This window comes from Zosterops lateralis (assembly GCF_965231275.1).
Source record: "Zosterops lateralis genome assembly, chromosome: 5".
Lineage (NCBI taxonomy): Eukaryota > Metazoa > Chordata > Aves > Passeriformes > Zosteropidae > Zosterops > Zosterops lateralis.
In genome coordinates, this window is record NC_139766.1 from 13,503,737 (window position 1) to 13,647,915 (window position 144,179).

A 144,179-nucleotide genomic window follows, 5' to 3' on the forward strand; every position below is an offset into this window, starting at 1 on the left:
TTTTCTGTGCTCTGAGGCCATCTTCACTACTGTTTAATTGAATTCATAACATCTTTAAAAATATTCAGTGCCTATTTAATTCAACAGAAGACCTCAGGGATGAATGCGTGCTTAGGTCACAGAGCAATGAAATTATTTCTCCTTGCTTTTTATGAATATTGCCACTGGTATTCTCTGGTAGTGGATGAAGCCATGTTAAAGTTGGCACACTGAACAAAACATTTCACCTGCTGCAATGCAGAAATATTTTCTTTTATTCAGGTGTATTTGTTTGTTTTCAAACTTTGGATGACTTTTCAAAATTCTCAGAAGTTTCATGAAGTCCACATAGAGAATCTCCACTTTGATCATAGATCAGCAACAACTCTTGCATTTTGAGTGCCTTGTTAACCATATAGTGCATTGTGTATTTATTGACAAAATTTTACCCTCCAAGTTTAAATTGATTTTAAAGATAAGGGTGTACTTATGGTTTAAAAACAATGATGTGCATAAAACAAACTATAAATGAGGATATTATTGTTAATGGGGTATCAAACATTCTTCAGCCTTTTGTTTATTGTTGTAGTTGATGGTAGTGCACAGTAATAGCATTAGGTGTGTCAAGAGTGGAAATAAAAATAATATCATCTGAAGCAGATGATGGATTATTTTTTTTCAGAGAACCTGCTGTCTCTCCCAGGATAGTTTAGTTTAATGGAAAATTTACAAGATGATTTTATATTGTTATATGTTGAAATCCATTCTTAGTTGTAAATGGAGATAACAGTCAATAATACTTATAGTAGGCAGTTATTTAAGGAGGATAAATACTTTTATGGACTTAATCTTTATATCATAGCCATCACAGTCACATTTATGAGATTTCTAAAATACTATGCAGTAATCATAAAAAATTAAAAATTTTAGTCTGTGAAAAAAAAAATAAAATCTTCGTGTGAATTTTTCCCTGCAGTTAGCAGCAAATACTTGTTTGTATTGAGAATGGTGCCCTCATTGCTACCAGAAGAAACTGGAAAGCTGAACCTTCTACTATTAATCTACTGATTCACCATAGGAGGGAGGTCTGAAAACAAGGAAAGAAATGGCAAAAACACGTGCAGATGGGTTCAGTGTGCATGAAATCAGTCTGGTGTCACAGTCAGCCAGTGCAGGAGACTGCAGGGCAGGGAGCCCTTCCTGACACGAGAACCTCACCCTCCACCACAAATGCCTGCTCCTTGGTAGAGCCCTTGCTTTCAAGATTGGTGCTCAAAATCTGCATGTGATGCATAGGAAATCTGAACTTTTTAAACAACAGATGTTTTTAGGTTGCTAAATAAAAGAGAAACCACCTTTTCTTTTCTGAGGTCGTGCTCTGAATGAAGTGGTTTCAGATGAGATGGACTTGACATGGCCTCTCTGGCATAGCTGGTGCCTGGCTGTGGCTTGAGAGGATGTGGCTATGAAGACTGCTCGGGGCTTTGGTGTCTGAGCTGCACGTAGGTCATGGTTTAGGGGCCCAATATTGAGCTGAAGAAATCCAATCCTAAATTCAAAGAGTTTTTCCAGAGACCCTGGTAGTCACATGGCCTGAGCTTGGTTGTTTCTGAGGAATTGGAGAAGTCTGGTCTGCAGCTCACCTGATGCAGTTTGGAAAATGTCCCATGAATCAAATATAAACCCTCTGACCTCATTTTTCCAATCTGAAAGGTTTTCGGTATCACTCAAAACCTAAGTTTCTAGCCTCTGGCCTTTACCTTTTGCTTTCTCTGTTGGCTTGATATAATTAGTCTCCTTTGGAGAGCAGAAGCTCCTGGCATGGAGCTTGCTGCTCAGGTACCTTATTGTCACCAGATCTGGCACTACCCCAAGCTACACTTAAATTACATTATTTCTCTGCCCAAAGGGGATCTTATAGGTCTTCTTGTTGTTGTTAGTTGTGTTTTTTCCCAAGCAACATTTCCTTTCTCAACACAAGGTTATTCATCAAAACCATAATTTAGAGGACAAGAGTAAATGTACTTTTTTGAAAGCTCTTGGGGATTTTGCTTGAGAATACAAAGTGAGAATGGATCAGTATTAGACATAGAGGTAATGGAGTCTTTTCTATAAAAAGTTTAATTTTTTGGCCTTTCTAGAAATAGAGGCTGAGTATTTTCATTGTGAAGAGCATATGCATCTTATTTTTATATACTTGCCTGTATAAGTTTTTTTATATATATTAAAAAATCTATTCAATCATATTTATGGGGTAATTAAATATATATTTCTCTCTATAAATGCAAAATGTACAAATTAATCCAGAAAAATAAGTCAGATATTAAAATTTTATTATTTTTCTTTTCAATAATAAAATACTAGTACATAGTCTTCCCAGATAAGACATCCCACTGCAAATTTCTTTCAACTATTTTATATTCAAAGCAGTTTTACAAGGATTTGCTAATCAATCTTTATCTGTAAGCATTCTGAGACAGCAAGAAATGAAGATGATTTAGAAGTACCTCTGGAGGTCTCTCAGCAATGGATATTAAACAAGACTTTTGAACTTCTGGATCAGTAAAAAAAAAGAGGAAACTTCACCGCAGTGTGCAAAGAATTTCTGCTTCACCAGAAGATAAAATGTTTTGCATAAGCTCCAAACATTCAGTTGAGGTAAGTCAGTTTCTGAATGTTAAATGGCTTCTTAGGTAGAAGAATTTTCTGTATTAAACAATTACTTTGATAATTCAAATAATGCCATTCTCTTAAAAAATAGTATTTGCAGATAGGGTTCCATAGGTCAAATTAGATAAAAAAGTGCAAATTCCAGGACCAGCTCAGCAACACTGGAAAAAGTGGCAGGATTGAAATTCCTGGCAATTGCAGAGCTCTGTCTGAGCATGGGAAAGAAAATAATTGAGTAGAAGGGAGGGAGAGAATTTAAGGAGGATTTAGAGAAACCAGCTGGGAGTCCATCAATCCATAAATTTGGTGGTGGCTGAAGAGGGCAAGGGGCCAGGAGGAATGATATGATGCTCAGTGGCTGAGGCAGGGGTGATAATAGAGGTCAGTAGATTTTGCAGCAAGGAGGTGAAAGGGGACTGAGAGGGGTCAGAATGGGGCCAGGGCAGAGACTGTCCCTAAGGGCTTGTGGGACTCAGGGATACCATGCAGAGATGGGTGAGCCTTACATGAGGAAGCCAACAGAGGAGGGTCCTGTCCACCTCCCAGGATCCACAGACTCTGCTGCTCTGTGCAATCCCCTCCTGCCACTTCTCAATAACTTCAGTAATGCCACTGCATTTTGTCATTAAACACACCCAACTCGAGTGCCTGTTTACTGTGTGCAGCAGATGAAGAGCTGTCACACTTACTCCATTGTGCTATAGCTTGGAAAGTAACTTCCACAGCAATACCCAACATTATCCTGCAGGGAATATGTCTCAAGGAGGGGAGGGCAGAGAGGGCTTTGCTGGGCTGTATGGTGCTGTTTTCACTGTACAGTGGTAGGGCACTTTAGAAGTTTCTGCTGCTGGATTGCTGGAAGCAAGTCTGTCTTCCAGAAATACTTTAATCTGTGCAAATAGGGTGGATGAGGAACATAGTCAAAATCTGGTACTATGTATAAATGTATATATTTATTGTGAAAAGCTGACCTGTGGTGACTTGTAACATGATGATATGGAGGTGACTATTGGTGACTCAAGCCTAAATCTGCCAACATGTAAGTACAAGAAATGTGGGGGCTCTGCTTTCTGCTAAATGAAAGTATTAGCAATATTTTTTTTTAAATTAGAGGTACCAAATTCTACTATTTTTGCCTGTTGAATAAAGATAGTTTTGTACAGTGATGGAACAGCTGGAAATGGGCCTAAGAGAGAGAAAGCTCAACTTAAAACATAAATATTTATATATCATATATTATCTAATGGGAAAATTTTAGTATATAATGTAGCAATGCTCATGCTGTTTTACATCTTTGCAGAATGTGTCTTTTTTTTTTTTTTTTTAATATTTTTGTAACTTCTTTCAGGATATCCAGGTAAGAGCCTGCAAGAGATCTGCAGAGCAAACTCCAGCATTTAAATGTTTTGCCTATGTACTGTTTGAAAGAGAGGTGATGATACCTCTGCTTGAATATGTTCCCATGTTAGCACAAAGCCCTGCATCAGGTAAAGCTCAATACCTCAACTCTGCACTCCTCCTGGATGTGTGCACTCTCCAGTAGTGCCCCAGGTTTAAGAAGAGGAAACAGTGGCCCTGCTCACCCTGCTGCTCAGCAGCTCTCCTTGGAGGTTACAGAAGCTTAATCTGTTTTCAGTAGGATCTCTTAACCACTAGAGTGTGTTACACATTGCAAATAACACTCCTTACTGGATGTTTCTGAGTCAAGTTAAATGTCAGGTTCTGAGTGTGCTCAGTAAATCCAGTCGGAGCAGTACAGGAACACCTGGTGTGCAGGTGCCAGAGCTGATGGGAAGATGTCTCAGCAGAAATGAAGACCAGTGGGGTGTATGTGATGGCACAGCTTTAGGCATATGGAAACAATATTGCCTTAAACATCATCTGGGTAAAAGCGAAAATTTTTTTAAGACTCTTATCCTACCCTTAGGTACCTAAATTCCATGTAAATGAAAATGTAAGAACTTTAATACCTCCTAGGTTACAGATGTATTTACCCAAGTACACCTGTAGGTGTTGCAGATGAATCTGGATCCCATCTGGCCAAGATTTTTGATGCAGCATAAGTGTGTGTGTACAAGGTGGATGACTTTGTGAATTCCAGTTGGCTACAATCATCCCTTCTCACGTGTGAGCATCACCTGGCTCAGCATCTGCTTTAAATTCTCTCACAGTAAGCTGAAGCAAACCACTGCCTCCCACATACTGCTGCACTGATTCATGTGTGGGGCTTATTAAAACACCCTGGAGCAGGATTTTGCAGCACTGGGACCAATGGATGTAAACCAAGGACCATTCTATGTGATGTTCTCCCCAACCTGAGCTGGCCAAAGAACAGCTTGTGTTACATCAGTGCCTCTTTGCACAGCATTCAGGCAGCCTTGGGGAACTTAAGACATGTCCTTAACTTCACATTTCTGGGCTGAGAGGTCTATTTTATGACTCAAAGAGGCACAGCTGACTTTCAGTTGCTTTTTTAAAAGATAGTATGCTTCAGTGCCTTGTGTATAAAAGCAAATGGAATGAACACAGCGATGGCAGCAATACAAACTTTATAACTTTAATCTACTAGGACAGATCATTCAGTGGTAAAGCTGATTTAAAAGGGGTGACTGCCATTCTAAATTTGTCTTTGCTCTTCCTCTCTATTCCCTTCTCTCTCTCCTCCTCCCTCTCCCTCTCCTCTCGTTCCAAGCATATTAGCTGAAGCACTAGAAACAGTTTGATAGAGGAAGAAATTTTTCTTTCTACTTCATCAGATATGATAAACAGTCCTGAAAGTGTCAGATAATCTCTTTAGGGGTTGCTAATCAGTAGATGGAAGAAACATACTTTCCAAATCTTTCCTCTAGCCAAGATGTCATCTTTCTTCCCTCTGTGCTCCCTTCTTTGTAAGTCGACATCTTTTTGGGAGCTCTACTTTTCTTCACCACCTCTGCTTTCCAGAACCCCAAGCACCACAGAAGCACATTACATGATCAGCCAATTGGTGACTGGCTTACACTTCTTTATTTCTGGAGGATTCAGGATGTGGCACTTTAGTTCAGTCTAGGTTTTATCAGAATTTATCTGTCTGTACTGGTTGCGGTAGCAGGCTTCTGCTTTAGAGTCAAAAGTTTGGATTCAGATACTGGTTCTCCTTACCAGTTTCTGCAGCCTATTGATGTTCAATTTGAATTTTCTTCTTTCACCTTCAACAGCTACAAAGGAATTCTCTGCCAGGAATTATCCTTCACAATTTTTTTTTTTTCTTCTGAAAGATCTCCAAATTCAGAGAAGACTTAATTCTGAATGCCTCATTCTGTGTTCAAGTCAGTAGCTTCCAGGTCATATGAAAACTCCTCTCTGGGCTTGCTTTCTAGTTGGCAAGCAGTGATGATCTCAGGCCAGTCTGGAATTAGGTTTCTGGCTTATCTGCAACTGACCTCTGACTGAAGTGAGGATGGAACATTCAAGGTCCATCAGGGTTGTTCTGTCCAGTACTGGAGCCAGACTATATCCCTTTAAGAATCTGTTCTTCTTTGAGAAAAGAGGAGCACACTTTCCTGAGCCCTTGGAGGCCCCATGTGTTGCTTGTGTCAGGTTATGAAGTTCCTGCTGCTCTCATCTATTCAGTGAAGTGGCTCTGACTCTGTTGGAGGTGGTGGGACCTGCACCACCTGCCTACACTGTGGACCCAAATTGTATCCATCAAGGCTCTGAACAGTGGAAATGTCTTCTCATGTGCCTCCTTTTTGCCTTCTCTACACGATGAGCAACATAGTATGGCCAGTCTTTGTAAGTTAGAATGTACATACATGAAAAGGTAATACAGGAAAGAAGGATGAAATATGAGGCAAAGTGAATAGTTACACAAAGACTTAACAATTTGTGGTCCCAGTAGCCTATGCAAGACTGGCTTTTCATGAGCTGGCTACATCTGTGTATCTCCTTCCTTCAAGGACAGGCTTGGGGGCAGCTCATACCCAGACTGATTTTGGCAGCAATTCCCTGTCCAGCTCTCCTCTCCAGTGGGCAGAGCTCAGAGGGTCTCAGTATGAATAATGTCCTTTGCAAGCTTAGCCCAGCTATGGTATCCAGCTCTTCAAAGACCCAGTCCAGATTGAAAGTCCTCAATATAAATAGTTATCTGGTATTCCAATCCCATTGGAATACCCAATCCCATATTCCAATTTCAATTCCACTCATTTTTGGTTTTCCAAAACTGAGAGTTAAATGGAAATTGTAATGCCTTTTTTACTGTCTTGACTGCTGTGCTGTGCAGCCCATGTTTTGCACACAAGTGGCTTAATTTCCTCCCTACTGGTAAACTTCTGAATTTGATTAGAAGGAAAGATAAGATGTCCAGGCTGACAAGCCTACGCTTAAAAAGTTAAAGGGAAAAAAAAGAAGCCCAACAAAAAATATTGTAGGCTTAGCAAGCAGTAATTGGATTGCTTTCAGGCTTCATTTCAGCCTCAGCTGCTTCCTCCCACTCCCACCTCTTAGCCAATATTTCATACAGCAACACAAAATACCTAAGGAGGTGGATTATACAAAATATCTCTGTATTTGGCCTCTGGTTGAAATCCAGACATGGTTAGTGATTACGGGATCAATGAAGTCCATTGAGTGACCTATATAAGATAAGTCATTGTACTCCCACAGCGTGAAGTTCTTCCTATAGGGAGAAGTGGAGATAAAGCAGCAAAAGTGACTTAAATGTCACTTGTCAGACTTTTAATAAGCCCTAACGTGGGTGTGGTGAAGTGTTAGTTTTAACTTTTTCCAGAGTTAAGTGAGTTTATGTCCTGTCTGCCAGTCTGGTATCGAAGGCATTTGAAAAAGAGCCAATAATTCTTTCCTGGACTGGGAAGGGAGGATGCTGATGTCTTCAGGAAGATCTTGCACTGAAATCCAAGACAAAAGGGACTGTTACCCTTGGTAAGTTGTGTGCATGGTTTGTCTAACCCTTTTAAATACTGTAACTCAAAATGAAGACATTTACTTTTCTATAGCTGCTTCTTGTTAAATTCTGCTTAAAATACTGGTGTCTGAGGCATGACATTTTATACTCCATCCCTGATTTTTGTTGCCATTGTGTATTATAAATCCCCAAAAAAGCTGTGATATGTTCCATCTAACCAGTACAATAACAGTCAAATTTCTGGGAACAAAAACCCTACTTCAAGTCTGAAGTATTTTGCCTCTTATCTAATGAAGCACTGTGTGTGTGCTTGAAAGTCTCTGTTTGTCACAGAGAATAAAAAATATCACCACCTGCTACAGATACTGCTGTGCTTGTAGTCCTGATGAGCAGTGATTCCTCTACAGTTGTAACTTCTGCTGAAGATTTTGTAAATACACAACTTGGTCCTAAAAGTTCACTACAGTTTCCCTTTCAAAACTGAGGATGTCAAACTGAAGAAGTCGTTCCTATCATCAGCTTTTGATTTACTGCCTTTCTGTTTCATCTTATGCTTCCCTATTTCTAATGTCACATAGCAAAGAGACCAAACCCACCCAGTCTAGTGTATTTCTGAGCTTCTACGCTTTTCAAATAAATGGCTCCAAACTTTTCAGTTACACTTTACCATGGAGTTGTTTACGACTCTCATAGTTCTTATGCAGAATCTGTGTCCTACTACAGTTCTGCTTCTCTAATTTATGTAAAGTATCTTGTGCACACTGCAGGCCTGATTTGGAGGTGAATTATAGCACCACTTTTACACCATCTTCATGTATAATGTAATTACATTAATTACATATATTATATGTAATATACATATAATGTAATCTCAGTAAAAGCACAGATGTAAATTTATAATAGATTATTACAAATCAGGAAGAGAAGCAGAACAATAACAAAAAAAAAGAGAAGCGGGGAATGTGGTTCAGACAGAGTTTGTCTCACTGAGGCAACTCAGACATTGAACAGAGAACTGTTTTCTTTTCCCATGTATTTTTAATCTTACAAAAGTTTTGAGGGTAACTACCTTGGCCTGTGCAGATCTGGGAAAAGGTTAGAGTTTTTTTTTAAATTACACATTGAGGGGCTGAAAGGCTGGATAAAGAAAATGGCAACTTTTATTTAACATCCCCATGCATCATTAACTATTCGAGTCAGTGCTTACAGATAACATGCCATTAAAAAGTCTTCTTCAGCCAGTGTTCTTTCCTTGCCTGGAAGATTAGAGCTGCAGGGTTTAGAGAGGAAAAAAAAAAATAGTATGAGGCTGAGGAAGGAAATCAATGGTTTTCAATGGGAGAACGTGCTGTAGATGATGCTGCAGATGGGAGCCCTGCCCTGCACTGGTGGGTGTGTGAGCTGCAGCAGCCACGTGTGCAGCTCCCTGCAAAGGCCAACTCTTGTTTGCCTTCTCACAGCTGAAATGCAGAACACTATTTATTTCAGGGTTAAAATTTGGAGGTAACTCCAACAACAAAAGAGTAACTGCAGCACCCTGCTCTAGTAGGAGTGACTGACTAGTTTTGTAACTGAGTGGGTTTTTAATTTCCATATCCTTCTTAGGACGAATCTGGCTCTAAAGCTGGTGACGTATGACAGAAGTGAACTTGTCACGTATCCACACATTTGGAGGTGCAGCTGACAGCTGAGATCTGATGAGTCTAGGAGCCCTCTTTGCCCTTCCCAACCCAACTTGGACTCCCAACAAGACACTGAAATCAGAGGATTCGAGTAAAAATATTTCACTCAGGTGCATCTAAAGTAATTTGTATTTTTCCAATTGATTGCCAAATTGTTAGGAAATTCCATCAGCAGCATTATGGTTCCCCTAACTCTTTTCCTCCCCTAAAAAACCCCCCACAAGTTAAAGACAAGACTGCTAGGGGCAATTGCAGCTGGATGGGGTGGTCCCAAGCCCAGGGAGCTGTATGAAATCAGTGGGGCTTGCAGAACCCCCCATGCCCCCCGTCCTCAGACACAGGCAGCTGTGACTGGGGTTGGCAGGACACAGTGTCTCTTACCATGATCTTCTGGCACCTGTTCTGTGATGGTTCTTGGTGGGCAATAATGGCTCCTGTCATTTTCCTTGTGCCACAGTGTATCTAATCTTAGCCCAGCAGCCTGCCAGAACTGGAAACTTGCCTTAAAAAGAGGAAAAAGAAGCTGAGAAAGCGCAGAGATGATGAATGGTGTCTTTTGTAGGTGGGAAGAGCAAGATGAAGGAAGGCTGATTTGAAAAATTTGCTGTTTCCATGGATGATCTGGTGAAATTCAAGTTTTTGAATAACCCCCAAATTTATGGGTCATTATTATGTCTTCAGTGATGCAGATTTGTCTGAGTATTACCTTCAATCATGCTTTGAGAGATACTTAATGGCAATGGAATTATCATTATGTTACAAAAAGAAATCTCTATTTCTTTCGCCAATTTGACTCACCACTCTATTAAGCTACATTTGTTCTTATTTAGAAGCTTTTTTTCAGATAACCATTTCAAATCCAAGTAAAAAATCATTTTCAAGATTTTCTCTCCAATTCAGATAAAAAGCAAGCTGACAAAAGTAGACACATTTCCAGGTAATGTTTGTCTTTCTACTAGCTAATGCCCTGATGATACCATTATTTTCCCCTTATCTGTTGGTCATTCTGTAGCCATCATCGTGGGTGAGTTTACTGAACAGTAGAGGAGGTAAATCACTTGTTTTAGTGCAGTACCAGGGGCAGAGGAGACTGAGTGAGAGCAGGGTCAGACACCTTGTGCAATCATGCAGCTTCACAGTGAAGTGCAAACAAAGACTGGACTACTCACCTCATATCTATCTATCTACCTATCTATCTGGTAAATGTCACACTGATTCTAAAAAATAAAAATAATAATAAAAAAAGAAAGAGCACCCAGGATAGAAAAAACTCATCAATTTTTCATTCACGCTTATTTTTTAAGGTTTCTACACACACAAAAAAGGTCACATTCCATGGCAGAAACTTCTGAAAAATGATAGCAGTTGGAGGATGCCACCTTAAAGTTGAGGCTTGTGAATGATCCCAAACTTTGGTCATTTTACATGAGTAACATCAGGTTGACCTTGGTCCTGTGGCTGCAGGTACTGTTTGGGACAAAAAAGGACTGGCTGTGGCTTGGGGGACCAGTGTGATTCTTTTTCCCTTCAGTGTAAATTAGGGATATGCCCATGGGCAGTGAGGGGTTGAAGGAGGCTGGAGGAGGCTGGAAGAAGAAGGAAGGGAGGAATGGGAGAGAACAGACTGTGGCTCTCAGCTGAAGGACTTGCTGTTGGATTGGCATTGCCAGGGGCTCGCTTGCAGGCAAGGAAGAGTATGGAGGAAGACGGGGGATATTGGAGAGGATGTTCATGCACTGGAGGTAAGAAGCTAAGAAGGAAACTAATCAAGTGAGTAATTGAAAATTACTGTAATTTTCTTTTGAAGAGAATAAAAGTAAACTCACCTTCTGTGCAATTAGTGAGGAAACACGTTAACAGTTATCACAGCTATGTGGGAAAGGGAGGTGAAATAGAAAGATAGAGAGACTGGTGATGAAATTTGATAATTTTTTTCACCATCCTAGCTTCCCTGAGACTAGGAGGTGATTTTTCTTTCTCATGATTGTCAGGTTTGAGTCATGATTTGAAAGGAAGAGCTGGCAACATAGCAATTCCTAGTTAGGGCTAGAAAGACACATTCTTTCCTTTAGCTTGAAGAGATAAAGATCAAGAAGACAGCTGGGGCATGTCCACAGAAGCCTGAGCAATGTTGTAGAAATGTTTAGCAGCCTTGTCTAAATGTCTCCTGCAAAGCTGGAAATTCAACATCCTGTCTTGCACAAAAGTAAAGCAATAAATCCAGGTCTTCTTGCTGTTCTTTAACTGGGTTTCTGTGTGCCAGGTGAGAGGCAGAGAAGGGAATGATCTCAGAGAAGCTCTTTGATGTGTTCCCAGTAGCTCCCAGTCTTAGGACCCCAAAGCTGGAAAGCTCATCACCCATCTCACAGTTCAGAATTGAGGTCCAAGCTTCAATCCAGGAACACGTATTTGGCACCAGCTCTGGACAGCTCTCCTGCATGTGCTGTGGGCTTTTGGTGTGTCCCCTTTTGGGGAGTCCTCCCACAGTATGGAAGCCAGAAACCTGTTCCTCTGTACTTCAGCCTGGAGGCCAGGCTGTTTTCCCTCACCTGGAGGCTCAAAGTCTTTCAGTGAGCTTTGACCATAGCGGCTCAGGTGTGGTTTTCCTGCCTGGATATTTTATACTCAGGTGCTGGCCATTAGGAAATCTTTATATGATTCAAATTTTTGTAGCTGTGTTTGTTTTTTTTGATGTTCAGAATGAAGCAAGCCATGGCTAAGAGGTATGGAATTGTTGCTGAATTTATTCTTAGTATCAAGTCTAAACCTATTCTCTTTTAGTCTAAAGCCATTGAAATGCCCACTGCAGTACATGCTGCTCTGCCAAGGACAGAGAAAACATAAGTTCATGATTTACCTTACTAGATAGGCCTACTCCATAACAGGCAATTGATAGATCACATATAACTCATAAGTAGGTTTTCTTTATCTACTCTGTTTATTTTACAAAATGCCACTTGGCTGTGTACAACTGCATGAATTTTCAGCTTGGGTTTATGGAGAGGTTAAAAAAGAGCTCACTAGATTCCTGTTTGTGCACATTTTGCTGGCCTTCCCTATATCACAGAATTTTAATGATATTTTGGAAAAAAATACATTTATGTATCTAGTTGTCATCATGTCTTTCACACACTTGCTCTGGAGCTGTTCTCATCCATGTAAAACTTTCTTTAGTGAAGCTGTCTGCAAATTCTTTGTCCTTGGTTTCTTGCTCACTGCTATGTCTGCAACAGGAGTGGCTGTCCCTCAGCTTGGGCAGCCATCCTTAACCTGCAGTGAGCCTTCACGGGATGATTCTTCTAATTTAAGAGAAAATAAAGATGTGCTAGCTCACAATGCTCCCACCTCATCAGCATGAAACATCAACTACTGCAGCAGCAGTGCACTACTAATGAACTTTGGGGAAGGTGTTCTGTTTTAAGTTACTCGCTTTGAAAGACACAGTGGTTCTTTGGAAGCTGCTGACATTTTGAAATGTTAGCAATGGTTGCAATGGAAGATAGATTAGTAAGTGAAGACAAAAATTCCCAGAGAGTCAGTAAACTATATTTATTGCATAGTCTTAGTCACAAACTTTTACCTCTTAGCTTGTTTTAGGATATTACAGATAACTTCCTATATTCTTCCACATCTTGCTCTTTTGGTCTTCTTGTGCAATGGAAATTCATGCCCACTCTATGCAGCCAAACTGATTGATGCTGTGTTGCATTTCTGTTTTAAAGCTGTGTTTGTTTCTGCCCAAAATGGGGGTGTTTTATTTTGCTTCATCTGAGCACTAATGTAACCTCCCCCAGGAGTGCAAACTTACCTTTCTAGAAAAGTTGATTTTTCTTTACCAGGGTGTTGAAATCAAACCAGGAAATGTTCTTGGAAAGGTTATCATTCCACATCATGGCTTTCAGAAAGATATGAATGTAATAATTTGATTAAAGGCTTGAGAAAATACCACATCTTGCAAGATGTAGAAAACTTCACTATCACCAGAAAGTACCTTCAACTAGTGGTTGTTTGCTTCTAAATCTCTTTCCTCAGAATACCTTCTCCAGGAATGTAACTGGTTACTCTGCATTGCTCTCAGCAAAACAGATGCCCATCTGAGAGATGAATCATCTCATTTTGCTTTCAGGATTTTGATTTATGCACCATTGGAGATACTCTGGAGAATGGCAACAGCTTTACTCCCAGGGAGCAGACTGAATTGTGTACCACCCCTCTCTTATTCCTGTTAAAAACAAAATGCTCATCTGGTTTTTCAGATTTATGTCAGAATGATTCCTCTCTTTTTCTTCTGTGAATGCAAATGCCTTGTCAGTTCTCTGTTTTTGCTCTCCATTGTGTATTTCACTGGCCTGACCTGTGCTTTGCTGCTCCTGAGCTAAGCAGAGATGCAGTTCAAAGTCTAGTGAAGAGCTCTTTCCACTCATGCTTGTCAAATTGGAAGTCATTTTTGGAATGCTGAACTTGGGAACTTTGGCATTTTCTTCTTTGGTTTTTTTTTTTGCTGGTTCAAAATGAGTCATCTCCTGCCATGTAACGATCACAAAGAATTAAGGCAGCTGTCTTTTAGGGAGCTTGAGTACGGTATGAAAACCGCAGAGAACAGAAGCGCAGCTCTCCTCACCCTCCAACTGCAGTACTGTGCTTGGACAATTGGCTTTGCCCCATGTCTGGTCATTGGGGCATCAGCTGTTATTTCAGAAGGTACATAGAAGTGTCCAAGAAAAGCAATTTTCTTGTCAGCGAGCTTTGTGCCCTATAAATCTGTAGGAATCTGTAGCTACTGGAAAGTATTTAGAGATCAGCAAATATGAAAACATTGATGAGTGTGAACCTGGAATTTGCTTTCTGTTTTTCTGCTCCACATTGAAAACGATCACAACAAAAAAAACAAACCCCCCCCCAAAAAAAACCAAACCAAACCAAACCAAACCAACAAACAAACAAACAAACAAAAAAAACAAAACAGAAAAAAAAAAAAAAAAAAAAAACAAAACACAAAAAAACCCCAAAACACCAAAAAACCACAACCCCCCCCCCCCACAAAACCCAGAAGACTTTGCATAACATTTTTCTGAGAAATATGATGATGTTACACGCAAACATGTTCTCCAAAAAGTGGGGAAATTTGACCTATTTTCTAGATACATTAACTCATCACATTGATCTTCTGTAATGAATGACAGAAAAATGAGAAACTGTTTATCAGGAATGGTCCCTGGCTTGTCCCAACTCTCAGACTCTGCCTGGGAAGTTTTTGGGAGGCTGCTGGTCAGCATGGGCCAACACTGAGCCATGCACGTCTGTGGTGATTCAGTGCTAGACAGCTGTAAATTTAGTGTGTCTGGGCATGTTCCCTTTTGGTTTACAGGCCTAGGCTCAACTGTGAGAAAACATAAGGAATTTTTTTTTTTTTTTTGCATCATCTCACTGGGGTGAGTGCCTTTCCTCTCTACACCTCTGTTGCCACTTGACCCAGGTGGGATTTGCAGGAATGTGTGTGCGTGCAGGCTGTGCAGCCAGGAGGAGCCCCTTCTGTGGACCAGGAGCAGAGGCAGCAGCTTTTCTGTAAGACTGTTTGCAGGAGCAGTCGGTGTGCAGGGAGGGATGGCAGGAGGTTTCCACTAGAGATGAGGCAGCTATTGTGAACATCACCTATTAGAATTTCGATTGGAACACAGATCCTGGCTCTGCAAGAAAGGTGCAAGTTAGAGAGTTGTATGGGTCTTGTGTGCAGACCTTCATGAATGTCAGGCTTTGAACAAGAGCCTAATAAATACTGACTTGTTTAGGAACAAATTTAGTGGCTCATATCTTTACCAACAAGAAGGGCAAGGTGATGATGTCCTCTTAGAGTTTAAATATAACCTGCTACTCTGCTGGAGTGAAAAGAGAGATATACATTAAGGGAGACATTTATCTCCTTTTCTGGCACAACAGATTCATGTCCTCTCTGAAGTGATCTGAAAACTGGTTTCTAATACACAATAAATTTTGTCATTGTTTTTCATTTTAGTAATGGGCTTGGGCCAACTACAGCATTTGCCATCTTTTACACAGTTTTTGTTTTGAAGCATGTGGGGAATTTACTAACACTGAATTTAATCCTAAAGGACAGGAGAATGATTCCAGAAATTATTTGTGTTATATTTTATAGCAACAGTGTGTGCTTTGGGAGTTAAATTCAAACCTTTGTAGGTAATAAATTGTTGACCATAGTGCACATTGATTACATTCTATAAGATACTTCATGAAATTACAGGAAAATAATTGTTTTTTTTTTTCCTGGCAGCCATAACGTAGATACCTGGTTGTTATGTCTGAAGTAGCTTGGAAATGCCAGTTTATACCAGGTGGTTCAAAGCCTGTTTGTACATTAAACCAATGTATACCTTAATTTTTGGAAAGTTTCTAGCTCTGAAATATTTCATTGATGGCTTTCCAGGAACAGCATACAGGACCAAAGACCCAGAGTTTGGTGTAGTGCTGTTGTGGATGTCAGGACTTAGATCCACTTACTCCCAGGAGCACCTAAAAATAGATTACAGATACAGTGATATGATAGGATGAGGGGGAATGATTTTAAGCTGAAGGACACCATGTTTGCATTGGATATTAGGAAGAAATTTACATGAGGGTGGTGAGGCACTGGCACAGGTTGCCCAGAGAAGCTGTGGATGCCCCATCTCTGGAAGTGTTCAAGGCCAGGTTGGATGGGGCTTTGAGAAACCTGGACAAGTGAAAGTTGTCCCTGCATGGCAGGGGTTCAGAATCAGATTATTTTGAAGATACTTTCCAACCCAACCATTCTATGTTTCTATGATTTTTTCAACTTTGGGGAGATTATGAGAAAAAACTTACAAGACATTCTGTGGTGTTAGAAGAGGGAAGGAAAAGGGACCCAAACAAACACAGGTTCATGAGGCCTGATCCCAAAAATTTCAACTCTGTAAATGAAGATGTGTCTGCAAATTCAAACCTACATCACTCAAATATTTACTTATTTCATTCTTGCTTACTTATTGGTGTTCAATGTGATAGTAGAAAAGGGAGTTTGATAGTTGTGAAAACAATACTAATTATTCCACTTCCAAATTGTTTTAAAACCACATTTAGATAAATGCCATAAGTAGATGGGAATGGTTTTTGCTGAAAACCACTAATCTCGTGCACTGTATAGTTTCATCATCTGTGCTTGCAATGGCAATAATTACCATTACACTTTAGTGTCTGCTTTTGACAGAATAGCAGAGCTTAATTAAGATTAAGAATCAAAAAGATCCAGGAAGAAAAAAATGACATCTGGATAAATTTATACTTATTTGAAGAAAACAGTACATAAAAAAACCCCCAACAAAACCCAAACATAGAATCATAGAATGGCTTTGATTGGATGGAACCTTAAAAATCATCTAATTCCAACCCCACTCCCATGGGCAGGGGTACTTTCCACTAGACCTGGTTGCTCAGAAGCATGGGAGGAGGGGATGTAGTTGGGGCTCTCTCTCCCAGCTCATCTCACAGGGCTGGGCTGAACTGTCAGGCCATGGATAAAGCTCCTGCCTGAATTGGGATGGGATGGGGTTCCTGCAGATCTCTTCAGGTGTGGGGATGGCTGCAACTCTTGCAAGACCAGGTGCTCATTAATCAGCTGGTCTGTGTAGGTTTGATCTTTTGGCACCAGTTTCAGTACAGATCACTGAAGAAGGGTTTGCACCTCTTTGGCTTTGTGGTGGCCTACACTTACCACAAAATGCATATCCCTCTGTGAGGCAGTTTTAGAAAAAAAGGCTCACTTTCACCTGGTGGGGCTCCTTTGCTTGACTCCTCTATAGCCAAAGGAGGGAAGGACTCCCCAGGACTCAATTTAAGTAGCAGGCAGGAGGCAGGCAGCCCCAGGACTAAGGGCAGCCTTTGTATATGTGTCTCAGTGCCTTGGAAAGCCTGTAAGTCTTTTCCTCCTATGAAAATTCTTTGTTATCAGGAAAATTTCAATCTTTCACATCTCACCATAGCATAAAAATTTCAGTTCTTCCTGGGGGCATAAAGGACCAGGACTTTGTCACCATTATAGTGATATATACCCAGGGCAAACATATGCAAACTTACATAGGCACAATTGCAGTTACAGCCTCACGAGAATATAGAGGATCAATTTTACTTCAGGAAAATAGTATTTTTGAATTTTTTCTTTTTGTTTTTTAAATTATTGACCTAAAATTAATTATGTGACTGTGAAAACAAAGCCCTGCACCCAGCTCTGGTTGCAGCTGCAACAATACTTTTGGTGGGAAGCAATGTAAGGCTGTCACTCACTTATCACCATGGCATCCAGGTAGTACTTATTTTTCTTAACCTTTCTGCAAACTGCACACATTTATCAGTTCTTCAGCCCAACATTCCTGGCACAAAGTGATTAAAGGTGTGACTCCAGCAACCCTGCTATGTCTGAAAATCTAGGCAATGTCAAGTTAGGGAAAGAATAATTTAGATAATTCTCAGGTTCATTTCTCTCCCGTCTGTCATATCTTTCTACTTAAAAGTAATTTGTGTAACCTATAAGACTGGAAGGTGGTTGTTAGATTACTGAGCAGTTGGGCCGAAATTTGAATGAGGCAGATTTGATAACTGCAGAAACTTTGCTACAAAAAGCTGGTGCTTGAATTATTTCCTTAAAGACGAACTCAAACCATAACATATAAAAACTATTTTGAATAATTTAGAAGTGACAGATTTCAAACCCACTCTGCTTGCAGACCTTTTCCCATTTCTCGGGTGCTGACAGAGTAGCCCTTTTTAAAGATGCTCATGGCCCAACATGCCATCCTCATTTCATGTCAAAATCCAGCCACTTCTGCTATTACTCATATGCTTTTCAAGGTCTCTTTAAAAGCCTGTCCTTTATCACTAGTATTTTATATATAAAAAAAATCCAACTAATTACATATTGCCAATCACTAGTGCCATTCTGTGAGCAGTGGAGGAACTGAACACAAGAAGTGTGAGTCCAACAGTGGGATTTGGCCTCTGGTTGGGAGGGAACAATTTTAAAACTATCCCTTATTTTTCTTACCTTGTTGGAAGAATGCTTTTAGACTTTATAAGAAGTAAAAGTCAGGCCACTGCCCTGATTTTAGGTGCCCTCTGCTTTCTTTGTACAGTCAAAGTTGTTTTGGTTGTTTTTTTTGTTTGTTTGTTTGTTTGTTTTTTTGGTGTTTTTTTTTTTTTTTTTTTTTTTCTGTAGTTCTTCAGTCATTCACATGCTTTGAATAAGTCGTAACTGCCCAGGATGAGTCATGCATGGGCCATAAAATGTGGGTTTGCTACTGTTGCACTGCAAGATGCTTTTTATAGCGGTAATAGTGGAAAAACATGACAGAGGGAACGCCCCCTTCACTCCAAGGGTCACTGGCACTAAAGGGTGTCATTCTGGCTTTGAATGTCATTTCCAACTGAGCATGTAATAATATACCTGCATCAGGGGCTTCTAGAACCTGAGAGAGGCTTATCGTGAAATTTACATGCCAGAAAGTAAGGTGGGGATGTTAGAGGTCTCCTCCCACTGCTGGTGTGTCCTGGTGGGGTGCTGTGATCCCAGTTAGGAGTGGGGCCAGGGCCACACAGAGTCCTTTCTGCCTCACACCACTGCTGTCACTGCAGTCTGTGCTGCCTTTAGTTCTGCTGCTCACAAGCACTGTGATAGGCATGGTCAGCTTCCCTGCCTCCTTTAGCCTCATCTGACAATCTTTATAAGGGGAAGACTCATCAGATCTCCCCATGCCTCCAGATGCCCTCTCTGATAGGACGAAGTGACCTTGAGCAGAGGACGAAGGCGATGCAGCAGCTCCTCGGGATCCTGCGGCTCTTCTCTCAGAGGAGGACCAGCATCATCTGCAGATGGCTTCCTGCATTTCCCCAGCCTCCCTGCAGGCACATTTCACCCTTTACTGCTGCAGTAGCTCTTGCAGCAGTACAACTTCATTGCTTGTTGTGGTGTTAGCCCCTGCCACAGTGACAGAGGTCATGGGGCACAGCTCACCCCAAGGCAGGCATTGTAACCACAGCCACGTTGGTGTTTGCTGATGCTGATGTTGAAAGGTGGTCTTTAAAATGTACTTCATAGGGTGTCTCTCTTCCAAGAGAGCTATTTAAGGTAAAGCATTATGTAACTACGGGAAGTAGATAGATAGTCAGCTATTCAAAGCTGATTACCTCTGCGGATGAAACGACTAATATTCAGCAACTGCACAGGGTATGTTTATTGTGGAGCAGATGAGAATTGGAGTATACGTTGAAGAGACTCCATTTTCTGTTTATTTACAACATGGTATTGTGTGAGTGTATATTCTTGTGACTCATTTGGGAAGATTAACTTGTGCCTCCCAAGTTCCAATCCCCAGCAAGGCACCTGGAAAGTTCTCAGTGTGTTTTAGTAGAGCTTGTTCCCTCATTTAACCACATTGCCTTAATGAGGAGCACGCTTACACCACCCACTGGTTGCATCCAGATGACACAAACTGGAATCTCCTGCTCTAGAATATCAGCACAAATCACTGCTTCCACTAAAGTTGAGCCAAGAGAATAAAAGTACTTAGCAGAAACTTTAATTTTTTGCCCTGTGGCTTTAAAACACAGTGTAACTAAGTGTTGTGGCATTTCTATATTGTGATGCTCAGATGTAATCACTGGAGATTTTCCAGACTGGTATGTGTAGCATTTTGAATTTTAGTTGCTAATTAAAACTTTTCCTGATTCTTATTGATTTCCTTTTTTGGACTTTTCCCATCATCCAGGGGGAGCACAGTTAAACCCTGGCTCTGTGGATAATGTATGGATGAGAGAAAGCAGCCCCATTTTGCAGAGCTATTTTCTAGAAGTGATACACTCACTATGGCTATGGCTTTTTCTCTGCTGCACTGTAAAAAAAAATTTAGGGTAAAATAAGTTCTGAGCAAATAAAAACTCTCTCATCTGTACAGCATGCTTCTGCTGGAGACAGAAATATATGGATGAACATTTCTGGGTGAATTCACTCAAAGATTCAACAATTATCTCTTGTATTCTGTCAGTTAAAAAAATTCCACTGAAAGGCTTTGATTATAGTGTGGAAAAAGATAAAAGGATGAAGGGATCTGAAGCATAGATTATTTTACGTGGAGTTAGAAACACACCTGTGTCTGCATATTTCTCACTCCCAGCCAGGGTTGGGGGATTCAGGGCACTTACAGAATAAGAGAAATCATCATTACATTACTGCTCACTATGTGATTTCTGGCTGTTCATTGTCCTGTTGTGATAAAGGTTTTCTCCTGCCTTTTATCAGGTTACCAGTGTTTCAGTCCATAAGTCTGAACCTGTGAGCACCAGAAAACTGTTGCAAAAGGCCGTGGGAGAGCCATGAAAGTAGCCTAGTGCCTTGTTAGAGAGGGATTAATTGCAGCTAAATGACCTTTCTACAATTTATTCCTTAGCACAAGCAGACAGAAACCTTCCTCAGCTCCCACAGACATCTACTCTACTGTCATGCTGACCTTGCTGGTATAAAAAAAAAAAATGAAATTGCAGTCGAACCCCACTAGTTCTTGTTGAATCCAGCCAGAGCACAGTTTGTCTTCCATTTCTGCAGCAACCTCTTATATACGTGGCTTTTCTCTGTGCGATGGATTTCTTTATGCTGAGCCCTGGTTCTTTCACTCTTTCTTCAGATTCTGATGTCTGTCTGTACCACAAAACCTTCTTCCTCAAAATCTCGGAGAGGAGACTCAGCCACTTCCCTTGGCAGCCTTTTCCAAAGGGCTGTTAGGGAAGTAGTAAAGTCATCACCCCTGGAGGTATTTAAAAAACATGTAGATGTGCCAGGTTTAGTGTTAAAACTGACAGTGCTGGGGTAAGAGTGGGAATTGGTGGTCTTAGAGGTGTTTTCCAACATAAATGATTCCATAACTGTTGGAATCTATGGACTGGTTTCATTTCTCATCAGTGTAACTTTGGTTTGTGACCTGTTTGCAAGTGATGTATAAACTGATAGCAGAAAACAATGTAATTATTGATGGAGAGTATGAGGAGTGGGCTGGAACTATGTGGGGAGTGAAGGTGTCATGAGAATTGTGCTATAAAGAAGCAGCTGAGACTAAGAAAAATGATGTTCTCAATACCTTGGTGTCATTTTGGAGTCACCATTATTCAGTAGACTGAATAATGTAATTTTACCCCTCCATATCCTTAGCTGTGCCCTGAAAACCCTCATCAGAAGCCAGGACTTTGATCTGGCCAGGCAGACTGAGAGCACTCACTGAGCAACTTTAAAGTTGTTTAGCAAATTCAAACAAGGAGAACAGTTCTGGTTTGTGCAAAAGCAGTGGATTTTGCTTGGGAGATGAAATTAAAAGATGTTTTACTGTCCCTGAGCCATCTTATCATGTATAAACCCAGGCTTTAGCTGTCAAGTCCCAAAAACTCTGAATCTGTGTTATCACACATGTTTTTTTCCACGCACATTTTGCTAGAGAACATAAAAAGATGGCAGGAATCAATAGATTAATATAACTCCCCATTCTACTGCCAATATAAACTAAGCAATATAGAAAAGGCTCCACTATTTCAGTATTAACAAGATCATAAAAATTCATGAGGCATTCAAAGCTGCTAGTTAAGCTGTGTGAGAATTTCTGAATATGCTCTGTGTAGGACTTGACTGAAAATAACTCACAAGAACTTAGTTTCAGTGGCTTTTTAAGCTGCTCTAAGTTCTGCAAGAACTATGATTTGCCTATTGTTTTTTGTCATTGGTATTTGGCCCTGGATTTGCACAGACAGCTCTCACAGGAGTACACAGATATTACAAACCTGGAATCAACAACTGGAAGTGAATGTAGAAAAAGATAAAGCAGAAGGGACCTGGAATCACTCTTCACTAATTGTACACAGTTGCATTTCTATTTGAAGAACTAGAATTATTGCAGTGATGATTTCTAGAACTTCTCCTTTCAAACTAAAGAAAGCAAACCACTAAACTCTTGACAGATACATAAATAATTTATGAATCTGTGAACTGGTCTGGAGAAGTCTTCAGCTTTTGCAATTTAATAAAGACATACGTGATCTACATGTGCAAGGAGATACAGTTTACTGAATTACTGCTATTAGGAAAATAAGCTTAATGTTGTACAGCAGATAAAGTATTTTATATGTATTTGTATGTGTATATATATAATAATCTAAATATAAAGAACACTGCATGAAAATACATAATTATTCCCCTATGCTGCATATGATTTCCATTATTCTGGGAATGGATTTAGTAACTGAATACAATTATTAAAATGAAAGGATATTTTTGTATACATTCCCTGTTTTGAATAAAAAGATCTCTGCACATGTAATTTTGGGAATGAATCACATAGCTGCACTATTGACCCATAAACAAGACTCCCCTTGGATCTGAGGTGCTTGTTTCTCTGTGCATAACTATTATTTGAATTTATTGCAGAAGAAATATTTGGAAAGAGCAATTATCTGAAAATCATTTTTTTAAAACATCAAATACCATTGTAACAGCAGAAGATACTTAAAGTCTGTGAGCATTCTTCATACTCTGCTGAATGCATATAAGGAATAACTGACTAATATCTAGCTGTCTACTGTATATTTTTCCTTCTGTTTTGCACCGGGATACATCTGATGCAGAGTCATTAGTCACCACAGTGACAGAACTCTATTTGCTCCACCAAATAACAATGATGTCTAACCAAACTGGCTTATGATTGCAGTGTCATTGTCACTGGGCTATCATACCTGGAGAAAACCCAGCTTTTGAGCGTTACACATAAATTTTTCCAGGTAGTGATTTTTCCTTGGGCTAGGAATGTTTGTAGGCACTTACTCTGTGTGTTAAATCTAATATGATAAGGATGCACCTTAGGTTGAAAGGTCAGCTGGCAGAGCCTGGCTGGGCAGAGCCTGGCATTTAGCTGCTATTTCTGCTTCTCACAACCCCTTCACAGTTTGCTTTTTTTGTCTGAGAACCTGTTAGAAACAAGCAGGATGCAGTGAGGGGAAGTGGTGCTGCTCCTGCTCGTGGTGTGGCAGGAGCCTCACAGCCCCCAGAGCTGTCCTGCAGGTGAACTGGCTCCATCCAGGACAGCGGCAGCTGGAGGAGGAGAAACTCTTCCAGCTTCAACACCTTTGTGAACTTCTATGACATTTGCCCTTGTGCTGCTTCTTCCTTTCTCTCTGACAGCCCCCTAGCTGTTGTCCAGCTGACAAAAGCATAGACTTTGAAGGGGGTTGTGAAAATGTTATTTGATGATTTATTAACTAAATACTATGCAAGATTTTTTTGTTGTTGTTGTTTTCTAATGCAAGAGAATCTGATCTCCTAGGTTTCTAAATCTTGGGAAAGAGGCAAGGGTGGGATTTTTTGCTATGAATAAAAACCAAATATACAAATGAAGAAACACCAAAAATTACAGAATAAAGCAACGATTGAATTTGATAATTATGAAGCACAAAACGTCATAGAACAGATTAGGTATTTATCATGTATCATCTCAATAAACTGTAAGATTTTTGTCCTTTAAGTAGCTGTGAAAGGACTAAACCAACCACTTCTGCCAGGCTGAGGGAGAGGGACTGGATCTGTGACCTGCTGCCAGCAATGACACTGCGTAAGAGCTTGGTCAAACCCAGTCAGCTCTAAGGAGGACAGATCACAGGCTGCTCTAGCTCTGCATGTAGGTCAGATAAAATATTACAGATAAATGCCCAGGGCAAATCTGGTTATTGTACTAATTCCTGCTGAGCATATTCTCAAAGCAGAAAGCAACTTGTAGAGATGGTTTTAATTTCCCTCTTCTTAGGTGGCAGCAGGAATATCCTGCTTAGCTCCACAATAAATCTATAGGACCACAGTCTGAGGAGATTGGTAATATCTGCTGTTTACTGAACAAGAACCCAGTCCTGCTAATTTTTGACCTTATGACTAGCTCTTATTTGTGTTGCTTATCAATCATTTTCTCACCACCAAAAGTGTTTATGTGAATATTCAGTGCTGTGTAAATGTTTTTGAGTGAAATCCTGGCCTGTGATGACAGGGAAGGGTAAAATGCCAAACATTCCCCACCTCAGATCCCACCTGCAATATTTAATGGTAAAATCTCTCCAAGAACTGGTTGAAGTGTGAAGCTCCAGAATGAATGGCTTTAATATTGACTATTTTGGCATTTTTCTTTTGATTCTGAAATATGAGTAGTCTAAAAGACCTCCTCATTGTCAGGTGGAGCTGGAAAGACCTTTTTACTGTTCACCCAGTGAAGCTGTTCATGGTATGACTGATCAAAATTGGCAATCAAATAAATGTCCATGATCTAATATTGTGTACAGAAGAAAGCATTGTCAATGTCTTTCATTTGAAAGATAAAAAAAAAAGCCTTTGCCTTCAAAATCTGATTTTTAAGTAGTATTGAGTAACTTAATGACAGTGAAAGCATGTATGATGTGTTACAATTTTCTGTCACTTCTAAATTTAAACCAAAAATTGTCTTAGAGCTGAGAACAATTTTGAATTCCAGAGTGATCATCTCTTCAGCACCACCCACATCCTGAGTGTCACCCTACTCCGTTTGGACTCCAGCTCCTCAAGTCAGTACTTTGGAATACAAAGCTGACCCCATTTAGCAAATTACTTGAGAATATTTAGAAAACCAACTTACTTACTAAGTTTTTACAATTTGAAATAATCAGAGCCAGCTGTCCTGGTTCATAGTGAACACACAAGCTTGCCAGACATGCTGATTCTCCTCCTACTATTGCTGAATTGTTAGAACTTTTTTTCTGTCTTACTAACATTCATTTCTCATGCTTTTTAGCCAAAGTTGTGAACAATGAGAAGAGGTTGAAACTTCTACCAAGTAACAGCTGTGAAAAATCTGAGTTAATAAAGTGTAGCAAAGCTTTTAAAAGAGCTAAAAATGTTCAGAACACAATCTCCCAATGGTTATCACTAAGCATAATGTTTCATATTTAATATGAAAGCTCCCTTTTGCAGAAACAACTTGGGGCTTGGGTTTTGGGGTTTTTTTAAGCATTGTGAGACTTATATGCTAATTTGCTTAAATTTATTTTGAGGCATCAAAGGAAAACATCAAAACTCTTTTCATCCAACTACAGAACAATTTGTACTGAAGACCCTCAAGAAGCAGCATGTATTAGAATAGTGCTGAGGCTGGACTAGGTTAATTATACTCTTCCAGGATCTAGTGATGCATTTTGTACACCAGAATCTCTCAGCCTTTCAGTGGGGAGGTCTCATTGCCACCCCTCCCTTCTTTTCTCTTTTCTATCTTCACCTTCTTCAAGTCTTATTTATTTATCGAGTAGTTCTGGGGTTTCCCCAGTTCTGTTGTATTCTGGGTCAGGAAATAGTGCTCACCGCAACCTGTAAGGATTGTGAGAGCATGTCTGAGGAATGATCCAGAAAAGCATCAACTTGTGTCCATAATTTATCTGTACATCTCAAAAGAAGGTGAAAGTGTGATCTAATGGCCACTTACAGGCAATTCAGCACCTTAGAGAAATTGCTTACCTCTTGTTAGCAATAGCTTTTCTCTATTTCTGGTACCTAACCTAAATATTAAATCTATCATAAATTTAAATATCTACTATAAAAATTCATTAATTCTAATTTGTGCTAATGCATTCTACAGCTTTGGTTATGTATTTCTGAACTTTTATATTACCTTTAAATTAATATTTAATTGCTCATGGAATAGGTGTCATGTACTGAAAAATAAGCCATCTGTCTTTCTTGGCCATGTTTATTCTTAACTGATATTCCATTAGAAAACACTAATTTGTAATATTAGATTTTTCTTGTGATGTCCACTGTTGTCCCTTTGGCCTTTTGTTTTCTTTGGTTACTATTGCAATGTGAGCAGTGCTTTTACTGGTATCTCAGAGTGATACCTCAGATGCCCACCTACACGTTTTATACTAATTAAATCAGCAGCAGCAATGTCTAAGCCACTTGGATGATTTCTTAGACACAGATTTCATCTGTCAGCAGCTGTCCAGTCACAAGCTCCCGAGTTTCTTCCACCTTCCTTGTGGTTGCATTGCTCATGGCCTCTGAAGTCCATAAAAGTTTAAAGGTGCAGCTGTACCTGTCTGCAGGAGAGCCAGGGTTGCACAGTGCCACCCTTTCATTCCACTGAGTGGTGACCCCCTCCTTTCTGCCTCTTCAGGCTCTTTCACTTCTCAGTCAATGAAAACGCTGTTTCTAAAGATGTGCTGGCACACCCAGAGGCAAAGCACAGCCCATGTCAGGGGAAGGTGGAGATAGAGGAGGGAAAAGAAGAGAAGAGTGGTAATGAGACCTCCCCACTGAAAGGCTGAGAGATTCTGGTGTACAAAATGCATCACTAAATCCTGGAAAAGTATAATTAAATTAGCCCAGCCTCAGCATTATTCTAATACATGCTGCTTCTTGAGGTTCTTCAGTACAAATTGTTCTGTAGTTGGATGAAAAGAGTTTTGAAGTTTTCCTTTGATGCCTCAAAATAAATTTAAGCAAATTAGCATCGTAATCTCTCCCTAACAGTTTAGAAAAAAGGAAAATGAAAAATCTAAGGCTGGCCAAAAGGAGACAATCTTGTTTGACAACTTTTCAAACCCAAGATCATGCAAACTTTAGCTAAGTATGTTAATGCAAGTGTCTGAGTCCCAGTGTGTCTGACCTGTCCGGTTCACAACTTGACATAGTATCCAAAGGGCCAAATTTATTTTGCATTTAAAAATTAAAGCTGCCGAACTTCTTCCACAGATAACATGGAAGTCTCTCCATGTATACACATGTGCATAGACATAGACAGTAGAGTTATTTCAAAGAGATGAAATTATATATGAAATTTGGATTTAAGAGATTAACTCTTGAATTCACTTTGAAAATGTCAGCCTGTAGAGAAATTTTATTTATTACTTTTGTAATCTTCGGCATAGTTGCATTTCCTAAGTAACTATTGCTTTCTGATTTTCAAGTTGGAACTGTAAAAAATTTTATATAATTGGGTGGAACAAGTGAGAAACAAAAGATGGAACAAATGTGGAGATGAGCATTGCATTTAGCTTGACTGACTTTTTAAACTGAGAGGACCAAGAGAAAATGAAACAAAAATCAATGTCTCTGCATGGCACCTTACACAGCAGCAGACAAATTGCCTCCTACGTTTCCAAGATCATGCTCTTAATGGATTGTGTTTCAAGGGTCTGACAGAGTTATATTTGGCTTTATACCTTTTGTGAATAATCTTAGGACAACCAACAACTCCGGCAGTCTCATTCTTGGTACTCTGCTTTGGTGTATGAACCAGACTAAACATGTTCTTTTAAAACAAAACCTCCAACAAATCTTCAACCAACTGACCGACCAACCAACCAACCAACCAACCAACCAACCAAGCCCCTGCTCCCAAATTCAGAAGAAATTCCTCAGATCAGTGCTTTTTCAGGCTCTGAATTTTACCATTATTTTCCTAAACTGGGAAAACAAGCCACTGTTTTACTCTCTAAAGAAGATAAAAATGTGCTGAGTTTCCCAAGCTTAGAATTCCTGTATGTATACCATACCTTTCCTGGGTACACTTGTGTAGTTGAAACCACTGGAGGAGATTCCTGTTGACTTTACTACTCACTGTGTAAATGTCTCCTGAAAGTTTTTTTTTTTTTTTTTAATTTTTTTTTTTTTTTTTAAACTCAAAATCCAAGTTTAAAAGAGTTTAACTGCAGTGAAGCTTTAGCAGGAATATCTCAAAAACCAGCTCAATTATCCACTGCCCATGTTTCTCTTAGGTCATGGCAAAAGCAAGGTTAATGCAGCTTAGCCTGCAAGGAAGAGGGTTCTAGTGACTCAGGTTATGCATGATTGCTTACTGAGCTGTGATAACTTGATTAGGAGTGCAAGTACCAAGCACTTGCCATGAAATTCACCTTTCCACTCACTTTCAAATAAAATCACTTGCAAAGAGAATTAAGTGTGGACTCAAACCCAAATGTTTTAACTGCACAAATGTCTACCTTAACAAACCTGCTTCAGTTTGGGCCTATGTATTTCAGGTTTTTAGATTTTATCTGAAATCTGTTTACCAGAGTTAGACTGAAAGGAAAAGTCCACAGGCATTTCCTAAGAATGCTTTACTTGGATTCGTTCTGCCTCTTGTGTGAGGTGATATATGCTCCAATAGTTTATATGGTGATGTCTGTAAGGAAAAGTACATAAAAATAGTCAAATGAAAGAAAGCAAATTTCAAAGAGTTGGTTTTGGAGTGTGTGCTTTTTTTTCTTAACCTTTTTTTTTTTTAATTTTACTCTGAAGATGAAAATTATCCCATATGGATTATTACTCACATCTTCCCCCACTAGAAAGCTGATCCTTGTCGAGTGAAAATTGGCTTCAAAACCTGAAGTATGAAATTCAATTTTTATAGATATTTCAGATTTCAGTTTTTGCATATCCTTGTAGCAGAAATAGTCACTTGACTGAATTTCTCATCAGAAAGTAGAGGTGTAGCAACTTAAACTCATCCATTGCAAATGACAACTTTCTGCAAAAAGTCTCACCAGTTTCAGCAATTCTTATAAACAGTTATTACTACCACTAGCCAGTTTTAATAATTTTCCTTAAGCTGTTGTCTGCATTTTTATTTCTAAAGTCCAGTATAAATATATGAAAAGAACCAAACTATAAATAATGCCTCAAAGAGTATACAGTTTCAGGGACCATTTTCTTCCCATAACTCCAACCACCCAGCTGCAGAGTTCACAATTTCACTGAGTTCTCTTATTATTCTTATTATTCTCTATCTTGGGTCATCCAGACATAGGCCTGAACAGCCTTGTACTGGGGACATGCAAAACCCCAGGGAATTGAAACACATGCATGTGTAGAGGTTCAGATTTGCCCAGAACAAAATCCACACCATTTAAATTTTATTCCAAAGGTTTATTTTGCAATCAATGTGCATGGACATAGTTGATCACACAGACTTGTGGTACCCATACAAACACCACCTCACAGTACCTCACCCCAACGTCACACAGGAAAAGGGAATGTGGCACCACAAAACACTTGCTGACAAACACACGGGCTACAGACAATTTGATACATTCAACAAGAACAATAAACAATAAATTGCTGATATTTTCATGTTGTCCTCTCATTGCTGGAGAAATTATAGCAGCATAGCAATGGAAAAACCTTATGGAGCAACTGCAAGAACAACACAAAACTCTCATTGGTGTCAGAGATGAGAAAGTTCATGAAGTACTGGCACATCTGAAACTTCCACAGCCCAAGGCAGAGGACACTTCCCTGGGCAGTGAACAAAGCACTAGCTTGGCCTGGAATTGCTTTGAACATCGATGGCAACAAATATCTGGTGCGATGTGGAACCCCCATCCCACACCGTAACCAGTCTGTAGCAGCTCTTGCAGCCACACAGAAAGTGTGTGCTCATCTCAGGTAGGACAAGAGGAGGGCAAATAGGGCTGCAGAAATCAAAACATGAACCTCTTCTGTTAATGCTGTACAAGGCCCCCGGGCTGTCATAGGAAATTCTATCAAGTCATCTCTACTTATGCATTCAGAGCTGGGCTCCAAATGCAACTGTAAGCAAATATAGGATGATTTTATTTTGTTGCAGAAGTCCTGATTTCTGATACAACAGCTGTATCAGATCAGCATGATATTTAATTGAAGTTATCCAATGGCAACAGTGTCTATAATGTACATTAATGTTCATTAATGAACAGGATTTGGGTGTTAAATTCTTCTCATTCAATAATAATATTGGCTTCCAATCTTGCCACATTAACTCAAAGCAGATGTCATCATACCATGTTAGTAGCCCTAACTACAAAGTAAGGTAATTCCCAGTCTGAAGGAGAGGGTCTGAATTTGCCACTTTTGCCCTGCAGGCAAAAAAGGAAGAAATTTTTCATAAAATTTTCTGGAGGGCTGGCATTCACACTCAGTGTTTATATAGCCATTCACTTAGCAAGCCTCATATAACCCTTGGAAGAGGGAACTAAAGGCACTGAAAGGTAATATTTTCATTTACTTTATATATAATTTTACAAGTGGTTATTAAAATAATATTTTTCTTCAGTTTTCTCTATGCTATTTGATTATCTTCCATTTATGACTGTCAGTTGGTATAATCCTGCTTCACTCTCTTTCTTAATAGTAGCACCAAACCCATACATTTTTAATTTTTCACTCTTAATTCTCTTTCTCATACATATTTCATTTTCTTCCTGCTGTACCTCTATCCCAGTAAAAAAAACCCATAAAGTCTGGCATAAAAGCACCCATCAATTTTTTGTCAATTACCTAGTAATGAAATTGCCCTATTAGGTCAGCTAACGATGTCTGTGGTAAATATGCCACATACAAATAAATCACAGTATAAAACTATACACATAAATTAGTAGTAACAGCTGAATATTAGGGTCTCAGATCTGAATTTACAGTGTAATTTACGGTGTAGAACAAAACAAAAAAACAGCTTATCACTTGGAGAAATACAACTCCAACCCCCCCCCCCCCCCCCCCCCCCGCCCCCCCACTCCCCAGATACTGGAAAATATTATCCATTGTGTGTGTGTATATATATGACTATAAATACAGAATCAGAGAATAGCCTAGGTTGGAAGGCACCATAAAGATCATCTTGTTCCAATCCCCTACCATGGGCAAGGACACCTTCCACTAGACCAGATTGCTCAAAGCCCCATCCAATCTGGACTTGAACAATTCCGGGGATGGGGCAGCCACAGCATCCCTGGGCAACCTCTTCCAGTGTCTCATCACCCTCACAGTAAAGAATTTCTTCCTAATATCCAGTCTCTATTTACTCTCTTTCACCTTAAAGCCACTATTATTAAGCCATTGAACATTAATATATATATACTTGGAAAATATATATATATATATTCATATATGCATATATATGAATATATATATATATGTGCTAATTTTCTCACAGAAATGCTCCGAATGCATTAATTTCTAGATTAGTAAATAGAACTTGTGGAAGCAGATGACTCTACCTACATGCTGCACTATCTTCTTGTGTCTTACTGCTAATTGAGAGCAGATCAAAGACTTACTGAGTTTTCATATAATTTAATTTTAAAATTCTTATTATCCGTCAACATCCAGGTGCCTAGAGGGATCAAAAGAAACTGTTATCAAAATTAAGAACTGTAAAGATGATCATTAAGAAAAAAATCCCATGAATTGTTCTCCAAATCACTGAGAGCCTTTTCAGTCTTTCTCTCATGAAATCCAGCAGTTTTACAAAGCTTAGACAACTTAGAGACTTATTAATGTGAACTAGTCCTGGTGCTTCAGAATCTAATGCCCAAATAAAAATCAGTGTTTAAGCAAGAAAGAGGTGTCCAAGTTCCTATGCAGAGATCTGAGTGTTAAGAACTAAGTTATCAGGTCTTAGGGAAATTTGGGCTCCTAAGACTTGTTTTAAAAGGAATTTGAAAAGAGAAGCAATAAACAAACAAACCAAATAAAAAGCCCCAACCCTTGGGACACTATATGTTTGAATTTTTGTTTCAATACTATGCCCTACAGATACTGTCAGAGTTCTCTCACTTTACCATGGGGTTTAGTTTTCTTCTCATATTAAAGCTTCTAAGTTTATTCCTAAAAAATAAAGTTATGTAAATATATATCTTCAGAGAAATGCAGTGCCAGCAAACCCAGAAACTAGAGACAACTCTATTACTTGTGAATCGGGATTTGCAAGTGAGACAAGGAAACTCATCAGGGCCCATTTGTGGGAAGGTGGGAGATGTTCAGACAATGCAACTGAAAGTCAAAATAGCTAGAAAAGGAATGGGAGGTCAGGGAAGTGTCAAGTCAGTTTTCATGGGCAGCTTGAATGACATCTTGGGAAATGTGGAGAAATACATTCTGGTGCCATTTCAGATTTGTTTCTCAGCAGACCCTCACTGGGATCTCTTTCCTGCCCCTGCTACCTCCTCCTCTTGGAGAGAGCATGCATGGGGTGCTTAGCCAGCTGCTGCACAAAACCCTGGCTCCCCACTGCCACTTCAGGTCTTCAATTCTATATTCCCCATCCCACTCACCACAGCAGTTGCTTCACAGGTGCCAAGGAAACTCCATCTCATTTATTTTATCAGTTGCCACTCCTCCCCCCTCCCCATTGTCTCAACCCAGCTGCTAATGAGTTCACCCACACTCAGAACATTTTCAAGGGGGAAGCAGTTCATGATGTCATAAAATATACAAGTTGTGCACTGCTATGAATGAAAAGAGCATGCTTTCCCCCATCCCCTGAAAGAGCATCCTGGGTTTACACAATCCCTTTTTTGGTTTCCCCATTGTCCACTGAAGATGTGAAGTTTGATTCTTGTCCTTCACTTGATTTCCTCTGCCCTGGGTAATGGTTCATCTCTTGCATTTCTAAAGTTACTTTATTCCTTTTGGCAAATGCTTGGCTGATCTCATGAAGTGTCTTATTTTTTGTTTCAGGCAGGACAAAAAACATGTAGGTCGCTCCTGCAAAGCAGATGCCAGCAAACACTAGGAAGCAGTAGGTCTGTAAACCAGCCTGTGAATAGAAAACAGAGAAGATGGTCATTACAAGAGGGAAACAATTCAGAAGAAAGGCAGAAATGGTTTGAAAGAAAAAAGTGGGGTGTATGGAGCAATTTTTAGCCAAGTAGAGTGCATGCTGGCACTCATTGCTAGTTGGAGTGCTGAGAAGTTCATAAAAATGCATGAAATTTTGGTTCTCTCAACACTGCCTGTGGCCTGTCGACAGTGAGGCAGGTTCCTGGCACAGGCACGCAGAGCCGCAATCTGGGTGGTGCTGGGAGACACCAGACTGAGCTGAGGCAGCACGGGGAGGGCAGGGGAGAGCAGGTGGCAGCAGGAATCCTGCACTGTGCTCAGCTGAGCCTGGCACTGCCCCGGGGTTTCTGGAAGTGAGGCAGATGTTTCACTGGGTTGTTCTGCTCGCTGTTTCCCAGCTCCGAGATACAGAAATGGAGGCACGCTTTAGCAGAGCTGTGCACCTCTACAAAACCCATGGAGAAACTGCCATAGCCAGGGGCATCTTCATCACAGCAGCTACAGGCTTTGAGATTTGCAAAATAAATGAGGATACCCCCCAAATAGCACACATTTGTTATGACTCTTATGGTTACTAGAGTTCACAGCAAGAAAAAAAAAAATCCACAAAATGCATTTCTCTTCATGCTAGAAAGTGTAAGAATTAGTTAAGGGAATGCAAGGTACAGACCATATTTGAATGTTTTGGATTTTACTTCACTGCAAAAGCAGAGAGACTAGATGTAACAAAGTTAATTTATAAATTGATTATAAGGACTCCAACCAGCCAGTAGGAGAGCTGTACTTCACTGAAACGTAAGTATTTTTTGCCTGGTGATTATAAGACCATTTAGTAGATACTAGTTACCTTTCAACAGTACAGTTGTTAAAAACCATTTGATAAATACCATATTTGATAAATACCATATTCCCATCTGAGCTTTGTTGAACTTGGAAGAGGTTTAATATTATGGCTCCAGGAAAACCACTTGCTTGGGAAACCTCCCTTCCTCCTCTATTGATTTACACTCTCAAACATACAATGTAGCCATATTTTTCTATTTGCTTTTATTAACAAGGCTGAATCAAAACAGAAAGTGATATCCGACTCTAAAAATCTCCACCTTTCTGTGGTGCTTCGTGTGAGGTCATGAACAGCAGACCCAAGGAAAACCAGACTCCTCACGCGTGACCTCAGGTGCTGCAAGGCTGAGGTTACCTCAGGGAAAACTACTCAGGACAGAGGTAGAACACCTGTCTTTCTAAACATACATATTTATAGATGCCATTAAAGGCATGTAACTGAAACAAGTAAGACAGAGCCAGGCAACCTTCATTTTGCACATCTTTGTAATAGACTGTCATCATTGTTAGTCACACCAGTCCTACACTGCAGGCTGGTTTCACTCCCTGCTTTGGGTGCTAAAGGTGTATGCAATTCTCAGCACTATTTTTATTTTTCACTTGCTCATTATACATCATGTGTGGTGTGCAAGAAGAACATTTATTCCTGCATGGAACAAAGGAAAAAAGGAAAAAAAAATCTTTTCTGCAGCTGCGTTTTAATACCATGGCTGATTTCCAGCCTGCCTAGTCACAATGTTCTCTATTTTTGTGGATAATTCATTACCTAGTTCCGTGCTTCAAATCCTGCCTGTAATAGGGAAAACTAGTAAGTGCATCCTCTGATATTGCCTATGGACTCTAGAGATCATCAGTGTTTTTTCATTAAATCCTAGAAGCATGAAGTCCTGAGCAAGCTGACAATCACCAGCCAAACAGCACGAGTAACGCAGGGGAAATATACCAGCATGTGACAAATAAAACTTTCAAGCCTATACAGAGGCAGAAGCAAAAGGATATAGAAGACAGGAGAAAAGATTTTGCAGTGCCTCATAAATCATCCTGTCATGTTAGGAATTTAAATTTTACATCTGAATCTTCTGCATTTGTAATTGTTGTTAAAATCGTTCTTACAATCGTTGTTACAACTCTGAATGGCAGAGTTTCAACCCAGAATCATATTTTTTCACTTTTTAAAATTTCACTGAATTAAATATTCTCCATGATGAAAATGAACCATTAATACCTCATATGAATAAACATGGCAACAAAATCTAATGTTACCTGTGTTTCTTGGTGGTTCAGCCACAGCTTTGTCCCATCTTTCTAATTCCTCTTTATTTCTTTGCTGTTCATGAGCTAAATAAAGTAGTGTTTATTGTCTTTGATTCATACCTCTGTAAACCTCTTCTAATTGAATGAAACACTAATGAGTGCATGCTTTATTTGCAATTATTTTACCTAATGTATTTATATTTATTTGTAATAACCCTACTCTTCTTAATTTCTGCAATCCCTTAAGAAGTAGCCCTCATAGCCCTCAAGGACCTCCAACTGAAGTTTCACAGAGAAGAAGCTAAAAATTAAATTTTGTTATAAATCTTATGAGTGGGTTTTGTAGGGTTTATACAAGGTTGCACTTGCTTCCTGCAGGATTTATCCGACAGGCTTATAATTCTCAGACAGGAGTACTGACTGCAGGGTGATCACAAAAAGCCCTTTTGTCACAAGGCATTCTTCAGTTATAATATTTCCTTAAAGCTGGTTATTATTTTACACTCACAGTGAAGAAAACCACTCCTGCATAAATTTTTATAACTCATCCAGAGTTCAATTCTGAATGGAAGTTCTAAGCAAATAGAGAAAAAATTCAAGGAAAGTGTGTGGTTTCTGTAGTTCTGCATTTCCTCACATAAGCACAGGTTACTGCCCCACACTCTGCTCCAAGCAGAAGCAGCATCAGTCCTGGTCATGCAGGAAGCACCAAGGCAGACTCATCCACATCCCACTAACACATCCACTCATGCTGGTCTCTTCACAGTGCCTGCACATACTGCTCAGGTTCAGAACATGCTGCCACCTTCACAAAGATGCTTCTCCTCCCCCAGCACCAGGCAGCCTTGCCAGAGCTAGGAATATGTTTCCTGGGCAATACCTGAAGCCAGGATTTATGTGCACTGTTAGAAACCCAAAGGTCAGAAGCAAGTCAGAACAAAGCTCTGCAACAGCCCATGCTTTGCAGCTGTTTTCCCTTAGCATTTCTCCAAGCATAACCTCCTGCAGGAACACCCAAGGTTCAAAGGTGAACAGAGTTTGAGGTGGTTTCCTAAGCAGCAGCAGTGCTGTCTCCTGATAGATATCCATTCAGAGCCAAGGGCAGGTACACAGGTGAGGATCCTTGAAGCTCCAGGCTTCTGAGAGTCACCTGCCCTAATAGGTGTATGGGAGAGGACAAAAAATCAGCAGACAGACTTTTTGATGCAATCGCCTGAGGGAAGCACCTACTAAGTCAGCAGACTAATAAAACCTCTTCAAAGCAGGATTTACATTGGATTTTTCGAGGCTGGTGAGGGCTATTGCTATACAGGATATTTAGTAGTTAAGCATAAACTTTTAAATGTGTCACCTTCTATTTTAATATCAGCTTTCTGAGGAGGCCATTTGAAAAACAGCATTTCTGCAAATTCCAGCCAGCTGAATCCTGAATTACTCATTTTTGCCTTCTCTTTTCTGCAGATGATCAAGGCTTTGTATTTGTGGAAAGAAAAAAAGAAAACCAAGAAGTGATTTACCTAAGACATGCATGCAATTATCAAAAGAAAGAATCAAAGTTGAAGTACCCAGGCAATTCCCCCAGATCACATCCCAGGCCTGACTTTGAGGATGAGATAGAGCTGCATAAGGGAGGTGTATGAGTAAGTAGGTGCAGCTTTTCCACATTTTCTTAAGCAAAGAGGTGAACAAACATACCAGCTTGTGAGGGGCTGCTATACACATTGGAGAGAATTTACAGGCATTTCCCCTACTTCCCTTTGAATACAATAGTAAAGAATACTTAATTTTTAGCATTATGAAGTGACTCTATGTGCCCAAAATGAATGAGCAAAAGAGCTCATTTTTTTAAAGCTAAAAAGTAAGCTGAAACAAATAAAACCCCCTAACATTGAAATGATCAGAATTCTGGTTTTAATTAAAAAACCTGAGCAATTTGCTACTTTTAAAGCAATCTAGCTGACAACAGTCTTTCTGTTAATAGTTTGCATGCTGTGAACACCATACTCTGGAGGAATCTAAAAGTAGTTGAGAGGATCATTACGTGCTATCTAACAATGGTTGCTTACTGACTTAACACACTCATTAGCAAAGGTTTAATTCTAAGCAGGACTATGATACTGGAAATAGGAAAATATATATTCTAGGGCAGATACAGAAAAATAAATGGGCAAATGAACAAATTCTCAATCAATTTAACAAGGGTAACACAATAATATTTTTAAAACAAAACTTTTGGCTCTTTCCAGCAAATGCCAAACGTGACCCTAAATTCTCAGCCCGTGACAATGGCAATGGGTCTTTGCATTTGGAAGTTGCCATGAAGATCAGTGTGATGAGATGTGGGTCAAACTGGCTTTTGAAGTGGTGAGGTCAAGTGATAATGGTTTGATGACTTAAAAATTTGATCAGCAGAAAGACTGTTATTCACATAGACATTTGACTTAACTTTGCTTCAAATTGACATAATGCAGTGAAACAAATGGATAAGGGCTTGTGTCCTTTACCCTTTGTCCTTCTTCTGTTCCAGACAAAATTTAAGGTTCTGCTGAAAGTGCAGGACAATGAGAGAAGGACAGAGCAGTAAAGCACAATGTATGAAACATAATTCCTAAGTAAAAAATAGACATTTTTAGACATGAAAAGCAATTTCAACCATGACCCTCACAGGCTCACTATCTCCTCATAAAAATGTAACAGATCTTTATATTGTATCCCTGAAGTGTGTTGATTCTAATTAAGATAAGCACATCTAACCCTCTGATAGGTCAGACGTGCTTATCTTAATTAGCACATCTGACCTATTAGAGGGTTAGATGTGCTTATCTTAATAAGAACCCACATTTCATTTTCTCATTTTTGAGGAGAACTTTAAACATTTCCCTTAATACAGGGACACTGTCATTACATGGAACATCCAATGTATTTGAAGAAGCTTAAAATAGCTTGACCGAGGGAAACTATGCGTAGCTTTCTGTGCACACCTGTTATTGAAATCCTTGTGCTGAGTAATAGAGAAAGGAATACTATTACACAGTGAGGAAATAATAAGGACAACAAAAAGACAATCTTGCTGAGTAAATGAATCTTGAGGCATGAGAATGAAAATCTCTAGTGTAAAATTAAGGAAGGAATAAAGTAGAAGAGAACCTCCAGAAATCAGTATGACTCAGAAATACAACTTCACAGGCACAAATAAATTAGTTTCTAAAAGGAGGAAAATAAGCACACAAACAAGTCTTGGTATTGTACTGGTAAGCAATCTGCACTAAGGCTTCAAGGCTTGTTGCACCTTTATCCCATGTGATACTGAGTTCCTCCTGGATCACAGATCCAAGAAGATTATTTTGGTCAAACCCCAGTTAGGAATACAATCAGTTTTCCATATAGCAGTTCTCTAATCATAATGGGATATTCCTCTGCACTCCCCAGTTATTGGAAACTTTTGTACTAGGAGAAAAGTAGAGCTGTTCTTGAAAATTAAAAACATAAAATACATAGCAATTTAAATATTTCTTGAGTATGTACTGAACATACAATGTGACTTTAACATCAAAAAAAGACTCTGCACAGTCTTCTAGAAAGAGAAATTATTATGACAGGAAACTTCTGGAGAAATCTGCTATGTTTTCCTACAGTATATTACTAATTTACCATGTAGCTTTTAAGTGCCTCGTAACAATCTAGTAGCACAACTTGAAATATGAAATAAAAATGCATCAACATGTAATGAAAATTGCACGTTGGGAAATTATTTGGTAATTATTGATGTTTAGTAATTAGTTTTTATGCAACACATTACAAAAGTAAACAGAAACTTTTTCTAGATAACATGTAATTTAGGGTCCTCCTACACTACTGGATTATTGAAGTCTGTCCCTGCAAACTTACTGCTAATGAAGAGTATTAATTTAATGCAGGCAGCCTATTCTACAGCACCAGAAGTTTTCCAGCCTTTTAGATTTTGCTTTTCTGCTGGTTTGTTGTTCCCTGTGGCTGCTTCAGCTCATTGCACCCATTTCCATATATATATACATTATAATTTCTGATTTGCTGGGTCCCTGTTCACATTTCAGCACCTCAAACAGGTAGTGGTGAGGCCTGGAAGAGAAATCACATTCATTTTTTTTTTTTTTTTTAATTTGTCAAAAATTGATCTGTATACTAGCTCTTCAATCTAATCCATATGTTTTAATGTATGACTCAAGCCACTTTTTGATTATATTTATCTACAGATGGTTGAAGGGCAAAAATCTAGTCATTCAAATTAGTTAATTGATGACATTTGGAAAACTAACTACTGGTTGATTTTTTTAGTAACTCTAAAGTTACCAGATTTGTTTCCCAAATGTTTGGGATAATTTTGTAGAAGCACACCAAGGATCAAAAAAAAAAGGCTACTGTTTCTCAAGCAATGAGGTTAGCATTTAAATACACAAACAGGATTCTGCATTCATCCTGTGAAGGTATCTTAAAGATTTTTTTTCCTGGTTTAGATTTATAAAATGAGCTAAGAAGAAGATATTGCCTTTATGTGAAGAAAAAGGTGACTCATAAACTGAATTTTGAGAATAAGGTTGACTGAAATAGAAAAAAAGTTAAAGCTTGGGAAAGAGGAGATGTTCTAGTTTGATCTTGTGAAAAAGCTTTAAAAATCAAAGTCTGATTAACACTGCTTTCATCTTCAGGTGCAAACTCTAAGCTTTTTCTCTTTTCTATTTCTCTTTTCTTTAAAAGAAGAAAAACATCCCAAAAACCCCGTGAAGCTGGAAATACATTTTATCTTCATTAAAACTAAACTGGATAATTTTGTAATCACGCTACGGGATATTTTTATGACACATAATGATAAATTTCCCAGGGCTACAGCAAACTTCCTATGGATGCATACTAAATCACTCAAAAAGCTTTAATATGCATGTGGAAAATTAGAGAATGCAGTTTGCCTTTTAATTTGAATTTACTGAGGGTCTTTTTAAACAGGTGATCTGTCAGGTAGCAATAGCAGAACTAGTAGAGAGTATCCCGAGCTGCATAAATTCAAATCTGACAGCTAAGCAGAGCTCAGGGTAATCCCCAGTTTTGTGCAGGAAACAGAAACTGCAATTTTTGAGAAATGTGATTATTCTCTAAATGTTTTTGGATAAATAAAAAACACCAAAAAAAACCCCAAAAAATACCTGCCTCCCCCCCCCCCAAAAAAAACCAAACCAAACCAAAACAAAACAAAACAAAACAACCACAAAAAAAACCCCAACCCAAATAAAAGTACTCTGATTAAATGCCTATAGATTTGAGACTGAGTTCTTTGTCCCTGCCCAGCTGCCATGGAGGCAGGTGGTGGAACCAGAAGTGCCTGGCCAGCTGGGCTGGAGATGAGGGTCCAATGCTACTTAAACTCCTCATCTTCTGCAAGAAAAAGCTATTAAACCACACAGAAGCATCCATTTTCTGGATGAGTTGAGGCTGCCCCATGGACTAGGTCAGGTTTTCAAAGCCTCAAGGGAATTGTCTAATTTTTTCTATCATTTGGTAGATGTTCTAACGACCTCAGTGGAAAAGGAATTATGTCTCTACCTCCATTTGGAAATCTCACCTGAAAGTGAGCTGGAACAGCCTTCACCAGGAAGAACTGGTGAAGAACCAGGTAGAAAACACCCATCAACTTCAATAAGCATAAAAAGAAGCTTTTAAGATATAGCAGCGTAATTGCAGTTAATGTTAGTAAATGTATAGAGTTTGGAAAGATCACAGACTTTACAATCGTGTTGAATTTGAAGGTGATCCAAGTAATCCAAATTACATGAGACTTGTCCCTCTTAAAAGAAATTTTAAATTAGGTGTCAAACTTAAATCATGGGTCAGACTTTATAAGGCTTTCAAGTTCTCCTATAAAGCACCTCATACAGATAATTTAAAACAGTACTAGATAGTAAAAGCAGTTCTACTTGTCAAATGAAAAAGAAATATATGAAGTATTAAAGTATTAAAGTATGATCATTTTACTGTGTCTGCATGTGGTATCGCAGAATCAAATAATTTTCAGTTGGAAGAAAACACACATAGCAGCAGCTCTCATTACTCAACTCTCTTCCTTGGTGCTGATTTGAAGACCATTCCAGAATCTCTCTCCTGGGTGTGAGGTGCAAGTATCCTAGAGGGTTTGCTTTCCCTGCAACTTTCCTCTGCCTCCATTATTTTCCTCTGTGTTTAAAAAAACCAAAACCTAGAACTTCTTTATTTTGACCTGTAGTGGTGAACTTCACTCTTAAACTGTTATCATGGAGCAGGATGCCTCTTTAAAGAGTTTGGATATGGCCAGTCAGGCCATGCTCAGCTGTATTTCAACTCCTGAGATAAAGCACCAGCTTCAGTGTGAGCTCCAGAGAGTGTAGACAATCCCTGGGAGAGGTTCATGAACAAGAAAAGAACCTCAGCTTGTTTTCTAATTAGAAGCTGCTTGAAGCCTTTTTGCCATATAATGGTGCATCAATAGTGTTGAAGTGTTCTTAGGAATCAGAGCAGGAAAATGTTGTTCGATGTTGAACTTCTAATTTTCTTTTGTAATTTTTCTTTTTGAAAATAAACTTATCTTGTTAAAGTACAACCCTAGTTCTCAAACAGCTTTTGATGAAAGTGTCCTCCATGTGACTAGTGCAGCCAAGCAATCAACTGAAAACAAAGCTTATGGGAGCTTGGGGATGGTGGGATAGGAACAGATTAATCCATGCAGCAATTAAGCTGCAGAAAGAAGGAACCAGCTAAAAAAGATAAATGCCTGACATAGGTTGAAAAAAAGAGCCATGAAGCCAAGCTTGTGGGGGGAGGTGACAGGGCATCTATTTTCCCATGAGTTTAATATGGCTTCTCAAAGTATAGGGTAAGCCAGATGACGGGTAGCCTAAAGGCTGAACAAAAAGGCAGAGACAATCACCATCAGTGACAGTGAACCCTGACAAAATCATCAGATTGCATAGCTTAAACACTCCTGTGGGGAACTTGCCATAGAGGGTTGTCCATGGTTACAATATTTTTTCTACTGCAGGACAACTTTTTTCCAACACATTCCAGCATGGGGGTGTGGATATCACAACTGATCTGTATCACAGACGTGGTGGGAATGTCATCCACCTCAATAGCAGGACATTTACTACTACCTGAAATTTCTTCTCAAAGGTCATATGTCCCTCTACACCAGCAATATCACAGCATGTCAATTATCAAGGATGTTGAGTACCTGGATGAAAGGGAAGAGCAGTCCCACTGCGAAGTTGGAGAGCCAGTTGACTGTCCCTGCTATCATGAATGCTGCTGGCCTCTGTGACTGCTGGAAAAACTCTCCAGTGAGGACAAAGGGAATCCCACCTGAAACAGGGTCCAACAAGACAGTGGTTTTAGTAAAGTCCACCACCCAGAGGGGAACAGAGTGAACAAGTCTTGTGACGGACACCTCCATGACCAGCAGTGCTCTGCAGCTCTCTGCAGGGCCTTCTGAAGCAGACTTATCAAAATCATATTTTAGAGAAGTGACAATTCTTTCTTTCATGCCATCACAGCTCCTATTTTACATTATTTTCAGGGGTGACAAGCAGCTAACAGAGCAATGAATCCACACAACAGCTTCCAGAGCATCATGTGACGAGTCGTTTATTAAAAATAAGAATTATTGTTTCCACTAAAATGCTTGAAGTCCTCAAAATTCAGAGATACTCCCAAATACTTTTAGATCTTAACAGTTGGAAAGATGGCTCCAAAGAGACTAACTCCTATTTTTTTATAATTATTACCCACTTTATTTCAGCAATAAAGAAGACAAAGATTTTGCTTCCCTATGAGTATACTTGTCATTGATGCTTTTTTAATACATTCCCCTACCAGATACTGCTGGCACTTCTGGCAAGCTCTATTTCTCCCATCAGCCAAGGACTCTGACCTCCATAATAACAATTGCAGTTGAATACCGCATTTGTGACTCATGTTTCCTTCCACTTGGGCAGTGGGCTATTTAATGCAGCACTGGCATATTGCTGGCCTGACAGTAACCCTCAGGGAGTAGCTGTCTAGGAGCTGAAAGTCTCAATTTATGATCTTTGGCTTCCTTCCTTCCCATCAAAATTTTCAGTCGAAATATTTGTATTTTTAGAGAATAAGACCTGTATTTTATTTGCTGATCAGCTACATAATTCAGTTAAAATTACACATTAGACATACCTCTACTTGCAGAATTATTTTCATTACAGTTTGAAGAACTGTACAACTAGTAACATCAGTATTCTCCTACCAGTTTCTGCCTCTAAGTCCTCAAGTGTGCTGGTATTACCTGTCTCACTATTCAGCTTTGTAGGCAAAACACATATACACTGTGTAAGACTATGTAAGGCCTTCCACTGTTTTAAGCATTTTAACAAGATAGTGTAAACAACCAAAACCATATTTATAGATACATTTACTTTCAAAAACCTCTATAACAATACTGACCTCCAAAAGATTTTTAAATTAATAAGAAAACACCACTACAGACTTATCTATCCACTGGATCTTCTCCTTGCACATCTTTCCTTGGCCTATGTGCTAATCTTTTGCACTATCTTTACCTTTGGACATTTATGAATACATCCCTAAGTGCATTATAGGGATGCATCCTTATGTAGCCCCTTGTGCTCAGTGGCCCTGAGCTTAAACACATGCACCAGAGGCTGCTGTGAGCAGTGTGAGATAGGGACTTGCAAACACGTAACATGATGTGCAGATGACACGTGTTGTCAGACATTCTTCCAGAGGCAGAAGCCATGAATATGTGCATAAAAGAAAGGCAATGGGATGCAGCAAACAGCTACTCTCCATCATGAGCTAGTGTGACTTTTTGTGAGAACATATCTAAAGTGATAGCAAAGCCTTCAACTGAGTTTCCTGTGCCAAAGGGTGGCAGCATAAATTATACCAAAAAAGTAGGGAATAAATAAATTTATTTACTCCTACTTTATACATAGGAAACTGAGATATGGAGAGTTTAGGCTGTCCAAACTGCAGCTTTGTATCTTTCTATAAGACACACGTAATATCAGAATTCTGTGACTAAAAAAAGTAACCTCTCCCAGCAGCAGTTTGAACATGTAGAATAAATATCTGAACCCTTATAACTTTAAAAATTCAAGCTATCAAGGCATGATGGCTTCCAGTGGCCATTCTATCATACCCTTGACATTTGGGTTCAAATGGCAGGAGTCACATCTCTTCTGTCAGCATTTGGTTTGGGTCTTAAATACCATATGGGGCAGCAATTTGCCAGGACACTTACCCCTTGGAGAGAGGAACTGATGGACTGAAAACAGAGAAATTGTGTAAGATGACTTATTTATAATCATTTATTCTGTCATGCCTTTGCTGTAGGACAATCTACAGAGGTGTTGCTGTTCTTGTCAGTATAATAAAATATGCTGTTAGAAACAGCATTTGGAAAAGCAGCATTTGGAAAAATACACATTGCACAAGAGAGAAAAAAAGCCAGAGGCAAAAAAATAAAACGGCACAAAAGGACAGAAACCTATCAGAATGCATAAGTATAATAAAAATGTGTGGGTATTATCTTGGAACAGGTTCCTTGAAAATCTAATTTAATTTCTAAGAAAATATCAATTGTCACTAACTTTCAAAAATTCTGTGGAGGAATCGGAAGGGTGAAACAGGCAGACCTCTCAGCTTTCTCATGGTCTAAAGAAGTATATCCACAGCATCACAAAACAGCAAAAGTCAGCTTCTGTAGAGGGATGACTTAAAAGAGTCATAAGGAGGGACCAAGGAGCCTGAAAAGTGGTACATGAGTTATGTGAAAGTCAGGTCAGGTCTGGGAACACAAGAAATGGAATGAAGCCAGGTCACTGCTGTCTATTGCTGTATGCCTGGAAGAGCATGGACTTGATCTTATGAGGATGAAGAGGAGGGCATGTGAATGCCTTCCAAGGGCCACACCACTGTGAAAAACACACTCTGGAACTGAGTGAAGTGAAAAAGAAATTTGGGAGAGCTGAAGGAAAACCGTAAAGCCTTAAAGTCACAGCCAGAGAAGGCACCTGAGATCAGCTGAACCTGTAGCCCCAGGATTCCACTCTCAGTCATTTCAAGGTGTCAGAAATGTGCTCAAAGATTCCCCTTCTCCTGGAACTCACTGTTCTTTGACATACATATCTGAGTGCCTGGGGCTGAAGGAAGAAGTCTTATGCTTTGACTACATAAGTTGGATCTGAGCAGAGATCACAATACTGTGGCATCTTGCCAACCACTTCTCAGAGCAGTCTCTGCAAGGTACCCTACAGAATCACTAGGCCAGATGGGTCTGTACTAGCCTGTGTTCCAACATGGAAGCTTGGAAACCACAGTCAAAAGCAATTTAAGCATCCACTGTATTTTTGGAATAGTCTTTAAATGCTTTGTCATGAATTTTGCAACTTTAACACATATTTGAATGCAGGTGAAATAATTCACCAAAAATCTACCGGATGATCTTTCTCGTGAAAGATGAACCTGGCATTGTCCTTTCCCCTGGAAGGCTTTCCATACAATTTTCCATGAGACAGCTTTATTTTAGCTCTGATCATAAACCAAAAAAAATTTATATTAGGATTTCCCATAGGAGTTTTTCAACAAGGTAGCTTCCAAACATGAATTTAAATAGGTAATAAATTGATCACATAATTACAGTGATTGATTTTTAATACTTTGGTTTTTTTCGGCATTGCAGTGGACATAATAGAAAAACTCTTAACATACTGCAGTGCTAGTAAAGAATGATTGTTATACCTCTTAAGATTCTACATCTATCAAGAACTACAAATGTCTTATTGCAGTGCAGTACTTGTGTATCAATAAGCTGTTTAATAAAACTAAATTAAACCCACATGACACAATTAGGTATGTATAAATACTTCTGTTTCTATGTTCTTTATTAATTTATCTCTGTAATTAGTCCAGTTACACATAGAATCAATGTCAGGTGCTGGTAAAAATCCAGACTATCAATTCAGTATTCTTTTATGCATGAAATTGGAATGTTAGAACAGAAGAAATATTCTTGGTATCCATGCTATAGATTTTCAAATATATATTTAAATTTACACAAGTATCATCATGTTTTCTTAGGAAAAATTTGGTGTTCACATTTACTGTTTTGTTCAGTGAGCAGTTATGAATAAATATTGCTTAGCAGAAGTTACATGAGTCAGTGCAAAAACCTGAATACAGAAAACATGAGAAAGGAAGGAAAATGCTGAACTCCTCATTCTGTTCTTATCCAGTATCTACCGGGGAATTTATGTTATGGCTATGTATATGATCTATGAAATGAGACTGTTACAAGAATAAATGCCTAATACAAATCAGGGAGATTTATTACAGTGGTAAATCACCTCTAAAGGTGACAGAAATTTTGTGCCCTAAGAACCACTAAAGAGAAAGGAAGTCTCCTGAGTTAGCAGCTCATCTTTCAACACCCACCCGAGCCAAACCCTTGTGTGTTCAGGCAGTGACCCCACGGCAGCCAGAGGGTTTCCAGTCCCTCAGAAGGACCCCCATGGCCACCCAGCTCAGTGACCTCCTGCAGGTCTCAGCTCTCCAAATTCTGCCCATACAGGGGGGAGTCTGGGAATCCCAAAAGGCTGATTAGGGCAAGAGCTCCCAGATTTTCCAATTCCATGGTTTGAGACAAGGAGTCTTCAAAGTGAGATGTTTTGAGAAAACAGACAACTACCTTGCAACAGTGTTCTGGTTTTGGGGGAAAAAGCCTGTGCAGCTCTACACATGATCAAGCAAAATGGCTTTTGTCTGCGAGGCAAGTCACGTAGGGAAGACTGATATGTCCTAATAGGGTTGTGGGCCAAAGGGCTGTCTTAACAAAAGGTTTTGCTATTTGCAATTCAAGGGCCCTCTAGAGAGCAACTGTGAGAGAGAAAAAGTGGAAGGGAGACAAAACTCCTGGAAGATAACTACTGGAAGAACAACCCAATGTTCTTCAGTGAGAGAGCTGTTAGTTTTTACCCAGACTTTAGTTATTAAAAAAACCCAAAGAAACAAACAAACAAATAAACAAAAACCTCCCAGTGTAACCAATGAACAAAACCTCCAAAAATGTGCAACAAAACCATGGGAAAATATATTTAATGAATACTACTGGGGGAGATGCAATGCAGCTACTGAGTTTCTTCCATTTCTGTAGGTCTACAGATAGAATAAGAATTTTGCAAAATAGATAGCTCAATCTTTATAGAGGTGTTCTGTCATGTGTTAGATTATTTTAACTTGCACTTTGTATTTGATTGAATAATACCCTCCAAATATGACATTGCAGTCAGATATGACAGCTGTATTCCCAGATAATCCTGCTGAGAGAACTGGGAACAGAAGGTGTGACAGGGGTGTACTGAGTCACAGCTTCATGCTACAGGCTTTTCTAGCTGTCTGCAGCACTTCTCCACAGGATAATTAAGTAAAACAGGCACTTTGTTTGTAGAAAATGGTATAGCTCATTAACCACAATAATTTGTACCATTTGAATATTTTCTGCCTTAGATTAAAGGCCACTTGAGTAAAAAACATTTAAAGCAGCCAGTGTATGACAACCAAAAAGTGCAAACTGTAAGACCAAACTAAAACACAAATAATACAAAACCTTGCAAACTCCAGTATTATAAATTGTATTTATAATTATCAAAGGACTAGTTTTTAATGTAGTATTGTGAGAGAGACTTTTACATTGATTAATTTGCCCTCAGTTTAGCACCTATATAAAACCTGTTATTCCAATAGCATTTAGAAAGCCAGTTCCAGAGATATTCTGAGCTTTGTTGGTGCAATGCAACCCATATCACTCAGGGTAAATAAAAAAAACAAATTAAGCAATGATGCAGAACAAAAATATTGATTCACTCTATTCTAACTTCAGTAGTAAAAATGTTATTTCTTGGTTCTCAAGTAATTTACACTAAAATGGTTGACATACAATACAAGGCTATTACATAAAATATAATAAATCACACAAAATTCTTTCTAGGTCCATTTAGGTAACTAGTTCTATAGTGGATATTCCATGCAAAAAAGACACAATGCCCTTATCTGAACCATCTGGTAACTTCCTGCTCAATGAAATTCTCCCCCTCTTGAATATTAATTAGCATACTTTCCTATAATTTTTACATCTATAAGTCAGTGCACTCAAGCAGAATTTTATGAGCAATCCTTTACTGACTGAATAATTTTTCACTGAAAATTTGTTCAACAAAATACTTATCATATAACTGATGAATCGAAATAAGTTCAGTATTTTTAAGATATTTTTCCTTAGATGAGTTATATACAACTCCTTTGAAATACAACAGTTGGCTGTAAACACGAGGAATATATTTAAATTTTAACTTATTTTAATTTATTAATTTATTTTATTATTTATTTTTTTGCCTCTTTTATTTTAAGACAAACTAGCAGTATGTAAGTAATTCTGAAAAATTCTGAACAAAATGAGTACATTGCTTTTTTGTTTTTTGGTAACAATTTCAGTCTATTGGGATATTTAGTGAGTTTTAAAGTTTCTTGTTATTTTTGTTGTTTGATTTTTTTTTAATCTTGGTTTTTGTTGGTAAAAACTGAACATCAATATTAAATTTTTCCTCTTGTCAGCATTTCTTTTAGCTTGACAATTATAATTCTGCATAGCTACCAAAGAAGAAAATGCAACAAAATAAAATACGCTCAACTTATAACTACATAAAGTTAATAGTCTTTTAAACATTTCTGTCTTTATAACATCACAATCCTAATTATAGCCCAACTTTCTGTTCTATTTGAATGTGAAGGATTTTTTTTTTACTGAGCTATGACTCTATGTAATAGAATTAAATTTATAATTATTCTCAGTAACAATGATGATTAGGCACTTCTGTTCATATTAAATTGTTAAAACCAATTACCTCAATGATGAGAACAATGATGGGAGAGTTTTCACTTTAATAAAAGCACAGGAGTGTCCCTTGTATATTCTTCCACTATACAGATGGAAATAGTGTGGAAATAGCCAAATTAAAGACTCACAAGTGTGTTCAGTCCTAGGTAAGAGAAATATTCACAAACTCACAGCACTGTATGAGGACTGAACAGAATAAAAAACCCAACCCCTATCTATTCTAGGCTTATTACTTTTATGATAATCTTCTGAAAGAAATATAGTCATCACTGACATTCCCGACACAATTTCCTGTCAGGAATTCAAGTTGATGGACCATTAACACAAAATGCTGCTGGTTGTGAGCCTGCAAGCTAAAGCAATCTTGAAAAGTCAGTATATTTTAAAAAACAAATTACTCATGCTAGCAGTGCACAATTATGTGTTTGTATATCTGCATTCACCCTGAAGGATGCCAACAGTAAAAGTAGTGGGCCAAATTTTCAAAGAAGCTGAGACTTAAGAGTTCTCCTTGTCTTTCTCCTGTTTAAGATGGGTAACAGACCATGTCTTAACTGTTTATGATTTCTGGAAACTGTTGAAGTTTTTAGGACACATGACTTGAAATGCCAGTAATTAAAGAAGTTGGTTGCTGCTACAGGATGGTGGTCAAGGTATGAGGACCAGTAGTTGTAGAACTAATGAACGTAACTAATGAGAATAGCAAAAAAATATTTCCCTTACTGTTGCCAATAACCAAAACAAATATAAGAAATTTCAGTATCTAACAGGATCTTTCTGTTTGTGCTAACAAACAGAAAGAAAAGGAAGAGAGACTCAGAGGATGCACTTTGACTAGAAGCACCAGATGAAGATAGTAAAAGTCTTGATGTAATGAACAATATAAGGCTTCTTTCTGATGAAACTCAGAAATAGGAATCAAAGCCATTACTCGGTGTTTCCAAAAAAGTGAAGTTTCTGGAGTAGGACAGATAACATCTGGAGATTTAAAGGAAACAACTGCTTTGACTGTTTGCTTGGACAAACTGACACTGACTACCCTTGTTCATGCAGTTCTCCTGACCAATTTTTTCCATCTGGAAGTCTCTTACTGGTGTTTATTCATCTTTCTGTGCAGTACCTTGGCTACCAAGAAACACCATCTGGACTCTAGAACAATGTTCATTGCCACATCAAACTAGTAAACTTTTGCATTTAGATCTTAGCCATGGAGATTAGTCAGAAATAGATGAAATGAAGAGAAAACTTTTCTTTGCTGTGCATTGTGCCTGGGCATAAGGGAAATAAAATATTTTTATTGTCTTATATTCGTTAATTCTATATCTACTGTTCTATATATTTATTAGTTTGCACTTTTGCAAGTATATCTATTTTATACAAATTCACAGAAAAAATTAGGTTTTTTTACTAGGCTTTCCATATCCAATCCCTATTAATCTGAATTATGTACCTAGGTAACTTAGACAGCTTTTGAATAAATGAGTTTTTGTCATGGGTGCATGAACCTCTAAAACACATGGGTGCATTTTTGCAACAGTAAATTTCTTCAGGGTTGGAGTTGTGAGCCATCAGCAAGTAATTAATGATCATTCAGGAAAAGCTGCTAGTTCAGGTAGGAGGAGTGCTGTCAAGTGTCAAAGCATTCACATTTTGAAAGCTTCAATTAAGATAATTTGTAAAAATCTATTGTTAGCAGGATAAAGTTCATAAGTTTTCCTGCTGCAGAGAACTCCAGGTGTCACCTCCAGCAACTCCTTTATCCAACAGATACAATTACCTTTCAAATACTAGGGGTTCATTTTTCTTTAGAACTGCCACTAATTATAAAGAATTGAAATCACTTTTGCTACAGAACTGTTAAAAGCTACACATTTGCTCTATGCTGCTGTTTAAGAGAGAAGAATTAAAACTTAAAATGGGTATTAATCCCAAAATATATGTTGAATGACATTGTATTTAATATATTCGAGGGGCACGTTATCCTCCCCCCCAAAAAACATCAATGAATATTGAAAGGAATTCTAGTCTTATTTCTTTACAGCCTAAAAAAACAGTTTGTTCAATCGAAGGTAATCAAAGGATAAATTCTCAACTAGTTGACTTGATAGAAGTAGTTGAAAATACTCCTGTCCCCAAGGGTAGGCAGGAGCTTTTTCCACTGCTGGAGAAACCAGAAAGGAAAAGGTACCTGAGCCCTCCCCAGGCTGTGCTGCACAGCCCACAGCAGCTGCAGCAGTGGCATTGACACGGCAGGCTGTGGTGGCTGCAGCTGGGAGGGCAAAACACCAGTCCCAAGGTTTCTTCTTTTGAATCCCAAGGATTCTTCCTTTGGGATGGGTGGCAGCCCACAGCAAGGGAGTGTCACAACAGGGGATGGGGCCAGAGGTCTCAGAAAATCTCCAGCTGAGACTGTCTTCAGGTAATTACAAGTTTCTGAACTGAACCATAACTCACATTTGGAGTATTTAACTGATATTTAGGCAGCATATTTTAATTCTGCTGTTGTGCTCACAAAAGCCTTACAACTGTCAACAAACCAAGCCCTTTCCTAAATACCTGGGAAAACCAAAGGTTATTTCTGCACAAATACTCTTCATATACAGTGAAGGAACTACTTGGCATTATCAGAGAATGCCTATCTGCTCTAAAGACTTCTAGTTTATATAATTAAAAAAAAAAAGAAAATTAAACTAGCCTTTCAAATCTACTACTTTTAAGGTAAATATAGAACGACATGGGTTTATTTGTTTCTTTTTAACCTCATACACTTTTCTGCTACAGACAGTGGGGGTTTTTTTGCACTCAAGCAAGCTCAAACTCTTGGCATAATGCCTCTGTGGGAGGCCAAGAGTGTTAGAAGTTTTTACATCCCACACTAAGTGGAGAAGCTGAAGCATCACACAAAGCTTCTGTAAATGCCTATGTCAGGCAGTAATACTGCTGCTGCCTTTCATTGCAGTACTTTTATGTCTACATATGTGCTATCACACCTTTGCTTGTTTCACATCCAAGAGCTAATTTTTATTTTCTTCACTCATGACATTTCAGGCTGAACAAACCTCGTGACTTTCAAAGTGACCCTTTAATGACAACAGTGCACAATGACATTCAGAGTAAGAGCATGGAGTGATTTAAACTTTAAATACCAAAGTATCTCTGATACACCTCAGGGCACAGCAATGATTTCCTCTGAGTTTTGTTTTGTTTTCTTTATAATGTCAATTTAAAATTGCATTCAATTGTATTCACTGTATTCAGCCGTGCTAGGGAAGACTTCACTCATATTCCATAAGCCATGACAAATATTATAAAACTCTCAAAAAAGAGACAAGCATAAGTGAAACATTTTTCTGGAATCACCTGGTTTGTTGATATTTCTCAGCTGCGTCTGAAAATGCAATTGCTATAAAAAGTAACAATTGAAAAATTAAGGTCTTGCTACCATAAAATTAGTATTTTTTCAAATTCATCTGAGTTTGAGTTTAACTGATTTCTCTTTCCTGTAATCAGACTGTGACTGGAAACATACCACTGATCTGATTTTTTCATACATACCTAAATAGAAAGTTATTTTAAAAGTAGGAATTTAAGTTAAATCAAGCAGACTTGTGTTTGCTCTCACTAAATTCAGCCTTATCCGTGCTACACTGAACTCAGCAGGACTTCTGTGGGGAAATGCTACTCACCCACAGAAATACTTACAGGATTAAAGACCAGAATAACTACTTCTAAGACATTATGTGGTGTAAGACTGTAAATCCAAAATGCCTGAAGCCACTGTATATGACTTAGCCAGAGACTTTTGCTTTGTTCTCTCTAGTGCCACTAATTTAAAAATTGCAGGTATTGACAGAAATGAAGTCAGGGGCTGCGTTTTATTGCAATGACCAGATAGAAAATCCCTCTGGCCACATGTGCATCTTTGCAGACCCTGTGAGCTTTTAGACAGGTAGAAACAAGGTAAGATCTTACACAGAGGATCAAACATCTCTGTAATAAAGCATCCCCCATTCCCAAGTGGGTATGTCTGTATAAGGAAAGAGTTTCAGTTTACCTTTAGACATTTTAGGAAGTTTAGCTAGAAAGTTCTGTGCCCTTCTCATTGTAACTGGCTCAGTGTCAGCACAGAGGCATTGACTGGGCTCAGAAAATGTAACTCAAAGCCTGTTGCTGATTTCGTTGGGTCAGGAGCCAAATAGCCCACCTGAACTACTGAATACTGAAGAGAGAGAACAAAGAAGCTCAGCACATTTTTGAGGTGTTGTAGCAGGTGTATGGGGACCTGTCCCTACACTGGTTCAGCTTACTCTTTGTGTTTGCATTATATTCTTCCCTTATTAAAATCTTTTTGCCTTTTCAAGACACACTCAATCATGCCATCTCACTAATTGATTTTAGCCACTTCTCTGTGGAAGGGCTGGACCTTCAGAGGTATTGGGAACCCCAATACTTTTCACTTAGAGATAAATAAAGAACACAAGACTAGAAGACAAAGGAATCCAGGATCATATTAGAATCATCTGGTTCAAATATAATCCTCATTTTTTTCAGGTAGTATTTAATTCTCAGCCTATTCTGTGAGACACTATGAAATTATTCTTTCCATATATAAATCTATTTTCTTCACCTTCACAGTAGCCCTTCTTTGCAGCCCTTCTGTGTTAATTGCTGCCTGAGCAGTTTTGTGCTCCAACATTCAGATCTAAGTCATCTCAAAAATGATGACACGACACCTGACAACACAATGAGCATTTTTCACATTATAATTCAGTGAGACAATGCATGACAATATGATGTATTAGGTCTTTAAGAAAACATGTAAAAGAATGTGGATAGAGAGTGTTCATAGAAAACAATCCTTCAAATTATTCAGATAAAATATAATCAGCTATGTGGAAGTTTTTCATGTGATATTGGGAGACAGTATTCTTATATTTTTCCTTAGCTAACTGGAATTTTTCAGACATTCTTAAATCTTTACCCTGTTCTGAGCTGCTTTTTCTCTCCAGGTCATGCAGGCATATATGCCCCATTCTTGGAAATTGGAAAAATGCAAAAGATTTCAACAGAATCACTAATCTCAAACTTGAAGTGCCACCAAAATAACACAAATTTCCAGCACAAAGATGGCTTGAGTTATCACGATCAGGCAATGGATATAAAATCAACTCCTCAGATTTTTGGAACTTTCATGAGTATTACTATTTGTTGTAATAAATGGTAATTTTTCTTTTCTTTCCAAAGGACTCCAAGGAACTCTTTGGAAGAAGAAACATTACCACATGCCTTCTGGTGCACACATGTGGCTGATCTCCCTCCCAGATGCAGTGGTCAAAGGGTGGGCAACACACTTGTGCTACACAAACACTTTTTACAGATCTTACTGCCACAATTAAGGTCTGGGGTTATTTATCCTTATTTCCAGTGGTAAAATAAGTGCAGTGCTTCAGTGCACCATGTTTCCAGAGCCAGCAAATTTGCAGAGATTTGAAAGCAACAGTACTTATTCAGTTTCTGAAAGAAGGTGGGAAAAGAAGATTGTCTCAAAGCTAGGTATTTTATCAAAACAGTCCACCTCCTCCCACCTCCTCCCATCCTTCCGTTTTGTGAAAGACAGGCATCATTCCTCACCCTGGCCACCATGGTATCCTGTCTCTTCTCTGCAGTAGTGCCTTCCCTACTTATCAAAACTGGATAAAAAGGTGTTACACTTAAACAGAATACGCTTTTGAGGAAAAAATACCAATAAATCACTTCAAACAAAGATAATGGATGGAAATGCTTCATGCCAGGTTTCCAAGCTCTCATGGTCTTCACTGTCTTTTTGTTACACTTATTTTCACTAGGAAGATTATCCGGAAGTCCATGCCAATATTTCTGTAATCCCCAATTAATCAGTTGATCAATTTTTTCTCCTTATGTTCCACTGTCTGACACATCTTGACAGGTGTCAGAAAAACCATTCTCAGAACAATTATATGTTCAGGAGATTAACATATATTTGTTTTATTTGAGTTGGAAAAACTTCAAAACCAAAGCCTGCAAGACCCTCATCTGAAAATTCATGACAGACTCACTGACAAGTGGGGTCAACATCTCTGCAGAAAAAAAAATCAGAAAACTGAATGGAACACATTCTGTGTCAGTTTTTGAGTGTTCAGTTGTTTTTTAAAATATTTGGCTGGTGGGTAAAAGGGGACAATCTGCAGTAGGTTTTCTAAAACTACAATGCACATTTTTCAATTCTCCCAGAAAAATCAAAAATCACTTGCTGGCAGCAGCAACAGTTGTAAAAGTACAATAGTGAATGGGGAATTCAAGAAAATAGCCGAAAAAAAGCAGAAGCTTCTCTTTTTTCTGTTTAAATCAGATTTTAGACCATCTTTCCTTAAGGAGATTGATTCTGCAGGCACAGCTGAACATGAGTGTTCAGTCCATGAAGAGGGAACCACACAGGTTTAACTGAGAAAGTGGGAATAAATTTTAGTTTTCCTTTTTTCTTAAATATTAACTAAGGCAAAGTTAAAGAAGGAAGACATTTCACATGTACCTAAACCTGTCTATCACTGTCGAAGTTTCCAAGAAGCTGCACATTATTTATCCAATCTGTAAAGGAATTACAAATCAATGCATTTGCTCATGATGCATAACCTGAACAGCACAAATGCTCTCTGCCAATCCTGAAAATATTCTTATACTTTTTTTTTGTTTGATTTGTTTTCTCACCTGATTTTCAGCTTTTTGCTTTTTGTCTCCTTAGGAGTCAGAACCAATCCCCTCAGTTTTTTTCTATTTCCTGTTTGCTGGATGACTATTCTTCATATGAAATGTATTCTATATTTATTTCAGAACCAGCAAATATCTTAACTTGCATAACTTTAACCAAATAGGCACAATGAAACAACTGTCTGGAACAGCATATCTCCTTAGTCTATAGAACAATAAATGATTTTCTTTCAGATCACAGATTGACTGTATCGAGCACAAGGGCTCCTTTAATTTTTAGAAAGTGAAGATTTTCTGCTGCTTGTCTTTTGACAAAAATCATGAAGTACCAAACCACACACATGCCTGAACATACTTGTTGCTAGCATTATTCTTTCAGTCCTCAAAAATATCTGCAAGCTGAAAAGCCGAATTCAGAAAAATTGAAACAAATAAACACCCTCCACAGTTTATAGTAACAGCTGAACCTCACTGTAAAGAAGCAGATGGCACTCATGCATATGCTCTCAGAAAATGGTTTACACAACATCTAAGCTATCAAGAAGGTATTAGATGTTCTAACAAGAGAGAAAATATTGTACTTTTAAAGGAAATTTTATGCTCTAGAAAATTAAAGCAGTATTTTTATAAACTCAGTTCCTCATGTTATTCGTTATGTTTAGACAGGACAATTTTTCCAAGTATCGATAGCTCAATGAACATAAACTAAATTTGTCCTAGCTTAAGATTTGTACCTATGGAATCACTACAAATTGTTTTTGTAATGTAACTACAGAAGGAATTAAGTTACTGAGGATTAGTTGATATAGTCCCTGTTTAACCAGTACAAATGAATGACAAAACTTCTACAAAAGGCTAAAAGTATGAAAATATGCAGCTTTATAATAAATAATATATTTTCATTTTCTTGAGGGGAACCCCTTTTAGTGCCAGAAAGGTGGGAAAGTTATTCTTGAACTTCACCTCTGTCTCATTAAACCATTAGAGTGCTACAAAAGAACACCAAAGTGTGAAATTCTCCTGTTAAAGGGCTGTCATAAAATATCACTGAAAAGGCAGCAATAAGAAATATCTGTTAATTCCAGAAAAATCTGTGTTGATAAGGTAAAAGTTTACAAGATCACAAGGAAGTTGAAAAGGAGGAAGAGGATCAGTTGCCCTGTTTCTGCAAGACTTAGAGGATATCACACAAAGGCTAACAAAGGATGTGTGCATGAAAGGTGGTAGGCATGTAGTTTCCTTTTCCAAAAAATACTATAATTCTGCTGTTTCAGACAGAGATTTAACAAATCCATGGGAGACCATGAAAATGTTAGAAACTATATCTGAGAAAGACCCTGTGCTGGAAAAAGGAAAAAAAAAAGGTGCTTTGGTTCTCTAAAAATGTCACACCTACTTGGCCTGTTTGTATTTTGCTCTGCCCACTTCCCTACAATCACTGCAATGGAGAACAATAGAAGTCCAAACTATTCAGTTTTGATCTTTGTGTAGTAATTTAGGACTCAGTATCCTTGAGTCTCTCTTCATCTTTCTTGTTTTAACACCTGCATTCTGCCTCTCAAGCACGTCCCCATGAAGCAACAGGAGACTGGCTGTGCCACTGCCACACCCTTTTCATAAGTAGCGGGGCTGCTCTTAGGTCCCCAAAGCTGTCTCTTCTCAGGCTGGACAAGTCCAGTTCACCCAGTCCCTTCTCATAGGTCTCCTGACTGACATGGTGACTCTCCAATGGACGTGTCACAGGCTATTGATGTCTTTCCTGTACAAGCAAAGGAGGACAAAACTTGACACACTAACTGCACTCAATATTGAGTTCTGCCTTGTGATACAAAAAGCAACGGGTGCAATGTGGACTTCTTGTAATAATTTCTTTGTTCAGGATAAAATATATATGCTCTCTTCTTATTCAATCATCTTAAAACATTGCTAAGAATGGAAGTTGCCCAGCTAAAAGGTAGTAAAGTAGTTCAGATCTGCTAAGCTCCTCTAAAGAGAACAGAGAAGTTTCACTGAAGGTAAATTGGCCCCCACCAAAGTCACCTAAAATATTGCTATTGATTTGCAGAGATAGCAGAATATGATTCCTCACAACTTCTCAACAGCTGAAGAGTCAGTTACTGAGATTTTCATTAAAAGCAATTCAATGTTAAGTGTGACCCAGATATTCCCAGTATTGTCAGATATGACAAATGTTTGAACACACAGAGGAAAGGCAGAGAGGCCAGCTAGGTAGCTGCTGGCACACTATTAATGTTCTTTGGCTTTAACAGCACTGATCACAGTGAAAAACACAACAGAAGCTTTAATTTTAATGAACTTCTGTAGAAAGTAAGCAAGTAATTTTTTACAATAGCTGTTTGTCCTGGATGTATCTGCAGATACTTTATTTCAAAGAGATGGTGAAGTACAACACAAATCCTGAATAAAGAGAGAATAAAGAGAAAGAACCTAAATGAAGAACACTAGAATCCATTTTGAAGAATGGTGAGGTGAAGAAGAAAAGCAGAGGGTTAATCTTCATGTGCTGGAAATAAAACATGTAAGATCATATTGATCTGCAAGTTCTAAAAATTGGTGGAACCTATCTGTAACAGGGAAAAACCTTCGGTGTCTTTCAACAGATTTTAAAAACCCCAATGGCAGATGTTGCAAATAGCTGCACTTAGACCCTCTGAGCTACATAAAACACCAGAAGGGAAGTTTTAAAGAAGTCTCAAGTCTACATTTGACATTCCTAACATATTTAAAATTCAAGAAAAGTTATATTCCACAGAAGTCTTTAACACCCTTCCCCCCATCTCAGTCTAAGAAATATGTCAGCAATACAGTGGACTTAGCTGAACCTGAGATTTGTCCTTACAGAAAGACAAAGTGATTGTTGTTTTTTTTCAGTATTTTCACAGTATTTTTCACAGAAATTAGTGACAAACTCTTTTCCCAGAAACAAGGATAAAAGAAATATCTTGGTATTTTCCCCATTTTTTTCTAAAGCAGCATATTTTTTTGTAAGCTTTTCAAAAGAGGATCCACAGAATTACAACAGTATTTCATTAGAGTCACATCAAACATCAGGAACTCTTCCCCAAGTAAACCACAATCAATCAATTAGACCACTTCAGTGGTGAAGATGTATAAACAGCTGATTAATGTTTAATGTCAAACTCCTTACAAAGAAAAAGAGGCAGTAAACAGTGCACAAAAAACCCCTCTAAAAGCTCAAGGGAACAAAAGTCTTACTTTCTGGTTTACTGCCAAAGTGAAGTTCTGTACAAGTGATTTGCTAACATAATGCCAGTGCAAAAATACCTGTCCTTAGATATACAAAGAAACATGGAGAAATAATACAGACATACCTGGTCCAATGCAGAACGATGCAATGATTGCAAGGATGCAAAATATACTGAGGTAAGGAAGCCAGTACACAGTGTTCTGGGTAGATAAAAAACATTCATTTTAAAAATATTGTACATATCACAAATATTTTTTAAAATTCACAGATAATAGATACTCTCCTGATCTATTTCAGAATTTACTCTGGGGTTACTTTAGAAAATCACACATTTCTGTAGCACCTTATTAGATGATTTATATTTAAAGGCCTTGGTGTCTGTGAAATCCCTGTAGAGAAACACTGGGCAAGTTATGTACCATAGAGTCAGAACTCTAAAAAATCACAACTTTTTGTGCTAAAGTTCAAGCCAACCTGGAACACTGAACACACCTCTATCTGCCTCAGGTGCTTCAGTCATGTTTAAAAAGAGCATCTGGGATGGCCCATGAGCTTCAAAGTGCACCAGCCAAAGGCTTGGCTGAAGGCCACACATGGCAGGCTGACATTTGGTAGGAGAACCAGGTATCTGAACCTTGGCAAAACACGGCAAAGCCACAGTCCAGGGCTTTTCAGCCATAATCTGATTTTGCAGACAAGGAAGGCCTTGCTATCTGCTCTCTCCTCTACTCCTAAGCAGATTTTTCTCTACTGACACATCTAAATGTCAGGAATTTGAAATAAAAAGAGCAATTCTTGTGGAGTTTGCAGGAACTGCAAACAGAACTTTTTCTTAGTCATGTACATGAATGCTTGATTTTAATTCTAATAGATGAGAATAAAACATGGATGCCCATTTCTTCCTCTTTCCAACAGGTGGAGTTTTACTGCAACAAAGTGTGAATGATATTTTTATTAGAATTTTGCTATTTTTGAAAAGTCTGTTAAGATACATATAAGTGTACTATCACCACCTTGAGTGGCACTGTAAAAATATTCTTCTAAAGAAAGTAATTATTTTTTTCAGTTTTAAGGAAAGGCCCCCATTTTATGATGCTTTTTTCTCTTCTAGTCTGGGTTATTTCTTTAGTTATGTGGAAACCATGGTCTCTTGGACATTAACCTTAACCAAAAGGCTTGTAGATCTATCAAAATTACACAATATAGGGCTCTTGTTTGGAAGCAAATCCAAGATTTCTGAGTAAGAGAAGATGAAAATATGGAGTAGATATAAATTCCTCTGAGATTAAGCCTATTTGTACCGTGATCCTTTATTCAAAGCAAATCTCTAATATTTTAAACATTGAGACCCTTTTGAAAGGAGGTAAAACTGAAAGGCATTCAGACTTCAGGGATTTAAAATAGCTGAAAGTCCTCACACACCCAACTTGGCTTTAAAAGATCTGGAAGAGAATTTTTCACTTGGCTTACAAATTATGGAATAACATCTCTCTTCAGGAGGAGAGCTGTCTTACAGCTGTCCTGGCAGGTAAGTGAAGTAAAGCTTTATTGTCATGTACGTGCAGGTAAATCAAATAAAACTGCAATGGTGTGGCACAGACCTGCCAGTCAACCTGTCTTAGTGACTCCCTTCAAACAAGAAACAAGATTTGGAAGTCAGATTAATGGCACCACACAGGAATCCAAACCAGCGGAAAAACACCTTGATGAAACAACACCCAAACCCAGTAAATATCAGTTCTACTTCTCTAAAGTCCCTAGGAACATAAACAAAGCATGTTATTACATAGATTGAAGTCAAAAACCAAAAATTACTCAGGGCCAGAGTTTAAACTGGTTTCATAAATCCTCCTCTGAAATTTTGAAACACCTGGGGAATTGAGTACTAATAAAATCTGATAACTTAGAACCATGTAATCATAGAAACATATTGATTGAAAGAGACCTTTAAAGCTCATCTAGCTCCAATCCTCCTGCAATGAGCAGAGGCATCTTCAACTAAATAAGTTTGTTCAGAGCCCTGTCCAACCTAGTCTTGAATGTCTCCAGAGAAGGGACATCAACCATTTCTCTGGACAACCTGTTCCAACACTTCATCAGCCTCATCACAAAACACTTCTTCCTTATATCTAATCTTAATTGACCCAGGTTTTGTTTAAAATTATTACCCCTGGTCCTATCACAACAGGTCCTGCTAAAAAAGTCTATTATCATCTTTATTCTAAGCCCAAATGTTCTCCAAAGGATGTCTTTATATTGCCTATACAAATACCAGAAAAGTAAACATCAAACATGGAATTTTTTCACTAAGAAAAATTCCAAACCTAAAATAGGAATGACATATGAAGCATGAAAGAAATCTCAGAGAGAGCGAATTACAAACAAAGATACACCCACAGATTATGGGTAAACTGTTTATTCAACTATGGGTAAAATTGTCTTCATAATAGTTCCTGATATGCATAAATCTTTGAATTAAGGAGTCTGAATGTGAGAATGTGAGAAAGTCCCTATAGCTTTTTAATGCAGTAGCTTTGAAGCAAACAGATTCATAAATTAGTATAAGAGACCTTTCACTCCTTATGCCAAACTGATTGAAAGGATTGGTTTACACAGATATGTTGAGACAAACCAGTATCAAGCATGTTTAGAATAGGTGAAAGAGAGAGTAAAAATACATAGTGGCCCCAGTGTTACCTGTAAAGTCAGGGAGACAGTGAGTACTCCAAAGAAGACAACCATCAACCCAAAGCCTCCAATGAGGAGAGGCCTGCGCCCAAGCCGTTCAATAACTAAGCCCTGGAAAACAAAAAGTGGCATTTGACTTTGTTGAGGAAACACTGAAGAACTTGGACCATGAAATATGTTCTCCTAGTAAATATGAAGATCAAAACTAACACCATGAGTGTTGATTTTACTCTGTACATAAGTTAGGACATTCATAATTGTGCTCACAATTATGTTTACAAAATTTAACATGTTTAAAAAAACAAGTCAGCATGGTAACCTTATCTAAGACCACTGAAAAAATTGTTCATTGCTTGAATGGCTTACAAATATGCATTAAATTCCTATGACAATGTTCTTACAATATATAATTTTTAAGTGTCATTATGTTGAAGTGAATTATAGTTTCTTGTGTTTGCATTTTGACTATTTTGTAATTTCAACGTCTCTCTGAATTTAAGCTTAAAACATTTAAAATTTGAGATTTAAATCTTTTTAGCATATATTACATCTTAATTAACCCAAAATTTATTTTAAATTTCTTTTTTTCTCAAGTATAGACTAAGCATTTAGTCATTACTTTGGATAATTATTGTAATTAGAATATCCAAACAAAAGAAATCCATGCAGCAGAAAACTTTGCTCAGACAAGTGATTTTAATAGTGATACTTGTGCAGTTACACCTATTTTGAATTTATATTTAACATATAATGTAATGTAAATCACAAAATCTCAATACTTATCTGCTAGCGAACAACACAATGAAGAATTTCTTAAAAAGCTGTTACTTGAAACTCTGCTAGTCTGACTCATTAAAATAGGCTAATACATATTTTGTCATAACTAATGTACTTTTCATGTTTCATAACTACTAAAATTACTAATTACACTTGGCTTTCTTATGAGAAAAATAAAAGAATTTTATGAAGATTAAAATGTACCACCTCAAATAAGTGAAAGTCAGAATCACACAACTGTTTGCCATATCATTTAAAGACTGAATGCCATCTTCTGCACATCCCTTGAGGAAAAAAATAAAATGGGCAAGTAAAATGAAATCTGGAATAATACCCTTAACTCTGGGAAACAACATATCACTTCACTGCGAGGATCTAGAAAAAATGTCTTAAAGCAAAGTACAGGGACACCTATGGATGAAATGCCTTGAGAGGCAAGTGCTTCTCCCTCAGTCTGGGGTTCACCAGTAGATTTTAGGACAGGTTTGTCTGTCCTAAACACACGTTGATGTTGCACCCTGAGCTGATGTTCCCCACCAGAGATATGCTCTGTGATGCTGCAGATCACTGAAAGCAGCTCTCTGCAAAGATTTTGCAGTCCTTATTTCTTTAAATGGTGAAATATACTAATTTGGACAATTTCCACAGCTTCCATAATAGAAGTACAGAATTTTAAAAAGACCTGCAAAAAGACCTGTTATTAAGATCTTATGAGGTCCACATGTTTTAAAACTGCAACAGCTTCACTGTCAAAACCCCTACAGGATGGCAGCAATTTCCCATTATGATCAATGAATACATCTTGCAAACACACATGACCACACAGACACCGAGAGACAACTTTAATGGCTTTGAGGGCTAAAAAATTATTTGATATGTCTGTAAGACCCATCTTCTGCAACTTCTGCAAGACACATCTGCAACTGATGTTTCATGTGTAATTGGGAGTGGATTATATGTTCAGCAATAAATGCTGCACATGTAATTTGACATACTGTGCAATTTCTCTTATTTTCTTCAATGCTGGATTGATGGTCAAGCAATAATGATAATCAAGCAATCTTGGTTTTATACAGCTGGGGAGTTTTGTGTTAAAACAGGACTATGCTTCTCTTAAAGAGAAGAAGTTCATAGATGCCTCTCATACAAAACATGGGACAAATGTGATATATAGTTTTCACTTGTAAAACTCAAAGCAAAACAAATTCCAGTAAGGAAGGACAGTTTGGACTTAGTCTTCTTCAACAGCAAGTTTCCCTGGTGAAAGCAATGCTGTTTTTGAGGTTGTAAACAGACAACAATTTAATTTTTTTGTTATGATTATACAAATCCAAAACTTGTTCACTTGCAAAACCCACTAAGATGCTTATGACTCATAAGTGGAAGATGATTCACCAGTTTCCAAGTATTTATAGTTCTGAATGCTCCACTGCTATGCACTGGTAACTGCTACCTATTGAAGATCTATATCAAGTCAAAATATACTGTACAGTAAAATAAATGAAATAACAAGTGTATGTAACAAATCCAGTGTATGCTCAAGTACAGACAAGAGAACATTACAACTGTTTCCTGTGATAACACCTGAGTTATGTGCCAGGTTGTGTAGGCTGATACTTGTTTCTGTGTGATCATAAACATGCATTTGTAGAAACCTATACCCAGTCATGATGATTAACACAGCTGAAATTACTGAAAATGTGCAAAAAATATTGCAACCAAAATTGTCTCAACACAAGTGTTTCGTGATAAAAAGGCAACTGATATACAAACTACTTTAACAGTTCACACTGCTTACTTCTGTCTGTCAGGAAACACTTGTGAATAAAGTTAAAGAAACAAATGTCAACCTTTTCACTTGAGTCAGCTGCAAATACCAGGGCTGACATAATGAAAGCAGAGTGCCTAGATCAGACAAACTTCCTTGGGTAAAATGAATGTGCAAGAAAGTCCTGCAGTCCAAACAGGGGGTTGCTGCATATTATTCCCTACTTATTTCCTGGCCCTAAATTATACTAAGCAAACCCTATCAGGTTTTCTTGATGTCACAGCTCTGTGAAGAAGTTTGCTCTATAAGTTAATGTCAAGAATAGCCACACTTTCTTTCTATGTATTTTGGATAAAGGTCTGAGTAAGACTCTGTGATGAGATTCAGACTTAGCATGGCAAGCTAACACTACGTTATTTCCATTTTAAATATCAGGATTAAAATTGATAACCTCATTTATATCGGTTTATGACACAATGTGTAGTATCTTGTGCCCAGGAAAAGGAGAGGAACAGCAGACTCAGAATTATACATTGAGGGGTTTTGGTTAATATTTTGATGCATATCCATTAGTCTACTGTATGAATTATTAATTTTAAAACAAAAAAAAAGGAGCTATTGTATTTAAGTACCCAAACTGGAATTTAGAGGCCTAGCATCAACTTTGACCACATAAACACAAGCCTTAAATAAATCTGCCTGCAAGGCTCACATCAATTTTCCTGTATCTGTATTAAAGCCATGACAGGATAAGATCTTACACAACTATTGCAGGTACTTGTGTAAAGATTACTCTCAGTAAAGCATGGAATTGATTACTATATTTCTAAGCTCAGTCTGAAGTATTTTGCAGTAAGGCATCCTTAGAGAGCTTCACTTGGCAGTGAAATTTTCTATTCACTAAAGATTTTCTCATTCCCAGGAGCAGCACAGCCAAGATGTAGCCCATGCAAGGACTTCTCTTAGCCAGCCACTTTTTCCTCAGCAGTGCTTGGCAACAGCCCCTAGGGCAATACAAAACCACTAATTTCCTTATTCCTATTCTGTCCCTTCAGTAAACTGCAGATATTTCTGAAGTAAAGCTCCTTCTAGTGATGATTTGGTTGTTAAAAGCATTAAGCTTTATGTTAAGCTAAATGTTTACGCTATAAAAGCCAGACTAGATCTCAACCTTGACCTGTGACAGCTTTTTGTGGCTAATGCTTTATTTTCTAGTGGTAATATTTGAATGCCACAATGCTGATCATCCTGAATAGATTGATAAAAGAATTACTCAAACCTAATGCTTTTAATACTCAGTAGCAGGAGATATATCTTCAAAACTTTCGATTTCTGAATATATTCTACCAAAAAAATTGTAGTACATAAATGCAGCTTTTAACCATGTACAACTTGGGTCTTAGAAGTGGTGTTGTAAGGTAGATCTTCATGATGAGACTTTTTCTTCTGGAAGTCACCTCATGGTTACTTCAACACACGCAGTCCTCATAAGTTCAAAAAAAGTCTTACTAAATATCAAATTCTAACATAACTTCCTAGGAACTCTCAAGATTCTAGTATTTTTCACCCCATTCTTTTCACTTGCTAAGACTGGCTGTTACTTGAACATATTTCTTTCTCTCTTGACCACAGTAGACCCAGAGTTTCAGCAGAAATATCTTGTATCATCCTGTGGAAACCATGGAGGAAATGTGTTGGTGATGAGAACACCTATGGAAGTGTCTGGAATACTCTTTATCTAAGCGTGCCATGCCCTGAGCAGGGAATATTTCCTTCTATATTGAGATCTGTTAAAAGTAAAAGAAACAAAGAACAAGTCTAAGAGTCCTTTCTCATGACATCCTAAAGCAAATTAAAATCAGCTCACTGAAGAAGGCTGGCTTCCCTGACTTCTGTGTGATACTGCAAAGGATTTCCTACATTCTTTTATGGTCTAGTACTGCAATGCATTTTAACTTATCCCAGGCTTCACACAGATTGTCTCTGTCACAGGCTTTTAGTAACACCTCCATGCATCATCCTATGGGAAATACTTAGGGCAGAATCTTCTCAATATAGTCACATCTAGTCTTCCTCTGAACATTATAAGAAAACCAAGTGTGGTGCCACAGATGGCAAATTAGATGTGGGATGCTTAATTTGAATAAGATTCCCTTTTATTCTATGCTGGCTTCATGGAGGAGGGAAGGAATCTTTTCAGACATTTTCTTCTGTCTCCCTTTCCATTCCCCCTGCTGCTGTGCTAAAGAAAGGTACTGGAAAATTGCTCTCTTTGCCTATTGTGAAGTTGTTGTAAGACAACAACTAAAATTAAACTGAATTACTAAAAATTAGAAAATAGCAACAGTAATCAACCTTACTGAAGAATAACTAAGTTTGTGGTATGCCTTTAGTTTAGAAGTTATAGAACAGACTTCTAATAAACACAGGGAATTATTTAGGTATATTCCATCCTGCTTCAAAGAATTGTATCAGGTTAGGTAACTTACTGCTGTAACATCTATGAATAGTAAATCTATTCAGTATTTAATTCCAGAGGACACAAAATTTCAGAAATAAACTGAAATTAATGGGCACCCCCCTAAAAAGTATTTTTCTATCCAGTTCTCTAAATCAAATCTCTGCTAAGTACAATGGGTGGAATTCTCTCTCATTAACCAAAAAAAATACAGAAAATTTATATTGTCTCCCTAGAGAGAAGCCAGGGCATCAGGTATGCAATGCTACAATACAAGTATTACATGAAGTAAATTAGGAAGTGTTAGTGTAAGTGGAAGTTGCCGCCAATTATGTGAACAAAAGGAAATTTATGAAGCATCTTTCATCTTTCAATGTCTTGTTAATATGGCTTTTGCTGGAGAGGAAGAAAGATGGAGTTGTTAGGCAAAGTATGCTACAAGTGGGCATATCAAGGGATCTGAGGCTGTACAGAGCTATGAAAAGAATGGAATATTAATTGTCTTTCCTTGTGGACCACATCAACATTACTATTGTGCTGCTGCTCCCAAGGGATGCGTTAAAGGGAGACTTTCAAATTTTTTCACAGTTTCAGTATTTTATCTCCTGAATATTACTTTGCTTCTCTGTGAAATACATCTCTGTTTCACAGTTTTCCTTTGGCATTCCTAAGGGTCTCATTAATGGGGGTCACCAATACCTAAGTATTCTTACTGAGGCCCAATCTCATGACCACGTAATTTATGCATAATGATCACAGATGGTACATGATTTCTAATGGGCATTTCCAATTCCTATTTCATTTAAGAGGACAGAAACTATACTTCTGTAACTGATTACCTATACTGAAATCTTGGAGTTTATTGTAAATAAACTCTGGTTTCTGCTAGCAAACACAACATCAAAAATACATGTAAAATTAAGTTCTCTTCTTGCTTTCTTCCGTTTCCTCCCTGAGTAGTACAAAAGGCATGCACCTGGCATAACATTTAAGGCTGTGAAAGAGACTTTAAAAAAAATTGTCAAAAGGAGACACTGGGAGAAGTTGAAAGTGGGAGGAATCCCCTGTCCTAGTTCTAGTCATGAAAACTTGATGGGAAATAACTCCAATAAATAAGCTGCAAAACCTTAACTGAAAAACTAAATCCATGTTGTTTTTCATTTTAACAATAGCAATGAAACATTTATGAAGATTAAGGAAATAAAATTAAGGCTAAAACGCAGTGTGTCTTGAACTGAGAAATTGGAAAGAAACAGAGATACTGGTATGTCAGCATTTCCAGAGGCACAGCAGGTAGCATTAAGAGAAAAAGTCTTAAAAACCCTTCTCTTGAGTACAAAAAGTTACCACACATCCCAGGAGCCAAAGCACACCCATCCACTTCATTATGTATGAGGAGTGTGCTCTGAATAAGCCCACAAACTGACAGCACAGAAGGAATTGAAAAGATTACAGACCCTATTTATAGAATGGCTTTAATATAATGGAATCATTCCATGTAATTATCATCTGTTTTCACATAAAAGAGGTGTATTCTTCACTTAAATCAGTGGTAGAATTATCATTATTATTTTTCCATATATCTTAAACAAAGAAGGATGTGTGCAGTATCACAAAGAAGAAACTATAAGAGATAGGCACTTTCATATTTCTCTATTTCTGCCTATTAAAACGAATAACAAAATCAGTCTCTTTAATTAAAAAAAAATAGTCAAAAACAGATTTGTGGAAAATCTATAACATCAGAAGATATTTGTGACCCTGTATAGTCCTTATGTCTTAGACTATAAGAAAACACACCTGACAACTGGACTTAGTTTAACATTTTGTAGGTCACAAGCACTTACTCTGCCACTGAAAAGGACTCTTTTTCCAAAACCATTCTTCTGACAATTAAAAATGCTTTCTGCTGTGTTCAGTATTATTCCAATACTGTTGGTATAGAATATATGAAGAAAAAATTCTAACAAAGAAAGGACTACTCCCTTGTTTGCAACTTTCCATTCCAAAGGTTTTTCCCATTGCTTCATATTTATTGCATCACAAACATAAATGTATTTCCTTTAGCAATTAATTGTGTAATCACCTACTAAAACTTGGAATTTTAGTTTGCTCATTGTATTTTTTTTCCCTAGTCAACTTTTCAATTTTGAAATAGGAAGGAAAAAACATGTGCGTGGATGAGTTTTCCTATTAACATATTCCTCTACATTCAAAGCAGGGCAAAGGACCTGCTCTGGAGCTCATGTATTAGGAAGGGATGCCTGTTTGTCTTTAGGAAGAACTGAATACCACGTGGGACCCCCTTGTTCTGGCTGTGCTGTTCCACCTCCCTGGGTGGCTGTTTCTGCCAGCCACACTGAACACCTGTAGCTGTTGTGTGCCTGAGCCTCCTCTAAGCAGTGCTGCTGCTGCCCAGCAGGCACAGGAAAAGACTCTGAGATGTGAATAAACTGCTACCAGATAAGGTTGTTCTACCAAGTGAAATAATTTATGAGTTACCACTTAATATACTTTGGCTGTTGCTCTTTCTATCTTCTTTGTCTTCATATATACAAAGCAGTGCATGACATACCAACTTTTTCTGTTCCTTATATGGATCTAAACTTAAAGAACATCTTAAAAAATATTCCAATTTAAAATTTTGGTTTAGATTTAAAATTAAAAATAATATTTTTAATTGCACTATCAACCATTACATTTAATCGACATACTATTCTTTTTATATTTTAAGTTGTAAAAGAAAATAAAACCTAATAATATTTAAATATCAAGCATGCTAATGGATTTTTATAAGCATACTTACAGAAATAACAGCAGCCAGAGTCTCAACAGCACCAGTACTTAGTGTAACATAAGGGATTGTTTCACGATCGATCCCAGATTCACTAAAGATGCTGTTTGTGTAGTACCAGATCTGTATGAGAGAGAATAAAATGAGTTATTAATCATTATAGGTTAAACTTATTGGTATTCAGTCCAACCATCTAATCTGCTTGAGGTGAGACTTGTCAGAACTCTGAGCACTCCCAAATCACCGAGGGCCAAACAGGACAACAGATGTAGGGAAAGTGCAAACTCCAGGTGGATGAGGTACAATGCTGCTGTAGTTCCACTTGCAGACCCAGGCAGAATTGCAAACAGCTTCAACTCAATTTAGCTTAATTCACTTTAGGAGTAAATCAAAGAAACTCACTTTAAGCTTGAACAACAGGATACAAATAGGTTTTGTGTGGCTTACCAAGCAGGTTCGTGTAGCTATATGGAATAATCCAATAAAGCATGTAACAACAGAGGAGAGGACAGGAAAGAGATGTTGTGAGGGGCTGAAGAAGCTGCTCATTTTTGGTGTGAGGTGTTATCTCTGCTTTAACCTTACTGGAGAGTGGACATCTGCAGTCAAGCCATCCCCCCAGTCTTTCTTTATTATCCACAAAAAGAAAAGATACTTTTAAGATTAGTGTTGCTTGGGGAAAAGTAAAATGCTGGTTTTAGGATGAAATTAATCATAGGCTTGAAGTAGCTGTCACTAATGGACAGAAATGCAGGTTGCATGACTTAGAGGAAGTCAATCATGTTTAGTCAGTAAAACCATATGCAGCAGTGACAATATCCAGGCAGAGAATATATAGTGGAAACATTCTAAAATAGCAAGTCTGGTGAGCGTCAGAGTCCCATTCACATCAACTATGTTCAGAAACCTTACATTTATGTTTGACTCGAGGTGATAGGAAAGAACTAGCCAAAGATTTTGGCTGCCAAAAGCATGCAAGAAGAGGAGAAAAAAGATAATTGATTTAGTAGAATGTAATGAAAAATGCTTGAAATTACTGATTATCAAAAGAAAATAAAGTTTTAAACCACAGGTAATTGATCTGTGACAACAAAACTCAAAGCCCTAGATAAAGATGGTACTAAACATTAAAGTAGCAGTGATATTTTTTCCCGTATGCTCTCAATGGTGCAAGCCCTAACAGGGCAAGCACTGCTAAATACAAGGCTTGTCTGATGGATGGAAGTGTTATGATTGCATGAGGAAAACCCTACTATCTGCCAGTATTATGCATTTGCTACATCTGTTTGTTAAGAAACTAACTCAGCAGTTTTGTAAAAAAAAAAAAGTAATTTTAAATTCCCAACTATCCCTTCAGCAAAGTGGCTTGTCCCAGGTCAAAGAAGAAACTCCAACTCATATTACATAGACCCCGAGTAAAATAACACTCCAAGGAGTAAAAAGCCACCTTATCACCTTACAGATAAAGAGAAACTGATTGAAGACTTATGCCTACTGCTGGCACATCAGCTTTCATCAGAACAGATGCAGTGACAAGAAATTATAGCAACAAACTTCTCTACATGAAGTAATCTGCCTTTGTGTAGGACATGCTGGAGTTAATGCCCTGCTGACACAGAGCACAGACAAAGCCAAGGAGCAGCTCCCAGTCCTCTCTGAAATGGTTATGCTCACTCAGAATTTTGGGGCGACCCAGTACTCTGACAGTGTATTCACTTCCCATATATTTATAAAGTATATAAGCAGAACAAAGTAGCACAAAAACTGGGGTAAAAATAGTTTTCTTCATCATACTACAAGTTACATGATTGATTTAGAGCAGTAAAGTTAGAAAACATGTAATTTAGGTATTTCACCCTTATTATCAGTTTTGTATAGCAGCTAGATCTTCTAAAAACAACAAAGATATTGCAAGTATGCACAATTCAAGAGAAGAAAGAGACTAAAGAGCCACTAATGCAATTAACTCATGAATGAAATTTGCCAGAATGCAACAAGAACATAAAATGTTTTGCAAGTGGTTTCAGAAAAGAGTATGACTGACCACAAGATTAAAAAACTGTCAGAGCAAAACCAGGATGAGATTCACAGACTTATTACTCTCTGTAGCAGTACAAAAACAAATTAGAATAAAAATTAACAAAGTGTACAATTTTCAAGACAAAAACTGAATGTTTTTCAGCCTGTCTACCATTAAGGAGAGAAAAAATATTGGCAAATTTGCTAGGCATACTTACTAGGCTAATGATCACTTTTCTAATTTCATTTAAATTATTTTTCTAACATAGTTTTTGTTAGCTAATGATTTAATCAGCTAAGAAAATTAGCTAATGATTAGGCTAAACGTTTTTGAATGAAAGAGCTGTGGAAAATAATGCAGAAGGCTCAAACACTAAATGGCAACAGTGGAGACACAGGCTGTGGCTCACTGCATACTCACCCCTTCTTACACTGCCTGGTGTTCTCCACATCAGCTGTGAAGTGCTCACCATGACAGATCTTTTGCACATTGGAAACATGCATTGTTCCACAGATCCATCCCAGAATAATTTCTTTGCACCCAAAATAAAGCCTTAAGAACAGACTTTACAGGAACCTAGGGATCCCACTGTGGGAATGACTCCCTTAGTCATATATGTCATACATACATGCTCCCATATGCCATACAGTGTATTTCTTGACATGAAAAGGTATAACCTTCACCACTGAAAACTTCACCATAGTTTTATGACTTCTTTAGAACTGAGATAAAGTGGTGGAGGATAAATAAATTTACTATGGCTTATATGTATCAGATAAATGTTAACAGAGTAAAAGAGACTAATAAGAAATAATTGTTTAGGTCAGGCTGTCTTATAGTTTGTTATAATTGAAAACATTAACGTGATCACAGCTTCACCATGATTTCTGTTCCATGTGGAAATAAACAAATGTACTGTTTTAAGCAAAACAAATTTTTATTTGAAGTAAAAATCTTCAAAAAGAAGCAAGTGTTCTCAGGTACCAGCAGGATGATTACAGAAATCTGCCAGCTGGCGCTTTCCCTGGAGGACGACCTGAGATTCTCGCCTGAAGGAATCCCAACTTTCCCATATGCCCTGTCCAGATGGAAGTTGTGGAAAAGACCAGACTGACTAACAGGGCACTACAGACAAAGCAAATGAGTTAGAAGGAGCCTTCCCTGCCAGCAAAACCTGGCTGATGCTGGCTCAGACCCAGCAGGTTGGTTCAGATGCACTCAGGCAAACCAAGACCCAGGTTCACCAGTGTCTGTCACACCTGGACCTGTCCTCTCACCTTGGAGTTTGAGTGACTTGAGCAGCATCAGCCAGGAAAGCCAAGCAAAAGAGACAAGGTTTTGAAGGCTGGTCTCTTCTTAATCAGGTGATCCAGCTATTTCTCTTGGCCTCTCTTTTAATTTTCTTGGTTTTACTATTAACTGTTACTAACAACTGTTTAAATAATCCATTTCATAACGCAATTTTTGTGTGAATATTTTTTTTTCATGTTTGGTGACGTTGCATGAGAAGAGAAACAAAGTAATAAAAAAGGAAGGCTTGAAATAGCCAACTCAACACACAGGTTTCCTGACAAAGACACTTTTTCTGAGGCATATTTTCAGAAAGTGGCCATACAACGACACTTTTAAATAACACTGGCAACCATTTTGGACTGGAAATGTCTGACTATCCAACCATACCCTCACTTAAGCCATGAGAGTGTGCCTTTGTTCTGCCACAGAATACTGGACAATTTCTATAAACTTAACTATCCTCAAAGTCACAAAACTTTTCCATTTCCCCTGAAAATTTAGCTGTGACCGTTTTTTAGGCAATGTGCTCCATTATTTGAACACTCTGTTTATTACTATGAGTGTCGTTTTTTCCCCTTATGTGTTGATAAATCTTAAAAAGACTGAATGACAAGATAATTCTGGGGTTTTTTTCTCAAAAATATATCCACAATGAGGAATAAAATAACCTGCCATTAGCTCTGAAATGCTGCCATTAGAAGAAAACATCACCTATACAAACATTATTATAGTTTACCCCACAGGATGAAAAAACTCTTCTATTTCCCTCTGAGTATTTTATAAAAATCTTTTCGATACCAGAGTTCCAATTGCATTAATCTTTTAAATGGTCTTGGACAAATTACTTTTATTTGGAGTCTTAAAGCTACAGAGACACCTGAGATAAGCCTGAGCTAGTGTCCACAGATACAAAAGCACAAAGCCCTATTAGTCCTGGGGGGAAAATCTATCTGGAGTTTGCTGCAGAGCACAGTGAGATTTCCTTGTGGCAGCAAGAATATTGCTTTTTGTAAATATAAGCAAGTAATGCCTTTGAACTGTGACAAAAACCCCTTTCCCTTTGAGATGCTTCATGACAGTATTTTTTTGGGGCAGGATAAAGCATCTAAGCCAGATGCCACAAGCTGAGCAAGAATAGTTCTGACTGGATATAAAGAAAACTTTTCACAGTGTAAGTAGTGTAAACACCTGGCAGAGGTTGCCCGGGAGGGTTATAGACCCTTCACCCTTGAATATGTTTAAAACTCAACTGCACAAGGCCCTCAGTAGCCTGAGACAACCTTGAAGTCATTCCTGCCCTAAGCAAGGGCTTGGACCAGGTGGAGGGATCTTCCAACCTAAACTGTCCTATGGCTTTCTCACATGGGCTCAGATAGATGGTAAAGGAGACTTCTGACATTCATTAGCCTCAGACATGTTAATGGTCAATAGGATTTGCTATTTTATGTCGTATCCCTCTTTTGCTTCACTTTCCAAGGCAGGAACATTGAAGCAACAAAAAAATCAAATATGCAGTGCAACCTTTAAAATTACTTATAGGAAGTTTTTGTGACTTCTGCAAGTACTGAACTGAATGAATCCAAGCTGAAATGTCTACTGAAAAAACTCTGAATAAGCATGGGGCATACCCAGAAACAGAGAGTCTGAGTATCAGAAGTGAAAGCTGCATGCTCTTTTTTTGCTGATCTCTTCTACCTTTACATGTATTCTTTCAAAGTTAACACAACATGGCTTACCTCAAACTCTTTTGTTTTAAAAGCCCTCAAACAAGACAGATCTCTGCGGATCTTCCCACACGCTGCTCTCACAGAGTCATTACTAAGAAACAGCCAAAAAAGGGAACTCGTAGAAGTTGGTAAATGGTACAACCCAAACCTGTCATAAAGGAAAGGAGCTCCCCAGGAGATGCCATGGCCTGAGGAAGGACACTTACAGCATTCAGCCCACAGAGCTGGTAGCAGCCCATGGTGACGACCACGGTGACAATCTGCCATCGCACCGCGCGCGTCCTCAGCAGCTGAACGATTGACACCATCTTGGTGTTTCTCTGGACTCGAGACTCTGCCAAAACTTCTTCTATTTCATGGGACACATCATCCTTCCCAAGGAATCTCTGAAATGCTATAAAGAGAGGACATATACTTTAGGCCAAACACTTGGCACTGTGTGCATTTATAACTGTCTTGCTTCTTTAAAATGGAAATATTTGGAACAAACAGGAGGTATATATGAGCTACAAATTAATTATTCTTCCACCAACAATATCATTCTGCTCTGGATGTGATGTGGTTCCTCCCCACTATTGAGTTCAGAAACTGAAACAAAACTATAAATTGTCTCCCTACAAGATCTCTCCTGTGTTATTTCATATATATTAATATAGCCTAAGGTCCAGTGAAGAGTGAAAATCATATGTGACTTGAAAATATTTATTACCAAAGCATCTCTGAACATTATTTAACTTGGCTACTTTTTCAGCCTAACAGTATAGCTGGCTTCATTGCTGGAGATAGAATGAATAAAGAAGTAGTGAGATGTAAAGATGCATATAAGTCTGGTAAACCAAGAAAAGGCAGACATTGGAAAGGAATAGCTACTACTCTTCCAATTACCTCTTAATTTTATTAGCATATAGACAAGAATTCACTTCATCAAGGTGATTAATATTGGAAATATTTACCCAGAGCAGTTCAAGACTTCATGTTTGTCAATGCTGGCGTCATAGGAACAAATTTACATGGCCAGTGTAAGCAAGCAAGCAAGCAAGCAACCTCCCTCATCTCCCCAGAAAGACATAATTTAGTATTTTACACTGATTTCTTACCAGAATAACTTTCCACTGTGAATAATACAGGCTTTCCACCTCACACCTCCTCCAAGATAGAGATACCTCCAACTGGACATGATGTGTCTCCACCAACCTTGTTTGACAGATACTGTCTATGCAGGTGATAGATTTGTCTCAAATCTAATGAACATACCCCAGGGGTTGGCATTTTAAGAGATGTTTAAAATGCTCATCATCTCAGAGTGACTGCAGAGAAACAATGACATTACATGGACCCCTGCAGCAAGGACTTGTGATCTAGTAGGATGCTAACACTCCAAGAAATCCTTTACACAGCAAGTCACTTAAAATTGTTATTTTTATTAAATGAATAAGTTCATTTAGTTTACCTAAGAATCAAATTATTTTTCTTAACCACAGCTTTACATAACATTGCCTATAAACAAATTACCACATATTTCAGTATGTTTACACAATTTTGAATCATAAAAAGCACTTTGACAGCCAAGAAAACTAGAGATACTGACTAGTCATGGTTAATACATCCAGACTTCATTTAGATTTTGAAGTTTAAAAATTTTATCTTTACCCAGTAGATGAAAAGGCCAATTAGTGGCATTTCATTGTAGTGAGGGATAGATCACACAAATGAACTGGTGGCCTCCCCAGTCCCTCTCTGACACTTAGGTGAGTGCACAAGGCTGCATATTCTGCTTGGCTCCCAATCTGGTGGTGCAGGGAACTAACCTGAGCTCTGGGCCAAATGTTCCTGAGGCACTTAGAACTTCTAATGCATTCCAATGGATCTCACACAATTCTCCTTAACAAGAAGGATGATTTTTTTAAGGGATGAACCACCTCTGGGTGTTGAGTCAATTCATAACATTCATATATTCTGATAACTGGTTTATCTCTTGTGAGAGGAGAGGTCAGAATTTTTAAATCTCTCAGTAAAAGCATGAGATTTATCTTTTCACACAGGCTGTACAATCAGAAATGAATTAAAAAACTGAGACCTCAGAACTAAAACTTTAATCTGCTCAGTTTTGTCCCTTGTTGCCCATTTTTTAATAAATGACATGCTAAACACTCATTTTAATGAGTGCTATGTATTTAAAGACAGTGATAAGAAATGTAAAATTAGAACAATGTGTGCCTACAGTATGTTTAAGTCAATGTCTCATACTGAAGTTACACTTTCCTCAGTACTATTAGAACGTCGATTGAGAAAAAATCAGATAAAGATGAGAACAATCAGACATGTATCACCATAGTCTTCCATGAAATAATGCTCTCAGATTTTTAAGCATCTGGTTTATCAGTGTAAATTAGGTCAGTGAATAGTTTTCTTTATTTTTCCTGTTCTTAGAATATTCAGCATTACTTTAGTACACACAAGTCAAAAATATAGGTGCAGTCAAGTAAAAAGATAGCAATCTGTCTTTTCTGCACAAGAGAGCTAGCTGTATTTCTAGAAGGATCAGGAACTAAAAAAAATGCAATTAACAAAATTGTCAAGTACAAGGCAGGAAAAACATAGACACCTGATTTCTTTTCTTTCCTTCATGGCATTCAGTAAAGAGATGTAAATGCCACCAGGCAACTTTGATGGATACTTAAAATTACCAACAAGTCAAGAAATGCCAAGAAATTACTATGCTATACATGCATATTGAATAGACATCACCAACCTTCTTGGAAAAACATTTTCCTGCTACTCGACACCTTTAATTTTCTTCCATTAGCAGTTTTTCAGTACCATAAGGATCATAATTTCATATATAAATAATGTGGAAATAAATTCTGCATTGGCAGAGAGATAGGGAAACTCAAAAGTCTTTCAATGTGTGATGTTCAATTTATTAGTTTTACATTCTAAACCCTGGCATTACTGGCACTGAGAAGCACAGCAGTTGTTCTTCTCCTTGCTGCAATGACTCATTTCCCTCCGTGACTGGCTGCTTCTCTCTATAGGGAAGCCTGATTTTCATGTAACACTTAAATCCATCTAAGGAGCTGCAGTTCTAGAAACTTTTAAAACTTTCCAGATTCCTATTTAATTCCCTTGGATCAAAAGCTTATAGAAGCTCAGCCTTCAAAAGCTGGAATATTGCCTTCATAAATAGGAAAAGAACTGGATGGTTCCAGTCAAGAGGAAAGAAGTCAAGAAACCCTTCCATTTACACCACCAGTTTTCATTCATCTCACCTAAGTGAGGGTGAAGCACCTGAAACAGGTTCAAAGAAGTGAAAAAAAGTCAGTTGGTACAATGCCTAAAACGAAACAGGCCTTTAAATTAACCGAAGATGGACACAACATCTCAGCTACATGGGGAATTACTAATTCTTTTTCCACTATAGTACTTCTAGGACTGTGGAAAGAAAGCAGTTGTCATCCACAGAATTAACATGCACACTTTGACAAGAAATTATAAAATATCAAAATGTATAAAGCCAGCACCAGGCAAGAGGGGGTAGAAAAAGAGATAAGTGGTCAAGTTTGGGCTTTATCCTTTGAAAAGAAATAGACAAAAAATTAAAATAAGCTGTGGGAGTATTATTGTCATCTGTTTCTCATGGACACATTCACTTCCCTGGTGATTAATTACATTAAATCCAGTGCCACACTGTCTCACACATCTTTGTCCAAGTTCTGCTTAAACAACCTCTTCTTTGGCCACTGTTTAGGACAGTAGAAATTTCCCTGTAATTACTCCATGTCAACATAGAAATAATTTACAAAATGAACTAAAGTTATTTTCATATAAACTGATTTTATTAGAGTACTGAGTATCCAGAAGTATTCAGGTGTCTCTTCCTAGATGAGATATAAGTATAAAAATGCTATTTAAATCTAAAAAATATTTATTATCTACTAGCATGTGGTATGGAAAAATTTAAGAAAAATATCAGGAAATATAACTGTGGGCAAATGACTTCAGGTTTTTCCCTCCATCTTCTTCTAAGTAAAGAGCACACAGATCTTTTTTGCGTTATTATCCAGTTAAGGATTACATCTTTACCTCTTTGTATGTGTGGTTTTACACACATCAACAGGCATGTTCAGGTTCACCTGAAACTAGCCAAGATGTACAGGTAAAACAAAACATATACACACCACCCTAAAACAACACAAGAATTGGTAAACAGAGTTGGATTAAAGGTCCAATGACCTAACATCCTTTCTAAAAGACAGGAGGTTTAAGAAAAGTTTAAAAACAAATCAGACACACCACAATCACTCCAGCTCTTGGCAGGTAAACATCTGAGATGAAGCCTTTACCATAAACCAGCAAGTGTAGTAGTCATGGTCATGTCTTCCTTTCCAGTCAGAATAGTTTATAATCTTTATAGACATACAAAACCCACAGAGAAACAAAAACAAATCGTATGTGCTTGTCGTCAGTCATAACAACTTATTTTAATCACTGGATTTGCAGTATCTTGTTCCTGCTGTAACTTTGGGTTTAACACCCCTCCAGTCCATGTGAGCCCCTCAAAGGGCTTTGTAAAAAATTGGCTACCTGCTTTTTTAAATCCAGAGTGACCTTGCTCTTTTGTCATATGAAACGGTACCAACCCTAATTCATCTTTCTAAAAATTCAAATCTATGAATCTCATTATACATATTGTAATCCTTCTTTCATAACCATAGGACTTATAATGTATGATTGAACATACTAGACGAAGAGGTTTTGTATGTCACCAAAAGATGTTGCTGTGACATTTTATCCAAGTTGTTTGACCCTTAAGACATAAAAAAGTTCTTGTTCCCTGGCAAGCTGGGATACCAGCTGAAATCCATTATTGATTCACATGACCTGCTACTGTAGCTGTATATAAAATGCAAGGTTCCTCCCTGTAACAATACACTTCAAATAAGACACCTCAACTCTCCAACTGCAAGTGTTTATAACCAGTGTTAGCCGTAACAAATGTTCCATTTTATCACTAATACTGATTTTATTTATATTTACATCATTGTGATACTCACAGACCAGGGGTGCACTTGGCATGCAACTAATGGACAGTAAATGTGAAATCCCTGTCTTACTGTCCTAGAACTTGGATGGTAAACTGATGTAATTATAGCAGAAGATTTTTCTGTTTCTTCGTGTTTCTATCCCTGTCATTCTTCATTTCCACAATTTCCTTCCAAAGTCCTCTTCAACCACTTAAATACCCATTTTTCTTTTGCTGTCTGGCCTTGATTAAGAAGGGTCACACCAGTTAAATGCTAGGCAATTTCTTCTCTTCTATTCTTATTGGATGAGAAGAATATTAGTTATGGGACCTGGGAGAGGAGCTGTCTTGGTTCTGCCCTGGCTTCATTACCAGACTTAGTTCCTTGGGCAAAGCAGGTTTACAGATTATGCTGCTGTTCAGTGGACTGCTCTCTCCCCAAAACACATGGGTCAGTTCTCCCACATTCAGCAGTGAGACAGGAATGTGAGAGATATTCAGCTCCTTTGGGTCTCAGGGAGGAGGATACAGGCTGGTGACCTCCAGGAAGATGAGCCAAGCTCATCTGTCAGTGCTGCCTTTGGCAGCAGACAGCAGCAGGTCAGACATGGTGTCTGTATGTCTGACATGGGCTCAGCTGCCCACAGTGTGCACCCCTCGCAGTGCTGGAAAGGGATGCAGGAAAAGCAGGAGACTGGGTAAAATCCCGCTAATGGGGCTCAGGAGACTTCACTCATCTGAGGCATTGCTGCCCCTGTGCCCCAAAGAATAGCTTCTCTTGTGGTGGTGTGGTTCAGGCTTGCACATGGTGCCTCTCTAACTCTCTACCCTCATTTTTTCATTGTTTACACAACATGTTTTGGTCCTTCTCCTTCTCTCAGACTCTTATTTGCCCCTTAAAAACATGTGCCAGAAAAGAGGTTGACACCACTTGTATTTTGGTTGTTGTAGACTGGTTATCTCCTGAGACAGAGAAGAAAAGGAGGAGATGAAAGCAGGAGCAAAACTTTGTGGAAACTCAGTGACCTACATTATCTCACTGGATTTTATTGCTCTAAAACAATTAGGAAGATTAATGTTGTCAGCTCCATTTTAGGAGCTTTGACATACATGCCTACATTAGAGTATTTCATAAAGACTAACATAGTCATCTGCTTTAAATACAGCAGACCTTTTGCAAATAAGAGCTTTATATTACTCTGACAAGGTATAATCCACAGTGAAATATATATTTGAATAAATAGCCTTGATCCATTAAGAGAAATAAAAGGGATTTAGTCAGTAGAAAGAGTTGCAAATTTCCAATATTAATATGTAGATTTAAGCTAAGAGGCAAATAATTTAAAAGCATTACTGTAGTCATCATTAAAATGAAGAATTCTGCTTTGTCATTATATGACTTACAAGTAGAAGGGCATTTTAATAAATCACAACTCCTCCAGTCTCCTAAATACTTAGACTTTTCCTCCCCCATTTCTGCTGATAATGCGAATATCCAGATGATTTGTCTTGATTCACTCTCCTATTTTCTGAATTCCACTATAGACTACACTCAAAATGAGTTATACTTTGTACTACAACATACCTCCAAATTGCGTCATTTCTTTTAGAATTAAAAAAATCCAAAAGCATATCTTCATATGCAGGTACTTTGAAAAGCTTTTTATATCAGTTGTCTCTTTTTCTCTCAGAGTATCTAAATTTATAGTCCTTAGGGTGGCTCATGAAAGCCATCTTCTTGTAATCAGCAAGCCAGCAGCTAAAGCTCATTTCCCCAGGCAACTGCTCTCCTGATGTCTTCTACTCCAAAACTTACCTCCAATGCCTCTGGATTAGATTTCAAATTATTTTCAGAACATTTATGCGGAAAACATCCCAGAGCACAGTTGGCACACTACCAGCAACAGTAAATGGCGTGTATTTCAAGGCAGGTGGTGTTATTTTACTGCCACATTTTATAATTTTTAATCTCTATCTATGAGAGGTCCAGTTTCACTTGCTGAGGTCTCCAGGTACTGTAGCAGGATTTTCAATCCTCATAGCAAGTGTGACATTATGCAATAGCATTGCAGATGCAGACTCTTTGCCAGCCATAGCTCTGGAAATATATCTATGGTTTTATCAGGCAGAAATGAGCCAGTTTAAACTTGGCACCCAAAGGCATTTCTTCCCTGCCCAGCCATGGTGCTGCAGAATTTTCCACCCAACAGCCAACACGAGCTGGGTCCTGCACCCCTGCTGGGTGCTCTGAGCACAGCTGGCAGGGCAGTACTTTCCTTCGTGGTCCTTGGAAAAGCTTCTCTGCCTCCTCAAAACTCTGCTGACCCTGTGAAGCTCTTCCCAAAACCTTGTTGCTTTTGTGATCTTTTATTTTTTAAGCGTTGAACTCTATCTCTAAGTTTCTGAGGCTCTAAAATTTATAGAATTTTTTGTTCAACACCAAATAGAGACCACATGGGAGTCTCTTCATTAATGTGCTATTTCTTTTTCAGAGGGCTCTTCAGAACAAAAAAGGCCAATTTTTAGTTTCAAAATAGAGACTATAGAGTTTCTGGATAGAGTTGCATTAATTTAATGCTAAGAGATAATTAAATATATATTTGAAGGGTTGATACACACTTTACAAGTAGTTTTGCAAGCAACTAGTTCATGACTGAAAATGTTAAACTTCATATTCAAACAAAGTCCTTAAGAACAATTTGTAAAGCACTTACATTTGGTATTTTGGTATTATAATCAGTCTCCTTATTTGTAGATTCCTGTTTTTCATATGTCCTTAAAATAAGCTAAACTAAATTTTTAACATTCCCTCAGCTGTATTGGGACCATGAGAAATATACTGGAATGCAGCAACTGTGATCATGCAAGGAAATAGTTTTACACCTGGAACCTAAAGTAAGGACAAAATATTCTGTATGTGTGAAGCTGAAGCAATATGGAAACACTGGAATTTTTCAGTTAAACAGATGTATGGATTTTTATTAGATCTACAAAGGTTATTGAGTTGCAGAACATGAAGTCAAACATAGCAACTACTGGGAAAAAAAAAACAGCAACAGAATCTGTGTTTTTATTAGTCAAAGTGCAAAAACTGTAGATAAGGGAGTCACAATGACTGAAACCACATTTCACTTCCAAATGAACCCTGCCAGAGTGACTGGCACATAACAGCGGGATGATTTGGTTAGCTCTGTATCACCATGTGTAATATTAGATAAGTTACCTTGCTGGAGAATTTAATTTATAAAACCTTCAAAGCTACAGCTATATTCACACATACAGAGACAAATAAAAAAGTGAGAAAAATTATTGCCAAGAGATTATCTCCTATGAGAATATTCTGCTTCTAGAGTGGTATCAGAATCAGGTATCTCCAGCCTGAATCCCTGCAATAAACACCCTTTATTGTAAAAAAGTAACATAACATACCTTTTTCTGCCTTGCTCCTGTTGTGCTTTTCGAGTAGGAGGTACCGAGGACTTTCAGGAAGGAAAGGCAGAATCACGGCTTGTATCAATGATGGAACAATGATTGCTCCAAATAAGAAAGGCCACCGAGATTCCTGCAAGCAGATGCAAACAGGAGTCAGTAATACTCTTCCATAGTGACACTTGCAAGAAAAATACCTTTGATAGAAAACACTGTAGTTCTTTGTAATTCAAAGTATTGTGTCCGCCACCAGAGGGACGTGCTCCTCCTAAGCTGAGTAAGTGGTTTGAACACTTCCCTCTCAAATCACTTTGCTCAAGGGCCAAGCCTCCAAACCACTTTCCATTGACAGTTTTTATTTTACATTCTTTTCCTCCAGCAAGGCCTAAAGCACCACATTCTCTATGGCATGGGATGTAATCCATGCCTCAAAACTGAAACAGGGCCCAAGGTAACTGAATAACTCCCAGAAATAATGGGGGGGGTATCTCCTAATCAAACTTTTCACTTGCCCTTTTAGGTTACAGAGGTGTTTTTAAAAAATTCTCCCGGGATGGTAAAACAACTTGACAAAGTGGTTTTTCAAACAATTTAAAGCTTGAGATAATCTGTCACCCTAAGAGCCTGCATTATCATAAAGGCTTCAAGACTCTATTACTTCATTCCTTTTTACTTTTTTTTTCCCACTTGAGTGGAAAACTTTATATAATGTAGGTGAATCAAAAGTGGTTAATATTGTTTATAGAGAAAGAAGCCTGAATTTTATTTTAAAAACCAGAAAACTAAGGTTAAAGACTTTTAAATCAGACAATAATCATATAATCAAAGTGGGTACTGTTTTGTAAAGAATAACTTCAGAAAAATTTATAAGGTGTTAGAATTTTTGACAATACTTCCAGATAAAAATCTTACTCTTGATCAGCACTACATATTTTATGTAGGTGTTTTTCCACAATGTCAAATACGCTTCTTAAAAGAAAAAAGTATATTCTTTGTATACTATTATTATCAGCATTCTGCTCACCTGTGGAGGCTTCTGTGGAATAAGCTTACACTCCTTTTAAAGTCACCTATAGTGTATAGTTTATAAGTTGGTCATGTTTATCTCAAATAACTCTTCTTGAAAGCATTATGTTGAAAAAGCTATGAACAAGACTCTGAATTTACCCTTCACAATAAATAGCAAACCCTGCTATTATAATGAAAAGGCCTTTATTTTCTCCATATAAGACACCAAGTTTCCTTTATTTCCTCTATTAAAGATTTCTGTTTGAATCATGCAACTTCTAAAACTTTAAGGTAAACTCATAAATACTCATAAACATGCTCCCACTTGCAATTTTGGCATGAATTGATCATTAAGTCACTGAAACCAATGGAAACTTCTCCGTCCATTTCAAAAGATTTCATGTCCATTCAATGACATGCAGTATGTGTTCTACTTGCTTTTCTCTTAATCTACATTTTACAATCTTAACTCTTTCCTCCCACTAAAGAAAAGAAATAGTACGACCAATATAAGTTTAAAGGATTCATTAAAATTGCTGGAAGTCAGGTTGAACTAGACCCTATAAAGAGAACTAAGAGAAGCAGGGAAAAGGAAGGTTTCATAACCTCTTTAAGAAGGAAAGGAGCAGGACATATATTGGAACAGTGCTCAAAAGCAGTAATAAGTTAAAAGCAAAAGACAGTGTAAGTGACTTAGAAGATGCTCAAAACACTTTACCTCAGTTGTCAGCAGTAAGGAGAAGCACACAGGCACTGCTGAGAGAAATGAAAACTACATCCCATTTTATTTCAGGAAAAACTTAAAAGAGCATTAAATGTTTTAATTACAGGAGACCTGATTTCATCACCCACTCAGAACTGGTACAAATAACATGTCAAGATGGTAAAATTTTCATTTAAAACTGTCACATTATGGGTATTTGCTTAGGCTGGAGCATGAAAAGCCTGGCTTTGATGTATTTACAAAAGACAGTTAAACAGTGGAGAGAGTTTGACAACTCATTCAAAGGTTGATGTAATAAAGTGCAAAGCTGCAGAGACAGAAGATTTGGTGGAAAGGAGGGAGATAAAGTATGGCATGGATTTAGCTGTGAATGAGACAAGATTAAGGTGCACTGGAATACAGTAAAGAAAATGTTCCCATGTCAGAAAATCATCAGCTATAATGCAAAAAATGGAACTTACTGTAACCAATACAATGGACATGGGGTAGCAGAGGGCACTCCCCAGCCCTGCTCAGCATCCCTGCGTAACCACCATGCTGCCTCATGGAACTGTCAAGAGCTTGGCTACCTCTACTGCTTCAAACATGCAGGAGATGGCATCAAAATAAATACTCTTTAGCATTCAGTGCACAGGATGAACTGTGATCTCTCAGAGCGCAAGCCTGTTTACCAGTCACTATTAAGTAGTCATCATTTAAGTAGCAATACTGGAATTAATTCCTTGGGGATGGGGTTGTGATGAGTTTACTATAGCGCTGAACAATTTATAAACAGAAATGACCTTTTTGTATGACTTTCTTGTGTAAAATGACATATTTTACCCATTTAGTATGTGGGGAACAAGAGACAAAAGCCTCTGGCATCCAATGCAAGGTATTGAAAATGTCCAGGAAATAGTGATTTGGTGGTCTCTCCTTTTCATGTTTTATAAGCAGGAACACTTTTAAAATTTTAGTTTGGCAAAATATAATCACACACACAGACATAAAGAATTAAATCTAGTCTAATTTTTTAGATGCCCTGAAGCATTTTGCTTCAGCCTCCTGTTGCAGCTACAGAAGGATGCAGGTCTCTGTAATATTCTGTGTCACATCTGCCAGCCTCACAGGGACATCTAAAGTACCGTAGGGTATCAAGATGATACTATGTGCTTATATTCAAGCAATGTAATTTTGTCTTTTCTTGTAGAGACTTTGCACAAAAAAAAAAAATGCATATTAGAAATATTCCATTTGCCCTGAAAAAAAAAAAATAAAAAAATAATGGTATCCCTGCTCAGAACAGACTGGGTAAAATTACTTAGGCATACAAAGCCCAGAATACTGCACAAGTTCAGCATTTCTCTGTTAATCTGCTACCATACCACATGAAACACTCCTAAAAGTAAAGGACAACCATATTGGCCTGGGGCCAAGGACTGAAAAAGCACTGAGATGGAACTAATTTCGTAGCATTAGAACTGTCTTTTCTTCCTTTAGTCAAGGGTATGGCACAGTGGTGATGATCATGAGGCAGCTGAGAAAAGAGAACTTCTACATCTCAGGCTTCAGAGCAGCTACTCAAGTAAGGTGCAGAACAACTGCTTTCCTCTCACCTTCTTTGTACCACTCCAAACACTGCTCTAACAGCCAGCCTCCTCTGGCTGCAGAGGATGCTAATCTCACAATTATATCCCTGCTGGACACAATTTTCTCTTGGTATGACCATTTTGGTAACCCAATTTGTCAAAATGTATCTCAGAAACAGAGTTAAAAATTGCTTACCTTCCTGTTTGAAACAGAGGCAGCTCAAATAATATGTGTATTTCACCTCTGTTCTGAACCCCGATGTGTATTTTTACAGGTCACTACTACAGCTATAGCTCTGACAAGAAGATTAGTCAAGTATCAGTATCTTTCCAGGTAATAATCAATAAAGAAAGTCACTAGATTTAAGGCTGTACCAGTCTGATGTAAAATTCACAGAAATCGGCAGGAGATTTTTGTTACTGGGTAAATGTCCTTTGGATGAGAACTTAAAACAGCTTTGAAAATGTCTGGTGTCTGAGTCCCATGATTTTCTCTTCACTAAATGGCGTGCTAGTACTGAGAGGGAGAATTAAAGTTTCTGTTACAAGTTCCCCAGATGGTTTTTCATCCAACTTTTGATTGGAGTAACAACTAACTTTTTACTGCACGCTTATATGGCATAATTTGTCTTCATTTCTTATTCATCACCAAGAGAAGTAAAAAATTCAGAGAAAAGCAATGGGAAATGGAAAGCTTTCACATGGGATTATTATCAGCAGCCAGCATATGCACTTAAGCTTCTTTAGGAGGAAATACTAGAGGTGTGCTGGAGCTACCAAAAATTTTTGACAGAACTTCCTTTCAGTGATACAATTAGACTGAGGTTAGCATCCATAAATAAAAAAATATACAAATAGTAAATTAAAATAATTGAGGAGGATAACACTCAGTTTTTCAAACATGAGAACATATTATCATTCTGATGCCCTTGAGTACCTCAGATGTCCCTGTGGGACTGGCAGATGCAACACATAGAACTCCAGAGACCTGCATTCTTTTGGGACTGTAGTGGCAGATGAAAAAAAATGCTCCAGGGCATCTAGAAATTGCATTAGATGCAAATCTTTTGTTATGTGATTGCATTTTGCCAACTGAAGTTATGAAAGTTAGACTAAGGTATATCAAGGTTAAGATAAAAACCCATAAAAATATCCAAAACACATTTGCTGTTTTAAAAACAGCTGAAGTGGTTGAATATTTAATGTAAACGGTTTTTTTTATGACAAAAAAATCTAGTTTGGATTTTAAAGAAACAAAATCCAATTCACTTTAATTTGACATTACTTCGAGTATTAAAAAATTCCTCAAAATACTAATCAAGAATTTACCTCCCATTTTTTTTCCTTTTGCCAACAGTTTCAAAAGCAAAGAAACTCAAGAGTAGAAAACACACCCTCCTACTCAATATGATGACTCTATGCTATCTTACAGTGCTTAACCAATTCACCATGGCATTAATACTAATTTGTAAAAGACAAATTTACATATTAGGACATGAATTTGCAATAACAGATAGTTTTACAATGTATAGTAGAAAGTAAAACTGAAATATTAATCTTGATAGATAAGAACCTTCAAAAACCTTTAAGTGGTAGTTATCTCCCCAGTGTGTGAAACACACTTGGAAGGAAGTCACAGGTCAAATTGTTTTAGAGTTATTGCTTAATAACAGATTTGTAAATATTATCAAATACTCAAGCACTAAGGAAACAGGCAAATTTGAACTGCTCACTTGCTCCTTAAAATCTGAAGCAGAGTCCACTTACACAGGGTAAGATGAGTTTTATAGACAGACACTATTTGTTATTAGGTCAGCTATAGTAAGTGAAAAACTCACCTTTTAAAGTCTGCTAAAGTAGCATATTTTAAATATGAGTATAAACAAGTGCTTTAAGTTTAGTTACATGTGTTAACTATGTTTCAGTGGATTAGGAGATAATTATAAGAAATTGCTATTAGGCTCCACAGTGTTTTGATGTCTTTCTTTCCTTCACATCTGCTGAAGGATATCTTTCCAGGAAAGCTTGTCTACTGTTTTTCCAGCTGACCTAATTAAGCAGAAGACAGCTACATAGAAGATTTCTCGAGTCAGGTGAGCACTGTTTCACTGTCTATGAGTAGCCGTCCTCACTGATGATAAACTTTCATCCCAAAATTAGATGCTCTGCCATTAAGTCTTTTTTTCATTGTTGAGTCTAAATTGTATCTACCTTCATAGTGCTCTTGTTTCCATAACCACACTTCCACTTTCAGGCAACTCCTCTCCTGTAAAATGTTCTCCTTCCCAAATGCAAAACTGCAACATTTCAATATTACATATGGCCCATCAACCATATGTTGTTAAAACTCTGGGAATTGAAGCCTCACAGCACAACCTTAATGGACTGAAACTCATTTGCAAATATGAAGACACACAGCTGTTTTCCCATGCATTACTTAATGAGTTCTGTAAAGAAAAGGGATGAATAAATACTGTTGTGTCTGTCTCGGGGAACCAATAATAAGTTGATTTATAATCTCCAGTAAATACATAATCTCAGCTGAACCACAATAGATATAAACAAAGCACCTCACTTAATATCTCCATTAGAAATACATCAACGCACACCACATTCTCCCAGCAGGGCTGGTATAACAGGGTTGACCTCTTCCCGTGGGTCCTACTGAGCTATGAATGTGCAACAACCCAGAAGGTCCTGGCAGTATTTCTGTAGTTTTATCAGCACCACCAAGGCTGTGCCTGGTTCCTGCACAGCATCTTCCTTTGACTGGATTAGCCCATCTTTGGGTGAGTTGACCTTCATGTCCCTGATCAGCAACTCACAGCTTGTATTGAAGTACTTGTGTCTTCATAAAAGACTTGTAAATTGCTTCAGCAGTAAGAAACTTTGTGCCTTATGTGTTACTGTGAAAAGAGGGTGAAAACGTGCCATTCCTAGAAAAGAAAAAAAACTGAGAATATTTGAAAAAGGATTGCCATCTTCAAAATCACTGCCTCAAGCAACTCTTAATTGGTGTGTCTGGTAGCAGTTTGCAGGAAGTGCAGGCAGATATCAAACACCTACTGAAATTAGTGACTATCTGAATGAGCACTGAAACACTTTAAGCCTCTTTCTTTCTTTCTTTCTTTCTTTCTTTCTTTCTTTCTTTCTTTCTTTCTTTCTTTCTTTCTTTCTTTCTTTCTTTCTTTCTTTCTTTCTTTCTTTCCTTCCTTCCTTCCTTCCTTCCTTCCTTCCTTCCTTCCTTCCTTCCTTCCTTCCTTCCTTCCTTCCTTCCTTCCTTCCTTCCTTCCTTCCTTCCTTCCTTCCTTCCTTCCTTCCTTCCTTCCTTCCTTCCTTCCTTCTTTCTTTCCTTCTTTCTTTCCTTCTTTCTTTCCTTCTTTCTCTCTTTCCTTCTTTCTCTCTCTCTCTCTTTCTCTCTCTTTCTCTCTTTTCATTCCTTCCTGAAATTCCTTCCTTCCAGTAACTCCTTTCCTTGTAAGGGTATTTCCCTGAGTTATTCTTAGCGATATCATCCCCTTAAGGATCTGAGCAGCCACTTATAAGCAGCAGTGTGTCTCTTGTATCCTTAGCAGAAGTCTTAAAACACTCTTCAGGGAAGGCTTTAGCTTTTCATTCAGAGTTTTGCACTTTACTACACAAGTATAAAGCCGTTTTTCTTCTGTGTTTTTAAGAAATACTGTGCAAACTCAGCAGTGAACTGGTAAGGACCAGGGTAACTTGGGATCAACTTTTGCAAGCTTCAATAGCAGAATGGTTTCAGGAATAGTATGAGACTACCTCCTCAAGCTCTTGCTCTAAAGTTAGACAAATCCTGACCAAAAACCTCCACAACTGGGAACCAGAGCTGATGAGAAAAATTCCTTTGTTATTTTTCCCCAAGTCCTACACTAACCTTTGCTCTTAAGAACTCATTAAGAACTAGTAATGTATACACTAAAATAAACTCCACAAAGCAGCATGTTTCTACAGATGTTAACAGCTCCACCATCATCCAGGTCATTAATGAAGATACTGAATAGGACTGGAACTCTGGGCTACACCATCAGTTACTGGCTTCCAAACTAGACTTTGCTTCACTTCACTGTATTTTTAGAATATAACTGGGCAGAGTAAAGATGTTACAGGATATTCTATTCTACATAGCCAGATGTTAGAAATTATTATAAACAGAACACTTTAGGGTTTCAAGTGATCCTGGAAAAATGCTAAACATTTTTCTAGTGGAAAGTAAAACCACCTTTTTATATTCTGTAGACAGCAAAAGGCATCAGCTGCTTTAATTTCCAACACTCTGCTTGAAGCTGCAAGAGTTCACCTTATTGCCACAAGAGCTCCCTGTTCTATACTCTGAAATTCTCACTTGTATTTTAAAGAATAATATCTTTAACTATAGTCACTATCATGGCTCAAGGAGAAGATAAACATACAGAACAAAAGAGCTCACAGAAAAATATTAAGAAACTGGTCCATCATACTTTGTGTTATCATGCTGATGCATCAGATTCATTTCAAGAGCATCTTCAATAGACCATTTTGCCATTGGTGTCCACCTGCACACTTCAGGTCCCTAGAGTGATTTAGAATTGCTTTCTCTACTCATCTATAATTTACTGACAGCTTTTAAGGAATCCTTGAATTTGAGTCAAGAGCCTTAGAAAGAAGGATCAGTTAAAAAAAAAGAAAAACAAAGGAAAAATCAAGCTGAAAATGAAGCTTTGACAAGTAAAATCAAAGCTTATTTTCAGAACAGCCTTCAACTGCACAGGTTGTACAACCTATTCCATCACTGTCTATTTTTGTGCAAGTGAAGGAGTACTTTTAAAAGGCCTTGGTAGAGCAAAATTAAAAATTCCTATACAAACTTTTCTAAATACACAGTTATCCATCACGTCAAATATATCATTTTTAAGAGCTCTGGTAAAGAAAATTAGAGTTTTACACAGCATCTACAGAAGTTTTTAGTTTTATCACAACTATTCCTGAGCAAGGTTCACTTGTGTAAAAAACTAACTAGAAAGAGATTAACCATAGAGATGTTTCCTTACTAGACATGTAGTACAGTGTCTGTGGAGTTCATTGGTCCTTTTCCAGATTTAGCTCAATTTGCTGCAGAAATTGATATTGATATTTATATCAGTAGCATAATTTCTTTGCTGAAATAACGAGTTGTGGGGAGGACAGTATGGCCAGTATCATCATGTGTCACAAACCTATTTCCAGCTAAATACCTTTTTAAAAACAGGTATTCTGTAGCCAAATATGCATTAAAGCTGCTAAAAGTCCTCAAAAAAGTGTACTCAGACAAATTCATGTGCCTTCTATGACAAAGACAACATCCAATTAATAAAATTTGTAACTAACCACACACACAAGAGTTTTGCAATAAATTCCAAATGTTTTAAAAGAAAGATTGAGAAGACTCTAGAAAAGACAGCATGTCACTTCAAGATAAATTCTAAACCCTCTCTGGTGCACTCATTCTTTGAGTGTTTCTCCAACATGAAATTACCCATAGGAGCTCTTTAACCCCAGTTTTTCTCCTCAAGAAACCACTTCCCAAATCTGATCACTGCTGCTCACTTCTGTACCTTGTACTGCTTGATTACATTATTTTTAAAACAGAATGACCAAACCTACTCTACTTGCAACATTCAAAAGATGGACACATCAGGAATTTTACGGTTTTTTCCGTTTAGTCTATTTTTTTTTTTCCTTGAAACACGGTAATAGGATTCATTCAGGAAGTGCTCCCTTGGTGACCCTTAGGATGCAAGCAAAGTTTTTAGGGTAACATACTATCCACTGGGAAAAAACGCAACCATGTAGTTAGACAAGCTCCTGGGTGCATGACCTAGAAACACTTGAAGTTTATAAAGGAGGGTTGTCGAAGTAAACAAACAGAAAATTTCTATTTTTCCATTGATGTACCACTGGCAAGCAGCTGTTCAGTCAGAGAAGCAGCCAGAGCTGTCCAGCCACCGGGACCAGCTCCAGGGAAAACAGCTGCAGCTTGGCAAAGCCTGACACACCACACACTGGAAAAGGGGCTCAGAGCAGAGGGCTGAGGAAAGCGTGGCAATGGCAACTGGTTCAGCTTTACCTGCCCTGAATAAATATACACACTGTGAAACACTTTCTTCTCTCTCATATTGATACACAGATGAAAGAGATACTGAAACTCAATGTATATTGAAAATAAGAACACCGCGACTACTGCAAATGTATTCAGAAACTAAATCCTCTATAATTTAAGGGATGATAAAAGCTTCATTAAACAAAATGAAGCTGTAGAATAGACAGTCTGATGTTTTGAAATGTTTAGAAGATATTGGCATGCTAAGGAAAATCTGTGGACCAAGACATTCCATGCAGGAGGAACTAGATGAGTTAGCTAGAGAGATACCTAAAGTTACACAGAATATGCCAGAATCAGGCCAGACAATATTCCCCCAAGAGAGTAAGTGTAAATTTGAACTTTCAAAACTGAAGTTGACAGTGCACTGGCCTTTACTTTGCAGGAACAATCTGTCAGGAAAAATAGGCTGGGTGATTCAACTGCAGAATCACAGGAACAGAGAGAATGGAAATACCTGAAGGGCAGTGTTTGAAGAAGTGACAGGTCTGAGATAGTTTGTCCTTATCTTATTATCTGTTTTTTTTCCTTCAGTCAGATATATGGAAAACTGCCCATGCTGTACAACCCAAATGGCATGAATTAAATAATCCTGTGGCCAGTAGCAATAATTCAGTGCCCACGTTACGGCAGATAACATCATTGCACATCTGTGGGCCTGCAACAAGTTGTCATCTACAGATGCTGTGGCTTCCTGAAGAATTGAGGGCTCTGGCTTACAGAACACAAGATGCCAGCAATGTGAAAATAAGCACACAGCCCTCAGCAGTTGGGGTGGTGGCACCAGCACATGAAGTAATTGTGCTCTGTACTCTGATCACCAGACCACTTTACCATGGTGGAATTTTCCAGACCTTAGTGGAGACATTGCAGATAGGTTTTCTCATACGTTATATAGGTTCTCATGACTTATAAGAATCAGAACCTTCAATAGAAAGCATTGCTCAGATTTGTTGGATCGGGGGGAATTAGGACTGTGGGAAGCAAGTAAGATTGTCAAGTCACCACAGCAGAGGACTGTTGTCACAACTGCAGCTTTTCTCCTTCAAATAATCACTCTTGGTAAGCATTGCATACTTAAGAAACACATTCTAAAATTAGTATCTTTGGAGACAAATATAATAAAATTCTGTGTATTCAAAATCAAAAAAACTGCCTGTATTTAGGTGTTTATTAGATTGTAAATTTTTAGTCTTTATTAGATTGTAAATTTTTAGTTGCATTTTCTCTTATATATTATAATTTAAAAATTGGACATAGTCATATTTGTCTAGTTCATATCAATATGACAGGCACAGAAAAGAATTAAATTTATTTCTGCAATACTTCAGACAAAACATTTCCAGGAAAAAAATAATATAATTCTATTTTTTAAAGTATAATTTCCTCTGGGTTAGCTGTATAATCTTGTTCTCCTAAATTCAAACTTAAACCAAGAATTATTAGAGAGAATGGCTTACAGGGTGAGAAAGAGATTGAAGAGCTTTTGTTACTAGAGGAGGTGATATTTAACATGAAAAACAAAGATCACAAGTGATGGGGGGAGGAGAAAGGAAGCACACTCGAGTAGATAGTGGGGGGAAAAAAAGAAACAGAAAGGAATTAAGGAATAAATAATAATTGATCAAAAGAATAATAAGTTGACAAACTGGCAAGAAAAGGTATTACAAAGAAATGACAAGATTGTCAATTCCCAGCACTTTCAGTAGAAAGGTTGGGAAAACTGAAGGAATAGGAAGGAGCCAACCAGCCAGTTACCCAGCCAGAGCTGACCACTGCCCCTCAGCACTGCACCTGGGGCTGCCCACTCCTCGGCCCATCTTGACAAACCAAAGATTGCTAAAAAAAAACTATTTAGGGCTATTTAACCTACTTGATACAAAAAGCAGTAAGGACTTTTGAATTGCCTCAAGTAATACTCATTGCTTCAGAGCTATTTTTATCACAATTTCATATTTACAGGGATACTTTTGCATTTGATTACAGGAAATCATCACTTAGGTTGTTAATAAATGCTTGTTAACACTATGCCCCACAGCCAACATAAACACTTTCCTTTTCTGTGGAGAGACTTCTACAGAACCACTGAAGACAACAACCTCATATAATCCACATAAATGCATCAAGCTCCAATTTAAAATTTAAATTTTCTGCTCAAGCTACTTCAGCCGGGATTCTGTTCCAAACACCACTCTGATGAGTTTCAGCATGCAATTATTCACACAATATTTATAAAAAATCATTCTTGTAGCCATATTGTCTTTGAGATTAGGCCACCCTATTCCTTCTTTCTCATGTTAACAGGGTGCAGTCAGTTCCTCTCCCTTCCCTCCCTTCCCATCACACAAGTGATGTTGCTGCTACCTCCTCTTACAAGAAGGACTTCAGCCACACTGACAGCCCTCCTCATATCCATCCCTTTTTCAAAGAGTTTCTTCCAGCAAGACACTCATCTCTGGTTTTGTCCCTCCTTTCTTCAAAACCATCAATGCTCAGATACTATGGTTAATAACCTCTTAGATATTTGCTTACAAGGAATAGACACATAACAGATCTCAGTAGAAAACTTACGAAACCATGAGAGAAGTATTTGTAAGTAGTACTATTTACAACAAATTCTGATAAGAAACAAACAACTACAGAGCAGCAAAATAAAAATTACCTCCCACTAAAGGAGTTGCAATGGGAACCCCACAAATCTACAGAAAATAATCCTGGCTTGACTGAAACCAAGAGAAATTAAAAACAAAACAAAACAAACAAACAAACAAAAAAAAACCCAAAAAAACACCCACATATCCAGCTAGAATATTCAAGTTGCCTCCAATAAATTGGCTGGAAATATTGTAATTCACATCAGCCAAAACTTTGCTTCTTTTATATACTTTGTGCTTGATGTTACCCATCTTGAAAAAACTAATTCTACAGATAAAGCATATTTCTTCTTACATAAATTAATGTCTGTCTTTCATGGTGTGATATTAATTAACTTCACACTAAAGCAGGTTGTAGAAGCAGAAACGCTACCTCCATAATTTGGTAGCAGCAAAAATAGTGATGAAAGGAAAGCAAGAAGAGAAATATAACCAGCAAGAAGGAGTTGAAATCAAGGAATAAGAATTTGCATGACACTTCACCTTTAAAAGTGTATGCATCTTTCAAAAACCAAATTCAAAAACCTCCGACTATGTAAGGGCTGCATATTCTAAGCAATATTGGCCTCTAGAAATTTCATACACTCATTTGTAATAGACCTGCTTCCAAGGCAAGAGAAGAGACATCTGTAGAAGCCACACAATAAAAGCCATTTAAAGTTATTTCCTATAATCTGTTGCTTTGGATGGGCAGGGGAGAAATCTATCCTTCAATAAAGGGTAAACTGAATCAAATCATTTGCCTTCAGGAAAGCTGAGCAGAATAAAGGGACAGAATAAGAAAGCTGGTCAGGCAAAAATAAAAGTGTCAGGGATGATGGTATCATGTATTCACACAGGAGTTGCCTTTGGATAGGCAGAAAAGGACAAGCTCTCTCACTTTCCAACTCCTTACTACTTTTTCTGGCTGTCAGAAGGGATTCTGGGTTCAGGTTTCCCTGTGAGAGGATTGCTGCAGACCTTTCTTCTACACTGCCTTGAAGATTCATCTCTGAATGGAAAGCTCCTGGTCGGTCAGCTGACCACCCTGATTCCTTCCAACCTTACCCATTGTGTGATTCTGTATTTCGAATTGCCAGCCAGAACAAAACAGGAGTTCATTTATCCAGAGTAATGATGACATCCAGTGGCCACCAAGTTAATCTCAGCCTGTGACAGCGAGACAACCTCTTATCTGAATAGATAATCTTTCCATAAAGGTGTGTGTTAACTCTGCTCTTCTATCACTTGATCTAAAAGCAGGATAAGTAAGGATGCCACTAAAAGGATGCCACTGTAATCACCAAGCAAGAGTCTTCCTATTCAGGTTCTCATAATAGCTCTAACCAAGCTTTTTCAGCTCTATCTCACATTGAAAAATTAGAGATCAAATATATAAAAACTCTTAAGGCTTTCCAGGGTGCCCAAAGAAACTGAAAACCAGCAAAAATAGATGTACATCAAGAAAGGGGGAAAGGGAGGTCTGTATATGGACACACACAAGCCACTCAACCTGTTGAAACTGCTGGCCACATCTACCAAACTGAGTCATGCTTTTAGTACATGCATTTAGAAGACATAGAGGAAACTATTTTTCAAAGTGCTGTAAAACAAAAAATATATTTTTTTCACACTTTTGTAAAGAATCCAGTCAAAATACAAAAATATGACACTTGGATGATGCTTTGATAGAAAAGGTCTGTTAAATACTTACTTGCCCAAATATTTCTGGCAGCCCCAAAACTTGACCAGTGAAAACACCAATACAAATGAAAATTGCTGTGACCTGACCCAGTGAACCACGGATTTCCTTAGGAGATATTTCACTCAAATACATAGGGAGGGCACTTAAGGAAATGCCTACAAAGGAAGAACAAAACCCATATATTAAGTCAAAACATTTTTATTATGCCAGGTGTGAAACAAATTTCTATTGAAAGGAACCTGAGTGATAATCTGCTCACAATGGTGGAATAAAAACATGCAAGGAATAGAATTATATCTATCCATATATAACATGAATTATTTTCCCTGCATGTCTAATTACTCTCGCACCATTTAATAACTATGGGATTGATTATCTGTTACAGATCTGCAGCAATGTGCGTAGGTTGCTTTTTGATGTGGAGCACCAAAGGTTACTCAGAGATGAGAATCTCCAAGAGAACAGATTTTATGTTTTAAATTTGCTCATCCCAAAGCAAGCAAAATCATGTTAACACTGGTGCAGGTAAGGGAAAACAAGCTCAGTGCATCAGTCAGACAGAGCAGGCATTATCAGATGAAGCATTTTTACAGTAAACAGTATTAGCAAATGTTCCTCTCAATATTGGCTTTTAGCTGCTATGAACTCTTCACAATAGGCATAAAATAGGAGTTGGAATGCTGCTTAAAGCCAGGAACAGGACAAACAAATGCATGACCCTGGTCAGTCAAGGGCAATGTCTGCACAGCTCCAGAAATTTGGTTGCTTGATGGTAATCTGAGATAAAAAATAGCAGAAACCCTTCCTTCTAGCTGCAAGATTATTCTGGTGCTGCAATGCCTCCGTGATTTACTTTCAGACTGGGAAGACCATATTGCTAGGAACAATTGCTGAGGTACCAAAACTTCCCTAGTCCTGCAGGTATTAGCATGGGATTCAAAAACTTGTAAACACAGCAAAAGGCAGTGTTAATAAACAGAATAGCGTCCTAGTCAAGGGATTTTCATGGCATGGAAACAAACACACTCTACAATGGCTGGAAGAGGAAAGGTGGGGAAACAACTAGCATTGTTAGCAGTGGTGAGCATCCATTCCAGTGTCTCCTTCAAACACCAGATCCTTCAGCCCTTAGTGTGCCATTTTGTCCAATGAAATCAGTGTGGCTCTAGTTGGCCCCTGGAATACTTCTTTGATGTGAAACAAATTCTAACCAGGGAAGAGGAAAAAGTGCGTGCATGGCACAAGCATTTCAGACACATGGAGTGTGACCAAAGCTTACCTGCATCAACACCCATGATAATGCGGCCCAGGATGAGCATTTCAAAGGACCCTGCCAGCAAGGACAGGGACATCAACAATGCAGCTGCCACTGCAAACACGTTATTGAGCACCAATGTGCATTTCCTAAAAGGCAAAGATGGTTTAGGTAGAAAACAGCATCATGGCAGATAAATCCAGTTATATTAGAAGCACAATAAGCTGTTATTCTTAAATATCTATAAATAAAAAGTGGCTAACAAACACTCTCTTAGATGTGGAGAGTTCCGAAACACAGCACTGTACGCCTGTGGATACAGTTTCAAACCTATACCACAGTTTAAAAGAAAACATAACATAGATAACTTAAGAGCTGTACTTAAAAAGCACAGCAAGGAGCCAACTTATGCATCCTAAAAACCCAAGTGCCAGGACTGAGGCTCTGTACATGAATATAAATAAGCATACTCTGGATAGATGTCTGTATGGAGAACCCAAAGAATATACCTCAAATAGAAATAAGCTGATATAACTACAGGCACTTTAATGTTACATACAGTTTTTGACATTTAAGAACTTCCCAACTGTCACATCATCTATGTCATCATAATTCATCCCCAAATTTTCGATATTAAAACCATACCTTGAGGAAAATTACTTCCTATTTGTACAGTTAGGAAAAACATTTGCACTTATTCAAGTAATAAAAATTAACCCTTTTCTAAAAATTGTAGGAATTAACCAAAATACATGTTTGCATATTTCTTCCCCAGTTTTAAAATCATTTCATTCTGTAACAGTTAAACAAAACATTAGGGTTTTTTTTTCAAATAAAAGAAATACTCTTTATGGCAAGCTATTACTTGCTTAAAAAGTATAAATAAAATCACAAAAATACATTTAAAATTTTCAAAACATCTAAATTTCTCATTTGCCAACAGCTTAATACCTTCTAGTTTTCATATTTCAGAACTTCTGGCTCGAGTTTGAGGGATTAATTAAAAACAAGTGACCAGGAAGGCTGCTGACCCCTTTTTTTTCTAGAGCAGCTGATAAACTGAAATGTCCCACCAGTTCTAATTTTTTTAACATGTAAGTGTCAACTGGAAATTTCACACCCATTGAAAAAGTCACCCAACTTCTCACAACAGAGGCATACATTTTTGAAATGAAATATTTTTAACACTTGTATTTTTAATTACTCTTTCTGCTTTCTAGTGAGTTTTGAACACTGAATGAATAAAATGGCTTGAAGATTGAAAAATTAGGTAGAATTCATTTAAAGTCTATGTGACACAACCATCACAGTGACTACTGGGTGTGACAATATGACTGTACTCTTTGGAATAGATTTTTCAGGTGGATATACACCCTGAGATGAATGAAGTGATACAATGACAAAAATGGATTCAGGCCAAACAAATCTTATATGTTTATCTGAAGATATTGCTTTTTTTCTCTTTTAATTTAAATTTAAGTAAAATATATATTTTTTGAGAAAGACTTGGCCAGCAATCCCTTATACTATGCAGCTGAGAAGAGAAAAGCACAGCCTAACTAAGCACAAGAGAAATAGACTTTGGCAGGTTGAAAAATAAACGAAAACAAGAGAACACTCTATTTAGGGTGTTGCTATGGAAAGTAGTGTCTGTGGCAAGGTTTTGGAAGTTTTGTGGCAGCAGGTGTGGCTTCTGTGAGGAGATGGAGTGAGGGTGTAACAAGATTAGTGGAGGAGAGGGTGATCTAGACCTGAGCAGGGACATCCCCAGAGGGCTGTGGTCCATGGGAACCCACATTGGAGCACAGGAGGGGTGAGGAGTAAGGAATGGCACAGAGAAGTTGCTGCACTCTGACCCTGACCCCTTGCACTGTTTTTTCTCTCACTGATGGCACTGAGTGTGACCACTGGCTGTGGTACCAAGAGGAAGGACAGGGGCCTGTTGTGATGCTCACCCTAATATATCTCCCTAAAAGTGACCTAAACAATCCCTTGAGCATATTGGTCTGGGTGCTCAGGGTCAACAACAGCAGACCCTCTTCATTAGAAGAGGAGAATTTAAATCACAAAGTGTCAAAGCCAAATCTGAACTTGGGAATTATGTTTATGCCGATGAAGGTTCCATTTCAAAAAATTACTCTACATGTCTCTTGAAGTAAATAGGGCCTAGGAATCCAGTAATTTGGAATTTATGTTTTTAACCTTACAGCAATATGATTCAAAATTGTTCTTTTAAAGTCATACATTATTTCTGACTAGTGCTTTTAATCCCCCTTAGCTCATTATTCTGTGTCAGTGTAAATGGAGCTCATCTTTATCATACATACAACCCTCCAACCTACACTTCAGCAATTTAACAGCACAGTATTTTATTGTTCTGTCAACATTTCACTGTGTGCTCCTCAGTTACCATAATGACGTGTCAGTCTGGGTTCCTAGACCAGACACACACACTGCAGTGTGAGCAGCAAGCTCAAGAGCCACTCTGGTGAGCAGCCTTTATTCACACAGCCCCTTCCCATCTCTGCTCCAGAACTGCATCCACTGCATCTGTAACAGGGCTGTTTTCATGGCTTAATGGAGACAAACATAATAAACAGGGGCAGAGTCTGCAAGTGTAAAAGTCTGCCTTGGAAACCTGAGCAGCTTCAATAGAAGTGCTGTATCTACGACAGAGATCAGCCACCATTTTAACAAGCTTGCACACACAGCTGTTCCACTCTTCACTGAAAACTCTACCTTCTGTGAACCCATTTTTACTTCACTTTATTTTAATATTCTGAGAATTAATCAGTCTGAGTCAGGCACAGTTTCATATTTCTAACAAGTATGTTAAAGCCAGATGTATGATTTGGCAGAAGAAATTGAAAACCTAAAAACCTAAATAAAATAAATAATGTAAATATGGAAAATATTTTAAAATTGAAAATCAAGTACTGAAGCGACAAAATAAATTCCTGAAGAATGGGTAACAGCTAAGAATACTGACTTATTGTAAACATGAAATGGAAGGACCTGAAAATACACTCTTTGAGATGAAAAATGGCATATAGACAAGTTGGGAGAATGAAAAATCGACCTAGGAAAGCACAATCTAATGGAAATAGTTGAAATGTAAAACAGGAAAGTAAGAACACTGGAGGTTTAAGCCTCCATGAAGATACTCTCCCATGATTTAACTGGCTAAAAGATATAAAATAATATTGAATTTACAATTAAGAAAAATCCAAATCAGCAGTTATGATGAATGCTACAATTGTGGGGTTTCTTTCCATGCCCTTCTAAATATAGATAAATTATAAATTACCTTTAAAATTCTATTTGAGAGACTTTATAACACAAAATTTGACAGAAATACTTAGTTAATACCTGCAGCAAAAATACAAACACACACCAACACAAACATTCCTAAAATACTCATATTCTCTATGGCCAAGTCCTGGTCAAATGCTGCATTGTACAGAATGGATGGTATACCCCCTTCTTGGGGAAAGTCATACATGAACTTCATCCCAGTCCAGTTCTTCAAACTGTATTTTGATACAAGAATTCAAAAAAGAGTAAATTTTTATTACCATATGACAGAAAATGCTGTTAAGAAGCAAATGAGATATGTTGATAGCTTTGTTTGTTTACAGTAAGATACTCAGTAGACTCATGAAACAAGATTCTGCCAGTCTTTTGTGAAACCATTTCTGGTTTATGGTATTTTCCTTTGGCACACTTGACAAGTCACAGTCTTTCACATCTAACCCACTGCCCATTCAGAGCTAACGGCTTCTGGCACTCAAATGATGCACAGTAACTTTTCAGAATCTAAAGATTTTTTTTGGTTTTTTTTTTAGTGAAAGTAAAATCTTCTAGAGAGACTGAGTGAGAAACTACTTTAGAAAATGAAAGTTTTCCAGAACACTTACCTTCCAAAGAACTTCACAATTGGGGTAACAATAATGGCACCCACAAAGCCACCGATGGCAAAAATTGAAACAGTTACGGACCAGAGGAGTGTCAGTGTGCCTTCATCCATTGAGAAGCCATATCTCCTCTCCCAAGTTTCATTGTAAAACTTCTTGATATACTGAAAGAAAAAACATAATAAAAATATGTGCAAAAACCCCCAAAAAGCCAAAAAACCCCACACTTTAGGAATACAACTGAAAGAAACAGAATTTAAAACCCAGAAAACCCCCAGTAGCTTTCTTGCAGGAATCACTCTTGCTCTTCTGTCTCCCTCCACCAAATAAAGGGGCCTCATTTATAGATACAACTGCAATAAAACTAACTGGATCAGTCCAAGCATACACACATATAACTACAAGGTGTTACCAAACCAGGTGGGGAAAAAACCCCACAGGTAGACAAGAATGCCCAGGATGAGTCCACTCTTTAGTCTTTAACGTGCCAAAGTCTACACTCTTCCTCTGCTTTCCTCACAGGAGCACAACTACAGGTTTTTGAAGGCCGCCTTCTAACAACTTCCCCTCCCTGATGTTTAATTAGACTAAGTTCCTAGTCTTTTTAAAGGGTAAAGATGTCATAGCTCCAGGGCAGCATTTTAACATAGTCTCTCTACTGCCTGCAGAGACATCACCTATTTACTTTCTATTAAAACAAGCTTCCTTGTTTTAATGCTGCTCCCATTTCAAAACCAAGGAACTGCCACCATGGTGCCTGATGCTCTGGTGAGGATACAGTACCAGGAAGTTGCAGTCACTGCAGCAGAAGGGCACAACACACTTGGGAAAAGCTCTTAAGCTCTACAGTATCAAAAGTTTAATAGTGGCACTTCTTCCCAGTTTTTCTCTGATTTTTTTCAGAATGTAACAGATCCTAAATTATCCTGGAACAAGACTCAGCATAATAAGCCACTGCATTTTCCCTGTTCAAAGTAGGAACTTTGAACTTTACCTAAGGGCTAGCCTTGGACACATGAAATATTCTGTTTGGAGGCTTTTAGAGTGAATCATCACCTCTCCATCTATAAAATACGTAAGAAAGGTGAAGGTAGAGTGTACAATTTCCTGTCTTCCATCTGTCAGATTTCTAGTAAACTTATTGTGCCCTGAATTAAAAAGAGAACAGAGTTATTTCTAACCATCCTATCTTAAATGTTTCTAAACAGAACGGGGATTTTTTTTTTAATAAAAATAAAAAAGTCAATTTGATACTTGAATAATTTAGAAGTCTCACAGTAAGCTTCAAATGGATTTTCCATTAAATCAAGTAGTAACACCTTAGTTCTTTAACACCACTACTCAGATTATATTTAGATTCAGACATCTTCTTGTCTATCTGAAATTAATTTCTGATAGCAATGAATACTAAGAGAAAACCCTTTTAGAACACTATTAGCATTTCTTGTTAATGATAATGGCTAAAAATAGTATGTAAATTACTCTCCGCTCGTGTTATGACTAATTTTCTGAGCATAGCTTAGTTATTTACAAGGAGACATCAAATAACTGCAAATATTCAAGAAAAGAAAGTACAAACTAAAGCACTCACTAGTAACAGAAAGATGCATGCCCTGACATGTACTAGTACTTTTCTCTGGACTCCCATTGCCAAGAAATAGGAAGCTAATAAAACAGAAGTTTTCAGGAGATGCACATGAAACAAAACAATCCTGGTAGAACAAATCCACTGGATTTGAATCCACTGAATTCTGTGTAAAAGCTCCTTTGGGGTTTTGGTCAAGCGTCTCAAGAACACTAAAGGCATAAACCTCTCTACAAAAATATTAGCCCCTAAACAAAGCCTACAAAAAATGGTGGCTGACTGATTTCAGTATCTTATTTTTTCAACTGCCTCAGTTCATTATGATAGTAGCACTGGGATGAGAAAGAGAAGAGGAATATAAGGGATATATAAAGTTATATATATATATGAATCTAATGGATATATTTTAAAAACAAGACAAATATTTTCCTTGTCTTACCCATAGTTACAGAGGTTATTCACACACAGTGACAACTACTGAACCAGCTGTCACAGCTGGCTGAATGTTTGTGCCATAGGAACTGAGAGCTGCAGCCTCCTGCAGGCAGAGGGCAAGGGCTACAAAGCAGAAAGTAGCAGGGACTTTGCTTCTTGCACAGAGCACAAAGCACATCATTGTTTCACAGGCATTACCCGCAATCAGTCCATGAAATGAACTCTAGAAATTCAGCTCAGAAAAAGCTTCATCTTGTATTCAATTAAATCTTTTATCTTCTTACTGCCAAATGCTCCCATATGTTTTTAATAAATTCTGGTAACTCTTTGAACAAGCCCATGGAACTTTGTAATTCTGGGTTTCTCAAGGAATTATACCTGTGATGGGCCATGATCTTTCCCACAGAACTACAGGGAACTGAGTGGGAAACAATCTCAGCTCTAAACAGAGCATGTGCAGCTTATTTCCCCCTTACAACAATCAGGAAGTTAAACTAACTCTGCCTCAGGAGATGACCTGAAGTAAAGCCCACCAGTGAGAACTACAGGAGAATTCCCCTGTGGTTTGATGAGCTGACACAATTTGTGGCACTGAAAGAAAATGGACACAAGAATTTACAAACAATTCTTTAACACTTCAGTCTTAAATGAACTTCCTTCACTCCATCAGCTCCTGCTGACATCCTGCTGACATGCTTAGTTTGAGGATTCTGGAATCATTCTGTGTTTTAGTCAACTGTCATTATCAAGCCTTTTTTTCACTCAAAGGACAATACAGTCCTTCTCTAAGGCTGAAGAACTTCAGCATCAAGAGGAATTGTACTGAAGTAAACAGGGGCATAAGATACCCAGCATCCTATGGAGAGAAGAACAATCTGACAATGTTGGCTGTAAGCTGCATGTCACCACAAGAAGATATTCGTCCTACCAAGTGTATAACTTGTAGGAATTACTGTACTCCCAGTATAACCTCTTACAAGGCTGCTTTTATCTACAGCTGCAAGATGCTCTGCTTTGGTGTTTCTCAGTCATCCCATATCAGTATTCCCAAAGGGTCACCTTGCAGCAGACTGATTTAGTAACATACAGGAGAAAACAGATGGGGCAAAGGTTCCTTTTCTTGTGCTGCAAGAAGTACAGCTTTGATATGGCTCACTGTTCCCCACCATGTCTGTGACCTCAGCCTATGCTCCTTCTTCCAACCTGGTCACTGCAGCAGCAGGGACAGAAAAGTGGTCTGTTGTAGGCAAATGGATGACATACATTAATCCTGAAGCTAAAAAAAGGGCCAGAGAACAGAGTGTTATTTTATTATTGAACTACACATCTTGTCATGGGACTACTCCTTAGCTCTAGCTAATGTATGGCTTAACATGAAAAAGAGAGAGGTGAATTTCTCAATCAAACACTGAAACACCAAGGAGATTTCATGCATACCTTTAATGGTATGACCAAAGCCATCAGCATAGTGCCCAGTTTCAGCCCAAAAGCCACACTAAAAATTTCAAGTAAAACCAGACAATCCTGGAAGTGTTATTAAGTACAGAATCTGGAATTTAGCATTTGTCATGGGGTTGCATCTTCAACCTCCCCATCCACACCACTGTAATCTATTGCATGATTCAAAGAGAACTTTCTGAGTACAGCCAAGGGGCACATCCCATCATCCTTTCTTTCCCTGACTCCTACAGAAAGTGACAGGAAAGCTTTGACTACCAGGACAGTCCATTTTTAAAATGGTACTTAGAAGGTTAGAAATTGGCTCATTCTCACTGCTCTGTTGACAGCCCTAAGGCAGTACAGGAAGGATTTTTCCATCAGGACAATCAATACCATTGCTCACAGAATTACAGCTTCTTGCTGATTTTTTCTAAGCCATGTTTATCCCCTGATGACGGCAAGGCAAAGTGATGCCTGGATATGTCATGTTAACATCTAATTTATCCAATCTTGAATTACCAGTATATAAAACAGCAGGAAATTGAAGAAAATTCCCAGAAGTTATAAAGCAAGCAATTGAAAATTTCTATAGGCTGAGTCTCTTCCTACTCTTTTGGGTAAACAGTTTACCAAATAAAATCCACATATGAAACATAAATTTTAAAAATTTGTTTTTCTCATTATTTGCATAAATATTGCATCCAGCTTTAACATGAAAAACCTATTTAGGTGGAGATCTAGCCACACATTTTAGTAGGAGATTTTCATAAAAGAAAGAGCTTAGCTTTGGAAAGGAAGTATTTTGAGATGAAATTTCCACAGTTAATTCACAATATTTACTAGCTACTTTTAAAAATAATGTTGCTTGAAACTTCACTGAATTGTTTCCTGCTGTGCTTGACTGAATTGAGCTGTCTAGACAGCCAGTATAAAACCAAAAAGGTTCAGATTTATATTTGTAATAACTGATATTTTAATGAAATACTCAAAAATTTTGAATTCTGTTTTCACAGTGCTCATTTCATCAAATCTATCCCACATGTTGCAATCAATAGATGGTCAACCCAGAAGTTTAGAATTCAGAACCAAACAAGGCATCGCAACAAAACACAGAAGAGGAGGCCCATTATTTAAGAGGAAACCAGAAACATTATTTATAATATCAGCATTGTGGGAATGAAATATGCAACCCTCTAGAATTGAATGATGTGAACAGAAGTTGCTGAACATGTGCATGCAGCTACTGAATACTCACCAGTCAGATATTAAAAATACTTTATCACATAGAAGTGTGCAAGAAGATTCGGCACTAGCCTGGACCTGGGACAATGAGAAGCAAACTATGTGCACCCATTCACCTCAACAGCAGCATTTAGCTCTCTGCCTGTTACTGAACTTACGTGAAAACCTCACAGGAAGCAGAAAGGTTTTGAGCAAAGAAACCTTACTATACGAGATTTAATCCCCTTCTACCATGTAATCAGAAAGACTATAAAGGCAGGATGCTGAGGAGCACAATACTTGGGACAAGGCTGCCCTCTACTGATACTAAATTCCACTTTAGTCAGTCACTTACCCCTGCGGGAGCGTTCACCACCGACAGATTGTAACCATAAAGAAAAGACGACCCAAGAGCACCAGTTAAGGAGGCTAAAATAAGACTCCCGGACCAATTCTGAAAAACAAGGAAAAGATGCAGCCGTTGTTAATCCACTCAAAATTGATGTATCTCAGATTTTAAGCACCCCTTAGCTATCTTGCATAGCTCTTGCAGGCAGATGTCCTTGCTGCAGAATAACAGTGTGAAACACTTCCCCCAACTCAATCTGACAAATATTACGTTTGAAGTGACAGCATGTCACTTAACATCTATGGAGGCATAAGTCAACATCTGAACTTCTTTCAACCTCACAGAGTTCTGCTGCAAGCATTCTGCCAGCTCCCACACCAAAAAGTAAAATGCTGGGGAAGCATAAATCTCAGCAGAGGAAATTGTTGACAGGATATCACTAACACAGCGAAGTGAGGTATAGCATTTATGTGCTACAACATGTCTGTGTGTAGATCTGACTTGGATTAAAATTCATGAAATATTGTGCCCCCCTCCACCCCTGCCATAAGAACTAATGAAATTTTGACCAAAAAAAATTAAAATTATGCCTACAAACTAGGTTTTGTAATCTGAATGCAAGTTTCTTGCAGTAAAACAGTAACCTGTTGTCACACACTCTCCAGTGTCCTTTTTCCCAGCTGTACACCTGTACTTCTCCCTCCTCAGGTCTCCTCTCCTCATCCTCCTCATCCTCTTTTCTTTTTAGCCCAACTCTGCAATTTCTGCTTCCACATCAGCTGTAGAACAAAAGGTAGAACTGCTTGGATTTGTCAGATTTTACTTTTGCATTCCTTTCCAACTTCCCCAGTATTACTTTCTGCCATTCACTTCTCCTTCTGGATTACAGAATGTAACAGGAGAGACCATTCCAAGCCATTCCCAAGGGACCTTGAAGCTAGTGTTTTGGTGGCTGGTCAATTGCAAATGCCATTGTGTAGATAAAGAAAGAGAACTCTAAATGTGTGAAAATAGATGTATTTTTAATGTGTTCTCAATTTAAAAAACAGCTATGATAAGAATATAGAATTTCAGGCAGAGTTCACTGTTATTTATGCCCAGCCTCCTCACTCACTGAAATCTCAATCCTTCCAAAAAGAGGCAGACCTGCTTAAGCGAGCCTAAGAAACTCAGCTTCAGTTTTATCACTCACCACACCATGGCAGGTTAGTGAGTGAATACCTTCTGTCAACTGCACAAAGTTGTATGTTCCCTTTGGAAAATGCAGGTCCTGAGCATGAAGGAGGTTTGTGTAGCTGGCACATGGCATGGCTGGAGTGACAGTGGACTGGAATGAGCTCCACCAGCCTTGAGGGCACAGCAGGGCAGGTGAACACACCGTGGCTATTGGCATGTGCCAGAGCTCCTGTGCCACACTGTTGGCATAGACTCTGTGACCTCTGGAGAAGGGATGAGACACCCAGGTGCCAGGATGGGGAGCACACTGTACAACTCAGCACATGTGGGGTCTGCCACACTCGTAGCTGCCAACTCTGAGTGTTCAAAATGCACCCTGCAGGATGGCTGAGTGTTTTTAACTTCTTCCACATGATGTGGGAACCTTTTAAGAGATTACACAGTTCATTAACCAAGATTGTTTCTGGTCAGGTCAGGAGGAAGTGCGCGGGGGGGCAAAAAGACTTGTGTAAGAAATATACCCCATTGAGATCATTGCATAAGCCAAACACAATTTATTACTATTAGCCAGCTCCTTAAAATGAGCCTGCCACACACACACACACACACACACACACACGAGTTTGCATCATTATTAATTTGTCAACAAAACATAGAAACTTGACATAAGGCTTTATTTAACTTATGATGATAACACCTCATATTGGGTGCTTATTATTTCTATGCTATGCACAAGCGTTCCTGCACTTAGAAGAAATTGCTATTACTCTGAATGGAAGATGTTGGGGGAAATATTTCTGGTGGTCTACCAGGCTGCTCCCAAAGGGTTCACAAACAAAAAGCATGAGGTCCCAAGTGTTAGGCAGTAATCGTAATGCAATATTTCTAAAGAGCTCTATCCCAACAACATTGGACAACACATCAGAAAAATCAGAAAAATCCAAGCAAAATTATTTGGAACTTATAGCCTAATGGCTATTAAAAATGTCAATGAATGTACAAAACTTTCAGTACAGGCAAATTATATGTACATGAGGGTAAGTGGAACATAATGCAGGGCAAGTCAGAGAAGTGCTTAGAAAACCTCACATTGTAATAGCTGGGTTTAGAAACTTATTCAATACCATGAAGTTTTTAAGTATACAGGTACAGGCTGCTGCAGAAAATCTCAGGCTCACTCAATTCAGAGGTTTTGGAGCTTGAAACATGAACTTAACTCCTCCATGACCTATCTCCTCACTCCTATTTTAAATATTTGCTCAGGCTTCAGCAACACCAGATAAAGACAAAAGCACAATGTAGCAAGAATGAAAAAAAAAAAAAAAAATCAAACTGTTGCTCAAAAAACTATTTACCCTGTGGCAACATCAGTAAAAGTAAAGGAAAGATAAACACAATCCACAGTGTCTTTTAAAATGTCCAGGAAACACGAAGGCAACCACGCCTCCTTCACAGGTGTTCCTCGGCTCCAGGGCCATGTGTGTGCTCATGCATCGCTGCTGTCAGCCCGAGGGCAGGGACATGTGACCGTCACCACAGCAATAAGCGTTCACTCAGGAAAGCGGCATGTCAGATCACAGCAAAGACCTGCAGATACCCGAGGACTGCTACTTGTCAAAGCCCACATTTTTGGTCTAACCACAGATCGCAGGGCACGGGGTCTGCAGGTGCTTTTCTCAACTCCAGTCCTTGTTCAGTATACCGTAAAATATCTGTGCTGGCTACCATGAATCTCAAATCGTCTTTTTTATCATTTACTGCATGACAGTTTGCATTTCAGTTCGCACTTCAGTTTTCAAAACACAGTTTAGAATATAGTGCTTTGGTTAGTTACAGCCCCCTCCTCAGACTAAAACGAAACACAATTGTTAGTGGTAAACATTCCATGCATGCATGCGGAAGTTTGATCTTTTTAAACAGATACTGCTAACCGGCACAGGAAAGCTGGGCTCTGGAGCCCCGTGCTGGGGATGCCCTTATTGAGACCCGCTCCCGGCAGGTGCCCGCGGACCGGCAGCCCCAGTCCTCCGGCAGCTCTGCCCTCGGGGCTGCGGGCGATGAATGGAAACCCTCGTCCCTCTCTCCCTGGCTCTGCCCTTGTTCTGAGAGCTTGCCAACACGGGTGGTCCTGGGGAGGAGTGAGGGGACAGCAGCAGCGCCCTCGCCTCGCTCTGCTCTGGCTGCGCTCCCCGGGCGGGCACACACCGGCCCCGGCCCCGGCCCCGCGCTGACCCCCGCCCCTCCTCCGGGTCCCGGCTCGGCGGCTGAGGTGATTTCACCTCTGCCCACCACCGGCCTCCCCTGCACCGGCACCGACAACTTTTTGAGCGGGGAAGAGCTGTGCAACCCGAGCTCCGCCTGTCTCTCGGGGAAGCCCCCGGCTGTTGCTCCGGCTGCCGCAGCCTCCGCGCACCCCCGTCCCCGCACGCCAGAGGGATCGGAGTCACCCCCTGTCCCGTTAATCCTCCCCGAGGCGCGGGCAGCGCAGGCCGAGCTTCCCCGCCCGACCCTCCGGGCTGGCTCCCGCTCCGCGCTGAGGGCTGCGGGCATTCCCGCGGCACGGAGAGCTGCCCCGCGCTACTTACGCCCCGGCGGGCGCGGCCGCCGCCCCCCGCTCCCCGCTCCACCAGCGTGTCCGCCTCGGGCCCCGCCGCTCCGTCCATGTCGCCGCCGCTCGCGAGCAACGGCCGCGCATCGCCGGGGGCAGCGGGGGCGCGGCCGCGGGGGCGTGAGGGGCGGCTGGGGGCGCGGCGGCCCTGCCCCTGCCCCTGCCCCTGCCCCTGTCCCTGTCCCTGTCCCTGTCCCTGTCCCTGTCTCTGTCCCTGCTCCTTCCCCTGCCCCTCCTGCTGCTCCTGCTCCTGTCCCTGTTCCTGCTCCTGCCCTGCCCCTCCTGCTGCCCCTGCCCCTGTCCCTGTTCCTGCTCCTGCCCTGCCCCTGTCCCCGTCCCTGTCCTTGATCCTGCTCCTGCCCTGCCCCTCCTGCTGCCCCTGCCCCTGTCCCTGCTCCTGCCCCTGCCCCTGTCCCTGCTCCTGTCCCTGTCCCTGCCCCTGTCCCTGCCCCTGCCCCTGCCCCTGCCCCTGTCCCTGCTCCTGCCCCTGTCCCTGCCCCTGTCTCTGCTCCTGCCCCTGTCCCTGTCCCTGCCCCTGTCCCTGTCCCTGTCCCTGTCCCTGTCCCTGTCCCTGTCCCTGTCCCTGCCCCTGCCCCTGTCCCTGCCCCGCGCAGCGCCGGCCGCGGGAGGACGCGGTTCCGGGAGGGGACAGAGCCGGTGCCCGTGGCTGCGGGCAGGACTCGAGCGGTGGGGAGGGAGCATGAGCTCATTTCTGTGCGTGCTCGCACATAACTTAGGGGAATGTGCCGGCCCGCCGCCCTGCCCGGGGGTGCCCGGCAGGCCCCGTCCCTCGGCGGGGATTTACGCGGCAGCGCAGGTAGGGCAGGGCAATGTCACCGCTCGGTGTCCTGCGCGCCCCGCCGCCGCCTGGGCACTGGGGCTGGGGGACCGCGGCTTGCGGGGCCCCTGCCGGGGTCCTGACTGGAGACCTGAGCAGCCTTTCTGTGACCAGGACTCTAGATAAAGGTGAGGAAGACTTTCCCCGTGTTGCCGAGGCTACCACAAGACTTGTAGCCAGTTGAGATGTTAAGGATGTTTCCACAGCCTTATGAGGTTTGGATCTGACACGCCACACTACCGCTGTGTTAACGATGGGGATTAGACGTGCCACTCGGGGAAGATAAAAGCTTTCAGCTATTATATCTGAAGGTACCTACTTGCAAACACGGAATTTTGAACTGCTAAGAGTTAAATGACACCTTCTAGTTGGCAATGATGAGTATTAAGTGCATCTGGGAATTGTCCCCAAGGGACTGTAGCTGCTATTGGTGTAAATCTGAGCTGTTTTCACTTCTGATATGTAACATACCTCAGAACTAGCTTAGCGCTCTCAAAGACATAGTAAGTTATGCCATTGAGCAGTGCAGGCTGGAAAGCAGTTTATGATGCAGCAACTTTGAAGTGTCATCGGCTCAAATCAAGATGACTGGTGTTTGAATAGGAAGCCAGATGCTACTCATTAATGTGTACAATTATTGTACATATTGATAGAAGATCTGGACAACATGTATAATCTCTTTGAATTGTTGTAAGCAGTGAAAGAGTCACGTTAGGAGAATCAAGCCCCTGGGACATATAGAGTGTATTTGAGATGAATCAGACACCTGTGTTTTGTTTTGTTTCATGTTAAATAACAGTGCAAGTAGTTCAGTTCATACTCAAATACAAATACCATGGCTACATGTGATTAGTACTTACAAAATTTATCACCTTAACACACTCATAGTTTTTGAACCTTTCCAATCACTGTTGGTTTGTTACAGAAACTAAACATATACTACTCAAAAAAAGAATAACTATTCATATAGGTTCCAAATAATAATTTTATATTTTTTTTCTTCCTCCAGTCTCCAAATAACAAACAAATGCCTTGACAGAAGACTTGATTAATTCACTCACCGCTTTTTTCTTTACTGAATTATCTTCTTTCGTCGTGCCGTTGCTTTGCTGTTTGTTCTCCATTCTGTTTCTTTGTTAAATAATAGCTGAGGAAGAAAAGAGGGAAAGTTGTGCTACTGTTCAGGAGGCTAAAAAGATACAGGCTTTTAAGCAGACACGCTGTCACTGTTAGAGGAGGCACATCAGACCCACTGCAGCTACAAAAGAAGTTTAGTCAGTCAGGTGGAACTACATTACTATGGCTGAGTTCCAGCCAGGGCATTTGGATTAATTGTTGTTGTGATTCCAATTATTATTAGACCTTATTCTAGCTAGGTCATTGCACATTTGCAAAGGAGGTGTCCATTTATTTACTGTTTTGTCAAGCAATTTCTTGTCCGTACATCTCCATATGTACTTTAATAATGGTAAAGGGCATTTTAATCTTAATTTATTAAGAAACTAAACTGGCATTTCAGAGAGGATCTGACATTTACATGATGCTTCATTGTATGATCTTGGGCACTCTGCCTGTTTGTTCAGTTAATTTGGGACATGGATTACTGTGTTATTCTGCCTCAACATCTTGACATGACAGCGCATTTTAAGATTTTTGCTTATGTGGCCATTATGATAATGATAGATCCAGTCCTGAATACAAGTTGTCTTGCAGATAAGGGTCTACAAGACAGTGAGCAATGAGATGTGGGGAGTAACAGGCAGTTTGGTGAAGCAGCACACTGGATTGTTGAGGCCATCACACTTAGAATAAGTTTTTAGGATGAAATCACTTCTATGAGACATTGGCAGTACGGGGGCCATTATATCAGCTGGTACAAGCAATCAGTCTGAACTTTTAAGTAACAGAAACCAGAGATGTAACAACATCCTAGAAACACTAAAGCCAGAAAAGTTGCCTTCTTCCCTCTCTACTTACCAGTGTGGTCAACACTAACAACCTGCAAACAACCTCCTTTTCCTCTGCTTCAAGGGGCCTTTGTCAATTCCTGCTAAACTGTTCTTCAAAAAGGGCTTTCATGGAAATGTATTTCACTTTATAAGAGAGAGGCTTAGTTCTCCTGTCCCATGCCGCATTTAACAAGTATGTGAGAAATAATATCATGACCTGTTCACTGAAGCTTCCACATCCCATAGAGATTTCATATATGGGTAATGTAGATAATTATATTAATGAAGGCTCTGACAGAGCACAAACAAAGCATCATCAAACTGGAATTTATGAGCTGACAAGATAAAGAGTATATGGGTCATAGCACTGAAACAGAAGCAACAAAGTCGGAACCAATCTGCTATGCATCTAAGGAGACATAACCTCACAGTAAGTCACTAGCAGGGATAACTTGTGTCTGCCTTCCTACACTGAACTTATTTTTATGTGACTGAATTTTTTTCAGAACACCTTTAAAACATTTTAAGATATGTCTGCTGTGTCTGGAAAGCTTAATTGCTAGCAATGCACCATCAGCATAAGTGTTAAAATTCAGCTATCCTTCCTGTATTTCAAGAAACCCTCTTTTACTTTTTAAAGTTATCAACTTGACTGTAGCAAAAGGAATGTTATCATATCCAGAAGAGACATTGTAGTTGATGCAAAAAAGAAGAAACCTGGACTGGGGATGGAGTAGAAGTCACTGAAATCCTGCATGGATTTGTTAATGTTATTTTTCATCTTGTCGAGTTGTGTGCAGGGAAGAGAGACATGATTACAGCAAGCAGAAATCTGATCTTCAGATTGTATAGTTCAACAAAATCTAAGGAAGTGATGATCCACTTAGGGGAATGAAAAGCTCGTATTTGCTCTGGTGCTGTTGTTTACCGCTAATTTAAAAATTTTAATAGTGTGGAAAAGTATTCCTTCCCTCTGAAGTTCATATTGCTAGTACCAGGTAAAGTTGCTAATATTCATTCATTATTTTTTCTCTGTCACAGCAGATTAGATTTTTCTGCTCCACAGCTTGTACAATTAGTCAGGAGGCAACTCACAAATCAGGAAAAACTCATTTATGTCAGGCCAGGGGGCATCTTCCCTTTCAGCTACAGTTTGCTTATCTACTTATTCAGCAGTTCATTCAGCTATGTATGGGTTGAGTTCACTGGTAGGACATGGAATCACACTGAGTCCCATGAATTGTTAGCCTTGGCAAGGAAGGCTCAGCAGTTCACACAAAAGGAACATTGACTGGCACAGCTAACTGACTTGGGAGAGGTATGAATAAACCTACTGAAATCCAGGTCTAATTTTGAACTTCTATTCAACATTCAGCTTTCATTTACTGACTGCAAGTCAGGCAAAAGAAAAGCTTTTGGAACGCTGCTATATTCAGAAAAAGCAAATATGCAAAGGGAACCATTCAGGTGAACTAAGATTCATGTTTGCTAAGTTGGATGATGAAATCACCAAGGAGATGACCACCTCAGAAAAGCTGAGTTAAAGGAGACAGGTGTAAAAAAACCCAACAAGACCAAGCCAGACTAAGAAGCGTGTAAAGGCTGGACTAGATAAATTATTGTTGTCCAGTCTGAGCATAAGGCTCAGTGGCCAGTGAGGGCTTGTTTGCCATCTTCATCAGATGAGCATGGACTAACACCAAGGCCTCGGTCACTCCACCCAAAGCAAAACACAAACAAGCTTCAGGCAGTATGTCTGTGAAATAAAAGATTCTCCTGTCACAAATTCCTCATGATGGGCATGCACAGCTTCCCTATCTGTCTCTCAAGTACAAAATAATACTATCTCCATAGAAAAATAATGTCTATGTCAACATTGCACTACTATGGACTGGAGAAATGTGGAAGAGCAGCCTCCAGCTGACAAAATTGACTTGTAATTATAAATTAGTATGACTTCTCAGGGATGGAAAGGGCTTTTTACCCCTCAGGACACACCACTCTCAACTGTAGCACAGAGTAGTTTGCTTTCTTTTAAAAGCAGGAAAAGAGAGACAACACCACAGTAAGGAGTGAATAGCAATGCTTTGGAAAACACACTGGTGTAAAAATAACCCAAACAGACTCAGTAAGTCTTATTTTCCATGATACACTGACATCCAATAATTTTTGCCTTTGGTAGGCAAAATTGTCTGACTTAATTACTTTAGTTTGCTATGCATTGTACTGAAATAAGTCATGTTTCAGATGATTTTTTTTTAATTATTATTCAACACTAAAACTCTGACAAAAGAGCATGGAGGAGAAAAGTTTTGCATTTCACTCTTATTCCATAGCTTGTGTGCCGCTATCTTTTTTCTACTCAGCTATAGCAGAAGTTTTCTATGGCTGACTACTTGTGCCTTTCAAAAAAGGAGCTGTTCTTGCAGTGTAAGAGATGAAAGCTGAGGACTTGCCTGTGCTTCAGAACAGATGTCTCTGCCTCCAGTTTATGGTGTGCACTGCAAATAATGTGATTCTCTCCCTGGTACTATAAAGCACACATATAGAGGAAATCCACCACTGATTAATTTAAAGATTGATTAATTAGAACATCCAATGTGAATTTTGAGTTTCCTTGTCCCCAAAGCAGTAACAGTTTATGTATTAGATCCTGGTAAGTGACATAATTACCTGGTTAAAATAGGTACAACGGAACTCCTTTAACAACTGAAGGGATTATTTTCTTCAGCAGTTTTGATAACCTAGTTCTATTCTGATTTAAGCGAGACTGTACAAGTCAATGTTTCCTATACCGTTTATGAAAAATGTCTAGCAGTCCCAATATTAAAATACCATTGATGGAATCAGATGCGGTATGACTTTAATTAGACACAGAGCATTTCTATGGTACTGAACTATTTAGAAAAAGTTATTCTCAAATACTGTAGACACCTCAGCTCCCAGAAATACCTGTATTGTAAGTAATTAGTTAACATAGTGGTAAAAAACACATATTTTTTTCCCGCACCATCCTAAAGTGCCTTTGTAAAATGACCAATTATTATATTTGCATTTCAATATTTCATACAGGTCACAATCTGATCTCATACTGAGAAGTGGAAAAATTGAATTTCTATCTCAAAGTGAAGTGTTCTGCTGTGGGTTGTTCCTGGGTTTTGGTGGATTTTCTTCTAAAAAATTCTGGTGAAAATTAAAGCTATTTTCCATAGAAATGTGTTACACTAGGAGAGGAAGACAGATTTCAGAGTTAATGACCAGTTACATAGAACCTGAGTACTTCGCTAGCACAGGAAATTATTTGTTTATAAATTTCAAAACACTGATTTATACCAAGATTAATCTATTCTTCCCTCCCCAAGTCAACTCCTCTAGAGCATTGTCAAATTTGCTGCTAAGTGTCAAGTGTAACTTCTAGATGCTACTCACCACTTATCTGAAGTATTCTTCACTTCCAGTGAAGTTCAGTGCAGTCCAGAAGAAGCCCTCTTCAGAATTGCTGCAGCTGCCTTCTTCTCTAAAATAGGGACAACTAAGTCACTGAATTAGATGTAAAGCCAGATTTAAGTCTTTTATACTATTTCAGAAGTAATAATTAACAGTAAAAACAAAGAATAGTATGACGCTTCAGCTGGAATTCAGGCAATGTCTCTTTTTTGCCCAATAGAAAACAAACTGCCTTGTATGGCTCTGATACCCTACAAGAGGTCTTTGTTTCAAGTACCACAAACCGTGGAAAAGCTTTACTTCCCGAATTTGAACCATTAGACATTTGAAATGCAAGTGCCTAAGGCTAGGACTTGCATTCTTATACTTTTACCTGATTACAAGTGACTATACTGAGGAACACCCACAGCATTCCACGCGCTATAAATAGCTTTTTACAGTGATGTCTTGGGCCAATACTTGAGCTGTAAATAGCTTTTAACAGTGGCCAGCACCTGAGTATGTGAGATGGTGTGTGTTACTTGTGAGGAGTCACCCCTTTACAAGACTACAGAAGGCTGGCACAGTACTGTACAGAACATACTGTACAATAATTAACCTCTCAGTAGGTTAAATAAAAAGATTTACCTTGTCTGCTTTTCTGGCTTTGTGCCATAGAGAGGAGCTCCATATCAGTGTTAGTTTAAAAATTGAACAAACAAAATATGGATCAGGACAAGGGTGTAGCAGTTCTGACTTTGTTATAAATTCCTTACATCCCAAAGCTGAGAGAGATAAGAACTCTCCATTGTGAAAAGGTGCTATCTGCTTTGACTTTTCCCTACTTGGACACATATTGCTCTTTGGGAAATTCAAGGTGTGTTAAAAGTCTCATCAGCATTTTTCTAAGGGCCTTGATAGGTAATTTAGTTGGATTATTCCTAAATTTACAGATGTTAAGGTATCCAAGATATGTTAGATAAAGAAGCAGCTGTACAGAGGTGAGTTGTCTGAAACTGTAAACTCTGGCTGAGATTTGAAGTAACCTTGTTCTTTTGGAGTAAGTGGCATTATTGAGCATGTGGTACTTGGTTTATATTTCAAGTTATGATTGTTCTGGCAGCTCCTATGGATCACCTTTGACCCTGTTACATAAACCTTGCTGAGTTCTCAAAATATATTAGCATCAGATTTACTTGAGCTTAACATAGGAATCCTCCAGTTACAAGATGTTAACACCACTTTTGAGCAACAGGAAAGAAGTTCTCCTAAGATCTCCTGGCATATTTTATGGAAAAGTATCTTTAGACTTGGAATCCAGTATCTTACAATTAACAGGAAATACAGTCTGTAACATGGTGGCTAAACAAAAATAGAAGATTAATTCTCTAGAGTGAGAATGAGGGAGCAGACAGGTGAGTTTCAAATAATCTTATATCTCAGCTACAAGTGAGAGATTATACCTTCCAGACTTGTCTATGTTTAATTTCCATTTCAAATAAGCTACATTGTGACTGAAAATTTTACAACTTTAAAATTAATCCAAGTTGATTGGGTTATGAAAACTAAAACTACTTCTTAGTAGCATTTGTCACTACTGGAAAGGACTTATTGCTTAGCATGTCCCATGATTAGCAGAAAGACAGGAAAACAAGCAAGAAGGGCTATAAATACTGATACATTATAAAACAAGTTTTATGTAGTTATGTATGCTTTGGACACACATGCATGTTCAAAGAACATTAATTCAATGATCATTGAAGAGCAGCTCATTCTATGATAAGACTAATCCTTTCAGACTAAACAAACTACCTCTTTGATCCAAGTTTTCCCAAGCTATAGATTCAGGTTTATTAGTTTGCCCTGTTCATGTTGAGCAAGAATACAAAGAAACCATCTCAAGGGCAACTTACACAGACATGACCAAGAAATAGCACAACAAAAACATGAATTTCTTCGTTATATACCACACAAGAAAAATCAGAAAAAAACAGAAAAAAATAGAACCTTACAAGCAAGCCTGTGTTAAAAGCTATTCAAACAGAAAGCTGTGAAATTTTAATGTTCACAATGCTTTTTTTTTCATTGTTAGGAAGTTGGAAACACAAATGCTAAAGAAAATGTGATAACCAGAGATTGTACAGTGTCTGTAACTGTGTATGTAAATGCTCATTCATATATAAAGATGTAGTTGATTTGTATGCAGATAAGTCCCTTTGGAAATGCAGGCTCAAACTGATGCTAAGATTTTGGGTCTACAAAAATGTTCTGATCTAGCAAAGGAGTAGCATACAGTTTAGTTTTAAGCTAATTCCATAGGAAAATTAACCATATACATAAATACTTTACTGGTGAGATAGACAATATCTAGCTCCTCACTTAGTCAAACCAACAAAACTGGAATTTGGTGTCTTTTTATGGCTGCATGTCCATGACGGAAATGCACTGCTTCCTGCACTGCTAAAACCACAGTTTTGAGAGAAAAGCCAGGACACTGGCCATTTTTATTTAGTAGCCTCAAAGTTCCAAAGACTTAAGCTTCTGTACAAGGAGATCAAACAGATCTGAGGGGACCAGAAGAATATTGAATACTTTAAAGTAGTCTTTGCTGATTTTATATGACAGTTTATTGGATTGGCTACAGCAAAGTATTTTCCAGCTATTTTGCAAGAAAAAGTGGTTAATAATTACCCTTTCCTGTGTTGGCCATTAGTGTTGTTTTAACCACTTTTTCTTATGTACACATGCAAGTCTGGTATGTCATCATTTAGGAAAAATCTTATGAGCATGAGTTTAATGTTTTTATTATGTTAGGGTTATTTCCAACATCCCCCTCCATGTAGAGTAAAGCTAGTTAAATCTTTGCAAAGTTATTTCCAGTGAAATCAGCCTAACATCTATGTACCATTTAGTAAGTGTTGAATTAAATATTGACAAATGAAGGCTTTTATGTTGTGAGGTCATGCCCTGAAGTAGGACCAGAACTGCTGCTTTGTACAGGTTCACTCCAGGTGGAAAGGAAACACTTTTAAAGTAATTTGTGTTATAAAGAAGGATGATGCCATAAAATGAAGCCCTAGGATGGGAAATTTGGACTCAGTCATGAAGGCAGAGTACCCAGCATCTAAGTTCCTTTTGGTTGAACATCAAAGAATATTTCAAAATTTCTGAGACCAATACATTTGAGCAGTGTTATTATACTCAGGAATTGTTTACTACTTCTCATGAAATCTTTGGAGAACTGGTGTTCTTTTTGAAAGATGACTTGAATTGCTAACCCTACAGACCAAGCTCTGTGTCCTGACTAAGGGATCATCCTCATTGATATAATGACTTCTTCAAGCCTTAGACATCACTCTTGATCTCTATAGAGAGGGAAGAATCAAAATGCCTTTGCATGCATTGCAACCTCAGCCAGTAACTAGCTTGCTAAAATCTTGAGTTGTAAGTCTGCAGTCCCCTGAGAGCAGCAAGCACTGCTTGTGCCTGGAGTACACACATTCCTCGCAAGGCTGAATGTGCCTAAAAAGGATGCAGAGCAAGTCTAGGGTAGAAATATATACTTATGTTACTTTCTTGTGAAAGTCAGTCCTGGAAATCAAGCTAGGAAAATAAACTTTGCCAAACTTTGCCCTATCCAACCTGTCCAGCTATTTTAAATAACCCAAATCCAGCTTTGCTTCAAGCTACAAAACCCTTTTAGTTTATCTAGCTGTAGTTTTAGGTTTGAAGTTTCATTTTTCTTCATCTAGGGACTAAAAATAATCACACATATTTTTGTAGCAAATTATTCTCCTATTCTCAGATTCATGAAACCTGGCAAGCAGTGGTTCACCATTTATTCTCTTGGAGGTTAAGAAATACTATCAAAATATTTCCCTCTAAAAGTAGGGGTAGGTAATGTAATACAAAAATAGGCTTCAATGTATCACTACCTTAATTTGCGTAATTAAGGTAATGCAAAATCTTGATATGTAAATATGGTTAAATTCTATATGTTTTGGACATATGTGTTTTTCTCCCACTTTGAGGAACTGAGGAATAAAAGAAAATGCTAGTAAGGTAGGTCCTCCCTCCTCTCTCAAGCTTTAGCTGTGATTTCCAGAGGCATTTAAATATCTTTTGTTGTAGTTTTAAAAATGGTACCAAAAATGCTTTGTCACACTCAGTAAGTTTCAATTACATGAACATAAAGATACGAAACTTCTTTACATTGCCAAGGCTTATAAAACACTGGAAAGGCTGGTGGCTGAAGTGCCTGCTTTGCATTTCAAAAGATATTGGGATCAAAGTCTGTTAGCAATTACTATTTTCAGCAGGTCATGGCAGCCAGCCCTGAGGAGAGCAATGGGGACTCCAGTTCCCTCAGGAGAGCACGCTAAGAGCTCAGCCATGGTCCTCAGTCCAGGTAAAACTGATCCAGACCTTTACCCTGACCATGGGTCTGACTAACTCAGACCTGCCTTGTCACTGTGGACTTGCCTGTTAATGACAGGGCTGTATCTGTCCCTGACTTGCTGACTTCTGTTCACACCTGAACCCCAGACCTGCCTCATCACCAGGGCAGGTCGGGCTTCTTCTGGCTGAGCCTCATCACTGCTACCAGGTGACTGGAAGCCAAACAAAGAAATTGTCAAAGAAATAGTATCAAACATGAGTTAAATACACAATTATATCGTAAATTCAGAAGCTGTGGATTTGCAGGCAAAAAAACCCCCAAAGGGTTTGGAGGTGCAGGTGTGTTGTCATAACCCACCCCCCACCAGGGTGAAACCATCAACCTTGGGAGGAGCAGGGGATGGATGAGTGTAATGCTAGGGAGAGCAACAGGATCTGAGCAGTGTGGGGTAACATTGCTGATGCATTGTTGTTCTCTCTTTCTCCATAATAAGTAGATCTGGACTAATAGCAAGACTCTTAAAATCTCAATTATAGAAACAGGGTGACAGTTACCAGTAAATTCTTAATAGATCCAAGGTGTGTTTCCTCTTTGACAATAAACAATGCTTTGAGCAATGTTTCTGTTTCAAGATTTTCTTCTCTGAAAGCCAGTCATTTGAACTGAGATGTCCAGACAGGGTGGTAAAAGATAGTGAAAAAATTTAGTACAGTATCTTTATTTGTCAAAAGCAGGACTCACTCAGCTGGTGAGCACTAGTGACAGCAAAAGGAATTCTCCATAAAAGATGATCTTCTTTTCTTCAGTTGCAGTTGAATTGTAAAACAAATTTTCTGCAGTAAACTTCATTGTCAATCTTTACTTAGAATGATCTTTACTTAGGATGATACTTTTTAACCACTTAATTATTTAGGTGGTCTAATCATTCACAGAAATAATTATGTAAACAGAATGTCATACCCTAGGAAGATGTTAGAAATGAAATTAATGCCACTGTAATTTCGAGTGAATAAGATATCCTTTTTCTCATTTTATGAAATAAAAAGACATTGACAGAAAACCATCATTTTTGGTCCAGACTTTCCCATGAAGAGAAAGAACAGGGCTAGAGCAGGGATCATCCCCCTGTACTCAGCACTGGTGAGGCTTCACATAGAATCCTGTGTTCGGTTCCAGGCCTCCTCAGCTCAGGGAGGATATTGAGGTGCTGGAGCAAGTTCAGAGAAGGGTAAAGGAGCTGATGAAGGGGCAGGAGCTCCTCTTATGAGGAGCAGCTGAGGGAACAGGGGTTGTTTAGCCTGAAGAAAATGAGGCTCAGGAGGGACCTTATCACTCTTAGGTCTTCTCCAAACTAAATGCCTCTATGATTCTGTGATAGCCTACTCTGGAACTGCACAAGTATCCAGACAGATGTATGCACAGCTTCTTAGGCAAAACGAAATCCCCAAGTCATAAATTCGTATAACATCCTATATAGCCCAATATCCTCTGTTTGCATTGCTACTGACAACTACTGTATTCCAGCTTTTCTGCTTCCTTGTACTCAAACATTTCCCATTATAGCAACCTTTTGCATCTTTTGGTCTCTTCAGTCTTAAGTACTGGTTTTAAAGTTCAGTTGGAGTTGACTTCTGCCACACTTGCTATTAAAGGTTTGAAAATCGAACAAGCTACTGTAATTTCATGGTGTAAACTAGTGTGTGAAAACAAGAACACTGACATAAGGCAAGTCACTAACAGTGAGATTGTTCCTAGTTTTATTGCCAGTTATATGAACAGGGTGTCATAGTGACTGAATTATGTCCAAGTTCATGACTCATGCCATGTACGGCAAAAAAATCCTGTAACAACACTATGTTATTGCATTCCACTTTGCTGTTGGTTCAAGGGGCATTACTTTCATGTTAAGGGTTATGTTGTCAATTATTAGAACACTAACCTGAGAACAGAAAAAGAAATCTATAGGTAGTGCACACCAAACCATGGAGAAGACTATTCAAAGGAGTCATCTTATTCCACAAGCCATTATTGAAATTACTGGCTGTACAGCAGAGTTTTGTTTTATAGATCCCCTTACCTCCCATTTATGGTTGTAATGAAAATCAAGGTTTTAAATACTTCCTGTGGCTTTGTTACTTGAAAGGTCATTCACTGTTCCAGACCAGTATAGGATGAAAGTAAATGCTATCTAAGCACACAAACAAGTTATGCAAGTGCTAAAATACTATGCTAAACTGGATCTTGGTCATACTGCTGAATTGAGCTACTTCTGTGTCAAATGAATTCCATTACATGAAAGAACAACACACAATAATATGGCTACCTGAGAATTTTATTGCTCAGCCTATCATTGAGTTATTTTGAAAATGAGGGTGATTGTGAGGAGAAAGTTCACATAAAAGTGTACTAGGGACAGTCAAATCTAAGGCTGATTACAAAGAGCTGTAGAAAGTCACTTTGTGCATTAATTGGCAGATTATGAAAATAAAATTGCTTTACATGCATATTAATGTAGAAAATTCCTTAACAAATACATAGAAATGGACTCACATGTACTATTTTTTAAAAGATCCTGAAACCATAATGAATAGTCTTAGAAAGCTGACAGTTGAGTTCTCTGAGGCAGCAAAAACAAGAAAAACAATAAAATTAATCTTAATAAAGGAGTCCTTAGGCTTTTACTCTTTCAGACTGTGGCCAGCAGTAGATCCTGTAATGGGCCTTTACTCTCACAGCAGATGCAGAGAAGGACAGAAATTATGGATGTTGGTCTAAGTATGCTAACTTAGAAGGGAGATGTGTCCTTTTCCTCAAGTTGTCCTTCCCTTGCAGAACCTTTGCCAGGTATAGACAATTACACAATTACACACAATTACAGAATCTCGCTTCCATGCTGCCTTGGTCCAGCCCTGTAGTCACATCTCATAATGGCTAGGCCTGGCTATTCAAGTAATGAGAAACAAAGCAAGTTTATGTGTCCAGATTCTGGTAATAGGTTTCTTAACAACTTCCTAAATTAGAATATGTATGTATTTGGATCTGCTTCTCATTTTTTTCTGCCACTTGCCCAATTTACTTATATTGTTTGTTCCAGCTTCCTATGGCAATGACTTTAACAAGATTCTTACATCAGGTTGTCAATTTTAACTTATTTTCTGATTACTCATCTGGAATTTCCCTAATTCTTGTGTTGTGAGACTGATCAGCCATATCCTTCCTAAGTAAAGTTGTGCAGGTTTACCTGCACATTCCTACATTTTTGTCTTGGTTCCCTGGGGACACTCCTATTGTGCTACATTAAGCAATTGTAACTCACAATCTGTAGCTCTATTAGTCCCTAAAATAGTTCTCATTTTCCTAAACTTTAAAAGACATCCAGTTCACACGCTGCAAGACTATTCTGCCTCACAAGCCAGAACACATCTTGGTTTACTAAAATTCAAACAAAAACACCATAATCTCCCCAACGTACCCAAGGAATCTCACTTCAACTAATGCTGTAACAGACAACCTCAGCCTTAGGTTTCTCCTCTGCCAGAAGTGTTGTGGTGTGTTTATTTTAAAAAGAAATTGCTCCGGGCAGGGAATATCTGTTTTGGTAAAATTCTTTTTTTTTTTTTTTCTTTTTTCCCCCTAAGCTGCTGTAGTGGTGCCAGGAAGTGGTGCAAGAGATCACTCAGAGCAGAGGCAAAGCTGAGCTGGAGCCAGATGCTCCAGGACAGGAAAATCAGAAATAGCAAAGGGGAACTATCAACAAAATGGAGCACTACAGCCTACAGGGGCAGTCTGTTGTTGGTAGAGTCCTCAATGTAAATACTCTCTTAGAGAAAGAGGCTGAGAATAAGAAGTGAAGAGCAGAGACAGATGATCACATCTTGAAGACTGGACTTCTATCAGACTTCTCTGAGTTATTAATTTGCCTTTGGGACAATATTTAATTAATTTATCTTTTCTGCATATTTTTCATCCTCTCAAGATTCCTGAAAAAAATTTCCTTGCTCAGTTGTTTATTTCCTTTTCAGAAAAGGTTTAATTAAAGTTCTCCCCCCTTCACTCCCATCTTATTTGATGACTCCTTATGCTCTTTCTACTTCAGTTGTGATACAACAGTTTGTAGTGTTTTTGGAGGAGAGGGACACAGGTTTCTGGCCACCTATTCCTAAAGTCCTGGGGTAAAAAAAAAAAAATGTAATTAAGAAAAAATATAGAGATTCTTGTACTTGCCTGGTTTTGTGTCTGAGGAATACAACCCATCAGGGTGTTACACACCTCCTCCCTTTTTCCCCCTGCCCAATCCCTCTGCAAGAGGAGAGTGTGCACAGCAGGCTTTCAGAGTGGTTTTTGTTCACTGACATTGCACAGCAAAGGTTTGTGGGTGTTGAGTGTGCTCTGGAGCCCCGCAAACTGCTGCAATACCATGACTCACAAATCTCACTATGGAGGGGCAAAAGGGAAATAGGCAAATTCATTAACCTTTTTCCTTTAATTTATTTTATGAAATAGAGTGGATTCTTGATTAGTGAAACTTGGTCTGGTCAAAAACAAGAGGTCAGCCAGGCAGGTAACTGCAGCAGCAGAAACAGATGTGCCTTTTAGGAACTGTTGAGTGCTTTTAGCAATAAGTATAATAAAATCCTTCTCTGGTCTTATGTGCATTTTCTCTTCTTCTCTCCACCCTCCTGACAGCTAAACTGTGAACATAAAACTATCTGAAAAGCAACTGTGAAGTCTGCTCCATAGATGGTTAATTCTAAAAGAGTTTGTTGATGTTCCATAATACATCATGTATCAATTAGTGAGATGAAGACAACATAATTAATCCTGTCCCTGAAAGAATCTTCTGTGTGGCATTTAAGCTTCAGACTAAACAGTTTAATAGGCATAACATGGTGTTCTGCAGAAGCAGTGAGAGCAAATATCCACCCTGTAGCTTAATAACTGATTATCAACAAATGATACAACATTTAAATAGAACCGTTACTGTTTTATCAGCTGCACGAGAGCAAGGTAATAATCTGCAAGCAAACATGATAATAATGCTACTGCATTCAGTTTTTCCTACTTTCTACTCAAGATTTTAACAGACGTTGAGAGAAGAATCACCACAGAAGAGGAAAACACCATGAATGGTGTTTCACTAAGCTGAAACTCGTGATAGTGTTTCCCTAGTTAGTACAGACTCTGTTTGATATTTCCCCTTCTTAAAAAAATCAACTCACATGCAGTTAATTAACAGCTGGAAACTTGCTTTATTGTTTCATTAGACTGCAAAAGTATAACTCAGGGAAGCAGGAACACTAAAAAACTGGCTTGTGTAATTACTGTTGCAAAAGAGGCTTGCAGCTTCTATTCAGCCTGTGAGAAACAGCTGGTGTGCCAGAATAAGGTAGGCAAACATTTAATTTAGCCTCTCTTACTCCTGTATGAATTCTTACTGTCCCAAAGGAAGGAAAACAATGATGTACCATAGTAACTTTTATTCTTCAGGACCTGCCATCAAAGCTACATTGGGTGGACACATAAGTTCATAGACTACAAACATACATGCTATTTTCATGGAACACCCTGAATATATCTAACTGCTTGAAATGGTTAAATGCTGGTGTCAGCTGTAGTTTGATATGCTCTCAACAGTCTTCAAGGCAGCAAGGTATGGTAAATGCTATATTCTTCATATATAAGAGAGTTTGCATCTCTCTTGAAACAGAAATTTGGGAAATTTTTGTGATCTTCTCCATTCATTCTTCTGTACTTCTGTTACTATAATTTCCTGTCTACCCCTAAGATGATTTAGTTAAAGCATGAAATTCATTTCTTTAAGCTGCTCTCCCCATCTTAAGATAGACCATAACATGGTGTTACCTGAGGCTCAGTTCTGCCTCATGCCCCCCCATCCTTGTGGCTTGATTTGTCTCTTGATCCTTTTGATTAATATTTTTTCCCTCCAGGTGCAAAGCACTGCCCCAATATCCTGCTGTCTGCAATTATCCCAGCTTCAATTTTGTTTGAAACCCTAGCTTTAACTCTTCAACTCCATTCTCTGTGTGTAAGTAATTTAATTCCTGCTGGAATTAGTACATAGTGTGATGGTTCTTCTCTCTTTATGGGGACATTACTGTATGCTGATTCTTTACCCAAAAAACCACAACAGATACAACAGCCAAACACTGCCTACCATACCAGGCCTTATGGCATTCAGGCCCCATTTAATGACCTCAGTCCTGACCTACAACACTGATTAAGGTCTAGTATCCTTTGTGGGTAGAATGTATCAAGGACAAAATAATCTCTCAAATCAGAAGTTAGATTGCACCACGTTTACATGCACATCTTTGTTCTGACTCACGCCTGTACACATAGTTACACAGAAGCCACAGCCCTCTCTGGCCAGATCAAGACTTGTTTGTGTCTTGTTTGTCAGTGTCTGGCTGACCACAGATTTTAGAAACAGCAGATTACATGTGATGTTACACCTCAGATCTTACTCCTTGCATCTACACTTCTATTGTGGTAAGCTTTATGTGAAAGCAAATGGAGAAAATTCCAACTGCATTTGGGCACTGACCATCCAAACCTATCCTAGTTCACTGTTGCCTCTAAGATGAAGTGATCTGACCTACTGATACAAATTCTTCTGCCCAAATTCCCAAGGAAATACTTGGAGTTCAAAGTGAGGGATCTTGTAGATGTAAAACAATGAAAGGGATAATATGACAACTGCAAGCATCTGTGGAGACTGAGAAGATCTCACCATTTGAGGTCACATGTGGTTTAATTTTTTTTCAAAAATCCAAGGAAGGGGGGAATCTGGCTGTGACTTTCTTTCAAGTTGCCCTCTTTTCTACAACATGCTGTTTCATGTTTGCAGGTATTGCCTTGAAATACTGGCAGCTTGGCAGATAAATAAACATTTTCTAACTACAGTTTCTCCTCTTCAAGGTTACAGTTAGGTGTTTTTGCATGAAATTAAATGACTTGGTTTCTGTAGCAGTGGAGAATGACTCCAAGTCCTTCGTCCAAGTCTAAGATTTGATACCACTCTCTTCAAATTTTCCTGGCTTTGTGTTATGATCTCATTCTATCTGCTTCACTTGCTCAAGAGCTCAAATAGGGTTTTATTCTTAATCCTTTTAAACACAATTTCCAATCAAAAAGATTTGTACTGGAATAGCTTCCTGTTGCAGAATCTGAAGGGAGTTTTTTTTGGCTGAAAATCCTGGTAGCTTCCAGTATTATTTATTTTTTCTTCCTTTTAAATTTAAATTAAAATATGTTGTTGTATGACTGCAAAAGACTTGCCAATTTGTAAACAAAGAATGAGTAATAAAGTAATGGAACAGTAATAAACATCTTCAAACTTTGTGGCACACCTCAAAATCCTTTTGCAATTAGAGAAAACTGATTTGACAACTCCCTTTCTAAACAAATCTCTACTACATTTCCTTCTACCCATTGTCTATGATGTTTGTTCATAAAATTTCTTCCTAGTAAAATTCTAGTAAGAGCCAAAAGCTTCATTGCCCCCTCCACTGTAACACACAGTTTAGGAATGAGGAACAACTGTCTGCTAAAACAAAGCCATGAGAGAGCTGTACCCCTTGGTAGGAGTCCTCTGTTTCAGTGCAGTGGGGAAAAGAGGGAAAACTCCTTATTCCATTACTTGTCCATTTCCTTCCTTCTCATTCATGGACTAGTTTTGTCTGACTAGAAATCCAGAAATAAAGATTTTGGGCAGTTTGGGTTATAGACTAGTGGCCGAAATAAGTATTTAATTTCTATTTCTTATCAGCCCCTTTTTTACCATGGAGAAGGACTGAAGATTAATCTTCAGTGATTTGCTGTACCTATACATATGTAAAAATTATAGAAGCTATAATTTGACTTTTTTTGTTTCTATAACATAAGACTCACTGGGAAACACACATCCCTGAAGTACAGAGAAATAACCAGAGGTTTAGGATGTGGCAATGGGTACTGAGGGCTACTCCATGTTTCAGCATAGTGCCATTTGGGAGGTTTTGTTTTGGAAAACAAAACAGAACAAAACAAACCCACTGCACACCACCACCACACACACCCCAGATTATGAGATCTGAGAAGCAGATTTTTTCCCATTTTTTGTTTTCTCCATACAGCCATTAGCTTCCTCTTATTCTATCCCTGCCCTCTCAGCACTGTGACTGAGCAACAAAGAGCAAATCTCACCTTCAGGCAGAGGAACAAAACCCTTCCACACATGAGGCAAGGAAGAATGAGAAATATGAGGTTAGTTACTAGGACAGGGGCTTATATGGAGAGAATCAGTCCTGTCTGGACTAGGAGCCTGGGAGGTAAAAGGTTGCTTCAGGAGCAAACAGGGTTACCTGCAGACCCTGGCATCAGCTGGCTCTCCAGTTCCCTGACAGTGGGACTGAGTGAGTCAGACCAAACATCACAGGTATTTGAGACTAAAGGATTTGCATTTTATACACATTTTGTATTAATTTTGATTCATCCTCTTATGATTAACATTAAATATATTCACTAGGAGAGTCTACCAATATGAGAGGGAAGTACTCACTGTCAAACCAGGTTCTTGACCTCCCTAACTTCCAGTTTTTCAAGCCTTAGAATTTTAAACTCTATGTCTTAATCGAGGTGGAATTTCCAAGTAAAGAATTTTGGTAATTTAGCCATGATGTTGCACTCCAAAAGACTGAGGACAACTAATTAGATTATAGAACACTAGAACCATTAGAACAGAAACAGAAACAGAAACAAAATTCAAAGTAAGCAGGTAAAGAGGTCAATGGTATTGCCTGTTATTGTCTCCTACCTCTGAGGATAGATGATGCTTGCAGGAGGAAAGTATTTTACAGGTGTTGGGTATTGCTCTTCTCAAAAATCTTGAAGAGAAAATTTGCTCCAAATCAGTTAATACTGAAGGTTATTAAAAAGAGATGAGTTTGTTCTTCTGGTATGCTTGACAGACTTAAGGCAGTGTGTGATCTTTGCTTGCCTTTCACACTGTGTGCCTAAGCAAAGGGTATCTCCTGTGAATTACTTTCTTCTACCTTTGGACTCAAAAAGATAATGGATAAAAAAAATACAAGTTCACAACCTTAACTGAAGCCTACAGTACTTTCCAGTGTTTTCAGGAGATCAGTGTAAATCTTTGTCCCCTGAATTACCTCACCATAAATAACGTATGTAAACAAAATTAGGACCCTTGGCTGAGTAAGGAATGTCTTAATTTATTTTGTAAAGAAGGATATGGTGCAAGGAAAATATCCTTCACAGTTCTTAAAATGTATTTAGACTCAGAGTAGATCCCATTGATCTAATCTACTAATCTACTAAGATTGAGTGAAAAAATCCCCATTAACATAGATATTTGGTCATCCATCTTAACTACAAACAAACAAGGACATAAGAGTTATCTATCTGTTATGTATCTATCTGTTATGAGTTTTCACATAAGTTACTACACGCTCTAAGAAACCACCATACCTTTTATTTGGATCATATTGTTCCAAGATTGTTTCCTTGTATATTGGTTAGAATACCTATGTCAGACCCCAAGTTTACAAGTCAGAATTTGTACCATAGAGCTGAAACTCCCCATGAATTTTTGTTTCCTTTTCATAATGAGCTTTTTACTATTTTTTATAATGACCACTACTAATTGAGGACAGAAATTATTTTTAATAAAGCCATTTGCCAAGTTAGCATGTGATTAATCTATACTTAGATCAATTAAAGAAAGCACTAAAGAATTATTTTGCCTCCAAAAAATGCTATAGTTACAGAACAGTTCCTCCAGAAGATAAAAGCTGTGACATTACATGCACAGACTGCTCTGAGTCAGAAGATTCCCCATAAAAACAAACCTTTTGTGAATCAGTGAAGAGACAGGGGCTTGCCGGGCATCCTCTGCTGTGCTGACACTCAAGAGAATGGATGACAAAGTGAAGAACCTCTTCTTCCTTCCCTCCCAGTGAGCGGCAGAAAGGGCTCTGGACAGCCAACCCCTCAGCCCACAAATTGGATTTCAGTCAGTGCATGGCTGATGGGGCGGGGGAGGCGTGACTGCCCTCCCAAGGGGGTAGAGACTGCTCAGGGCTCACTCTGTCCCTCTTGTGTACAGTAACCAAATGCATCACAAGACACACCTCTCTGTTCCCCAAGAAAGCTCTTACTGTGTCCCGAGCAATCCCTCCTTCCACTGGGATGGTGAGTCTTAGCCTTAAGTTCCTCAGGAGGGAAGAAACTGAATAGTATGTAAGGAACAAAGTCAGCAGATCGGGGAAGAAATACACAGCAGATAAGATAATCTGCTGCCTTAATATTAAGTCATTAATTGTAGTACAATAAAGTTGAAAGAAGAAAAATCAATAAGGTAATTCCTCAGAGAAAACAAGTTTGGTTTTTTTTGCTTCATTTCATTGGATTTCATGTCAGACAGTCTGTTTCACTACAACAAAAGCCTTAGATAGACAATAACACCTGTCTTAGGAGACTTTTGAGCTAAGAAAAAAATTTAAAATAAATAGGCATCTTAAATTAGGCATTAATGCATTAATAGAGAATTATTATTCATTGAAATACCCAGTTCTGTACTTGCTGTTTTTCATTTGATCTTACCTTACAGAGCATTCTGAGGAACATGCAAGCTGAATATTTAAAGAATTGACACATCTAAGAAGTTCTGCATTTTTCAGCTTTAGTCATATGGATGCTAATAAATTTAGTAAATTTGAATCTGACTCCAGAATCTAGTTCTTTTCCTCAGAACTCTTTTCAAACCAGTATCTTTCTCTGCCTGAACTTTACTGGAATTCAGCCTTGGGTTCACAATTATCACAGGAACTTCCTCAGACTCAGCACGGTCCAGTCAGAGGGACCATACAGTGCTTAAATAGGCACTGACAGAGGACACACTGTTGTATTTACATTAGTGCCTCACTTAAGGGTCTAAGTGTGTTTCCTCTAGCATCTGCCAGACCTCCTGGCTTGGATCCAGGAGACAGTAATAGCAATGCCAGTAACAATTATGGGTGATACACCCTTTATTTCCAAAGAACCATTATAATTGATATTAAATATTTACAAAGTAGTGACTACAAACCCCAGTTTGGCATTCTGCTTCACTATCCAGCAGATAAAGAGCTTTTTCATAGGGAGTTCACCGCACTTGGGGTGAAGAGAATAACATGAGAAAAAAACAAACAAAAAAAGAAAGGGCAAGTCCCAATTAGACAGTCATGCAATACACTTTCATCTTATTCTGCTGGAACTTTCTGACCAACATAGTATGGGATCATTCTAAAACATCAGTGGGGTATTTCAGAAAGTACTGAACAGCTGTGCTAATTTTTAAGACTGTGGCTGAACCGTGAGGAGTTTACTGAGGAGTTTTCATCTCAGGACTATGCAAACATTACAAGGACAAACATATACCATGGACAGTGAGTCTCAGAGCATGTGCTGTAACCATGACATATGTATAGCTTCAGAGATTGACAGCTCAGAAACCTGCTGTGAGGAGAATATCAGCAGCCATTCTTTGTGGGAACAAACTAACACCACTGCCTGTTTGTTTTTCCCATAAAAAATTAGGGTGTTAACTTTTCTAGCAATGCCACTATAATCCCCTGTAACAGCATCAGGAAGTGGGAAATTTTGATCAGTCTCATACTCAGCATAAGGAGATTCATTCCCCTTCCTCTAATTTTCCAATGGATCAGGCTCGGAGTAGTGGAGATTTGCAAAGGCACTGCTGCGACCTGTCCTGGAAAAAATGGTCCCGAGTGTGCAGCAATGAAGAGAAGGTTCACTAGGGAAAATGTATAGCCAAAGGAAAGCTTGAGGCTGTGGCATAACTGTTCATGGCACTTCAATACAGGTTCAGAGCCTTGGAGTCACTCTCACTACACAAAGTTAGAGAAAGTCTGCTTTTGGTGTGACTTTTGCAGAGTGATACAGTCCTAATCCCTTCAGCCACTCAAGAGCAGCTGACAGCCTGTGTCTTGGGGTGAGCAAGACTTTGAAAGTCACTGGAGGGAAGAGGTCACTGAAGCTGCTCCTCCAGCTCATGCCATGGCTGCCTCTTTTTGTCAGGTCTGCTCCTAGCTGCTGCATTGAGGCATGCAGTAAGTGCAGCTGGTTAGAGAGCTTTTCAGTGTGCTCAGAGCAGATTCCTACTTGATACTATTTGTATCACCTCACCAACTGAGCACTATGACTACTGCAGAAACATCAGACAACTACAGAGTTGTGTACTGTGTTTAGGGTTATTGAGTTCACACAGCTGAGTTTAAAATAAAATTTGGCTTGACTTTTTAAGGCCAGTTTTGACTCTTCCGATTCCATCCAAGTCCTGTGTTGAATTTAACCTAATATGCCAAATAAACCCCCATATAATCTTGTTAATCTGCAGCCACCAAGTGATCATCACTCCACCCTGGCGCCGGATTTACAGGAGATTAGAGTGGAGAGTCTCCAAGCTGGCTCGGAGACAAAAGACAGTGTCAGGCACAGCAGCCCCGTGTCCACAGAGCTGCACATGGGGCAGGGCACAGGACAGAACCAGACCTGAGACCTCACTGCTGAGTCACACTGGGCTGGGGGTTTGCACCAGCTCACTGTGTGGGTGCAGGGGTCTCACCACTGAGCTCCAACAGACACTGCAGATTGGAAGAAATAGGCTGTGGACAGACTGCACTGAAATAAGCATTAAGGAGTTTTCCTGTTGACAAGACAATACAGTGTAACTGTTGAGCTAGTAGGGTGAGGATCAAGGCCTCCTAAACCCACATTGGTCGAGTTAAACTGATCTTAGATATATCCTGGAAGGACACACGCCCCAGCAGGAAATAATATCAGATATTTCACCCAGTGATTAATCTCTAATCTTGAGGGACAGTGCGCTCATGGACTTGATGACTTCTGTACCAGAATGACTTTTCTGTGGAAACGCACAAGAACTTAATCCAGAGAAAATACTTTGATGAAATAAAATTTCATGGACTTCAATATTCACTCAAATACATTTGCAGTCCAGCCACATGTTTTAATTTTCCACAGGGAATCTTTTTCTGTATATATCTGCATCTTAGGCTGAATCAGAACAAGCCATGCTTAATCCTGGAGCACAGAACAAGGAGAAAAAGATAAGTAGAAACCCTGGAAGATAAGTAAAAGCCCAAACTTGTTTTCAGTGTATAATATTTATACTTTGAACAATTGAAGACCTGGCCTCTAAAATTAGCTTGGGTTCTATTTCAAGAACCACATTAACTATGCATAAATACTTGAAAATATAAAAAGGACAAGCTGCATCCATTTTTTCATAATGCAACATCAGTTTAACAGATATTTCTGCTCCTATAAGTATTTATGTTGTTTGTTGTTTTTTCTTCTTAGGAGGCATATCTACCCCTAAAGCAGAGTTTAGTCTTGCATGAGAAATTCCTTTCTAACCGTCCTCTCTGATCCTACTAAATACATGCTAGTGTGAGAGGTAGCAATACTAGACTAGACTATGCTAAGAAATATGCTCCATTGTGCATCATGTGGTGAACTAAGATTTCATGAAATACAACTATACCTCTGGGATTTTATGGCAAATGCTAAGTTTTATTCAAGAATAAATTGTGGTTAATTATTTGTCTCTAAGGATGGCAGTTCTGGAGTTCTTATGGCTAATTCAAACAACTGCAATATCAGTTATTCAGCAGTGATATTAATTAGAAAGATATCCAAAGGAGAAGATCCTTCCTGGAGTTGTCTGAGTTCTGTAGGCATGGCAAGGAACATAATTTTTTCACAATTTTAAGGTATTTTATAAATAAAATAAAATAAAATAAAATTAACTTGCTTAACAATGTTTCTTTTTTTGACCTAGAAGCTATTTCCTGAGTTTTTTGAACAGAATAATGGATTAATGGATATGAAGATGGACATAAAAATGGGAGAAAGTCCTGGAATCTGATGTGTGCCAAGATAATTGCAGTAGATACGTAAAAAAAATACGCAAATCTAATAAATTAACCCAATAAAATTAAAGGCAAAAATACATATATGGAGAAATCCAAACTAATATAAGAAGACAGCATTAGCTCACAAGGGATATGGTCATACAAGCTTTAAACAGATCACAATCAATGCAACATATATATATATATATATATATACACACACTGTACTTATACACAGGTGAAGAGGGCACAAAATAAAGACAGCACAAACCACCCACCTGCCCCTGGCAGACATACACTCTTAACTCATTCAGAATGTCCCAACTCAACATCCCAGCTTGTAAAATACACAAAAATACCAGTAAAAAGCAAGAGGCTTTTAGATATATTATTCTACTTACTAAGATCTTAATTCAGGCTGAAATTCATTCTCTTACTCATTCTTTTGACAAGTCTTCGGTTTTTCCTCTTCATTATTGCCAACCCTCTTTTATACTGTTTGTTGAAAGAGTGTTAGTCCATCCTTAATTCAGACAAACTGACTAATTAAGCAAAGCTGTTCAGCTGCATTCCTCTCCTCAATTGTTCCTGGAAGGGGAAGAACTCAACCCCATTCTGATAGAAACTGTCACACTTTTGTGGCTATTGGGAAAAAATGGAATTATTTCCTTGAGCATTTTCCAATGAATATTCCTCTTGAAAAAAAATTAAAATATCATATGAATTATATTCAATGTAAAGAAAAAAACAACATAAGATTCTGTCTTTTATTCAGTAGTTTCAAAATTTCTCTGATTCCAAACAAAGCAAAATTAGGCAAAAAAGCCCTATAAGAAATGGTTTGTGATTTCTTTAGAAACGTGATAAGTTAATCCCGGTTTCTTTCATAATTCCTCTTATATTTCAACTTTAGTCTAGGGTAGGGATTTACCTGCTCTGAGATATAAATACAGATCTGTAAACTCACACAATCTAGCAAAATTCCCAAACTAGATTCTCAGAGAAAAAATTATATGTCTGAGATCTTTTCATAATTTGTTACTTTAATTCTTTAGTATTCAAAGAGATTTCTATATGAGGAAGTGCTGGTTTTAAAAAGTGATTGCAGGAGAAAGACTAATGGCAGCCACGGCAGAAAGCAAAATGGATGTGATAATGGATGATTTGGCATTTGCAGTGCTACAATACCCTGTCAAGCTCTGGGTCCTCTGGGATGAGAGAGAGATGTGCAGATGGATGGAAACTCAGAAGCTGCTCAGGGTGTTGGGACATCCAGCAGAGAGGCAGAGTCTGAAGGAATTCAGGCTAGAGAGGAGGCTTAGGAGTGAATTTAATTACTGTCTTCCACTTCATGAGGTAGGGGGAGGCAAGAAAGGACACAAACTCTTCTTCTTTGAAGCAGAAAGGGAAATTCTGGTTGTATGTATGAAAAGATAATGTTCCCAGTGGATGATTTAAAGAGGTACCCAGAGAAGCTTTTGAGAAAGCTGTTTTAGCATTGACAGAAATCTGGCCTAGGTGCAGCCCAGAGGTCCCTTCCAATCTCAATTATTTCATGATTGTATGACAAAACAATTTTAATAGACATAGCCTTTGGCAACATAAATTATACAAATTCCCTTAAGGAAACAAGTTATACTACCAAAAGTGCTCTCTAATTGATAAACTTCACTTTATTTTAGGTCTTTTCCTGTATAAAAATGCCAAAAAAGCTGTCAGACTAATAAAATCAATGAAGACATTGTCATACTGACAACTATCTCCTGCAGTTCCAGTCCAAATCTCTAGTCAGTGGTCAGCATGAGAATAGCAAATGTGCAAATCTTAACTATTTATGATTAAGTATAGAAATCAAATCCAGTATTGAGGAGAACATTAACAGCCAGGGAATATTTCAGGTTATTTATCATTCCCTACTGGACTTTGAGATGTTGGATTGCTGGCTAATACCTATCTAAAGCTCACTGTCATAGGAACTTTCCAGATTTGCAAGAAATCGTTAATTTGTTGTCTATTCCTAGATTTCATTCTTCCAAATACATTCTGCCTATCATACTTAGTTGTGGGGGGGTTTTGTCATGCATGATAAGCCTAAAAATGAATAGTCTTCCAGTGATATTTTCTTTTAATCTTGAACTTTGCCAAGGCAAAGAAAATTTTAGAACTCTTTTTTAGCCACCATAGTCATCATCAAATCTGTAGTTTGAGGAGTTAGTTCAATGCAACTAAAAAAATTATTCTAGAATTCATTCAATCATATGTTTAAACTACAAAGCTCTTTAAAATGTAGGAGGTGAAGGATCAGGATGTATATTCCAAACTGATGCTTAAATTACTTCCCATATCATTTAGTAATCTAAAAGACAGAACTATCTGTTCATCTATTTATTAGACAGACCACAAAAATCATTCTCTGTCAACAGATTTCAGCTCAGTTAGGTTTGGGCAAAAGGGAACTGAAGATTAGAGTTACCAGTTCCTGTACATTTGACTGTGTTTGGCATGTCTTTGATAAATTTTAAATGCACCATATATTAAATGACCTTATGAAATGTTTTCTTTCTGCCCCTTTTTGTAGCTTCACTGCACTGCAGGTAAAGCCACTTATTGGTACAGTCTGTAAAGGCAGCCTGTGATAAAAGTTTGGAAATAGTCTGAATGTTGGAGTTAGATAACAATTATTAACACTTTTCATATTAAAAGTTATTTTGACTGTATAGATGATGAGCTGGAGCAGCTCAGAGAAAGAAAGTAAAGATCTTTTCCACTTTAATACTGGCCTTATCTATGGTTACTCTCTTGTGATTATCTAGCTTACTCAATTGGAGAGTCATTTATCATTATCTTTTCTTTCTTGCTATTTGTGCTTTTAGTCTTCTCTCTGTCTAGTTCAGCTACATGTAAAACTGCTTTCGTATCCTCATCTCCATCCTTCTGTGGAGCTGGGCACCAATGCTGAGGAAGACCCCTATCCACTGAATTCCTGACCTTTCTAATGTAGTATGAGCCAGCTGTCCTTGCCCTCAGTGGTCTTAAGAGTCTTTTCCAACCTACCTGATTCTGTGATAAGCAAGAAGCTGGGACGGTCCTCTTGGCTGCCCAATGCCCTCTGCTCATGAGGACTCTCACGGCTCTTTAATCTTTCTCCCTTGGTTCTTCATTACCCATCTCCCCTTTCCTTCTCTCTTTGCCCACAGGCAGCTTTCTTGTCTTCAGAGGTTCAATTCCAACTACTACCATTCCCAAACTGCTCTGGAATTTGCAAATGCTCATTTCTACTCTGTACTGCACAGCAGCCAAGGTCCCTGGTGTCTCAGCTAGCATCCAGCACTGTGCTGTTCAGCCAGCAGCTTGCCAGCACCAATATTTTGATTTTGTGTATAATGATGTAGAATTGAGGGGAGACTTCTCCTTCTGATAGAAATGAACCTATAGAGGACCTTCGAGTACTTTTTAAAATCAAGAAGTCTTCAGGCCAAGAGATTATACACATATTAGATGCCTGATTTACATATAATTAAAGTACATGGATAATTTTACCCTCAACAAACCCTGTTTAGAGATGAGGAAACTGAGGCATAGCAATTGTAAAGGCTACAATTCTGATATTTACTATCATGCCATAGTGTACAAAGACTAACTGGACAGAGGTTTAAAGGCTGTGAGCACTTACTGGCCTCTCCTGCCTTTCCAGCTCAAAGTGTCTCTTTTGGGCACATTAAAAAAAAGAAATTTAAGTTCAAACTCAAAATCAGAGTTTCTTTCTCCAAAAAAAGTATATTAGAGTATGTGAAGAAAAAAGCAAAGTGAAAGCCAAAGGTGGAAATATGACCCTCAGAGTAAGAAATAGGCTTTTGTTCAAATTTGAAGTATAAGCCAGAATAAATGCCTACTATTCATTAAAGACCACCCCAACACCTCTCTCCTGAGAACATCATGTGGAACTACAACAGCATGCCACGAACTCTTAAAATGTGAAAAAATAAACAACAGATTCTGAGTCCCCATTTGGGCTCCTTTCAAATCCTGCTTCTCTGGTTTGTGTATGTTGGATTTCTCCTGGTTCATCACAAAATAGCTTGGGAGGGTCACTTGAAGGCTCAGAGTATTGGTGTCTGCACAAACCAGGGCTTCTAGAGAAATCCTTGGCATCCTTCCTCAGCCTCTTGTGAACACGAATTAATTTTCTTTGGTGCTGTTGGTGCCCATATGGTATTTTTTTTTTCCTTTGTTTTCCTCTCAGAAAGGGGTGTATCTATTTCATGAAGATCTGTTTTCTGCTCCAGGGCAGGGTCCTGTCCCCTCTTACAACTGCATGCAGAGTAACATGTCTGGTTTTTCCCTTAAGGATAGAGGCAGAGTAGGAAAACTGTGGAAGATTATGCCAGGAAACAATGTCTAGACTTCACACACCTGTTTCCAGTCTGTGCCCGCTGCTTCCATCTATGAGTAAATCACATCCTTCAACTTACTTCAGTATCTTGCTTACACATGGAGCTTCTTCATTCTTTAAATACACTTCTCACCCATACAGGCCAAGTGGCCTATTTTTCGTGTTTGGCCACGATTGAGAGGTGATAATTTCCCTTGATTATCTGTAGATGTGAGTCATTGGATATAAGAACACTTTGTAAGCACATTTGTCATGGTATTGACTTCCTTCTAGAGCTCAGACTGGTTAGTCAGACTCAGCATTTGTAAAGACATAAGAAAACATGTTTACTAGAAATGTAAGTGTTCTTATGCTGTTGAGTCTTAGACATGTCTAAGAAAATCTAAGCACAAGTTAATGTGATAATCAGGCTGGAAACACCCAATAGCAGTTTCCTAAAGCCCGGGTGATGTGAGTGTGGGCTGGCTGGGCTACTTGCCTGGTGATCTCAGAGCTGGCAGTGTTAGTGGTGCAGTCACTCACTTTGATGTCCAAAATGCACAGAAGGACAAGGGCCCAAGGGAACCAGTCTCTCCCTCTTCCCTTTACTGGGAGATAAAAGTACAGATTTGGAAGAAATTGCCCATACAGAAGAGGCATTGACATAGAAAAATAAGGACTGTCCATTCTCTCCTTCACCTTACCTATACCTTAAGATTGCATGGTAAAATACTCAATTACTCAGACTCAAAAGTTAATGTTGAATGTACCACTTACATTCCTGGGTGATCTTTTTATACGGGTACTATGCTTTTGTCTTTAACTGTAAAATTATATACTGCTTCAATTCTACAGTACAGATATTCAGTCTCCCACCAGTCTTGACCTTTTATTAGTGGTCATAATGTGTCTTTATTCATAGGGCCTTTTGGCTTTATGAATCTCTGATCTTTCAGCCTGTTACATTTTTGTGAACAACAATTTTGGGAATAAAACTACCAGTAGATATTTACCCATATTTCTCAGGAACTTTCAAACACATCCAAAACTATATTCTTGAACACCAGGAGGGTTTCTTTTTTACAAAAAGGTAATTTTTGAGATTCACAGAACAGCCTGGCTTGGAAGAGACATCAGAAGACTGTCTGATACAGCCTTTCATGAGAAAGGGAGTCTACGTGAAATGGCCTAGCAACCTGTTCCTTTACACCTTGAAAACTTCCAATGATGGGAACTCTGTCACATGGGGAGGTTGTTCCCTTCCATAATTGATCTACTTACTATGAAAAATTTCTTTCTTATACAGGAGCCTCCCCTGGAACAACTGGTACCCCTTGTCCCTTCTCTATGTGGCTCCTTGAGAAGGGAGAGTCTCTGCCCTCTTTGCAGCCATGCTTCAAGAAATTCTGTGGTGAAGCTCTTCCCTGAATCTTCTCTTTCTCAGGGAGAAAAGACCTAACTCCTTCAGCCTTTCCTCACAGGGCAGATTCTCCAGCTCTTTGATCATCAAATGTATCACTTCAGAATTATACTCACTGTGCAAGTGAAACACAACCCATTTTGAATTGTCTTGCTTGCTGTTGTTGCATAACAAGAATAATATACACCTTTTTTGTATGAAGCTGGACTCCTATATTATCCATTGTCCTTCTGGTAACAGTTTTCCAAACACAGCTATTAGTAGATGAAATATTCTAGATTACAGGTTAAGATACAAGGTGTATGACTGGTTGTTGCTTGTTGAGGGATCAACAGATTTCGCCAGAACATAAAATAACATTAGTATTATAAACAGCCCAATAAAACAGTCATGTAATAGAGCTCAAGGAGACAAAAGTAGGAAATGACAACGTTTATACATTCAAATACACACAAAAAGAGTTAATGCTTTATTTTTATATAAATATTTTGGCCCCATTTTATAGATAATAAAAACATAAACTTTGCTTGCAGTGTCATGACTTTCTTTTATATGCAATTCTTTCCTTTGACATCAACAACTGTACACTCAAATCACACTTGAGCTTCTACCTTCATAAAAAGATATGAAAAAGATATGATTCCTCATTTGTACTTTTCTGTGATATAACAAATGCGGATTGTAGCTGAACTTCATCTCCTATTTCCAGATTAAAACTAAGCACACTCCTTCAGCTTTGGTTGAAGATATCAGGACTTTGTCTGCGAGTGTTTTGGGATTGGAACTTCCTGGGGGTCACAGTTATCATCAAGGTCATATTAAATAGTGAATAATAGACTTTCCCTCTAGATTTTGCAAATTATTGATTAATAAAGTATCTAATTCATTCTCACTGAGTTTTTATCAATTAAGGTCTGAATAGATCACTTGTGGAATAGCCTGCAAGTTGTGAAAGTTGGGTACAGCATTTTAGCAGGTCAGATTCTCTAGACTTATAATTTTCTATGGCTTAATGCATTGTAATATTTTGTATATGACAATAAATTATATATGTTAATATATAATTGCAGTCATGTGTTGCAAGGCCAATCAATATTAAAATTTATAATTCACTTATATATTACATTATAGAATGCATTTTATATATTGCATTATATAAATGTTACAATTTATTCTGGAAAATACAGCTTCAGTTTTCATTTGAAGAACTCAGATTATTGTCTGAGTCCTACAGTTTCCTGCCAATTGCTTTAACTTCATTTGGCTCTAAAAGTACCCACCTAGAAATCAAAGGGATTTAGGAACAAAGTTAACTATACTTTTCAGCCTTATGGGCCAGTGAAACATTTCTCCAAGTCACGGAAACTAATGCAAGGAAATTACTGTTATGTCAGCTCTCCAGGTAACAATTTCAATATTCTGGATGAACTTCCCAGTTGAATATTCCTTAAGAAGATATTACCACCAACTCCTCAGAAAGCTTCATGTCCCCCAGAATGCAAGCACTTGTTTTATCAAATAACAATCCTGTCTCCAGTTTCCAGCTGAGGCACAGGAGTCCTTGAGCCAATTACCCATCCCGAGGTCCAGTAATGACCTCTCAAACTGATACAGTTCTCTTTAAAATTTGAATCTTCTCATCATTTACTGATGCTCTTGGGTTTAGAGATGACTGATATAAACAAGCAGATGAACAGACAGTCTTCAGATGGAGTTTTTGATATTCTATGTTTTTTGTTTTATTCTCAGGAAAGGGACAAGAAAGTAAAGATCATTTAGAAATGGTCCCCTTTCCAAAATGCAATGATCTTTCTGTTCACCCTTCACATCTGATTCTTTTATAGAAGCACAGAAAAGCCAGGCCCAGTCCCTTATCAGGTTGTTGTAAGCACAGCTTAATTCCCTGCTGAACTTTTGTCTGGCTGAGAATCAAGCCCTCCTTATTATTTTTATTCTCTCTCAGCAAATTCTTCCTCTGCAAGATATACTCCTTTCTTTGTTAACATCTACTTTCTTTGTCTATATCTTGACAATGTCCTATTGCTCTGAGGCCTCTTATGAGGGGAATTTTTTTTTTTTTTTTTTTTGATTTATGCCAGCGCCTGACAATTCAGGTACTTTGTTTGTCATGATACAATTGTTAATATTTTTTCACTGTAGTAGGAATACTGTTTTACTATGACTAAGGCAGTATCACTGAATGGGGCTGTCACAGGGCTTGGGACTGAAGGAGAACTCGGGGAGCAGGGGAAAGTTCAAAGGTAAACAGATATTACTGCAAATCAGGTGGCATCAATAAACTGCTCTAGAGACCAAGACAGCAGTAATCTGTGAGATGCTTTGCCTGGCTCTATATTCAAGATCAGGATAGGAATTTCCTTCCTAGGAGCTGCTCTTCTTTTTCCCCAAATCCAACTTCTAGGCAAGGGAATGCAAGAAAGTTTTTGCAGCATAGTCAGTTCCCAGCTAATGAACAGGCCACAGCACGTATCAAGAACTGGCATTGGAGAATGGAGTAGCCATTTCTATCACTTTTTACTGCATGCAGACCCATGGATTCTTGGTGAAGAGCTCTCATCAACTCAGATCACAGTCTTTTAAATGCAGGTTCAGAAATGTGATAATTTAACACTGTGTGAGGAAAATAATCTGGTGTGAATTCTCATAGCCCACCTTAAAAGAATCTATGTAAAATCAAAAGCTTCTTAGTTGTAGAGTAATTCCTTATAGAGTTTCTAGGGCTGAAACTAAGTGTAGTTTCACAATTTAGATAGGAGGGAAACCACTCACATTGCTACTTGTTCAGCTTTTAATAGGTTTCAATGCTCAAGGGCATTCCTGAAGATTTGTATCAATAAACGACCAAATAAATTATTTAGAGAAAAAAAAGGAACACTGCCCTTTACTCTCTCTATCTGCACTGGAAATACACTTTCAGAGATACTGCAGTCAGCAAAGGGCTCATAGGTGTACGCCTGACACTGAACAAATAGGATCAAGGTGTAAAAGTTTATCTGCATTAATAACAATATTCTTCATCCTCTGTTTCAGCTGCTGAGTCTATTAGTCAGAATGATAATGTCAAGAATACTTTACTGAAATGTCTTTGGAAGAAAGCCCAGGTTAAGAGATTAGAGCTTTGCACAAGCATTGGCCACACAATTTCTCCCTGAAATGAAATTCTCTTCAT

At 38.5% G+C, this 144,179-nt stretch overlaps 1 protein-coding gene across 2 annotated transcripts; it reads right to left on the bottom strand.

Annotated features, from left to right (window-relative positions):
• Positions 1-30,849: 30,849 nt before the first annotated feature.
• Positions 30,850-110,707, bottom strand: SLC2A9 (solute carrier family 2 member 9). 2 transcript variants are annotated; one of them, XM_083861224.1, is made up of 12 exons: positions 110,605-110,707; positions 106,850-106,948; positions 101,817-101,977; positions 97,924-98,048; positions 96,654-96,799; positions 82,871-83,003; positions 74,625-74,812; positions 69,391-69,501; positions 61,591-61,692; positions 59,018-59,093; positions 42,228-42,355; positions 30,850-32,873 (listed from the first exon to the last, which is right to left on the bottom strand). In XM_083861224.1, the coding sequence occupies exons 1-12, from the start codon at positions 110,680-110,682 to the stop codon at positions 32,616-32,618; spliced, it is 1,605 nt and encodes a 534-aa protein (XP_083717350.1). In that variant the 5' UTR covers positions 110,683-110,707; the 3' UTR covers positions 30,850-32,615. The 2 variants fall into 2 exon arrangements, with proteins under 2 accessions (XP_083717350.1, XP_083717351.1); XM_083861225.1 differs by lacking the exon at positions 110,605-110,707 and adding an exon at positions 107,488-107,506.
• Positions 110,708-144,179: the final 33,472 nt, after the last annotated feature.

Coding starts and splice junctions, on each gene's coding strand:
- SLC2A9 (XM_083861224.1), bottom strand. CDS start 110,682: ATGGACGGAGCGGCGGGGCCCGAGGCGGACACGCTGGTGGAGCGGGGA. Junction 96,800..97,923: donor TATCATGGGTGTTGATGCAG/GTAAGCTTTGGT, acceptor CTTCCTTTGTAG/GCATTTCCTTAAGTGCCCTC. Junction 69,502..74,624: donor AGCTCTGTGGGCTGAATGCT/GTAAGTGTCCTT, acceptor TCTCTCATACAG/ATCTGGTACTACACAAACAG.